The 144,179-nt window shown below is 32.9% G+C and overlaps 6 protein-coding genes and 2 long non-coding RNA genes across 27 annotated transcripts; 5 read left to right on the top strand and 3 right to left on the bottom strand.

Moving 5' to 3' along the window:
- Nucleotides 1–37,024: 37,024 nt before the first annotated feature.
- Nucleotides 37,025–67,431, top strand: LOC6570450. The gene is made up of 11 exons (XM_032742134.1): nucleotides 37,025–37,338; nucleotides 39,817–40,886; nucleotides 45,259–45,336; nucleotides 51,979–52,267; nucleotides 62,512–62,696; nucleotides 62,967–63,132; nucleotides 63,400–63,732; nucleotides 63,801–63,868; nucleotides 64,407–64,651; nucleotides 64,775–65,108; nucleotides 65,502–67,431. The coding sequence occupies exons 2-11, from the start codon at nucleotides 40,005–40,007 to the stop codon at nucleotides 66,264–66,266; spliced, it is 3,345 nt and encodes a 1,114-aa protein (XP_032598025.1). The 5' UTR covers nucleotides 37,025–37,338; nucleotides 39,817–40,004; the 3' UTR covers nucleotides 66,267–67,431.
- LOC116806087 lies at nucleotides 64,571–65,515 on the bottom strand. The gene is made up of 3 exons (XR_004365525.1): nucleotides 65,457–65,515; nucleotides 64,887–65,336; nucleotides 64,571–64,631 (listed from the first exon to the last, which is right to left on the bottom strand). It is a non-coding gene; the product is annotated as an uncharacterized LOC116806087 (long non-coding RNA).
- A 1,448-nt stretch (nucleotides 67,432–68,879) lies between the features above and the next one.
- Nucleotides 68,880–86,834, bottom strand: LOC6570456 (host cell factor). Its single transcript, XM_032742112.2, has 12 exons — nucleotides 86,437–86,834; nucleotides 85,678–85,987; nucleotides 85,007–85,218; nucleotides 84,746–84,934; nucleotides 84,528–84,679; nucleotides 82,647–83,672; nucleotides 80,025–81,146; nucleotides 79,674–79,908; nucleotides 79,403–79,608; nucleotides 71,849–72,109; nucleotides 71,421–71,781; nucleotides 68,880–69,199 (listed from the first exon to the last, which is right to left on the bottom strand). The coding sequence occupies exons 1-12, from the start codon at nucleotides 86,735–86,737 to the stop codon at nucleotides 69,045–69,047; spliced, it is 4,530 nt and encodes a 1,509-aa protein (XP_032598003.1). The 5' UTR covers nucleotides 86,738–86,834; the 3' UTR covers nucleotides 68,880–69,044.
- Nucleotides 86,835–95,834: 9,000 nt separating this feature from the next.
- Nucleotides 95,835–123,709, top strand: LOC6570451 (plasma membrane calcium-transporting ATPase 1). 16 transcript variants are annotated; one of them, XM_043215890.1, is made up of 19 exons: nucleotides 96,258–96,338; nucleotides 99,340–99,508; nucleotides 99,572–99,766; nucleotides 100,288–100,574; nucleotides 101,252–101,462; nucleotides 101,983–102,024; nucleotides 103,067–103,479; nucleotides 103,535–103,777; nucleotides 104,541–104,782; nucleotides 104,834–105,278; nucleotides 105,546–105,633; nucleotides 105,702–106,015; nucleotides 106,663–106,861; nucleotides 106,935–107,146; nucleotides 107,213–107,364; nucleotides 109,685–109,823; nucleotides 114,025–114,036; nucleotides 121,297–121,365; nucleotides 123,436–123,709. In XM_043215890.1, the coding sequence occupies exons 2-19, from the start codon at nucleotides 99,352–99,354 to the stop codon at nucleotides 123,655–123,657; spliced, it is 3,642 nt and encodes a 1,213-aa protein (XP_043071825.1). In that variant the 5' UTR covers nucleotides 96,258–96,338; nucleotides 99,340–99,351; the 3' UTR covers nucleotides 123,658–123,709. The 16 variants fall into 16 exon arrangements, with proteins under 16 accessions (XP_043071819.1, XP_043071834.1, XP_043071825.1 ...); XM_043215891.1 differs by lacking the exon at nucleotides 114,025–114,036; XM_043215892.1 differs by lacking the exon at nucleotides 114,025–114,036 and having other exon boundaries at nucleotides 96,258–96,367.
- On the top strand, nucleotides 116,967–117,737 carry LOC116806086. Its single transcript, XR_006246862.1, has 3 exons — nucleotides 116,967–116,999; nucleotides 117,102–117,264; nucleotides 117,576–117,737. It is a non-coding gene; the product is annotated as an uncharacterized LOC116806086 (long non-coding RNA).
- Nucleotides 123,710–126,147: 2,438 nt separating the features above from the next.
- LOC6570453 (zinc transporter ZIP9) lies at nucleotides 126,148–127,874 on the bottom strand. Its single transcript, XM_001996646.2, has 3 exons — nucleotides 127,458–127,874; nucleotides 127,073–127,388; nucleotides 126,148–127,005 (listed from the first exon to the last, which is right to left on the bottom strand). Exons 1-3 carry the CDS (start codon nucleotides 127,554–127,556, stop codon nucleotides 126,449–126,451), a joined length of 972 nt encoding a protein of 323 aa, XP_001996682.1. The 5' UTR covers nucleotides 127,557–127,874; the 3' UTR covers nucleotides 126,148–126,448.
- Nucleotides 127,692–129,670, top strand: LOC6570454 (RING finger protein 11). Of its 5 annotated transcripts, none has more exons than XM_032742114.1 (3): nucleotides 127,692–128,085; nucleotides 128,521–128,639; nucleotides 128,692–129,670. In XM_032742114.1, the coding sequence occupies exons 2-3, from the start codon at nucleotides 128,535–128,537 to the stop codon at nucleotides 129,040–129,042; spliced, it is 456 nt and encodes a 151-aa protein (XP_032598005.1). In that variant the 5' UTR covers nucleotides 127,692–128,085; nucleotides 128,521–128,534; the 3' UTR covers nucleotides 129,043–129,670. The 5 variants fall into 5 exon arrangements, with proteins under 5 accessions (XP_032598005.1, XP_043071786.1, XP_032598006.1 ...); XM_043215851.1 differs by having other exon boundaries at nucleotides 127,767–127,789; nucleotides 128,692–129,609; XM_032742115.1 differs by having other exon boundaries at nucleotides 127,989–128,085; nucleotides 128,695–129,629.
- A 1,378-nt stretch (nucleotides 129,671–131,048) lies between these two features.
- LOC116806085 lies at nucleotides 131,049–132,619 on the top strand. Its single transcript, XM_032742116.2, has 3 exons — nucleotides 131,049–131,230; nucleotides 132,208–132,280; nucleotides 132,335–132,619. The coding sequence occupies exons 1-3, from the start codon at nucleotides 131,170–131,172 to the stop codon at nucleotides 132,504–132,506; spliced, it is 306 nt and encodes a 101-aa protein (XP_032598007.2). The 5' UTR covers nucleotides 131,049–131,169; the 3' UTR covers nucleotides 132,507–132,619.
- Nucleotides 132,620–144,179: the final 11,560 nt, after the last annotated feature.

Here is a 144,179-nt window from a genome sequence, read left to right as displayed (position 1 = left end):
AACCTTCATACAGAAAAATATGTAGGGTATACAAGCTCATATGGGACATGCACACATATATTTCCGCCTCCCCTCAACATACACACGCAGAAATAGGAATATATACGACTTGTGCATACATAAACAGCATTTTGAAAGGAGCCGCAAGACGAAGAAGCGGAAGAAGAAGCAGCGGCAGCAGCAGAAGCAAAAAAAAAAACTTTAGCTGGCGGAGAAATTGAAGAAAAGTTGCTCAAAAATATTCAACAAAAATTCAGCAACGGCATTTGAAGCGTGTTGGAGAAGGAGAAGGAGAAGCAGAAGGATACGGAGAAGGAGGAGATGATTGGTGCTGCAGCCTCTGCCTCTGCCTCTGCCTCTGCTGGCGGCTTGTGCGCAGTATGTGTGTGTATGTGTATTTTTGAGTGTATAGGTGCCTTCTTATATAAAGGCACGCACACACACAGATATTAACATTTCCATTTTTGCGCGAAATTGTGGTTGCTGGGACAGCAGCAGAGGAGTTGAATGCTGCTCGTTGCCTGCTGCATGCTGCCTGCTGCTCTTCGCAAGACACCCACTAGAAAAAATGCTGCTGCTGCTGCCGTCGACGACAAGCGGAATACACTTGTTATTAAATAAAAAATTACACATCCATATATATCACGCTAAAGAGCATCTTAAGAAGAAGCACAGTCACATAAATGATGTATATATTGTTTATATGTCGATAATGTTATTAGGGTTACATGCTAAAAATAAAAAACAAACTAATTTCCACAAAGGCATAATTTGTACGATCGAAAATACGACAGAGAATGCAATTTTCGGCTGCAGCTGTTGGCGAATCAGCGATGGCAGACACAGAGAGTAAGAGCGAGAGAGCGAACGCTGTATGAAGAGAGCCTGTTGCATTTAAATGCTCTATACCATTAAGTGCAAATGTAATTCTAATTCAACAAACTAACATTATGCATTTATGTTATGGCTTTAGCTTTACTTGCAGAGGAGAAGAGTGAGCATTTTAGCGCCTTCACCTTCTGCACTTCAAGTGCACTGTAAAATAGTGTGACAATATAAATGCAGTTCAAACACTTATCATTATGCCATTTACAAATAATGTATAGAAATGTATGGTTTTCAACAACACAATGTCAACTGTAAAAGTTATCCTTAACTTAGCGGAAGAAGAATCGATTTAGTCATTGTCCAACACTTGCTGCGATCTTACTTTGCCAACAAAGAGTCTTGACAAAGGCAAAAAATCCATATTTTTGCATTTCATTGCTTTATATTTTTATTATTTTTTGTCTGCAATTTACATGATTGATTTATTTAAGCTAAAATCAAAAATTGTGCATTCTTTGGACTTTGGACTGTCAGCAAAGTGTTTCGAGAACCTCATTCCTTGCTGATAACCGCCATCACCTAATCTTTAAGCTAATTCTATATTGTGGGAGTTGTCAGATGTAGTAATTTAGGTAATTAAATATAATTAAACAAAATTTGATTTATTTTACAAATTCAACAAAGAAAATATTTTAATTTAATTATTTTTATTAATATTATTTAATTGGTAGCTTACATTTTGTTACTTTAATTTCATATTAAAAATTTTTTTTTAAATAAATATAACATTGCCTGTGGAATTAGAGTAAATAAAATCCTGATATTTCTTATCTCTCACTCAAATTAAAAGTAATGGAGGTGGTACTGGAAGTGTTATTCTGGTGGTTGTAAAAAGAAAAATAAGAGAAAAAGATGGCGGCAACAACTGCGCGAAGGGGTGGGTGTTTTTTTTTTTACAACCGAAGCCAAAAATTAAGGCAGAAAGCATCAATTTGCGCGTTGGAAAATAAAAAACAAAAAACATCCCTTGAAAATTGTACACTATTTTCAGGCAAGTTGCCATGCCAAAGGAGTTCCATGTTCCATGTGGGAGAGCTATAAAAATCCACCCCATGCTAAGACTAAGAAAATCTGTACACCATTTCAACAATTACAAGTATCTATTTCTTTCCTTGAGCACTGTACCCACAAAAATCCTTTCTGTTCCTAACTCAAGCCCACAAAGTAATTAGTTCAGTTTAGTTGAAGAAAAATAAGAAATTAGTTTAGCAGCTTAATTTAACTTATATTATTACTATTTAGTACACAAATTTTATCCAAATAACAAATTGTACAATATATCTATATAATCTATTTAATATTTAAAAGAAAATTTCCTTGCTCACATGCTTCTTATTTAGGGCACCCGATTATACTTATAAAATAAGGGATATAAATAAATATTTGATTGTCTTAAAGTTCAATAGAAGTTATTAAGAATATCTTTACAATAAAAAAATATATCTTTAAAATCTTTTAATCTAAATGTAATTTAAAATTTTATTTTTTATTGAATTTATTTTATGTATTCAATTTTCGTACCTCTATGTGTCGAGTGGCTTTAGTTAACGTTAAATAAATAAATTTAAAAAAGACATCAAATAGTTCACATTGGGGTACACTGAAGTCTTGCAAAAGTAAGAAAAATTAAAAAGTATATTTGTTCACAAATTATATATGTATTATACTTTATATAGATATAAGAAAATTAGTGAACAAAGTGCCTGATGTTTGGTAATAAAATAAAAATTAAATTGTACTTTTGATCAACATTCAAACGTTAACCATTTAATATTTAATTTAATTTAATAAAAGTCCTTGTAATAATTCGCTTTTAAAATAATTGTTTTATTTATTTTTGTTTTGAAAAAGATACAAGGAAAACAAAAAGTTATTTAGTAATGTATAAGCCATTGAATTAATTTTCATTCATATAAACAGACAGTTTTAGTATAAAATAAAAAAATATATAAATGATATTTTACACTGTGATACCAAAGGCTTCATAGTATATTGGTTTTGGGCAATGTCCGTCATGCTGTCTGTCTATCCGTCTGTCCATCTGTATAAACGCAACATTTTTCGACACCCTTACAGAAATGGACGTGAAACTTGGAACATATACTGGTCTGACAACATGTACAAATTGGAGTGCTACGCCCACTAGGGGGCTAGGAAATCGGTAAAATCGATATTCGCAAATCGATAAAGCCACACATTTTCCACAATTTCAAGGCTACAGTCAAAACATTTGTTTGAGAGGTTATTGGCGATGTCCTTTAAAGATCGGAATAAGCCAAAATAATTTTTTCGGCTACGGCCACTCCCTTCCCGAAAATGTACAAAATCTCATGTCTCCCGTAACTTAAGAGCTACATTTACCAAACTTTGAAGAGACGTTACTAGCTATCGCAATTTGAAAGGCAAACTTGGACAGTATTTCTTGGCTACACACATCCTGTTCTTTACTACCTGTTTTTAGAGTATTTCACAGTCGGTTACGCTCGACTGAAAAATTCTCTCTTCTTTTTGACTGTTTTTGTAACTATAATTCTTAAATATAAGATCACATTTAGTTATTTCTTAACTATATTGAAAAATTGTGTGCTGTTTTAGTGTGTATTGAATAAATAAATAAAATGCACAATTTACCTACGGTAAAAAGTATATATATATATTAAAAAAATAAAAGAATAAATAAATAAAAATGTCAATGTGCATTTCTTTACTTCTGTTTTTAACTATTATTTTTAAATACAGTTTAAAATTTTAATTTTTCAAGTCAACTTTAAAAATAGTGAACTATTTTAAGGCCACATTAAATAAATAAATAACGTGCACAAATTAACTAGGGTATCTGCAGTCGAGTCCATAATTGCTGCTCAAAATGAAAGGGTCTCATTAAAAGGATATATATATATATATGATATATATATATACAGCTGTACAGCTGTCCAGTTGCACAGCTAATCCGTGTCCAGCATGTCCAGTCTCACAAACTATTATGGAAATGAGAGAGAAAAATAACAAAAAAAATCGTTAAAATTTCAATAAAATGCAGGAAAGGGTTGAAAAAGCACAAAGAAAGCAACAAAAAAAAACGGGGCAGGAAGCTGGAAAAATATGTTTTGAGCTGGAAAAAGCCGGCTGCAATTTCAGTTTCTAATTTTGTGCTTTTTTCTAAAACCAAAACGGGTTTTCTTTCCTAGTGGTCAGTTTGACACTTCTAAAAAACGAGTTGGTCCTTTCCAAATGACCAAAAGAACAAAAAGGATTTTGAATTTGGATACCTTATTCGGCTCAGCGGGCAGTTTTTTTTTTGCCTGCTTTATTTATTTCGAAAACTGACCGTTGGTCAACTTGAAGGAAGTAAAAGATCAACCCCTTCTTTTGTCTGGCTTGTCTGAGAACGAGTTACTCTATTGACCCACCACAAGATTCTTAAAATCCAGTTTCGTTTTTCTTTTTTGTTCACTTATCACCTTAAGTCAATTCAAAACGTAACTGGCCATTTGATAGATTTATTGAAAACTCTTATCTGGAATATTAAGTTTTTCTTGTTCTTTGACTTAATTTCTAGATATGAGAAACCATTTCTCTAAAAAAAATAAGAATTATTCTTCAAAAAAGTAGAAATTCAAGAAAAAAACCTTTTCGAAATTCCGAAAATAGTTATTTATAAGCTATGTGAATCTGAAAATACTAATTGAAGTTAAGAGGGAACAAAAAAGCCAATACAAGAATTCTTCTATGTAGAAAATATCACACGGGAAATTAGATATATTTTTTCTAAATTTAAAAGAAAATACACTCTGAAATTAAGAAATGCACAACTCTGCTTTTTAGAAAGCCACAAAATTCAATTTAACAAATTTATTTTCAGAATAATAAAATGAGATAGATTTCTAAGATTCGAAGACGATTCTTTTTTTTGAGTCTACGTAGGACATGACTTTTGTAAGTCATTAGACTTAAACATCCTAGACCCTGGACTTAAAGGATAGTGTAAAATAATTTTTTATTTTTACATTGGGAAAACCCAAGACTTTCAAGAGTTTTATTCTTTTACTTTACTTAATAATTTTATAAATTACTTTTCGGTACGTCAGAATCTTAGTTGTTATTAAAATCCATAAATTTAGTTGTATATTATTTGATTTGATAATATGTTTATTTGAAGTAATCAATAAATGATTAAGCAAATGGTTAAATACTTAAAAGCTTAAAAACTCAAAATGCATATTTAATTTTATATCAATAGTATGTTATAAATTTGTTTAGGTTTACTTAAATAATAATTTAATTTATTATTTATTTATGTTTATTAATCTTGACTAGAAGAAGATGCAGCATTCTAGGAATGCTTGTTATGAATTTCAGAGACAACAAAGATGATCGTCTTCGTGCGGGAGCTGAGGTTGATGGAAGAGCTATAGGATCAGAAGGGGCACAATAGATAGTAGGTCGCGGTGCAAGCCCCCCCCCCCACACAATAATAATAAAAATATGTTTATTAATTTAATTAATATGCAAACATTCTTATTCATTCGTAACTAAGAAATTAATAAAAAAGATTCGACTTGCTCTGAAATACATACAATTAATATCATTTTCTTATGAACTCTTTTTTATTTATGATCTGACTGAACTTTATCTGCATTTTCCTAAATACATGCAACAAACGTCGGATCAATTTTGAAATTACATACGCCCAGAAATTATAAAGCTTTTTTTATTTATTTTTTTTATGTAAATGTATTTATGTATTTGTATTTAATTCTGCTGATATATGATGCCAATATTAGCCGTCATTAAATAAATAAATATATAATATGCTAATGCAATTCCCCCACTCGATAAACAGCCGTATTAACGTGTGATTAATTTAATTAGCGGTTGAATTCAGACGAAAACGGTGTTTTCCAACATTTTCCCCCATTTTCCTCTTTTTTTCAGTCATTCATTTAATTTTTTGCAATTTGCTCTCGTCAATGAGTTTTGTTGAAAAGCCTTGTTTTTATTTTTATTTTATTTTTTTTGTCGACCGTAAGCTCCTTCCATTTACCCTTCCTCTTTCCCATTCCCATTCCCTTGCCCATTGCCATCCGTTAACGTTATGTCGTCAGAAGGAGTCGTGTGCCAGTTTATGAGATAATTGTTGACCAGATGTGCTGTGGCTGTGCCTGTGGCCGTCTCCTTCTCCGGGTCCGGGACCCGTATTGGTTGGCCGTAACCGTAACTGAAGGCCACGTTATTTCCCCCTTTCTTTGGCGCATAAAAAACACTGCCAAAATGTGTGTTAAAAAAATTGCCATAATGGATAAAAAGTGTTCGACCAACAAGCAACAAAAATAAAAAGCAACAAGCAAAATAATTGAATAAAAATAACAACAAAATACACAAGAATGAAAGCTAGCTCGACTAAGAGATACTTATTAAAACTGGAATATATTTAATAACTAAAAAAAATTATATAAAATAAAAATAATAATAATATATTAAATCGGAAAGTAAAACTAAATTTTTTTAATAGCTGGAATTAAATATATTCTAATTTAATATTTAACTGCTATATATCTATATTTTTTAGCAGCTGTCATTTGAAAAGGTTTGCACACCCAAATGTAAGTATTCATAAAAGTGCTCATATTTCTGCCACGGATAAAAAATTACATATAATATAAAATATATATTGTATATATATATATATATATATATATATAAATGGCTATATATATATTATACAAATATAAAATATTCAGCACAAAACAAAACAAAAAAGTAAAAAATATATAGAAATGGTATATAATATATAATACATAAAATATAATATACAATATTTAATATAAAAACACCCTTTTAGCCATTTTTAATGGGTGCAGGGCATACAAAAAAACATGGAAAACGTGAAATGGGAAATGGACTTATCGCTAACTACCTGTTGAGTAAGCCAGCTTATGGGTCTACGTTAATGTCGTGTTTATGGTTTGTTCATTGTTTTTGTGTTGCTTTTTCTATACCCTGTAATGCATATAAATAGCTTAATGTGGTATAATAAAATAATATAGCACGGAGATCAGCAATATATCTTGTCCAGCAAGTGCTTTCTCTTCAATAACTTGTCTACAAATTAATTAAAAATTATATTTTATTTCTGTAATGAATTTAATTAAATTTCAAATTATTATTATATTATTATATTAAATATTTTATTACGATAATTTGCCACTTCTAAAAACTATGAAAATGGTCTTTTTATTATTAATTCCTAGAAAAGAAAGCACCATTTTTATATTTCTTTTTGATTTTTTTTTTGTTATTAAATATTTGAAAAAACATATATTTTTAGAAAAAAATTTATTGCTATAAAATGAAACTGGAAATTTGTTTGTTTATTTTTTTTTTAGAGAACTTTATAAAACTCAGAAATAATTAATATAATTGCCAGAGCTTAGCTCTTGTTTACCATTCTTTTTAGGAGTGTATAGCGTCATAGGGTATTGCCCGGTGGAGTACTCTCGACTCGATTTAAATATTTTTTTTTGGTTTGCTCTCCTGTGCATACTAATAAATCGAGCTCAAATATCATTTGAATTTCCTGTAAAATCCTGCGGTTAGGCTGAAGTTGCTTAAATCTGTGACTCATTTTGATTGCAGTGTATTTTCTTAATATTTGTCTCGAATATTTGACTACATTCGGAGAACTTCAGGTTTGGCAACAAGGTATTTTATATTGCTTGATATTATTTATTTATATATATATATATATATATATATATATATGTATATTTATATATATATATTATGATTTGCTTTTTTTAAACAATATTTTTGGAAATTAAAATAAACACCAGCTAATTTGTAGAACATTCACATTTAGAAATTATTTGTTTCTAGTTTTCAATGCGATTTGTATTTTAGTGCGATTTTCTTCAGTGCAGTGCTTTTTCTGATTGTTATAAAATTTGGGACTGACTAGTCAGAAGGCATTTTTCGAATTAATTTTAATTACTTAGTTTAATCCAACAATTTCAATTAACTATTGCTATTATTGTTTTTTGCATATGTACATTTTTTTGTTGTTGTTGATTTATAATAAATTATTTAGTATGCCCCTATAAATAAAAGTTAACACTGCTTCGCAAATCTTCGCAATATATTTTTTTTTTCAATCTAAAGGAAAAGTATCAAAGTAATAGCTATATCATCTGACTTTTTAAAAAAAATCATCTTTTTAATTTTAATTATAATTAAATTAAAATAAGTTGAAAACGGTGAAAAACCTTGAAGTGTAACTTTAATTTAACCTTACAAATTTAACCCAATCTTCAAACTTAAAAGATTTAAAAAAAATACACATTTAAAAATATTTCTTGTGAGAATATATCTATTTTTTTTTTCGCAACCATATATTTATTTTAATTAATCCTCGCATCTAAAACTAAATTAAGAGCGCCGCATTTTTCAAAGAGAGCAATTTCAACAAATAATTCCTCTTTTTGTCGCTCCTATGTCCTCTTTTTTCCAGTTACACACACACTCACACACAAATACACGCATGCATGCATGATTCGTTGTTGCTCGCACTCACACATGTGTTGTGAGTGAATGGAGAAAGGGAAGCAGCGTTAAGCAGACTTTTTCAATACACGCACGCAGCTGTGGGCAGAGCTGTGTGGTGTGGGGAGCTGGGTGATCAGCTTAAGTTTGAAGCATGATAAAACACACAAGCAAAATTATATATTAAGTGTATAAAAATTCTAAGCAAGGTAAGAAGATTTTAGAAGATAGATTCTTGGCATTAAGATTTCAAATGTAAAAATTGTTAATAATAATCTTATAATCACAAATGATAATTTGGCTTTTAATTTTACAGCATTCTTTTAGGCAGTACCAAAATATATACTTTTTGTGAGTAGGTAGCAATTTAAGCGCAAAATATCAATTTCAATCGACGAACATATTTCACAGCATACTTTCAGGATGTACCAAATTGTCTGCTTACCATACAGAATACATTTGCTGCTTATATTAAATGTATGTACAAATTCAACTCCAAGCTTGAGGCTCTTAGAATATAAATTGGTGCCACTAATATTTCACAACACACTTTTAGGCTTCAACAAATTTTCTGCTATTTTAGTTGGGACAAATTTCATGCGTATTTTAAATGTATATAGAAATTACGGCCAAAATATGAAAACCGGCAAGAGGTCACGCAAAGCAACTAAGAAATTGTAAATTAAATGTTAGTCTGCCGGCTACACACAAACATTAAATACAATAAAGAAACTGAAACAGAAAACAACATGAGAAATGGCAAATTGTAGCTCGGTTAATAGAGCAGCTTTCTACGTGCGATGCTTTAGTTGCAAGCGGATGCAGATTAAGACGCTGCTTGCAACAGAAAGTCGGACAAAAATTTTTCATTTTTTCTTGGCATCCAATACAAGTCGGACGCATTTTCCGCCTGCGAAGCTTTGTTTCACTTTTGTTGCACGCATCCTGAAAGCATGCTGTGAAATATTTTCGCCAACTGTCATTTCAAATGCCATATGATCATTAATTTGTATTTATATTTCTATATAATTTGAACATTTGACATATTAAAAAGATATATTAAAAAAACTACAACTTCAATATTAAATTTATTGTTAAAATTAAAGTAATAAATTAAATAACATAAAATTAGATATGGATAATTTCATTAAAATTGTAAGTTAATAAATAAAAATTAAAATGAAAGGATATAAAAAATCTAGAGGTATTAAAGTGTAATATAATTAAAAATTAAAAATGAATAAATAAATTAGAACTTACAATAAAGAAACATATTTTACAAAATAGATTAAAATGTAAATAAATATATAAAACATTCAATAAAAATTAAAATGAAACGATATAATAAAGCTAGACGTAATAAAGTTTAAAGCGGTAAAAAAGGCAAGCGACTTAAAAATTTTATTAAACTTTTTTTTAAATTTGAGCAAATCCACAATCTTTTAAACAGAGAATTAAAAATATTAAAAAGCGCTTGCTTTTAAAATGTACGACATTAATAAGTATTTATCGATTAACACCGATTATGCATTTCAAGCCAATTAATCGATAACAACAACAAACAGTAAAGAATTACTGTGGCTTTTCCCTCCTCCGACTACTATCGACTACAAATGGGGCTAAAAGGTATGTAAAAAACACGCGGTTTTTTTTAAATTGGCTTTTTTTCTTCATTTGATTTGTTTTTTTAAGAAAAGCAACAGGCAGAGCAAGCTTTATTTTTTTTTAGAGGGTTTGTGGAACGGGGTGCGGATAACTGTAACCCCGTCCGGGTCTGTTTACGGGCAAAAAAGAAAGGAGGAAAAAAAGAATCGCTGCTGGCCGCATGTTAATTAACATGACTTTGTGGTCGAGTGCTGTGGACTTGCCCCCGTGTGGCAAGTAGCAAGTGGCAGGTGGTGTGTGGCAAGTGGCAAGTACAGCGAGCCTCGCGTATATTTGTACAACAACATAAATGTGTTTGTTTAAATGCCAAAGTGGCCAATTCTCGTTCCTTTATTTTCTGGAAATTAAATGCGAAAAAATTTGTGAGAAATAAAAGCAATGTAAAAGGCGGCAAATCGCGGCAATTATCCTGTCCTGATCCTTTGGGGAATTTGCACGTATTTGACTTTTTTCTTTTCACTTTTTATGGCATTTTTTTTAATTTTAAATTGCAAGTTTTTTTTCTTTGTTTTTATATTTTTGTTTGCTTTGCAAATCGGATTTTAACGGCAGAAAGATAATTTAATTGCTTTACGGCTTTTTGAATTTTTAAATCAATTTTTGTGTTGGGTCTGTATATATACATAAATATATATATGTGTATATTTATTTATTTATTTATTTGCCACAAAAGGTGAATTTCAATTAAAATGCACTTTTTGACTGGCTGTAGTACAGCTACCGGCTCGTAGATGTCGCTTTGGAAAAGTACCAGAGAATTTTATTGTTGCTGTTGGGCAAAACTCTCTTTTTGTGTGCGCTGTTTGAGTTGTTTTGCTTCTGCTTCTTCTCCCAATCAAATTTAAATTCAGCTTTTGAATTGAATCAATTGAAATTATTTATTTATTGTGTATTTTTTATATTATTTATCAGGATCAAATTGGTATTGGAATTGGAATCGGAACCGCATTTTTAACTATTGAAATTTGGATATGGAATTGGAATTATTTATTTATTTTTTAATATTTATTTATTATTTATTTACTTAAATTTTATCTATTATACTATTTATCAATCTCAAGTCGGTATTGTCATCAAAAACGCAATATTACTATTGAAATTTAGAATAATAATCGATATTTGAACGTAAATTCAATTAAAAAATAATATATTATTTATGTTTAGTTATTTATTGTTTATCCAAGATATTTAAACAAAAATAATACAAATATATTGCTTTAAAATTGTGTCAGATATTTTATCGATTTGCATTTATCAATTTTATCGATTTTCTAGCATCTAATATGCTCTCATATAGCTTCACTAACAGCGTATATATATTTATTATTTTTCCCATTTATAGTTAAATTTTCCCATTTTTTAATAAACGACCGAAAAGAAAATATATTTATATTATTTTGAAATGATTATGTATTGAATATTAAAGATAACAACGAACCAAATAAATAAAATAAAACAAGCGCAATTATGAATTCACCATTAATAACAAATAATTAATTATTTATGGCTATTTTTTTTATTAAATTGTTAATTATTTATTGCTGCATACGAAGATGATTTCCGCTTATTTCGGAGTATATAAATTTATCTATGTATGTATAAATAAGTTTGTGTGTGGGTGTGTGTCTCTGTCCTTAAAAGAGGGTGTCTAAAATGGACAGCGGCACCTTTATTTGGATTTACTCATTTTGATTCAATTAAATGTTGTCAATTTTCTTTTAGCCTTTTAAAACTGTGAGGCAAATAAACAAAGTAAAATAAACCCTTCCATTCTCACTCCTAGGCACTTCCAGTCGAATGTGCCTAAAACATAAATTAAAATTTATTTTCCTTCGACTTAAAACTTTGAAAATATTTTGTGTTAGAAGTTTATTTTTTTATTTATTTATTTAGCCAACAACATTAAATTACTGAAAAAAACCTTCGAAAATAAATGATTTCTATTTAACTGAAAACATTAAGTTCCAAATTAACTATACAAAATAAATGAAATTAAATAAATTGTATTTTAAAATAAATCTGTCAACTATATAACTATTTTTAATTAAATATATAATAAAAGCACCTTTCAAAAAATTTCTTGATATTATTTATATCTATGCTTGTCGTTTTTAACACTTTTGTCATTGTCAAGAGCAGTTATACTTTTTAAGGACAATAATGAAAAATATATGCTGAAAATTAGCACTTAAAAAAATTGCTAGTCTAATTTACTATTTCTTTTTATCAGGTAAGAACAAATATTAAAGTGATGATATTTATTTTGCAGTTGTATATATACATAAAAAAAATATAAATATATAGTTTTGATTATTTAGCCTTCTTAGAAAAATCTGCTTCTCTCTTTCAATTTTTTTTTACTTTGAAATAAATGATGAACAAAGTTTTTAATTTGTTTTTTTTTTTTTTAAGCTCAATTATTACTTATCTATCGCTTTTACTTTTGAGCCAAGCCGCCTTTTTTCACAACTTTTGACAAGCTTTATTTTTGTACAAGTTTTGATTACTTTAATCAAAAGAAAAATAATGTAAAATGAAAAATAATTTTGTAGGAAAAACTGTAGAGGCGCATCAACTAAAAAGGCAGGGGAAGCAAAGGAAAACTGTTGTCCAGTTGATTTTTGGGGATTAGATTTCCACTCCCATTTTTTATAAAGAATTTAAGGGTTCAAAATTAACAAAATAAAATTTAATACAGTATTTATTTATTTCAATTCGTGTATTTAATTTATTTTTATAAATGTGGACCACAGTTTCTAAAAAGAATTGAATATTTAGCAATGAAAAGCTCAATTTGAAACTTAAATTACGTGTTAATAATGTTAAAATATTCATTGAAAGCATTGATAATAAATTTAAAACTAATTTAATAAAATTTAAATAAAATTATGGTTATATATTATATATATTTGCTCTATCGCTCGCTTTTATGCAGCTTAATTTTTCAACCTTTTACTTTTCATTATTAACTTTAAATGTAATTGAAATGTATAATTTGTATTTTGTAAACCATTTTGCACGGGTTTTTAGTGGACATAAAAAAAAATTATAGAAAATAATATAAATAAGTGTGATTTCTTAAGAACAGTTAACCATAAATTTATTTTAATTTATTTTATTTCTTAATTTTAAACTTTTAAGTGAATTATTCATTTTAAACTTTTTTGTGAATATAAATATCGAACTCTTTGTATTTTGGGGGACTTATGTTTTATTTAGCTATCTTTTATTCAAATTAATTAAAATTGAAATTTAATAAGTATTTTACTCTCAAGGTCAATTAGAATTTTTTTACTTACACAAAAATATTGACATTCTCAAAATATATATTGTTTTTTTTTTTTTTTGGATTTATCTTTATTTGGTATTTTAAAAATTGATTGTAAAGTCATAAATACATGTAAATAATACACAAATACTTACATACTTACTCATGTGTCCACCCCCCCCCCCCCCCCACACACACACACACACACCCACACAATACGCTATTTGGTACAAGGTGTAAAACCAACTTGAAAAATTATTCACATGATCCGCATTCACACGTACATACGCAAGTGAATACGTGTGAGTAGTTAACATGTGTTAAATTAACTGATACACTCTTACACATACATACACACTTACGCATTACAAGATATTCTCCCCCCCACCCCATCCTATAGGTAATTGGAATAAGGTGCAAGACGCAACTTGAAAAGAAGGCTGCGGTCATCATGATAGTTGTGTGCGCAACTGTTGTCTGCAGTTACCGTTACAGTGAGAGGGTTGACTGCCAGCACGTATGCGAGGAGGGAGAGAGGAGCGAACAAAAGTCAATCGGAAACAGCAGCCGACGCGTCGCGACGCCGTCGGTCAGCAGCAGCAGGAGCTGCGCTTTTACGGTACAATGCTCGACGCGACCGCGTAAACGTTTCGTACTCTGTAATTAGCATTTTATCATGCACACACACATGTATACACATATGCACATATGCATGTGTGCGTTCGTAATGGAAAAAGTGCGTGAAAAAGGGTTAACAAACAACGAACAGTGGCATAAAAACAGGCACTGCAATCCACTTATTGTGCACCACGAAAGGGTTTCGTATTGTAATTTATATTATTATTTTGAGCTACAAAAAAAAAACGAGTAAAAAATAGGTGGAAAAAACAGATACACTCTTAAGTGACTCGCTGGCCTTTTCAGTTTTGTTTTCTTTTTGCTGTATAACAGAAGTGCAGCAACTTCAGTTATATTAACGTGCAATAACTATTTGTTTGCCTGTCTGTCTGTCTAACGGTTCTACTCTGTGCAAGGAAGTCAAAGCTCCCACGCCCAAAGTGAATGCAGCTGAGTCGAACAAATAACTGTTATAACTAATACTTCACCAGTAAAAGCAAGTGAAGCTCTTTTTATATAAAATTGTTAATATCTGTTGATTTTAGTATATTCTAAAATTAAAGTTACAATTTAAATGATATTAAATAAAAAGTTTGTAATTAAAAGAGGTAATATAATAAATAATAATAATAGTAAATTTTTCTACAGCACACATATCTATAATATTACTTTTTTGCGTTCGTTTTTATTTCGATTCATTTCATTATATTCTTTTTTATTTTTATTTCGTGGCAGTTATTATTAGCCAACTGGCAGTCCACCCTCCCCCACCCAACACACCCGAACACCAACCCCTTTGAGGTTTCAGCCTGCCGCGCCATTTTCGAGCAATTAAACTTTCGAGCGAAGAAAAAACAAGCAACAGTAAAGAAAAACAAAATACTTACTCAGAAGCTAATACCCTTTAAAAATATATTTGCTGCATATCGCATATAATTTTCAAATAGCTTTTAAACATTCATATATAAATGTAATATAATAATAATAAAATATATTATCAATAAATAAACATTCATACTACCTGTATATTTCAAGCATCAATATGCCGCTTCGTATCCCCTTGAAAGTGTACGGGATATATGTATGAAAACGAAACGAAAGTATTGCAAAAGAAAATGAACAGCACCAACAAACGGATGAAACAAAATGACGACAATGGAGCAATTTCGATTAACAAGTAAAAAAAGAACAAAAGAAAAATTAAATTGCAAGCAAAAGCAGATGAATACAAAAGTTGCCATTAAATGTGTATTAATAGTATTTGCATGTATATATTTGTGTATATGTAGATGAGTATATATATTTATTTTTATTTTACTACGTTTAATAATTTCTTGGTTTGACCTTGCCCAAATCTTTGCCATTTTAAATTTTAATACTCCGAATAATATATGCTTTATTTTATTTTATTATTATTATTTTATTTCATGTATTATTATCGCACAAAATTAAGTCAAAGTTACTGAGCCCACTGTAAAAAGTTCTGTATGCATAAGTGTATGCACACAATATAGATTCACAAAAGGCACATAACTGTAAACATCCCTCTCAAGTCTCGTACAGCTTTGTTAAGTTGATCAATCAGAGCAGTGAAGCGCTCAACGATGACTGGCTTATAATATTTGGCTTATAATCATTAGGCATATAATACTAGCATTGTTGCTGCTACTTTCGTACTCATCATAGGAGAACAATTCCAAACCTGTTCGCACTCATGCACGCATACGCATTAGGCGAACGGCTCTCTATTCTACACACTCATCTGCAATATTGCACGACTGCTTGCGTGTTCACGAAGCGTAGCAGTCAAAGAGAAACGATCAGATTTTGACTGCTCGTGTCAGTCGAAGTAATAAAAAGCGCATAATTTGTCGTTGAACAGCGTAAAATGAGGTTGGTCATGCTGCGCGTGATTAATACGATTGAAGATGTTTTTATTTTATTAATTATTAATTATTATTAATTACAGTAGATATTAAAAAAAATATATATTTAATGTAACTGAATCCACAGTGCGCAATGCTCGCCCCAAGCTCTGCTCCATGTAACAATTTTTACTCCGCAGCATTTTGCCTTTTTATCACTTCAATTTTTGTTGATATTGCTGCGCTTCTTCGGACCAAATTAAATTTTAAATTGTAAGAAAGCGTCCTTCCAACCGCCCAGTCCAGTCCAGTTCTCCCACTCTCCAAATCAATGCCGCGGACATCCGGGCACCTCCTTAGGCCTCGACGGACGACGACATACTCTTTTCTCTCCCTCTCTCACGCTCTTGCTCTATCGTTTCTCTACCCCGCAATTAAATTGTATTTGCGCAGGCTCTTCTTCTTTCCACCATAACCCTCCAAGTCCCCTGCCTAGAAAAGCGAAGCGTGAACTTCGCTATCCGTCAACACACAGCGAAGACACACAAACAGAAAAAAGAAGACCAGCATAAAAAAAATGGACAACTACAACTTACGATGGCGATTGGCGACTGGTGACTGGGTGCGGTTGTTGGGTGCGAGCGGCAGTGCCCGGGAGGGGGGGTGGGGCCGTAGGGTTTGCTTCGGAACGCGTTCGGCAAACGAGTATTGAAATGAGGAAAAATATAAGCAAGGTATGGACGAGAGGGTAAGGCGGGGAGAACGGCCGGAATGTTCGACCGCCAGAGTTTCATTCACACAAACACAAGCAAGGACAAACAAACACACACACACACACAGATAAAGTGGCAACGGTTTCACTTTTCTTTCACACTTCCTTCCACTCATTCCCATACCTTCCCTGGCACATTGGCAATAAGAATTCGCTTTTTATTTCTCGTTTTTGTGCCCTTTTTTTGAGCATGCCGTTTGTTCAAGTGTTGTCTCCCCCAAAAAGCTCAACCCTACCACAGAGAGACAGTCAGTCTTAGTTATTGTTACTCAACTTTTTTTTGGGGATTTTCTTTTTTGCTGCTGCTTTTTTGCTTTGAAATGATTGATTGTATTTTTACTTTGCGAGAAATTGTAGAAAAAAAATAAAGATTAAACGCAATGAAAAGAAACCAAGAAACATAAAAGAAACGACGCATAATATATATTTCTATCTCTTTTTTATATGTATATAAAATTGTTTAAGTTATGTTAGCTTGTTAATATTTAAGCTAGCTTTTTTTTCATTTAAGAATTTTATTAAAATTTATTACAATTATTTTACTTATTTCCTTTATCAAAACACTAAAATAAGCAGGTCTTAAAAGTTATATTATTATAATAAAGAGTTGTATAACATTTAAAAATTCTTGTTGAAATGTTTTCGAAAATTTTTAATGTAAGTGTTAAGTTTTTTATTATTATAAAAAATAAGTGGAAAAACATGAATTTTTATATGAATATTTTGAATTTAACCAACACTAAATTTTTCTGTTATTAAATCATACATAAATTATGTATAATGCATATGTAAATATCATTATATTATATGTCAAAATAATGGGAGTGGAATATCAATTAAAATTTCTTCTTTCTTAGTTTATTTCTAGGAAAATCGATATCCAAGACAACAGCACAACCTTCTCTGAACTCATGCTTTTCCATCTCCATAAAGTAAATCTTATCTGTTACTGATTATTGGATCTATTTATATATTTACTATTTTTATTTTATTTATTTATTTATTTGTTTTATTATTATTATTATATAATACTTTTAATATATTTTTTAATTATATTTATATATTTATTCATTTATATAACATATTTTGGGTTTTAAATAAGACGCTTCTTTGTGCTTTAAATTATTATTAAAATAGAAAAAAAAAAACAATTTTTTAAAATATAGTATTAAAATTCAAAAACTTATACCATCAATTTATTTTTCTATTATTAATGAAATCTGACAGGAGAGGAGCGGATGTTGCAGGACAGGACATTTGGACAGGATAACAATTGTTATGCAAATTAAGCTAGGCGAGGTTTATCTATTTATTATTTTTTTCTTCAACAGGGAAACTAGGAATCTGAATCTGAATCGAAAGCAGCTGTCCGCTATTCCAGTTCCAAGTTCCGAGCCGATCCTGTTGACCCAAAACAACCAAAAAAAAAGCACAGCAATTGTCCAACCCTTACAATGGGCAGGCCACTACCTGTCCACACACACACACACACACACACAGAGAAACACATGTGTGTTCTCTATTTTGCATAAATTAACGACCCTTTCCCGTTATGGAAACCCTCTCTCGGAATAGATCGGTCACTGCTATTATTAAATATCTGTGCACCTATAAAACTATGCAAATCACAGACTCATATCTACTGCTACACTTAGCAAAAATATCGATCTACATTTTAATAAGTCGCCCTAATAAAATAAATAAAAAATATACAGTTTTTCTTGTTTTCAGAAATAATATTTTATTATATTTATTATTATTTTTAATAAAAATATCATAATTAATATTGTTATTATTTTTTTATAAATACTATTATGATTATTGCTTTTAGTATTTTTTGAAGATATTATTATTATTATTTTTATTATAATTGTTGTTATTATTATTTTTTTAATAACTGTTATTATTTGTAGTACTATTACAAAGATTATTGTTGCTATTATTATTATTATTAGTAGTATTATTATTATTTTAATTTAATAGAATTTATTTTACTAATAGACAATCCCTAAAATATGACAATTTCATCCATATTTTCTTAGAAATAAAAATGCAATCCTTACTTTTTCGAAACAATACTTTGTGAAAATAAATTCTGTTTATCTGTTAATCTGTTTTTGAAACATTAATGTTTAATAATAATACAAAACAATATAGGCAAAAAAGGCAATATAATTATATAAAAGTAATGATTAAGTTATTTGAATTTATAATCCGTCAGAAATACAAATACAATAAAGTGAACAAAAAAAACAATAAAGTGTTGCATTTTTTTTTGTCTCGAATGAGATTAGTTGATAAATAATACAGAGGATATAGAAATAGAATATATTCTTACCAAATTAGAAAATTTTAGAAAAGCCAAATGTGATTTTTTAGAAATTTAAGTTTTAATTTGAAATTTATTTTAACAACTCAACTTTATTATTTTAACTGTGCTCAACTTTTGAGTTATAATATTAAATACATTTTTCTTTCTCTCAGTGTACACGCACACACAGATGTTGAAATATGAATTTTGAATAGATTATTCTGAGGCCTGATCATGGAGTTTCCTTTGGGGGGCTGCCCCTTTAGCTTTAGGGTTGACCTCTGCGGCAAACAGGGGTTGCACACCAATATGAGATGCGGCAGCAGGACGCATGCGCAACCATTGGACAAACACACATATATATATATATATATATATGGTTGGAATATTGGCCAGATGCTCAGGATACTCGGGGCAGGCAACAAACAGTAGGCAAACAGACAACAGACAGGGGCATCAAGAGAGAACCGTTAAGCGAATCGAACCCTTCTTCAAGTTGAACGTGCTCGTTGCACGTTGCACGTTGCACGTTGGACTTGTGTAACAATTCTTGAAATTTTAAATTGACGTCAATTGCAAATATCCACATAAATATTTATATTCTCTTTCTTAATGTTACAAAAAAAAATGTAAAAAAATTAATATTGATCATTTCCAAATTTAATATTATCGGATTTAATATATCCCTTATTATTATTTGATATCGAAGGTATATTGGTTTTTTGTAATGTGCGTCATGCTGTCTCTCCGTCTGTCCATCTGTATGAACGCAACGTTTTTCGACACCTTTAGAGATGGAAACGTAAAACTTGGAACTTGGAACGGTCTGAGCCCGCGCCAGAGAAAGTGTACAAATTGGAGAGCGACGCCCACCTAGCCGCATGCTAGGAAATCGACAAAATCGATGGTATTTATACCGACACCTACGCCCAAAATCGCCAAAGCCGATATTTCGGATAGTGTAAATCAATAAATCCACATATTTTGCACAATTTTGAAGATAGAGTGATCGAACTTAGAAGGTAACTTGCTGGTAACTTCCTGCAAGGAACGGAATTTAAATTTTCTAAAAACGATAAAACCAACCTTGAAATGTAGATTACTAAGCCTTTGTTTGCCACACCCATTCCCGCCTCTAAAATTTTCAAAATCCTCTATCTCCCGTAATTTAAGATCTACAGTTACCAAACTTCGAAGAAATACTACTAGCTTATATCTATCGCAATTTGAAATGCAAACTTGGACAGTATTTCTTGGCTACACCCACTCTCTTATTAGCTTTTATTACGCATGGTATCAAAGTATTTCGCAGTCGGTTCCACCCGACTGTAACGTTCTCTCTTGTTTTATTATTGTTTTCTTGTTTCCATATCAAATTTGTAATTTGTAATTTTAATTGAATTTTAAGCTTACATTTTAATTTTTTTCAATTAAATAATAATAATGATAAATAAATAAAATAAAATAGAATAAATACCAATAATATAATTTATGTGAATAACAATAACATTTCTCTTTCTATGTTCTTGTTTTGTTTTCATATATACATTTTTAATCAGACATTTATTATTTATTTAATTAAAATTAAAGTTACGAATTAGATTCTGCAGATATAGAATACATAAATTATATAAATTGCAACAAATGTTAATAAGATATATCTTTCTAAGTTTTTTTTATTGTTACTTCTATTTATTCAGATATTTACTTTTGTTTAAGTGAACGATTAAATTAAAAAAAAAAATTAAAATTAATTTAATATGAACTAAAAAACCGTAAAAACTTAAAAAAATAAAACAGATTTTAAACAATAAATGTGTAAAATTTAAGTAAATGTTGCTTAATGACATAAATAATAATAATAAAAATCGAATTTTTTTTTTTTATAATTACAATTTTCAATTCTAAAATATCCCAATTTGAATTTTTTAAATTTTTAAATGTAAATTTGTCAAAATTTAAATTTAAAATGAAAAAATAAGATAAAATAAGTAATATAAAATTGACTGAAAGGATTGATCAAGATACACTTATAATAACAATTATTATTATTATTAATTATATCACATTGAAAAATAAAGAACTGTCTAAGTTTAATCAAAGTTCTCAGCCAAAATTCTCTGACTTTTTATTTATTAATTTATTTATTTAATGTCAACTAATATCAGTGTAAATTGAATAAAATTAAATTTAAAATAAAATTTTAAATTATATATATAAATTAAAAATAAGAACTATTTATAATTAATTGAAGTAAACCAAAGAAAAAAAGGGTCATCACCAGTCAACGTTTTAACATTTGTTTAGCACTTGTTTTTACATATATAGATACAGATGCGGCTGCAGGCATGTGTAAACACCAAAAATATACATTTGTGTTGAACTTCTGCATTTTTATCCCACATGTTTTTTTTTTTTAGCAATTGTTTCCTCAAAAATATTTATTGTATCTTTGTATCTGAACGCTGCAGGGCTTGCTGGGTTAGTGGCGTAATGGAAGGATCGAATAATGGAGTAAGGAAGTAGGGGAGTCGCGCAAGAGTGGAGTAAAGCAAAAATTGGAGTAGTATGCCAGCTGCTGCCATCTGCTCGATCCAACATCGAAATCGAGATCGAAAACCGTTTTGCGAGGGTCAAGAATTTAAACTGCATTCCCTCAAAACACAAAAATAACAATAATGACAACAGTTAAAAAGTGCAGCTACACTCACAAAAAAATCTAAATGTTCTTGAGCCATATAGTTTAGATCTTTTTTTTATTAATTTAGTAGAAAATAAAGAAGAAAATAACTTCATTAAAACTCGAAGTAAAATTTTATATTTAAAAACTATACTCAGCAAAAAAAGGGACTTGAAAATCATATTATATTTCCAAACACAAACTTTTACAGGACTAATGTCTATTTTATCCTTAAAGAGTACATAAATTAAGAGAAAGTGGCAAAAGTAACGATTTGGATCCGTAACAACATACTATTAACTACTTACTAACTATTACTATTTAGTAACATATTTAAATTAGAAAAAGGGACAAGCGCAGCTCAAATTTGTTTCATTCAGTTAAATATTTATTTTCATTAAAAACTTTGTTTCGTTCATTTATTTATTATTTGAACATTTTTATTTTCTTAATGTGTACTGTAAAAGTCCAGAAATTAAAAATAAAAAATGTTTTAAAAAATGTTTAACTTAATTTGCAGTGATTAATTACAATTAAAAGTTAATAATTCAATCCAAACCCAAAAGTAATTTATTTGTTTATGGTAACGCAGAATAATCATTCAATTGATTAAAAATATTACATTCAATATATTAATAAATATATAAATTATATTTATACATATATACAAATATATTTTATTTTTATTATTATATATGTACTTTAATATATAAATATATTTTATTTTTATTATTATATATGTATTTTAATATATATTATAAGTCCACCGAAATTATGTTATATATGTGCTTTAAATGTATATATTTAATGAATATTTATTATTTTCAAATTTTCATCATATATATTTATATTGCCTCAACTGAGGTGTTATTATATCAATAATGAGTTAAATTCCGGGGTAACTCTCTCTCTCTCTCTCTCCCACTATTCAAAAATTATATATGGATATATATATTACCCTATACATAAATGTACTTATTTATATGTGCTTATGTGTGTGTGTGTAATGACGCTGTGAGGGTGATTTTAATGAGCTAAGAGTGAGATGAATCTGGGAATATATTAACAATATATTGCATACATACACATATATATATGTATATATATGCACACATGTATTAAGTGCATATAACAATAAGTATACCATGCACACATACACACATACACACACACACACATCTCGATTCTGCTGCATGTCCAGCTGCATTACTCACATACATGCATATGCCTAAACGTAAATGCGCCTATTCACCTCACCGCTCCTCACGACAACTCACCTCAACTCACTCGGTGTTATATATTGAGTTTGTATGCATTTATATATTATATCGCATTAACATTGTCACACACATTCATACACACATGTGCATGCTTGCCTGCTTGCATGTATTGAATGTTCATATGCATTTCTATTGTTTGCGGGGATTTTGTAATTCTACACACACACACACAAATACATATGCATACCTATCCATACATATATTTATTTATAAATAAATTGTATACGCTGCAGACGCGCGTTGAGCTTTCGCATAATTATGCTGACAGTGCAAAATAAATATGAACTTGGGTTGGGCGCATTAGATGGGGGGGGGTTAATTGCATTGCTGTCAGCGATCTCAAGGACGGACCAACTATGCCTAGCTTAACTGTGAAGGGGAGTGAGACAGACATACATACAGGTTGTGAAGTAAGGTTTTGGACGCAGGCAAAATATGCAAGTTTTCTCATTTATTTTTTTCTTATTCTGAAGTTCTTAAACTAGTTAAAACAATTAACAAGTTGCATTAATTTTTATATATTTATTACACGGTGTATAGATACATCGTAAATGTTGATTTTTTCCCAATTTAGTCTCTCTTGCCTACACAACAAAAGTCCATTTCTGACTACTCTCTCTCTCTCTCTCTCTTTGGCAATTCTTTAAGGATTTATCTTTAATTCATTTCGTTTGTTAAGAGATGAAGAAGACGCGTAAGCAGTAAGCGTTCATGTTAATGCAAAGTAAACTTATATATATCTCTAAGCTGACGAAAATCGAATATATTATTATATTATGATCATAAGTTCAATGCTGTGAAGAGCAGCTACCCAAATGCATTTTAGATACATACATAATTACATAAACATAGAAAATAGCTAACTGCAACCTTAAAAGCTCACTGTCTCTCTCTCTCCCTCTCTCTCTCTCTCTCCCTTTCTCTCTTTCTCTCTCTCTCTCTCTTTCTCCTTCTCTCTCTCTCTCTCTCTTTCTCCTTCTCTTTGAGCTACGCTTGCAATCTCCGAAAAAGACCTCGCTGACCGATTTACCGGCAGCTGCAATTTCGGTTGTCATCTCGCTCGTGTATCGCTTATTATGAAAGAAAAAAGGAAAATGTTCATATTGTAAATGTATAAAGAAAAACGAAAACTACCGTCGCCATAAAATTATTAAAATAATTTCATTAAATTGTCGTATTGCATATTATAATTTACCCCAAAATAATTGCATCGATAATTATGCATAATATAATTACACAGATGACTAAGATTTGTTAATGTATAAGTAAAAGTAATACATTAATTTCACATAAGTGTAGTAGTATGAGTATAGACATTACACACACACATACACATACGCATGCATTTATCGCATGTCCAAAATGGACACCACTGTTTCCCACCGTCCACCCACCCGCAGCCAGCTGCAGCAAGAAAGACAAGATGGCCGCGCGGCCAACAATGAAAATGTATAATTGTAAATTGTAAATAATTTCTCTTTGGGCAGCGCATTGCCGCTGTTTATTCACAACAAATTGCATTTTCAAACACGCCCAAAACCAAAACCAAATCGTTGGGTGCAATAGGTGTGTACTTTTTAAGTACGCGCTTCCAGCATGGGTTAAATTCGAGCGTTGAGTGCAACGCGAAACAGGTGCGGTCATCCCAGCGAGACATGTAGCTGTTAGCTATGTAACCCATGCCCGAACTTCTATGCCTGCGAAACATTCACATATATAGATGGACATATATACTTGTGTATATATACATGTGTATTTATAAACTTACACACATTTTTACATGTATAAACTACAGCATTTTGTATATAATTTAGCATGCATATTAAAATGTGTATGGCTTTTCTTTTTATGCAATTACCTCATCTCAGTTATTCAACAAAATAATATAAAATATATAATAATTAAATAAAAATACTATCTTTATTTTTAATAAAACTGAAAAATATTCAAATTTCTTCTGTTTTACAAAAATAATATATACAATATTAATATATATTTCTTTTTTAAATACAAATTTGAATTCAATTGAAAATTATAGTTACAAATTATTATAAAATATATATTGTTTATATATACAATTAAAATAATTTAATTAAAATTTTGAAAAAATCACATTCTGCTAGGATGTACATCGAGGATTCCTCCTCTCTTTCACAAAGCATGCACAGATCGCTACTATACATACCTAGTTTTGTTAGGTGACTTCTTAGTCTACAGTGTCCTGTCAACAGACCAGTAAATATCCTAACACTGTTCTTCCCCATGGTTATAACTTGCTTAAATCGTCCAAGATTATAACCACCTAGGAGACATCTGGCTGGTCAGAGTCCCACTGTCTCTGACCAGCTCTGTTGCCATCTCTGTCTATCCTCGTTTCTAAGTTTCAGTCGTATAGTGTGTCTGCCTACGCCACAATACGGTTCTGGTCCTGTTAGGGGCCTTTCTGCCCCCATTCTTACTTGCTTATCAGCCACCTGGTTTCCCGAACAAAGACAAATTAAAAAACAAAAATATTCAACAAAATTAAAATAAAATTTGGAATATAGATTCTGGTATATCAGCCATAGATCAAGTTTGCTTTATCGATAACTGCCTCCGTTTCTCAAAGATAGCGATACATTTAAATTTCTGACAGCAAAATATACATATGCGTATTATTGATCAATTGCCCAAATTTCATCAAGATCGGATAAGAAACGTTTGCAGACCTGCAAACCTGCATTTTGGTGCAAAACTTTTAAACAGAAATTTTCCAATAAAACTGGAATATATTTACAAACTAGGTTCAGAGTATATAGTAGCGAGCTCACTCGACTACAGCACTCTTACTTGTTTGTATTTATTTACTGTCAACTAGAGTCAGTCGACATAAAGAATACAAAAAGGAAAACAATTGAATTAAATTAAATTTAAATAAAATTGAAAATTATGCATATAAATTAAAAATAAGGAATATTTATAAGATTTCTGGGGTATTTAAATACAAAATCCAACATTTGCTGATTTTTAGAAAAAATATAAGCAACCAAAAGCGAATATAAAAAATTAACCTGGAAATTATATATGTTTTTTATACATTAAAAAATCTTTAAACTGGAATTAAGAAAAGAATACCGATGATTTTTAAAGAAATACACAAAAGATTTTTATTTTTAGTATAGTAAATATTTTGTTTTATAAATAATAAATAAACTACATTTTATTATTTATTATTCCATTGGGTATTTTATAATTGAAATTTGTGTATTGTGAATTTTGTATATTTAGTTTTATATTTTGAGTTTTACATTTTATATTTTGTATTTATATTTATAATTATATTTATATTTATATTTATATTTATATTTATATTTATATTTATATTTATATTTATATTTATATTTATATTTATATTTATATTTATATTTATATTTATATTTATATTTATATTTATATTTATATTTATATTTATATTTATATTTATATTTATATTTATATTTATATTTATATTTATATTTATATTTATATTTATATTTATATTTATATTTATATTTATATTTATATTTATATTTATATTTATATGTATATTTATATTCATATTTATATTTATATTTATATTTATATTTATATTTATATTTATATTTATATTTATATTTATATTTATATTTATATTTATATTTATATTTATATTTATATTTATATTTAGATTTATATTTATATTTATATTTATATTTATATTTATATTTATATTTATATTTATATTTATATTTATATTTATATTTATATTTATATTTATATTTATATTTATATTTATATTTATATTTATATTTATATTTATATTTATATTTATATTTATATTTATATTTATATTTATATTTATATTTATATTTATATTTATATTTATATTTATATTTACATTTATATTTATATTTATATTTATTTATATATTTTTGTATTTTGCTTTATTGAATTTGAAGAGCAACAAGAAAAAATAAAAAGTTATAAATTTTGGTTGGAAGTCTTCTCGGTTTTTGCTTCGAGTCCTTAAGCGGGTCAGCTGCGATGCTCGGCTTCAATGCATAAACAGAACTATTGAAGCCCCCACCCAACAGATGCCACACACACATGCCCTACACCCACAGAGTTTAATATATATGAGAAGCTGAAGCTGCAGCTGCAGCTAGCTCTGATTGCAACAGCAGCAGCAAACACAAGCCACATGTGGAGGTAGAGCAGCCGATTGCCGACTGGTTGTGTGCCGCATGTTGCATGCTACATGGTTGCATGGCTGCATGGTCGCATGCCAAGACAGCTCAGCCCAACAGAGCAGAGCAGACAACCTTGACATAGGTTTGGCCTTGCTAGTCGCCATTGTCATCGTCCTCGCCAGTCTCATCCTCGTCAGCCTCGTTCTTGTCGTCCTCGTCGAAGTCATCATCGTCCTCCTTGTTGGAATAGATGTGGCAGAGAATCAAATGTTCATGCTGAACCTAACAACGAAGTCTTCTAAACTAAAACATAAATATAAAATAGATATTAGTAAGAAAAATAATATAAATACATAATACAAAAATAAAAGAGCATTAGGCAAAAATGTATACAAAAATTATAATAAAAAATAATAATATATAATATTATATATATAATAATGGATAATGTATAATAAATATACAAACACAATAAAATAATATAAAAATAAAAGACGTGAAGCATTTTGAAAAAAAAATCTATATAGAAAAATAATTTCTTATTTTAAGAATTGCAAATACAATTACTATTACTATAATGTAAATAATATAAGTAAAAAAATTAAAATGAAATAATTTTGAGACATTATTTCGTATATATTCTATAATAATTCTGGAAATCTGACTTCTTCTTCCTTTTTAATTTATTTCTTAAATTAGAAAACACTTCTACGAAATTTGATATTTTTAGAAAGTATTTTGAAAAGTCAGAAAATTTTTATAAATATCAGGATCAAAATTGTTGAACTATTTTCTATTTCTTATAAATAGTTTCTATCATATACCAAATACATATTTTTTCTATATTTAAAAAATGTTTTTATTATTAAGAAATAGTTATTAAAACGTGGAAAAAATAAAATAAATATAAGAAAAATATTCTGGTTCTTTATAATAAGTTCTAAATATAAGTGTCTAAAGCTTTTCTATATTTATTTTAATTTAGTATAATTTAGAAAATCATCCAAAATTTTTGAAAATCTCCATGAAGATGTTAGAGTCTGTGGAAACAAGTTCAAAAAATACTTTTAAATATTCTAAATAAAATGTATTAAAATTAGTAGATTTTTTACAATTGTGTTCAAAATGTTTTGTATTATTAAGAAATAAATTACAAGAAATATATTGAAAAATCGATTTTTTCTTGTTTTTCCAATCTAACAAATAATGTCAAATATAATATATATATTAATAATTATAATTAATAATTAAAATAAAATTGTGCGACAATTTATATTAAAACAAAATTAAAATAAAATGAAAACTAAATGGCTTAAGTGTAAAAGTATTATTTATATTAAAATACACATTTATCTATTGTAACAAATAAAGTAAAATATAAATATAGAGTTTAAAATTCTCAATTAATTATCAAAATTAAAATTTAATACAAAATTAAATAATTTAAAATCAATTGGTTTTAAATTATAATAAAAATATAATAACTAAATCAATAATAAAACTAATAATATTGAATGTAAAATATATAAAAATGGATAGTAAAAATACGTAGAATCAATTTTGAATTGACTGCGAAAATGTCAAGCAATGTGTATGTGTGTATACATGCATATGTATATATACATGTGTGGATGCGTACAATTGCATTTCGTGAATGCATCGCACGCAAAATGGCGGAATTCCAGCAACAAGACGATTGAGTAATACCCCCGCCCCCGCCCTCTTCCATTCTACTATGTGTTAGGTATATGTTTATATGCACATGACCATTGTGAATTAAATTATTAAAGCATTTACAATGCGACACGCTTGTTTGTATGCACATGTATATAAACATATAATGATGCGTGCTTTTTTGTGCGGGTGAATTATTTAAGTGGTGAGTGGGAGGAGTGAGAGTTTCTGCAACAACTAAACATATGCATTTATTTGAGTTTTATCGAAATTGTGTGCACATCATATGCAGCTGTCTGGAAGAGATGATTTTGTATTTATTATATAGTTTATGTACATAACCTGAAGTCATAATTAAAATGCTTAAAAGTGAGATTTAAGGTTTGGCGTTTTAAATGAAGATCGGCTAAGAATCAGTAAAACTATATAACAAAAATAACTGAAAGTAGACGAGAAAAAGACGAAGATGTTTATGAGAAGACGAGGAGAGCATTGTAGTGAAGAGTGAATTCACAAGACGGCGAATTCTCGCTAAAAGAAGAGGAAGGAATGCGAGAGAGAGGGGAAGGAGAAAGCGAATTAAATTGAATAGTAATAAATAAATAATTCAACAATTCATTGTAATAATTATAATAGTAATATAAGGAGCATTGAATAGAATATACGTATATAAATAAATAAATAATTTATTTAATAATTAATAAAATAATATATAGCTAATTAAATGGAATATTACAACAACAACAAAATAATAACAATTTATATAAATATTTGTAAGTATAATCTAAAAAGAATTAAATAGAATGCAAAAAAGAATTAATAAGCAATGCAATTTGACAGCCGATCTATGCATAGTAAAACAAACTTTTTTCCTGGCTGCAAGAAGAACTGTAAATTTGAGCAGATCGATAATGCTGAAAGTCTAGCCGGCTATGGCGAAAATCGATACAAAGACAACGACAACGACAACGATGACAAACAGTAAAAAGTGCGCACACATACATATATATGTACATACTTATATTTAAATATGTATGTATGCAGCTATGTATTTTATGTAAAATTGCACACATGCATATAAGTGCATCAAATCAAGCATATACATACATATATCAAGTATATACATAATATAAATATATAAATATATACATATATGTGTGTGTGTGTGCATGCACATAAGTGCAGCGGAAATGCATCCAGGCACAAACACATACACGACACACACATGTACAGGGCATTAGCATAAACATAAACAGCCAGAAAGAAGAAGAGCAGCTGAGCCGAAAGAGAGTGTGAGAGAGCGCCAGAAGAAGCAGAAGAGCGAGTGAGTGAGCAAGTGAATGAGCCAGCGAGTGAGAGCGAGAGAAAAGAGTTTTCGAGTTTGAGAGAGAGCGCGGAGAGAGTGGAGTGTTTGTGCGCGCGAGAGAGCAGATGATAAAGACAAGTGTGCGAGGCGGATAGCAATAGAAGAAGGTCGATATTAAAACAGGCACAAAATTTGCATGCAGAGTTGCAACTGCAAAGGGGGCGAGGGTGAGGTTGGCGGTGCCATTTTGCAATGGGGTGGTTGCTGTTGCAGTTGCAGTTTGCAATCAACTGGGTTGAGGGTGCAAAAATAAGGGTTGTTACTGTAGAAAGTGCAGCAGTAGCGACGAAAACTGCACTTGACACTGCCTGTGTATCTGTGTGTGAGCGCGGAATGGGCCCAGACGCATTTTCTGGCTCCCTTCCGTAAAAGCAGCGACAAACAACAACAAACATTTGGCTGGACATCGCCTGCCAAATATGCAACGGTAAATGCAACGGCAAATGCAACTGTGATGTTGACGTTGGCGGCGGCGTAGACGTCGACGTTGGCGTTGGCATTGACGCTGACGCTGACGCTTGGCTTTAGTAATTTTGGGGAATCGACTGTGGGCTGAAAGCTTAAAGAGTCGATTACACAAATTGATATTATTCATAATTTTTCCTATTAAATGCTGACTAAATAACTAATAAAAATACAAAATTAATTTAATTTAATTTATGCTATCGATTATTTACTCGTTTATTTTTTAAAATATTTTTTGATATGATTAAAGAAAATAAAAAATAAAATATTGATGTTATCGATAACTTTACTTATTTATTTTTCTTTTTTTAAGCTCAAGATAAATTAAATTTAATAAATATTATTGATGGTTTTTTATGTTTTTTTTTTCTAAAAAAAATACAAGAATATTAAATGAAATATATTCAATTGATTTTATCGATCATTTTACTAATGAATTTCTTAATTTATTTATTGTCGACTATTATGAGTAAAAAAATATTCATTGAATTTTTTTATTGAACTAAAATTTTTATTGAATCAAATAGAATAATATTATGAGTTTTTAAAAGCATTCCATGAAAAATACTAGAACTTCCGATAATAGAAACCTTGTTAGATGACATTAAACAAATAAATAAAATAAGAGAACAAAAATGGTTTGTATTATTTAAAAGAATAAAATTTTTAACTAATTTGGAACAAGTTGTATACAAATTTGTTAATTTTTTCTTTTAATAATAAAACAAATTTTAATATGCGTAGGTAATAATATATATTTTTAACTCGACTTTAATTCAACGAAGAAAAATTATTTTTTCTTTAACATATTTATCTGTCGAGAAATTACAGTTAAAATAAGAATTGTACTTCAGTTACCGATAACCGATAAACGGCATGCACATCAACAACGACTAAATGCAAAAGTGCAGCCGACGTCGTCGGCGCTGCAGCAGCAACAGCGTCACTGTTGTCACTGACCACTGCTGCTGCTGCTTTCGCTGCTGCTTCTTCTGCCTTGGCAGTTGTCTCCTGCTGCAGCCGTCGCTGTTGACGTCGCTGCTGCTGCTGTCGTTTTTGTTTAACGTCCAGCATTTTTATCTCATAATAAGCCTACCGAACGCTGTGCTCCTTGACCTGTTCACTCACACACAGGCATACCCACCCACACACACACATACGTACACACACACGTACTCACACACTGACATGCCTGGATTTTACCGTAAGAGCTGGCAATTTTTTGTTTCGCCATTATTTCGGAGTGCCGGCATTGAGAGACGCAATAGTCTATGGAGTAGAACAGCCGACTGCGGATCGTTTAGACCACGCGGAGCATTTTTATTTCCTAAATGTGAATACACCTCTGTGAAACACCCTGTGCAACAAATAACAACAACAAAAATACAGCAACAAAAAATATAGCATTAAAATCCCAAAAAAAAAAATTAAAATCTGAAAACCTAATCAGAAAAAAACATATTCTCCTTAGTTTTGAAGCTAATCCCAACTATTTATCAAACCATCCCTATATTTTTGTGAAATTTTGAATTTAAAATTCGGTTAAGAATCAAAAATTTTTTTATCCAAAATATTATTAAGAACCCCATTAAATAATCCACTCTCCATTTGAAATTAAATATTAAATGAGATTAAATTAATTAGCAGAAGCTCCAACTTATAATTATCTCTATTTCTATAAATACTTTATTTTTAAATTATTGTTAAGACTCACAACACTTATTTAAACCAATCCATTTCATTTTTTTCTTTCTTTTCTTTTCATAAAAATAAAAAACAAAACATTATTTTTTCATTTCATTTTATTTCTGCTTTATTTTCCTTTCCTTTCTTAAAAATTCTGTCTCATTCTAATTTTATTATGACTTTTCTTTCATTTTTAATGCTTCCATTTTTCTTTATTTCTTTTTTAATAATACTCTCTCCAACTTTTGTTTGAATAAACTCTCTCAATATTCCAGAATACTGATCGTTCACTTTCGATTTCAGATCATCATAATTTAACAACAAAAAAAACAATAGACCAAAAAACGTTTTAAAGCCATAAATGTTTGCCGTAATGAAGCAAATAACAATAGAACTCCATGCCAACTAAACCATAATTCAGTTTGTCACGCAATAGAACATAACAGTTAAAACTATTTATTTTAATTCGCTCACAAACATTTATACTTACTTTAATTACTTTTATATATCACTTATATATATATATATATAAATCAATCAAATCTCGACCTGAGCAATCTAAATAAAAAACACGAAGCAAAAAAACAACTGCAAACTCAACCAAATTAAATCAAGCAAAAAATATTTGAAATTGATCAAAATAAAAGCGACAAAAATAACGATTTATTAGAGAGAGTATTGCAAAAAACATATTGGAATCAAAAGTACAAAGCTTAAGTATATTTAACGAAACGGAACGAACTCAACAATTTTGATACATAAATAATTATATTTAAAAACTCGAAAAAAAAACTAAACTCGAAAACGCCAACAAGAAAAATCTCAAGAAGTGAAATAATAAACCAGCTAAAAAGAAATTCAACAAAATTGAACAACGATAGAATAAATAACTAAAAAATAACTAATCAAAATTATAATTAAATTTTTCATTTATGTTTTTTCAATAACTAACAAAATTCACAACATTCTGAACATTATTCAAGCTTCACAAAAATTAATTAAGAATTAAAAATATTAAATAATTCATTCAATTTAAGCTTTTATTTTTCAAACACAACAACACAACATTCTCAACATTCGTCACATTCCTTAATAAAGCAGCTGATTATTTAAAGGTTGGATAATAAGAAAAATAGATGTACACATATATATATATATATATATATATATATAAACGTTTTAAAGCCATAACATATATATATATATATATATATATATATATATACATTCAATAAATTTTTAATTTAATTTAGGCATTTATTTTTGCATAGAGATTTTGCATAGAGTTTAGTCAAAATAATTATTGCTCAAAGCCAACCGATCGGCATCAAAATACTTTCATTGTATGCTTATCGGAAACACACTGACACCGGAACAGACAGTTTTGAATACCACTTACCATATAGCTAGCATTTACACACACAGATTCGCACTCACACACACACTCAGAAATAATTGTAAGCAAATATTATATATATATAAAGAAATAGTAATAAGCATACTAAGAATATAAAGCTAGTCGATATAATCCAACAAATGTGTAACATATACAGTAGCAGATAATAATTTCGATAACGACTACGATTACACTACACTACACTAACTAATACACAACTAAAATAAACACAAATATCATTAAAATACATTTAAAAAAACACTCATTTAGTTTCATTTTTTAATTGAACTATAAATAATATCGATTAAATGATATCGATTAATTAATTATTTGAATGGGGACCCAGCGAGAGAAAAAAGACGAAAAAGTAAATAAATAAATCAATATTTGGGTGATATTTTTGGCGTACAACATAAATACCAAAAAATAAATAAAAATTAACAAATTGTGATGATAAATTTAAACAACCACGAAGAAAGTACCAAGTTGAATTAGCAAACAATTTAAAACAAACATAAAATATTTAAAATTATCAAATAAAAAATAAACAAATTAACTCTTAATTGAATGGTTTAACAAGATTCAAAAAGCAAAAAGATTATTTAAGCAAAATAAAAGTAACTAAAAGAAGAAACAAACAAAATGATTAACTTTGAAATTAAAAAAAAAAAAACATTATGTAAAAAATATAATAAACAAGAAGAAGATAACAAAATGATTATCATTCAATTTACGAGATCGCGAAACCGTAACGTGTGCCTTATTCCGGCCTTAAGTTCAAACTAGTTTCAATAATGCATAACCTAAAACTAAAAATAAAAATAATATTTAAATAAGAACTACGACAAAACAACGACAAAAAAAAGTAATAGACAAAAAAAACACCGATTAAGCTGCTTATATATATAAAATATACATATAATCAGCCCATCAATCACTTATATCCAGATATATATCTGCCCAGCTCCGGATGGCGTCTATCTGCCTTAACAAACTGCCTGAATGCTAATGATTATTCAGCGGTAAGTAAAAATCTATATATATATATATATTTATATATATACTTTGATACTAAAGATAAAAGGTGTAAAAATTGAAGTGATACGTCCACTAAGAGGCACAAATCGATAAGAACAATAATCGCAAATTGATAAATCCGCATATCTCCCACAATTTTAAAGATTGAGTCTCCAAACTTTGAGAATAGCTTGCTGGCAAACTCCTTCCACGCCCACACCCTTCGCCCGTCAGGAACTTCGGCCCTAGAAATCTGAAGTGTGCATATCTTCCACGATGTGTAAGCTAGAGCCACAAAATGTTGAACGTATGTAAATCCCCAAAGAATCGATAAAAATTGGATCGCCAATTAAGCAATACAATATATATAAATGTAACTGTAAATATAAATGTAAATATAAATATAAATATAAATATAAATATAAATATAAATATAAATATAAATATAAATATAAATATAAATATAAATATAAATATAAAGTATAAATATAAATATAAATATAAATATAAATATAAATAGAAATATAAATATAAATATAAATATAAATATAAATATAAGTATGAGTATAAATATAAGTATAAATATAAATATAAATATAAATATAAGTATAAATATAAATATAAATATAAATATAAATATAAATATAAATATAAATATAAATATAAATATAAATATAAATATAAATATAAATATAAATATAAATATAAATATAAATATAAATATAAATATAAATATAAATATAAATATAAATATAAATATAAATATAAATATAAATATAAATATAAATATAAATATAAATATAAATATAAATATAAATATAAATATAAATATAAATATAAATATAAATATAAATATAAATATAAATATAAATATAAATATAAATATAAATATAAATATAAATATAAATATAAATATAAATATAAATATAAATATAAATATAAATATAAATATAAATATAAATATAAATATAAATATAAATATAAATATAAATATAAATATAAATATAAATATAAATATAAATATAAATATAAATATAAATATAAATATAAATATAAATATAAATATAAATATAAATATAAATATAAATATAAATATAAATATAAATATAAATATAAATATAAATATAAATATAAATATAAATATAAATATAAATATAAATATAAATATAAATATAAATATAAATATAAATATAAATATAAATATAAATATAAATATAAATATAAATAAATATATTTATATAAATATAAATATAAATATAAACTATAAATATAAATATAAATATAAATATAAATATAAATAGAAATATAAATATAAATATAAATATAAATATAAATATAAGTATGAGTATAAATATAAGTATAAATATAAATATAAATATAAATATAAGTATAAATATAAATATAAATATAAATATGAATATAGATGTAAATATAAATATAAATGTAAGTAGATATATAAGTATCAATATAAATATAAATATAAATATGGATAAACATATAAATATACATATAAATGTAAATATACATCTAACTATAAGACTAAGATTAAAATAGCAATTGGGGTATGCGTGTAAATATAAATATAAATATAAATATAAATATAAATATAAATATAAATATAAATATAAATATATATATAAATATAAATATAAATATAAATATAAATATAAATATAAATATAAATATAAATATAAATATAAATATAAATATAAATATATATATAAATATGTTACAATATGTATATGTATATTTTTCATAAGTAAGCTCACACACGTATACTCATGCATATATGCGTATATGTGCGAGGGTATTTATTCAGCATTGATAGTAGGCAAAGGGAGCTTCTTAAGCACTGTCTGATCATTGTCGCAAGAGAGAGAGATACAAGCGCACACATGCAAACACATAGATGGTAAGCAGCCAGCTGCAAATACAGTTAGTGCTAAGAAGAAGAAGAGAAGAATTTGCAAGAGCACACTTAAGAGAGACGACGACTAACGTAAGACGCCGGACGCTGGCGCTGACGTTGGCTTTGTAAGCACGAAGACGCTTCGCTTGGCGTGCCGAAGATGAACGAAGTGTGCAAGCGAAGACGTTTTGACTTACATTCCTCTGTCGCGCTGCGAGACGCTTTAGCAGCGACTGCTAACATTTCGTCTTTGTTGTTGTTGTTCACTTTTTGTTAAGCAAAAGTTCTATTTCTAAGCACGCGAGATGTGAACGGAACCATTCTCAGCGACGACGGCGACAGCAACGGCGACGACGACGCGACTACGATTCATATTTATACTTGTTTCGTAGCAGCGACAAAATTAGTTTTTCAATGACTCGCGTGCCGCCAGGTTATCCTTAGTCTCAACTAGGGGCGACACTAGCGACGACGACGACGACGACGACGACGACGACGACATTGACGGCGACGTTTTCTGTGTATTTGCAAAAAGTGCGCGATTTTTTCAATATTTGTACTTTTGTGTTGTTTTCTCTACAGTTCAATAAATAGTCAGGTCAATCAATCAGTGTATCAAGCAAACAGACACTCTCTCTCTCTCTCTCTCTCCCTCGCGCTTTCCCTCTCGCTCTCTTTATATCGCTCTCTCAATGCAAGTGTCAATCCTCGATAAGCAAATTTAAACGTTCGACCTTCGACCTTTATATGCGGTATGGAATCAAGTTAAACAACAACCAAAAAAAATACAAATACGGCAAAGTTCAACATAATTATTTACTTAAATAGTAGCACAGTTTAAACAACTCTAAGCAATAAATTCCTCAATGAATCACATACCTAAAATTAAATTACGTATTTAAAATAATTATAAATAACAATAACATAATTTGATAAATAATTTTTTAAAAATTGACAGACACATTTTGAAAGCACAAAATATTTAAAAAATTACATTTTTCAAATAATCACAGACAACAATAATAGAATTTTATTTTTTTATACTTGCACATTTCAAATGCTGCAAGAAAATGATTAAAACATGAAATATACAAAAAAATATATATTTAAAATAATCATATATATCAATAATAAGTTTAAAAGTTTTAGTTTTTTCAAATTTTGAAACGAAATACAATACGAAAAAATACTGGCATATTTAAATAATCATAAATAAAACCGATTTCAAACAATAATTTAATTTATTTTTTATTTTTTCCTTTTCATATTTAAGATTTAGCAATAAGAATGTTTAAAATACCATATATAAAAATAACATATTTTAAAGAACCATAAATAATAAATAATATGATTTGACATAATATCATAGTAATAATAAAAATAATATATTAATTTTCATTTCTTTTATTTTTAAATTTTATAACGAAAATTTATAAAACACTATATATAAATAATAAAGTATTTAAAATAATCATAAATAATATGTAATTTATGAATATATCATTTATGGAATGATATCATCGTGTTTTAAATTAGTTCTTAATTTATTTGGTAAGTTTTTTTCTCCTTCAATTTTAATATTAAATTAATATTTTATTTGAAAAATTCGTTAGCAAACAATAAAGCAGAAATATGTAAGTTAAAATAGATTTTTGAAATCGTTTAACCAAGATATATCCCCATTCTAAATATAAACACCACTACATTTACAAAACCGACCGATTGTTCCTATACAAGCTATATGATATTGACCAATGTTAAATTCACAAATTAATTGAAATTATTCAGAACAAAAAAAAACAGCTAATACAAAAACTGCCATCCACATGAATAGTCATCCGATGCGGATATATATATACGGATATATTCCTACAGAAACTTTGGAGCCGATAGTCACACTGATTTGGCTCTAATAATTATTTAATATTAATTATAGTGGTCCCTGAAAAATGAATAATACAATAAATTTTAGAATAAAAAAAAAAAAAAAAAAAAAAAAAACGCAGAAAAAATCCAATGAGTAGTAGTAGTTAATTAAAAACCTAACATAGATAAAATATAACCTTTATCATAAATATTATAAATAAAATTACAAATTAAATCATATAAAAAATTAATAATAACAACAGTCATTTATGAATAAGGGACCAAGGTGAAATCCTTGAATACTTCGGAAGTGACTTGATTACAGTTGGAAATTAACTGTGTCTTAAATAAATATTCTTTACTTTGAGATCGGGATAATTTTTTGTTTCCCAGATGAATACGATTCATGTCTCCTCTGCCAGTCTATTTATAGAAGAGATTTACTGATCCAAAAATATACAAGTACATCAATAAAATATTGATCTGACGGTACACTTGCCATAATATAATGATTGGATTGGCTTATTAATCACTGCAAGCAATCGTCGGATCTAAGTTTTATTAAGATATGCTGGTGGCAAGGATAAGGAAACACATGATAACATTCAAAGAATTCTTAAATACGGCATAGTTTGTTAAGTAGTAATTACAACAATAACTTGGTGAAAACATATCTCAAAGTAGGGAAGACGTCCACAAAGCAAAAGAATACAATATATAATATATAAAATATAATACATTAAATAGTTTATCATAAATCAGAGAAGTGTGTGAATAAATTTTGAGCTAAGATAGTTTCATTTGAGCTTTAATAATTTTTACAAATGCCAAAGTGAAATTTGTTAGTTATTATTTTGTATGATGTTTAAATGGATATTTTTAAATGAGTTTTAAGATAAGATAGAAAAAAATCACTCGATAGGTATGTCTGTGTCTGTGTTTGTTTAGATATGTAAATAAATCCTGTAAATATATCTTATAATTTTAATATAAATTTGTACATAAAAATATAGTTTCAAATTTAATTTATTTTTTAGCTTTTGCATTTTTCTACGTCGGCTGTATTAGTGCACATTATATAAATAAGCAAATAAACAAATAAATAAATGAATTTATCAACGGATAAACAAATAAAAAGTACAAATAGTTAATAAATAGGTAAATAAATTATTAAATATATAAATAGATAACTAAATATATTAATAAATTCATAAATGAATAGGTAAATAAACATACAAACAAAAAAATATATATTTATTTAAAAAGTAAGATAAATTAATAAATATATAAGTAAATTATTTAATGAGTAAATAAAACATATATCTGTTATTTGAACCTCAGTTTTCTTCTTTTTTTGCTTGCAGGCCATTGTGGAGTTGCTGCATTTTAGTTTTCTAGCTTTTTCATAGTTTTCTTATCGTTTGAGCAGCAGCAGCACGAAGCAGAAGTAGAAGAAAGCTGTATCGCCCTGGGTCCCGCGGAGCTTTTACGGAGATCGCAAGCGAAGGTGGACAAGTGGCTGCTGTCGCAGTTCAGCAGTCATCAAGCACCTATGTTCAAAATGGATGCCACCGATTTTTGGCAGCAGGCAAGAGGTCCATTCGCACTGCAGCAGCAACAACAGTCGCTGCAACAACAACAACAGCCCCATCCCCATGCGCACCCGCATCCGTTGTCTAGCCAGCAGGAGCAGCTGACGAATGCTGGCAACAATTTAAATAGCTTGCCCTTAAATACCAAATTGGCAGAAAATCATATGCAGCAGCAACATGTTCAGCAACAACAACAACAACACACCCATCAGGCACAGCAACAACAACATCACGTCCAGCAAAATTCGCAGAACAGCATTGAAAGTCAATTGTTGCAGCAACATGTAGAGCAGTGCTATGGCAGCGAAACATTTGCTCAACATTCGTCAGCAGCGGCAGCGGCGGCGTCAGCAGCTGCCGCGGCAGCAACGCATTTAAGCAGTCATCATTTATTATTTAATGCGGCTGCGGCAGCAGCAGCAGCAGCGCATCTCAAATCGACTGCGCTGCAAAATAGCAGCAGCGGCGCCGGCATCCCAGCGACGGCGACTGATCAGTCGGAAAATGCGGTCGCTGTGAAGCCAAAACAGGAGCAGCAGCAGCAGCAGCAGCAGCAAACTGAGCAGCAACAATCGGAGCAACAATACAGCGATAGCTTTTTCAACGCCGAGCAACATTTGCATCAGCAACAACAACAACAGCAGCAGCAACTACAACAGCAGGAGCAGCAGCAGTCACACCCCCCTCACCAAGCGCACAGTCCCACGACGCTGACGCTGCTCAGCAAGCCGATAACGATAACGCAAGGCCTGCAATCGCCGCAACACTCGATAACACCGTCTGGCGGCAGTTCAACACCGGACATGAAATATAACAACGAAAAATTGGCCAATGAAATTCAGGTGAGCAATAATTAATTTTCTTATAATATTAACAATAAATATATAGATTTCTAATAAAATTTCTAATATATTTTAAATGTTTATATATTTATATTTAAAATTAAATATGGATTAATATTTCTAGCAAAAATATGATTTACTTTATATAGTTAGCTTATTTATTAGTATTTTTATTTAAGTTAACTATTCAGTTTTATTTTTATATTATAAAAATCTAACTTTAATTTTACATATTTAAAAGTATCCTTTTTTATTTATTTAACCTAAGATAGGCTTTTAATGATTTACTAATTAAATGCTAATTTTAATTGAACACTTTTAATTTAATTATATTTATATACTATAGGCTCGTCAAGTTTTCTTAAATAATCTTAAATCTTAAATAATATTTGAATTTATTTTAAAATATTATATATTTAATTTAAATATTGTTTAGATTTTTGAATGAATATATAAGATATAAAATGGCTTTGTACACACTCACAATTTTAGAAATATTCAGCTAAATAACATAAAATTCTGACTTCAAGAGAGACCGATTTAATGAAGAGCATAAATTCTCTTAGCTTAGGCCATTATCGCCAAGAGCTAGCAAAATTAAAAAGGGAGAGCAAAGCTTAGAAATTTCCCAAATCATAAATTTCCTATTTATACCCCAGGCGAAAAGCTCATCGCCCACTTCTTGGAGAAGCTCAAAGCTCTCCTTGCCTTGCCGACATTTTGCTTGAGATGATTTTGTTCTTGAATTTTTTTTGCGCGGTGGTGATTTTTTCTCTTCAGCTCAAGAAGCAGCAGCAAATAATTTCCCCGCACTAAGCAAAATTTCAATTATATATGTATATATATATATATATATATATATATATATATATATATATATATATATATATATATATATGTATGTGTGTGTGTAATTTTGAGCAATCAAGAGAGATAGAAATTCTTAGCTTAGTGTAATTTTTTTTGTCTCAAGTAACCCCAATTCATAAACGTTTCCCCCTCCCCCACCACCTCTTCCTTTTGCTTTCCCCTCCTATTTTTTTCACTGTGTGTTTGTGTGCATTTTGTGGCTGGGGTGGAATTCAAACGGTTGGGTTGGGTGTATGTGAGAGAGAGTAGGAAAGCGGGAGAGAGAGAGTGGTGAGTGCAAGTTTAGTTTTGTACAACTACACAACTAAACATGCACATACATACACACATAAACATTGCTTTCCACGCTGCCGCCGATGCTGCTGCTGCTGAGGAAGCAAGAGAGACAGAGACAGCGAACGCTTGACTGCAACAGAGTAAGAACGAGTTTTGTTTTCTTCTCTTTCTTTGTATTTTTAGTTTTTTTTCACTCGCGCATAATTTCTTGAAGAAAACAATAATAACACACACACGCACATACATACATACGGACGGCCGCTGTCTGTAAATTAGAAAGAGAAGCACAACGTCGACGTTGACGTCGACGTCGACGCCACAGTATAAGACGTTTTGCTTTGCTATCCCGTTTATGGATAAGGCGCCGGCAGAAGTTCAAAGGACATCGGGCCGTCAGGTTGTGTGTGACTCCGCAGTGAAAATAATACCAAAAAAATACCAAAGAAAAGAACAATATAAAAATATTATAAACATCAATACTTAATTGTGTTCGCGCAATGTTACACACGCACACAATTGTTAACCGATAACCGCTAACTTAAAATTTGACAGGAGCTTTAAGCCGGTTAAGACAACATCAACACACACATACACACATGCATACGCATTTAACATACGCATAAACACGAACACAATCACACACATATGCTCAAAAGAAAAAAAGCTCTTGTTGCTGCTGATTTGCCCATTGATGGATTCTGCTTCCCGCTGCCCCTTCTTCTGTAACCCAACGCAATACACAACAATAAACCCTTAACCCAATGCAGCCCGCAGGGATTTGATACATAATATAATTAAATAAAATTCGCGCGCGAAACAACAAAAAAAAACAAATAAAATATATAAAAAAAAAACACAAAATTATTCGTTACGTTTTGTTTGAATTTTGATGAAAATGACACTTGACTGTGAAAAGGAGCACGATGTAATTTTGGTTTTGCAATCTGAACAAAAATCTCTCTCAAAATTGAAATTAACCCTTCGCGTTTTATTTTCCTTGATTTTGGTTTGTTTGTGAAAATAATATTGCTCTCACATTTGTTTCCTATTATTTTGTTGTGGTTTTCCTTAAGAGTTTTTTCTGTTAGGATCTCAATTTTAGTAGGTAATTTTTTTTTTTTTTTTTTTTTTTAATATCTAATTTCAGAAATAAATTCATAACAAAATTTTAAATGTAGTCTAAAAATCGTTTTTATTTGCTTAAATTCTGGCGAGAATGGTCAAAATGTAACTATTTATTTAATGTCAGAAATTATAATCAAATAAATTCAAAATAAAATTTATCTTTAATGATTTTTAAATTAAATTTAAAAATAAACATATCTATTTTAATTGCTAAAGTTTTACTTATTTATTTAATATTTAATATCAGAAAAATGCGAATGAAATAAATTCAATTCAAAATATAATTTCACATTATGCTTTTAAATTTAATCTATAAATAAAATAATCTTTATTATTGGTTTAAGTTCGGCTGAGCAAATTCCAAATTAAAGTTAATGTCTGAAAATTACAATTAAATTCAAAATAATATTGAATATATATGCTTTTTAAATGTAATATAAATCAAATGTAGTCTTTGTTATTTTTTTAAAATCTGTTTAGGCAAGAAAAGTTAATTTTTATTTATTAATTTAATGTCAGCAATATGCAAATGAAAGTCAAATAAATTTTAATTTATAAGCTTTATCAGTTTAATAGTTATTTGTTAAATCTAATAAGTTATTTATTTGTTAATTATATTAATAATAACTAGTAGATACAACTTTTAATAGGCAAAAGAAGAGCCCAATTAAATTATCTTATTGTTAGAGAAATACAAACAACAATCTAATAAATTCAATATATAATTTGAATGCTTTTTAAATTTAAACTAAGCAAAAACAACAACAACTTATTATTCCTATTAAAACCAATATTTTTATTGATATGCCAAAAACTATTTGATTCATTTCAATTTATATTTTGTATTTATTTATTTTAATTTAAAATACAATTACTTAATATATTTATTCTGACAGGCTTCAAATTTATTTCATTCAAATACTTGAGTTTGTTTTTTTTATTATTATGTTCTGTTAATATTTCTAATTTTCTTTATATAAATTTAAATATTCAATTTGATTTGCTTAAATAAATAAATTAAACTTGAGCAATACAAACACAAATCATTAATAATTAAATTCAGCTTTCTACAAAATAAATGAAGAGAAAAACAAGTTGATTAACAAATTCAGCTTGATTTAAATTCCCATATTTTATATTTTGTGTGAGCAAAAAAAAACAAACGAAACCACTAATTAAATAGCTAATTTTTGTAATAACAAACGACTAACCGATTATTTGCCAACTGGCAAATTAACAAAAGCACGTAATGTTTTATTTATTAAATTAAATTTGTTACAACAACAACGAAAAAAAAACAATTAACAAAACATTTAAGACAAAATCTAAGTAAATTATTCTGTTTATTTGTTACTTTTTTAATAGTTTCTCTGAGCAGAGAAATTTCAAAAATCTCTATGGCTTTCAAAATGATATGATGGTCACCCTAATTGAGATTTTTGGTATTCTCTGTGGAAGATCTAATTGTAAGCACACACAAACCAAAAAACATACACATAAATTATTGATTTATTAATTTTTTTGTATTTCACTTTCAATTTATGTTGCCTAAATTGAAGCTGAAATAAACTTAAAATAAATTTAAAATTAATCTATATTATTAATAAAATACGTTAATTTACAAAATTTATATATATTATAGATTTTTTTATTTAATATTGACCAAAAATATATAGATATGTATATATATTGATCGATCTATTATTATTCATTTATTTTTGTTTTATTTTAAATGATTGGAAATTAAAAGTGCATAATGAAATTATGAAAATGAATATGAAAAATATAAATGCACAAAAATGTTATTGATTTATTTTTATTTAATGCAAATTAATATGGAATAATTAAATTGAAATCTAAAATTAAAATTAAATATATATAATTCAATTTTTTTACTTATTTCAAATTGAATATTAAATGATTGCAAATTAATAATAACTAAGTGTGTGTGATTGTGTGTAATTATATGTATTTATCTAGCTTTATTGTATTTGTTTTTTGTTTCATATCTGTGGCTCTCAAAACTAGATGAAATTTAAATGTGATAAAATTTGTTCTTGCGATTCATATTTCTGATAATCTTCTTCTTCTCGTTTTGCAGCTTCAGCTGTCGCGGTCGAGCAGCGCCGCAGCGATCAGCGAACGAACACTTGAAGAATGTTGGTCGACCCTGCAACGAGTGAGTTGGCATCTCTTCCGTTGTGTATAGTACTCTTCCACGTTGAAGACACGAACACATAATGCACATACACATATATCTATATACCTATTGTAGCTGCCACATTCACACACATACAAATACAAAGCACACAATCCACACACAAGCAGGCTATTTTCTCTTTATTTCAAACTCAAATTTGGTGTCTTATGTTCGTCATGCTTTAATCGATCGTTGAGTCGAACAAAGGCCGCTAAAGGTAGCATACAATTAAGCTCAAACATATGTGGTGTTGATCAGCTGCAGTTATGAGAGAGAGAGCGAGAGGGAGGGAGACAGGTAGACACTGCTTAGCAAATACACAAACCATTTTGAAATTTTCTGTTTCCTTAAATTTAAATTATTTTTAATTTGAGTACAAAATTTGGAATATAATATTATAAAACTGCTGCAGAGTTGTGGGAATTTGTTGCTTGTTTTCTCCTTTCATTTTAAGCTTAAAAAATAATCAAAATTTGTGTATACAAATACACACACACATATACATATACATTTTATGTATTTTGTGTTTGCTCGACTGCAAATTGCATTATTTGTGTGTTTATTTGCACAAGTCAACACACATGTATGTATGTGTGTACAATTAAGTGCACACACATTCAGCTGCATATTTGCAAACACTTAAGATGTGAAGCTAAGCCCGTTTCTTAGTTAACAGGCTAGCCATGCACGGGAGATTGAGAGAGAGAAAGTGGAATAAAGAGAGAAGAATGAACGCCGAATTTGAAATACACTGTAAACAATTCAAATTCGGTGATTTATTCAAGAAAACAATTTTAAGTTGCTATAAAAAAGGAAATAGTTTAAAAAGTTAGTCTCTCTCACACATATGATATATATTTATTTATTTTATATGTTAATGTGTTTCGCATACATATTTTATGCTGTAATAATTAAGTTTAGTTTACGCACTTTTTTTTATTTTAAGTTCTTATTATTACAATTTAGTCTAAAAACAACTTGCTTTAGATAATTTGTCAATAAATTAATTTAAACGTCTAATAATTTACGCCATTATTTTATGAACAATATATGTTATTTTATTAAATGCATTTGAATTTTTTTTTTTTCAGTTTTTATTGTGTTTTTATATTATATTTTTCGATGGTAAGTATTTCTTTGTGTAAGTGCTAGCGAAATACCTTGTTGCATCCCGTGTGCACTGCACCTTAATTTTTACTGAGCTACTTATACAGAAACGCACACAGAGACACTATTATACATGCACATACATATTTCCCAACTTGATCGTTGCTCAATTTGAAGGAGCAATTAATTAATATCTTCTCTTGTAATCGCTTTGATCTACTTTCTCTTGTAAGTCAGTCTTAGAAAGTAATACAGCAGCAGATATTTATTAGAAGCTCTTATAAGCTGGTCGATCTCACTCTTATAAACCAGTCAGATTTGTAAAGCGATATTCGTTGAGTTAAGTTTCTAAGAGCGAGCATAGAAGAACAAGCAGATGTAAGAATTTACATGCACACACACTTGCAACAGTGCAAACAGTGCATATTTTCCTGTCTGAAAAAGATAGAATAAGAAAATAGTAAAAAGATAGAAAGGCTAAAAGGAAATTACAAAAAAATGGGCATAAGAAGGAACAACAAAGACAATAAACTTATACACACACACATACGTGCATGTGTATGCATGTTTGTACTAGCAGACAAATATGTAGACACAGACAAAGAATATCGAAGACAAAAATATCCCAAGACAATTTAACCAAATACAATGTCCATATGCATGCACGTGTATGTATGAGAGTATGTGTGAATAAGCAATAATACATACACACATACACTTGCACACGCACACGCACACACACATTTTTTTTTTTTTTTTTTGGAAAGTGCCGAAGAAACAAATTACCTGTCTGTGTGAGTGTGTGTGTGTTGTATGTCTGGGTTTGTTCCACCCTCAGCACAAAAATAAAAAACAAGACGAAGAAGAACAAGAGCAGTAGCTAACACACACACACACACACTTTTTTATTTTGTTCAGCCCCCTTTTTTCTCTCTTTTTGCGACCATTTTCATATTGCTCGCCTTCGACCACTGCCGGTTTTTTTTTCCTCTGTTTCTGCTTCTTTTTTTGCAGCTCCTCCCTACACACACACACACACACACACACACACATACATACATATATACGGGCAGGCATTCAGCACACAGACGATGGCCGCAGTAGAAATTCATTGGCGCACAAAACCCTTGCCCCTTGCCAACCCATCCCTAGTGCGTGCTTAGAAAAATAAGCAAACCGAGCGCAAGAGAAAAATGTGCACAAGAAAGTGAGGGAAAAAAATTTTGCACATGTATATAGGACTATTTATACACATATACATGTATAAATGCACATGCTTATATACATTATACGCAAACATATTGCGCTACAATTCGTATACACATTTTTCGCATTCTGCACATTTTAATTTATTTACATTTGATACAATATAAAAAAGATGTAAGCCATAATTTAAAAAAAGAAGGAGAACACATATTGTGAGATTTAATACAGTTATTAAACAACAGCAAACCCCCGCCACAATTCCTAGAGTTGCCTTTTTCTTTCTGGCTTGCTAATGTTATGAAAACTGTTTTCTATTTAATGTTAATGTAATATCAATGTTAATTAGTAGCAGAAGAAAAGCAGCTCTAGCTCTGATAGGAATAGTAGTTCAAAATATTATATATATTGTATGAAATATAATTCAACATTATTAAAAAAAAAAAACTATAATAATGTAGCCACACGAAATATGTAGCTATATTATTTAAAAAAATCATAAAATCATAATAGTAATAAACATGTAAAATAATTATAATAATGCATTTTGCATTTAAATGCCCCCAAAAATCTAATAGAACTTATAAATATTTCTCTTATTTTCTTTATTGAAAATTTAACTATTAAATTGTATTTTTATTTCAACTATTTTAACCATTTTAAACTTTTTTGTGTGTCATTTGTATTTTTTACTTCAATAAATGAATAAATCAATATATACATAAATAAATAAGAGTAACGTAATATAAAAAAAAAAAACAATTTACTGATATTTAGTAGTTGCTTGAAAATGCATATAAGCACACACACACACACATACCTAGCTATGTACATAAAAGTACGCTTGTGTGTGTGTTTGTGTGCGCAGTTTTCAGTATTCTGTGCATTTCCCCTGTACAACAACAGCAGCAGCAACAAGAAAAAGAAAAGGAACCGTTCACTGACCCACGTCCATTTATAGTCGCAGTCTCCTCTTTTACCCTGCTACGCACACACACATATACAAGCATGCTATTATCGCACTCTCATTTGCCGGCGATTCGCAGAACTGCCGTTGGCTGGACAGTGCCGCCTGTCGACCAAAGCTCGCCATTTTTATGCGTTTGCAAAGCAATAGGACGAAACGGACGAAGCGGGCAAGACTGACGAAAGCAACGCAGAGGCGAGCGTAGGTGTATAGTGTGGGAGGGGTGGAAGAGGGGGGCCTGCGCTCGCTAAGCGTAGAAAAGTGCAGTCGCCTCGGCCAAATGACGAGCAACGGCGAATCGGTGGGAGTGCAAACAAACCGTTTGGTGACCAACCAACCAGAGAACACCGCACGCGGCTCTGCTGCCGACTGCTGCGTGCTGCCTTCTGTCTAACTGTGTGTCGGTGTCTGTGGCTGTGTGCCTGTCTGTGCCTGTGTGTCTATTTTTCTGCTTTTTGCCATCGTTTCTCGTTCTCGGATACTATTACAATTACAACTACAAACAAAACTACAACTGTATTTCTTGGGGATTATAGTCAGCTAGCTTTTAATTCCATATATATATATATATATATATATATATGTATGTATGTATGTATGTATGTATAAATGTCTAAACTTGAGTATTTTCTTGAGATTTTTCCAAGGCGTATATTTTAAAATATTAATTCCAATAATTATAATAAGTTACGACAATTCTGTGGAACTGCTCAACTTTTGGAATGTATTATTTTTATTATATTATTATTACTATTATTGTTATTATCTCTGTTAAGCATTTCGGGCCTATCTTAAACATTTTTTTTATGTTTAGAATTATAAATGAATAAATAAATTTCTTATTTTAGTTTTTGTCTCGTAATATTTATCATGGATTTTATATAGATTCTTAAATTTAAGCGTGTTGAAATTAGACCTAGCAAGCATCAATAATTATAATTACAATAGTAATCGTTTTTTTTCTTTATTGACCGCCTGTAAAAATTATTATTAAACCAGATAATGCAAGGTCAAAGCTATAAAATTAGTTGTCTTATGAGATTAGCATCAATTACATATATGTTATAATGTCAAGGCGAATATTCCAATTATTTTTTTATATTTTTCTTACAACTATTTAAAAAAAATATTAACAACTATCATGAACTGTAACAATTTGAATATTTTGAAAACTTTGTGAAAGCGTTTTGATCTGTTTAAATTACAAAAAATCTATAATATATAAAACAAAAAATACACCTACAAATCTTATAAATATTTCTTATTTTTTAATTTATATATATAATTTAAAATTGTATTGTAAATTAAATTTAATTTAATTTTGTACTTTTTGTATTTTTTGTGTCAACTGATTTTAGTTGACCTTAAATAGATAAATGAATAAATAAATGCATTAAATGTTTCCATATATGCATATATTTATGGCATTTTTGGGAAGTTATAAAAATATAATCTAATATTATATAATAACCTGAAAAAACATCAAATAAACTTACTAGGAAAATAGTAAAGCAAGCCTAAAAATGATCATAGAACAATAATTATAATTACTTTACATCGAATCAAATCTGATCAGAATGCATTAAGAAATATATAAAATAAAAATAAATTTCTTAGTAAAAAGCTAAATTTATAACTCTGTCAAAATACTTTCTTGGAACACTGTTCATATGTGGGCTAACTGGGGGAAAGATATGGATATGTGTCTCTCCTTCAGGCTGTTGATTTGACCCACTTTATGCGTAATCCACAAATACTTTATAGATATATATATACTTTATATATATACTTTACATATATACTTTATATATATATTTATTATTATATATATATGTATCCACAAACACGTTGTAGTTAATAACAATAATTTTTTAAAATTTCCAACGAAGGGAAACGAATTGCTTCCGTTTATTAAATACTGCATGTTTTTTATAATTATTTTTTTTTATTTACATTTATTTTGCTGATTGATAAAATTTTTGTACAATCAGCACAAAATGCGAGCCCCATTTTTTATTGCTTTGAACCAAAATACCCATTTATGTAAATATATATATAAATATATATTTCGGTGGCTAAAAAAAATGTGTTTAAAAAAGCCAACAAAAAATTTGTTGGTTTTGCTGACTTGTTTTTGACTTGTACAACATGCAACTATACACATTTTTATAATAAAATATCATAAAAAACAAAACAAAAAAACGTAAGAAAAAGACATATATATATGTATATATACTCGTATATACATATATAATATAAAGTATTATTTCAATGAATTTTGGCACATCTATAAGTAAGCCTAGCAACACAGACGCGACAGCAGTTTGTGCGTTAAGATACCATCAGAAAGTCGATTTATTATCCAAGTACTCTCTCATATATACACTTTGACAAGAGCGTAACCTTGACACGAGAAAAACCGCAAATAAAAAAATTAAGATCGCGAAAAAATAAATAATATTAACAGCAAATGCAGTAAGTATCAAGTGTAAATACACACACACACACACGCATACAGTTGCGGTCATAATTATAATGTTGATTGTAATTGTCAATATTTTAATAGACCCTATTCGTATTGCTTTCGATTTGTTGGTTTATTTTACGCTGCGACTTTTAATTCATTTATTAAAATAAAAAATGGCTTAAAATATACAAATAAAAATTAATTAAATAAATATGGTAACACATTAATTTTTATTTATTTACTTAATGTGGAATTACGTAAAAAGGGTTAAGTTAAATTTACATTTAAAAATAAATTTAATTAGATAAAATTTAAAATGAGCTTAAGGTATAAAAATAACAGATTAGTAAAGAAGTATTAAAATGGTTCAATTATTTAATGTGCACTAAAAGCAATTTACTATTTATGCAAAGGATTTTAAACATTATTTAAAAATAATAAAATAAAATAAAAATTAATAAATAAATATTAATTATTATATAGACAATTTCGCTTTAGGTATTTATTTAAGGAATTATTTTATTATTATTATTTATTTACTTATAGACATTTTTTCTTAATACTTTTTTACCTATCTTAAAAACTAAATTTTTCATAATTTTAGAATTATTTTTTTATTATCTTATATGTTTTTATATTGAGCGCTGCTACAAAAATATATTCTTTCACATACATACTCTTATTTAGAAATAGGTCATAGGTCTTTGTAAATATTGATATCGATTAATATCGATTTATCGATTGTTTACCAACCTTAACACATGCTTGTGCAAAACATAATCAAATTATAAGCTAAATTATAGGTATTTATATACCCTATACTATATTATATGATACTTATCGATTGCTAACGATTTATGGATTTATGTAATTTCAGCTGTTCATGCACAAGAGCGCAATGCAGCAGATCCAACAGCAGATACCACGGGTTGGTATCGGTGCCCACGGCGTATCCAGCACGGCTAGCATGGGCGGCGGCGGAACGACACCGGGCGCGGAGACGAAGCCCCATCAGTGCCAGCAGTGCATGAAGAGCTTCTCCAGTAACCATCAGCTTGTCCAGCACATTCGTGTCCACACCGGAGAGAAGCCCTACAAATGCTCCTACTGTGATCGTAGATTTAAGCAACTATCCCACGTCCAGCAGCACACACGTCTCCACACCGGTAAGTAATACCCCCTAAGTGGTAAAAAAAAAAAATTATAATAGTTCATACATAAAATACTCAAAGCAAACTTAGGGATAATATAGTCTTAGCTCGAAGAAAGTTGAATCCTCCCACATAAATTTGGGTTTGGTAATAATCCTAAAAGATACCACAAATTATAATAATAATTTATTTATTTATTTAAATCTATTGATTTATTTAATGTCAAAATAATACAAAAAGTAATATAAATAGCTGAAATTAAATTAAAAATATAATTCAATATTAAAATAATTCATATTAAAAAAAATATTTATAAGATTCATAAGATAAGTTAGGATATATATATATTTATATACATTGCCTTTATCTTCCTTTATTGTTATAATTATATACTTATTTAACAACAATATTAATACAAAAAGTAAAAAATTATTGAAATTAAATTGCATATAGAAATTTAATATTAAATTTCAAGTTAAACAAAAAACAGAGAACGTTGTAGTCAGGTGTAACCGACTGCGAAATACTGTACCGATCTTTGAAGGAAATTTTTAGTAAACTGAAAAATCTTAAATTACTAAGGAAGGTTCCTAATAATCTTCCTTCCAAGTTTGGTAGCTTTACCCCTTATATTGCGGTATATGTCGATTTTTATCGTTTCTGAGGGTGGGATTGGGCGTGGTCCAACATTTTTTTGGTGGATTTTTGAAGGGAGTTACTAAAAATTACCTTCAACGTAAGCAGATTTTCCGAATCGTGGGGTGCCTGGGGTAAAATATAAAATATATATTAATATTTGACGAAAATATTAGATTATATTTATATTATATACTTTTTTTAAATAGATATAAATAAATTCAAGTTCAACGTCAGCAGAAAAGAAACTGTATATGGTTTGCTGAGCTCTTTTTATAATGTAAATATATTTTTTTCCAGGTGAAGTGTTTTTTTTATCTCCCTAACTTCAGGCCATTTTATCTTAATTATTCCTTGCATGTATATTTCTCGAGTTCTCTTTAAGGATTAAAATAAACTGTATCATCTAATAAAATTAGAGTTCGCTCTATCATTAATAATTAAATTTAAGTTTTGAATTTAATTGAAAATAAGTATTATTATTATTTTGTATTATTCTGTTTCGCCTGATTTTTGTCGACATTAAATAAATGAATAAATATATTTGTAATCATGTCGAGAGTTGCTTTAATTTATTAACAATTCAAAAGTATCTCAATTACATATTTAGTAATTAACCTATGTCCATTTTATACAAATTTAAAACTTACATTTTGATCGCTACTTTTTTATTTTTAATTATTTAATTGATTTTAGATTGATTTTAAACAGTTTTAGAGTTGCCCAAAATTTTGTATATAGATGCCTGATTAAAAAAAATTGTTTTTAAATATATTCACTAATATAATTATAATATATATTATAATATATATATATATATATATTTATATATGTATAATATAATATAATAATATAATCATAAAAAGTAATCATTATAAATATCAGCTTAGATATTTATCAATTCCTGCTTAATATATATATTCGTCCAGAGTTTCACTTAACGAAGCTACTTACATTAAGGGTAGTCCCATTTTTTAATTTGCACTCTTTGTAATTAGAGTTTGCAGAATTTGTATCCCCGGTTGCAGCTTGATTTCTTATTATCATTTGCTTATTATGATTACTCCTAATATTTTGCTCGTTGTCCTGTTTCCCCATTATTGCAAAGCTGATGAAACGCTTAGTACGTCTCACAAATTAAAACCCAGCCAACAACTTGTAACGTGGAGCAAATCGCCTATTTTATCCGCCACAGAAACATTTTGTGAAATAAAAATATTATTTTTGCGACGCAAATGTTTATTATTGATTTATTTATTTAATGTCAACTAAAGTCAATCGGCACAAAAATACAAAAAGTAAAAAAATTTAATTAAATTAAACTAAAAATAAAATTTAAAATTATATATACATTTTTATAAGATTAACGATCTAGCGATAGCGATATGAATGGTCCAAGATTTGTTGCATGAATTGGGAAAAGTCCAGAAAAAACCCAATCAGACCAAAAAAAAAATAATTTGTATGATAATGACTACCAGAAAATTTATTTTTCATGTATTAAAACAATAAATATTTGAATAAATTTAAAAAGAAGTGAAGTTAATCTATTTAATATTTTATGACTCACATTATAAATTCGCCCTAAAAACTATAAAGTTATTCTGCTTTTTAGAAATAATTAAAAGTGATTTTTTTCTATTTTATAAAAAGTAAAAGCAAGTGAATTTTTAATTTATTTTTATTTTAATTCATTTTACAATTTCAAATTGCTTTTCAAAGTAAAATTATGACAAATATTAAACTTAAAACCTTTAAATAATAAGGTTCTATAATAATTAATATAATTAATAAAAATATTCCACGCATAAAACCCGACACTGGAAATTAAACATCTTGTAAAATTTTCAAAACAAATTCAGAATTTAAAAAATTAACAAAACTGGATTTAAAAATATTCTTATTGTCAAATAAGTTGAGCCCATTTTCTAAAACTCAGGCCAATTTTTAGCTGAGTGTATAAATACCAAATGCAAGCTTATAATATATATTAATTATTGTCACATATTTTTTATTTATATTATATATCTTAAATTATTATTTTTTATATAACATTTGTATGCAGTTCTACATCGTATAATTAGTTCATATTTTTAACTTAAATAGATAATTTTAAATTTTATTTGATTCAATGATTTTACCTTTTGAATTTTTTGTGTCAACTGACATTAGGTGCCATTAAAAAATAAAAACAAAAAATTAAATAATAATATAATATTAAATATTTTATATTCCATAAAATGTGACATTTTTCTACTGTGCCATCTTTATTTCGCTGGAAGAAAAAATTATTTTAATATGAATACAGTTAGCAGGACCCGTCATATTTAACTGGCAGTTTTGTCTGGTTCCAATGACAAAATGACAAAATGCCGAAATGCCAAAATGACAATGATAATTAAATAAACTTTGAGTGCTCTTCGTCGCGACTTTTCCGGCTTTTTCTGACGCCAGCTGCGACTAAAAATACCTATGGGAATAAAGTAATAGCAAATATATAAATTGTGGAGAGGGGGTTGAGAGGAGCGAGGGGAGAGGGTTGCTTCTCAAATTATTCAACGTCATTAGTTGCATTGAAAAACATTTTTTTTCGCTCTGTTTTTTCTTCTATTTTTTTGGGTAGCTTGTTATATTCACACCTGATTGAAACATTACAATTCATAATTTTTTTCTTTTTATTATTTTTTGGCTGCTTTTATGCATAGTTTCTGGTTTCCTTTTCTTGAAAAGCTGGCATCAAATACGCTTTAATTAAAAACCTGTTTGTGCTCAGCTAAAAAACTCTGTGACCTTCAACGTTATTATTGCTGGTCTTGAGATTTTTTAGTTTTTTTTCGGGCGATTTCCTGGCCTGGTTTGGGTAATTAGACAATGCAATGTTAAAGCAAAGATTCAAGACTCTAAACAGGCATCAGCATCAACAACTCAGATAATGGAGAGGCTATTAAACAGCCTCTTTCAACCCCCTTCAATCGCTTAAGCAAAATCCGCAGCGTACAAGCTTTGGAGGCGACACCAGTCACGAAATTCCTTGGCAAGTACTCGTGTTCGAGAGAACGTGACGTTCTTTAAGGCTTGCTAAAAGTGCACAGCGCTTTATACACTGCCATTATTAAGATATTAATAATGAATGAATATTAAATTCGAGAATTTCTGCTTCTGAGAAAACTATTTCTAAATATACCAAAAGCAATAAGAAATTTGTAATTTATAGCTATAAGAATACTCCAAAGTTATACTATTCTTAAATTCAACTTCGATTTCTTTATAAGTTAATAATTAATGAATCCATTATTATTTTTATTACTTTGACTTTAATTTCTATTTACATTTCTAATTTTTAAAAGGTAATTAATTAATTCCTTATAAGTTAAATATATTTTTATAAATTAATTAATTTTATGCTTATCAATTTTATTTTTAATTAGATAAGAAAATTCGTTAAATTTGAATTTGAAATATTTTCTATTCTCATTAGAAATGAATTTCCTAATAATACAAAAAAATAGAAAAACGGCCTTTCTAATTTTAAGAAATTGTTTGTTAGTCAAAAATAGCTATTTTCATATGCACTTTTTAAATGTATGTGCTAATTATAGAAAACATTTATTATATTAAAAAATAGTTTTTGGCATGTCCAAAAATTGATTTCTAAAAATCAGACTTATAATTTTCGGGTCGATTTTTATTTTATATTAAGTTTTATTAGAAGGCAATTTTAAATGTTGGCTGATTTTTTTTCGAGTGTAGTTGAAGTTTCTTAAAGTGCCCCGTCCAAATAAGAAGAGCGACTTTGTGCAGCTCGAGGTGTGAAGTGAAGTTTCGCTGCAACAACTGATGAGGCGACTACTGCCGATTCCACTGCTTTGGCGAGTTGTTGATTGTTTCTATAGGAGGATGGTGGATAAGGAAGGGTGGATGAAAGGGGGGGAAAGGGATTCCTGGGTAATTTGCGTTTTTTGGCGACCGCACGCAGTCGCTATTTATTTGCATTTACTATTACGGTTAGGTGTCGTTGTCGCTCGCAAAGTGACTCTAAGTAGCTTAAACGATTTAGTCCTTTTTCTTTAAAGGGGACCTTTTGCGTACCTTCCAGCGGCGGCGACTCGTGTCTCGCGTCACTGACCTCCACTTGCCACTTGCCACTTTTTCATTTAATTGCGCGTTCAAATGAAATTAATTTTGCTGCAAATCTGAAACACGTAATTGCTGCATAGCTGCATCTTTTACAGCGACCCATAAGTATTACTCTTGCCATACTGCCACTGCCACTGCCACACTGTCTGCAACATTATTTCCGAGCGCTTACTTTATAATCTCGTTAAAATGAAGTCAATCAGTCAATAACGGACTCCAGTTGCACGTTACAAGACGTTGCGAGCAGCCAAGTGTCTTAGAGAGTAATATTTAAAAAATAAAAAAAACGAACTGAGAAATGTTGCGATGAAGATGTTTAAAATAACTCTAATGGTTTATTAAGCCTGAATTATTTTATTTTCATAAAAAAATATTTTTTTATATTTATTTTATTTAAATTTATTTAATTAAAAAATAAGAAATATTTATAAGACGTCTGCCGTTATTTAAATGCAAAATGATCCAACATTTGTTACATAAATTGGGGAAAAGCCAGATAAAACATAATCAGACCAAAAAATAATTTGTCACAGCACACCAGAAATACATGTGAAAAAGTTATAATGTATAATTTTTATTTCAAATTTGTATTCTTAAAACCTTTATTATAACATTTTTTAAACTTTAAAATTTAAAATTAATTATTCAATAGCACATTCATCAATCCCAGCTCCTGCATAAATGTTAGAATCTTTGTAGGGTTGAGGGCTACTATGGCTTTGAAGCTCAAAACATGCATCCCTAGGATGCTGCATATTTTCCTGGTTAAGGCATTGAAGATTCTTCCTCGTTTTCACAAAACCTGGATAGTCCGTTACTACAAGTACCTAGTTTAGTTAGGTAATTTATCAGTGTACAGGGTCCTGCCAATAGACCGGTGAGTATACTAAGCCTGTTATTCCCCATGGTTATTACTTGCTTAAATCATTTATGATTATAGTCACCCAAAAGAAATCTGGCTTGTGGGAGTCCTGGTGTCCCTGCCCAGCTCCGTTGTCCCCTCTGTGTTTCTTCGTTTCTAAGTTGTAGTAGTATTGTGTGCCTTCCTATGCTACAAAACGGTTTTGGCCCTGTTAGGGCCTCTCTGCCCATATTCTCGCTTGCTCATCAGCCGTCTCGTTCCCCGCTATGTCCCTATGGCCCGGGACCCATCTAAGGGTAAGCCGGATTAGGTCAAGCGTGGAACGTACATCATGGACAACTTTTGATGTTATCTTCGTCCCCATTATAGCGTTTATTACTTTATGACTATCGGATAGGATGGATATATCCGTATTCCGATAGTTACGTTTCAGGTTGATTCCGCACATCTCCCTGTCGCAAACACCTCAGCTTGAAATATGCTGGTGTGCGTCCCCAGGGATTCATGGTAGGATAACCGAGGGTCCACCACTCCAAGTCCTGTGCTCTGATTGGTGTACCATTTTATGGTGTGCGGTTTCATAGGGTGGACTTCATCTAGAGTCGACAATTCCCATTTACTACTCATTTGAACTGTGAAATTTCGCTCGAATATGAATACATATTCAGCTAACATTTCATGGTTGCACAAGAAGTTGTAGTTCATCTGATAGAAGTTGGGCATCTCTATGGCTTAGGATGTGATTGCCCCCAACTCCTTCTGCAGACATTCTTAGAAGCGTAGCTTTCTGTTGAAGCCTTATTATTATATGGCGGAGTGCCGTGAGCTTCGTTAAGGCTTCCAAGGCTATTGTCGAATAGATGCATATTGCTCCTGTCATACATACGCTGGCCATTCTTTACAACTTTAGCAGCTGTCTCTGCACGGTGATCAGCCGCGCCCTATCCACCATACATCCACCATAGACATCTCATTATACTTGGTGATGTACCACATGACTTGCCGGCCTTTTTTTGTAGGGCTTAGGTTGAGTCAACCTCCGTACACCAGTCACTTGATGGACCGCGTGCAACACCTTTAGTCGCCGTGTACATCCTTTTAGAGGTGTCCACCGGTGGCGTTAGATTGTTGCTGGATCTTTTGGGAGCTGGTATCGCAACAGTCCCCTCGGCTGCTTAGCCTTCTTGAGGGCCTCATCGGGAGCCAGTCCTCGCTGGAAGTATCTAAAATACTACAGAGATTGACCCCTCGGTGGCAGGGACTCATACTTCTTCCTCGGTCCAACTTGCTGGCACTCGACGCCGGTCGTGATGGTCGGGATTGTCCGACTACACTTCCCTGCCTCGAGGCTGGGGCCTGTTAACCTCGGCCTTGCTGTAACAGTGCCACTCTCCTATTTGTTGGTGGAGTAGCACGATGTGGATGGCCATCCACATGTGAGGATGTCTTGCGACTTTCTCCGCAGGGAGATCCTGCGGTCCTTTTAAATTTTGTGAACTTTTCATGTTAGAGAAGTAACTGCAACTAACGAGTTGCAGAGCAGTAACTGTCCACCCGGGCAGAGATCCGCATTACCCGGATAAGACTAATTAGAATAGGTTGACTCTCGGCACTGTTCGAATGACACCTTATCGGGCCGAAATGAGATGTGGCGATAGGATGGAGGTAGGTAGTCGTGGTGCGGAGCTGGGGTGTGTGTGGGGCTATGCTTTTAAAGGCGGCAAAACAGGCGCCTTGTCGATACGATTGTCGTAATCAGCTCAGGCCCATCCGAACCATCACACAAGCTCTTAGACCAGGTAATCACATTTCATTTTATATCATATTATTTGAAACTTTGATTTTACATTTATGTTATTTTCAATGTTTATTTCTTAAACATCTTCTGTAAACTTTTATTATACTTTGAAACCGAAGATATATAAAAATTGGAGTGCTACGTCCACCAGGAGACTCGGAAGTCAATAAAATCGATATTCGCAAATTGATAAAGCCACATATCTCCCACAATGTTAAGGCTACAGTTAGTAAATTTGTTTCCGCCCTAAAAAATTTAAATGGCAATATCTTCCGCAGCTTTTGAGTTAAAGCTGTCAAATTAGGTAAGAACCGATAACACATTTTTATGGCCACGCCCACCCCTGCGTCCATAATCCAAGCCTATATTTCGGAAAGTTTAAATCGATAAGCCTGCATATCTCCCACAATTTTAAAGACAGAGTAACCAAACTTGAAAGGTAATTTGCTGGTAGCCTCCTCCAAGCAGAGGCAAATAAATTTTCAGACCACGCCCACACCAGCCGACCCCAGAAACGACAGCCCTAGAAATCTTAAATGCGCATATCTTCCATAATTTGTCAGCTAGAGTCAACAAATTTTAAAAATAAATTACTGGTAACTTGCCTAAGAGATCGATAAAAATTGGATGGCCACGCCCACTCCACCTCCCTACACCTGGTAGTGTAAATCGACAGTACCATATATCTTACACAATTTGAAAGCTAGAGTCACCAAATCTAAAAGTTATATTGCTAGTAACACCCTTCAAATATCCGGGAACAAATTTTGAACCACGCCCATCCCCGCCCAAAGTATTTCACAGTCGGTGACACTTATTATTATTAGGGGGGAAAGCTGCACCGCGACCTATTTGATCTATTGTGCTCCCTTCTGAGCTTATAGCCCTTCCATCAGCCCCAACTCCCGCACGAATACGAGGATCCTTGTTGGGTTGAGGTCTTCTATGTCTTTGCACTTCAAAACATGCGCCCCTAGGAGGCTGCTTCTTCTTCTAGTTAAGGCGACACAGTCTACCAGGATGTGCATCGAGGATTCCTCCCCTCTTTCACAAAACCTGCACAGATCGCTACTACATATACCCAGTTTTGCTAGGTGACTCCTTAGTCTACAGTGTCCTGTCAATAGACCGGTGAGTATCCTGAGGCTGTTCTTTCCCATGGTTATAATTTGTTTAAATCGTACAAGATTATAACCACCTAGGAGACATCTGTCTTGTCGGAGTCCTACTGCCTCCGACCAGCTCTGATGCCGTCTCTACCTCTCCTCGTTTCTAAGTTCCAGTCGTATAGTGTGTCTCCCTATGACACAATACGGTTCTGGTCCTCTTAGGGGCCTTCCTGCCCCCATTCTTGCTTGCTTGTCAGCCGCCTCGTGTCCCGCTATGTTCCTGTGGCCCGGGATCCATCGTAGGGTGAGCCTGTTATGAGTCCCGAGTAGGTCTAGCTTTGAACAAACTTCTTGGACTACCTTCGATGTTATCTTAGTCCCCATTATAGCTTTCAATGCTGCTTGACTATCGGATAGGTTGGATATATCCGTATTTTGATAGTTACGTTCTATATTGAAGTCCGCACATATCCCTATCGCACACACGTCAGCCTGAAATATGCTGGTGTGCGTTCCCCGGGATTCATGGTAGAATACCCGAGGACCCACCACTCCAAGGCCCGTGCCCTGATTCGTGAGTGATCCGTCGGTGTACCATTTTATGGTGTGCGGTTTCCTTTTTACTACTCATACAAACTGTGAAATTTCGCTCGAATATGTATTCAGCTACCATTTCGTCCCTAGGTTGCATCAGCAGGGCCAGTTCGTTTGAAAGGAGTTGGGTATCTTTGTGGCTTAGGATATGATTACCCCCAACTCCTTCTGCCGATATCCTTAGAAGCGTGGCTTTCTGCTTGAGCCTTATGATATGGTGGAGTGGTGTGAGCTCCATTAAGGCTTCAAGAGCCATTGTTGGGCAGGTGCGCATAGCTCCTGTCATACATACGCAGGCCATCCTTTGCAACTTTTCTACTTGCTTCTGCACGGTGACCAACCGCGCCCTGTCACCCCTTGCTACCACTCCATAGGTTGACATGGGCCACGGCCATGATTGGCCGGCAATACTACGACATGTATAAAACGCCCTGGAGCACTTTAATATCGTGTGTTGCACATGGGTGCCAAAGTTAAGCCTGCTATCAAATGTGACTCCCAGGTATTTGACCTGCCTACTCGTTTCTAGTAGGGTCCCTGAGAGCCATATTTGTCTCGTCCTCTGGAACTTATGTCGTCTTGTAAAGGGGACGATGACTGTTTTCGTAGGGTTTAGGTTGAGTCCAACCTCCATACAACAGTCATACGTTATCCTTAGCCCTGACTGGACTATGTCACAGAGTGATTCTTCAAATTTGCCTCGCTCTATGATAACAATGTCATGGGCATATCCTTGACATTGAATACCACTGTTAGCAAGTTTAGTAGTTCGTCTACTAACAGACTCCAGAGTAGCGGAGACAACACCCCTCCTTGGGGACAGCCTTTGGTGGTTAGGACTGTTACAGTGCTATCATATAATGATGCCGTGGCTTGCCTGGACCGTAGCAGTGCGAGTATCCATCTGCTGGTGGTATGGTCCAGGCCTTTTCTCTCGAGTAGGCGACACTTAAATAAATAATAAAGTATGAATAGACAGGCTTGGGCACATGAGAAAAAATATTTCCTTTTTGATGTAAATAAAATTCAATCAGTTGATCAATAATATCTCAGTGTAAATTATAAAGGAACGGAAATCGGTTAATCAAAATAAGCTTGGTATATGATATATATTTTTTTGCAGGCGAACGACCATATAAATGCCATTTGCCGGACTGCGGTCGAGCCTTCATTCAGCTGTCGAATCTGCAGCAGCATCTGCGCAATCACGATGCCCAGGTGGAGCGAGCCAAGAATCGACCTTTTCATTGTAATATCTGTGGCAAGGGATTCGCCACCGAATCCAGTCTGCGTACGCACACATCCAAGGTGAGTACCGGCACCCTCCAGCAGGGGCATCAAATTCACACAAATATTCACATGTTTGTCGGTTACTTTCATGACACAACTCCGAGCTTTAAGTCAACTCGACCTTTAAGTGAACTTCGAGTTCCATTATTTGTTTTTTTTTCTGTGCTACCTTCTCCCATTTTATATAATGTGCACTACCATCTTGTTCATCTATACTTTCTCTGCACGCACCAATTGCAAAATGGCATCTCATAAATGGCATCTCACAACGACAACTGCAACTCTCAGGAGCTACAGCTGCATCTTGGTGTCTTGCAGCAGCATGCGGCACTTATAGGCGGACCCAATGCAACCTCATGTCCGGTGTGTCACAAGCTCTTCCTCGGCACCGAGGCCCTAATGGATCACATGAAGCACGTCCACAAAGAGAAAACACCACCGCCAAATGAACCGCGTAAGTTGACACAACAATATAAATTCAATTTAATTCAAAATCAAATTTTATATTTTAATTTTAATTCAAAAAGTAAGAAATATATATGGGACCCACACATATGCATTCCATTTGCACAGATTCTACTACTTCTTTGCTGATTTTGGAGAATATTTTCTGAATTAAATATAGATAATAAAAGTGAAGAGAATCTTTTGGTCATAGATTTTAATTGATGCTCAAGAAATAAAATTGAAATCGTTCACCTTTTCCCATCTCTCATTTCAGCTGCTCAATTCAGTGATATTATTGGTAGTGGAGGTGGAGGAAGCGGAGTTGGAGGAGCTGGTCCATGCTCCCTGGCCGCCCAATGCGCCGCCGAATTGAGCTGTGCTCAGCCCTTGACGACGACGACGACGACAAGCGGATCGAGCCTGAACGATAGCTACCTCGGCAAGCGACGCACCGCGAATCATCCTTGCCCCGTTTGTGGTAAGCACTATGTCAATGAGGGCTCCCTGCGCAAGCATCTCGCCAGCCATGCGGAAACCACCCAGCTAACGAGCAGTCTTCGCATGTGGCCTTGTTCCGTCTGTCAGGCGGTCTTCACCCACGAAAATGGTCAGTTCTAGACGAACTTCTTTTTGTATCTATAATTTATTGTTTGTTAACATTTTGATTTTTTTTAGGTCTGCTCACTCATATGGATCATATGCGCATGGATCCCAAGCATCAGTTTGCAGCACAATATGTTCTGGTATGTGGCACTAGTTTAAATTCGAAATTTCAAAAGTTTGAATTAACTTTTGAGCATAAATTCCTAATTAAAAAAAAAAAAACAGCCATAAGTAATATAACATATGTGTGTAGTAGATTTACACTCATAAATATTATAAGTATATAAAATATAAGAACATTTTAGTAAGATTTATATTTATGCAGATAGTAACTTTCTAAAATTCTGTTTTTAAGCTCGATTGTCACTTTACTTTGTTTTTAAGTGTAAAATAAGAATGTTAGCTACATTTATTACTATTGCAGAGCCCGAATCTATTTTATTCTGATTAACCTTTTAATGGGACGACCACATATATATAGAGTTTTAGTAATATAGGGATCGTCAAATGACGCTTAATTCCGATCAGCAGAAGAAATATCCTTCTCAAGATTAAGCTCTGTGATCTAAAAAGATACCTAAATCAACACATTCAATGCGATAAAATAGAGAATATTTAAAAATTTTATAAAAGATTTGTTTCCTTATACTGGTTATATACTTAACATTCACATTACAGTCTCGGGCTGCGGCGGAGCAACGTGAACGTGAATCCCTGTTGGCCGTCACACTGGCTGCCACAACTACTGGTGGGGGAGTGGTGCGCGAGAATGCGGGTATGTTGCCACTGGGTGGCGTCAACGCCGGCGATTCCAATTCGTTGTGTCTATCGCCGTCGGCGAACTCCGAGTGCTCCTCGAATGGTCGCCTCTCCTCGTCATCCACCTCGGATCAGGAGCAGGGCCTGAGTGAGAACGAGAACAGCAGCAATCAGCAGTTGAACAGGAACAACAACAACAATATTAACAATACCAACAACAATAACAACAACAACAATAATAATAATAATAATAATAATAATAATAATAATAATAATAATAATAATATTAATAATAATAATAATAATAATAATAATAATAATAATAATAATAATAATAATAATAATAATAATAATAATAATAGCATTTGCAGTTCGAGTAAAATCAATTTGAGCCAGTACAGCATGGACGCCGAGCTGCATGCTAATCGAATGTCTCTGATGGCTGCCGCATCTGCTGCGGCTGCTGCTGTTGCCGCCTCCGCCAGCTCCAGGTCGCAGGATGGCACCATCGATGCCGCTGTGGCTGCTGGACCGGGCAGCGCCGTGGTTCAGGCGGCTGTCGTTAACCTCGCTGCAGCCATGCGCATGAACAATCCCGCCAACTCACATCAGCAACAGCAGGTAAGCCGTGGGTTGGGTTAGGAGTAATCCCCCGTGGATCCACTTAAGCTCTTCCTCTTAATTTCTCCCACTCCTGTGGGATTGAATTAACATAGCTAGCTAGCTAGACTGGATATCACAGAGAGATATCGAATGAGCCCAAAGGCACGTTAGAACCAAAGATCTACGACTGCGCTAAAAGTCAGATTCATACATTCCGTATTATTCGTTTGACAACTTGTAAATTATCTGAAAAATATTCAAAATGCAGTAATTAGCAACTAATCAACAAGTTTTAAGCAAAAGTTTCAAAATGGCAACTCCTCGATACTTATCGATAACATTAAGTGTGATATTTTACAAACATACCTTGCCTCACCATCTCTCTCTCTCTCTCTCTCGCCACTCTTATAGTCCAACGATCACCCGCTACACACTGCACAAAATCAGCATACGCATCCACAGCAGACGGGACAACATCATGCCGGGCAGTTGCCCCATTTGCCGCTGCTGTCGCCGCAGCAGACACTGCCCAGCGCTGGCAACACGCGTCGATCGCCGACGATCAATGTTCCTAACCTGCAAATGCAGACAGACACCTCATCGGTGATGATGAGCATGATGCGTGGCACCCTCGAAACCAATCTGGGTGCAATGCATCAAATGGAATCACTGCATCATCATCATCATCACCACCAGCAACAGCAGCAGCAAAATCAACATCCGCATCAGCATTCGCATCATCAACATCAGCATTCGCATTCGAATCAGCAGGTGCATCATCAGGCCTCGAATTATTCTCAGCACGCTGTGGCACCTAGTTCCAGTTCCACACAGCAACATCACCATCCGGAGACAGCGCTGCGCATGCACCAACAGGCGGAGGCCATTTTGCGCTCCCACACAGAGGCTGCATTTCGTCTGGCAGCCTCGGTGGCGGCGACAAATGGTGGCAACGCCAACACATCAACTGCAACACCAAACAACAACACGAGCAGTAGCAGCAGTGGCAACGCCATCAAAGTCGAACCTACAACACAACAGCAGCAGCAGCAACGTCAATTAAATGACAACGATCTTCATTTATCGCCACATCGTTTTCCATCAAGCACGACGCAAACACAGCACCCGCAATCGCAATCGGAACAGCAACAGCAGCAAAATCCGCATAATTCATGAAGAAGTCGCAGCTAATTGATTTGATTATTTGCAAACAAAACAAAAAACATCGCCAAAGCCTCAGCTCGATAAAATAAATTAAAGTTATCGTGCAGCCACCACTGCTCAGAGCTTCAAATTCAAATACAAAATGGAGTAAAGTTATCGGCAAGTCCCAACACTGCTCAAAACATTCATTGTGAGAGCGCGCGCTATTTCTAAAAGTTGTAGTTTTGGACAAGCAAAATTATCAATAACAAAAAATCGGACGTAAGAGTCAGCCATTTTTTTTACATTTTGTTGACAACGTGAGCTTAATTTGCTTACTTTTCATTTTATATTTGCGCATTTTAAACATAAAAATAACAAAGGTAACACGGCTATTTCTTCACGTCATTTTTGTTTGGCATTCTTTTTTGCCTATCGATATATTTGTATATCTCGAGCTGAGCACAGTGCTTCAAAGAGGTTTGGTAACAATTAAGATTAGCTTTAATTTGAAATCAGGCGACAGCACCCAGTACCCAGTACAACAACAAACTGAACTGAATAATCTGGAACTTCGTGTCAATGCTGTGATTTTGAAGTGTTCATAGGTGGCGAAAGAATAGCCATCAGAACACCGTTAATGCAAATTCATCATCGATAATTATACAGATTTCCACTAGCAGCATTTCTGTCTTTGAATATATGTCGAATTTTGGTAATTCGGTTTTATAATAAATAAAAGCTCATATTTTCAATTAATTTATAGTTCATTATAACTTAATGCTGCAAAGAAAATATAATATAAATAATTATTTGTATTTTTCCTGATTTATTACTTACTTATTAGTCTCGCCTTTATTTGAATTACTTTTTTTTATTATTATATAAAAAATAAGTCGATTAATGGTAATTTTTGTTTCGAATGTGAATGTTGGAAATGTATGGAATCCGGCTATTTACTTACAAATATAAAAATACTATTCCTCAATAGGCCAATAGACATATGTATAAAAGTCTACATACATTTAGTCTAAATACCAACGAAAAATAATAATAAAAAAAAATTAAAAACCATGTACAATTAATTATTGAAAGCATGCTGCGTATTTTAAGTGAAGAAAATCATACGAAAAAACTTACAAAAATCAAGAGAGCGGACTATTATATTTTAAATAGGGATGTTCCAAATTCAATACTTTTCTTTGTCATTCATTCATTTGAAATTTGTTTGATTCCGATAAGAAAAAATGTATGATTCCGTTAAGATTTTAACACAACCTTAATTATGTAATATTATTATCAATACTGTTTTAATTTTAATCATAACATATACTCAGCCTGAATATATATTGTTTTGCGTATATTTGTGAAATCGACTGTTAATTATATTTTAATTTTTAAATATATTTTATTGCTTCTCATTTATAGATAGAATCTGTTTTAAATACCAATGTATTTATATACATACATACATATATATATTATAGCCGTACAAATGTATGTACATATATTGCATTGGATCTCAACAATCTCCTTTTTTAATTGGGATTTAATCCTTTGATCCATACACACGCACAACACACACATTTTATGTGCAATAAAATTCATTGTACTCAAAAAACTAGCAACATTCAGTGTATATATATATGTATATATATATGTATATATATATGTATATATACATATATATATATATATATAGATATATATATATATATAAGGATATATAAAAACATACATTTTGAAATTGTATAAAGAGTTTAGTGCAATAAGTTTAAAAAAGGAATATGTATATACTTATAAGTATATAACGTAATTAAATCGATAAAAGATCACTCGTCTTCTTACTTTGCAAAATATCTCATTTTGGGTGTTATTTTTAAAAATTCTTTATTACTTTACAATTTTATTATTAATTACAATTTGAATTTTCTGAAAGCAGCGCTTTAGGCTTCGAACCTTACATCGATAACTACCAAGCCGCTAATTGTTGTTTACTCATCGATAGTTGGAAGCCCTCGTTAGCGTGCCTAAGCTACTCGATATTTTACACGAAGCGCAACACAAAAACTTTGCGCCATTTCAATTTGAATAAATTAAAAATTTTTATTTTTTAAATTATAAGCCGCTACTTGCTATTAATTGAGTTGCGCTTTTTCTGCTGAAAATTGCTATTTAAATGCAACTTCCATTTACCAGTTTAATACTCGACTTATCTTTAAATTTTTAGTTAAAATGTGCATAAAATTTGTATATATTATCTTACTAACTTTATTTATTACGTATTTGTATTACAAGTAAATTGATGTACATATACATATATAAAACATACGCACGAATTCCTTTTTTTCTGTTATTTGTCTTGGTTTTTGTTCTTGTTAATTTTAATCATATAATTTGATGTTAAATTGCATAAGTTAATTATTAGTTTCTGAAATGTGTGTGTGTGCTCGTGCGTTTATGTGTGTGTGCTGGTTGTTTGTGAGTGTGTTCCGACCTTAGACTTAAAACTATAAAGATGTATATATATACATATATATACATAATTAATTATATATATATATATATATATATATATATATATATATATATATATATATATATATATATATATATATATACTAAGTTATATATATATATACTAAGTTAAAAGTAAGACGACCAAATCCAGATCTTCTCTTGCACTTTTTCGACAATCGTTTGGAAAACAAATTCCTTCCAACTGATGGATGATGATGATGCACTGTACAATATATAATAGACTGCTTCCAGTTAGATTTGCCACGGCGATAACGATAACGATAAAGATAATCATTCGGTACCCTGCAAACCGGAGCTCCTCGCCCGCTTCTGCGGTGAGCTGTAGGCACTGCCTGCCGACGAGGCGCCGCCGCCAGTCTTCTCCTGTGTCCGCTTCAAACTGGGCGCATTTGCGGCGCAGCCTTGCAACTTGGTTGTTGTTGGATCTGTGTAAATAGGAGTAGAAATTTTATATTTATTTATTATTTTTATTTACTTATCTATTTATTTATATGTTTAAAATTTAGAGATTTAATTATTAATTAATTTATTACTTTTATTTATTTAATTATTTATGTTTATTATTCTTTAATAATTATTATTAAATTATTATTAATTTAAAATTATTTATCTTTTTTTATTAATTTAATTATTTATTTAGCTAGTTTGAGGTCAGATCTCTAAAATTCAGATTTGTATTAATAAATTTATTAATTGAATTCAGTATTTATGTATATAGTTAATTTTTTGTATTATTTTATTAATTAAAATCAACTAACTAGACACAAAATAAAATACAAAAACCAACTGTCGAATATTTAAATTAAAAAATATATATATTTTGCAGATTTATTTATTCAAAAAATCCAATCCAATAAAAACAATATATATACAGTGTCTCTCAGCTCATAATTATTTTTCAAAAATTCCAAAGACCGATGGTAGGTACATATATTAACCACCATAATGAATAAATGATCCCAATAAACTGGGGTTTCCCCACCTGCTAGGCCGGGCTATGTAAAAAGTACCTTAATTTATGGTCACATATTATTTGGCGTTATGGACACCTGGGTGCCATAAAACCCGGATTTTTTACGTCAGGTTGATTATTTTCGGTATAAATAGACCAATCCTTTGTCGTCAGTTTAGTTATATCCTGCATCTCGGGTACAACCAGCCAACGGAATCTCATCCTGGAACACTTCAAGAACGGATATTCACACCGCCAAATAGCTGAAATGGTAAATCTAAGCAAATCAACTGTATACAACATGACGCTTCGTCGACGAAAATTGGATAGAGGACAAGGGCAGAATGGCACCAAACAAGATTTTCACCGAACAGGAAGAGCGGAGGATCATCAGGAAAATAAGGGAAAATCGACTCCAAAACTGACTCCACAGGTGAAGGTGGTGAAATGTGGAAAAAGTGCAGTGTGGAAACTGTGCGCCGGGTTCTGCGCAACCATGACTTTAATGCACGAGTACCACGGAAGAAGCCCTTTATAAGCGCAAAAAATAAAAGGACTTGGATGACATTCGTCAAAACCCACTTGGACAAGGATTTGGAGTTCTGGAACACATTTATATTTGAAGATGAGCCCAAATTCAACATTTTTGGCTCGGACGGACGGAATTATGTGTGGCGACAGCCCAATACTGAGATGAATCCGAAACACCTAAAGGCAACAGACAAGCACGGCGGAGGAAGTGTCATGGTATGGGCATCTATCCCGGAAGTCGGAAATTTGGTGTTTATTGAAACAACAACAAAGGAGTGCCGAGAAGCTAGGAATCCGACGTACTTTCCGGTTCTACCAGGACCACGACCAGGACAACAACCAAGCATAAGTCCGCATGGTTGCTATCTGGCTTATCTGGAACTGCCCCCACATGATAATTTCAGATTTAATTGTTATTTAAAATTTGTGGTCTCTGCTGGAAAATAACATCCGGAATCACAGATCCGATCTCAGAAATGCTCTGCTGGATGAGTGGAGCAAAATCAGTCCAGAAACTACCCGGAAGCTGGTATCTTCCATGAATAATAGGTTAACGGAAATTATTAAGGCTAAAGGATATCATACTAAGTATTAACATCCTTATTTAAATTTTTATACGCATAATATGTTACTTTTCTAAGACTGGGCCAAAAAATCTGTGACATGTATTTTGGCTGTTTGGCTGCTGGAACAATGTTTTCATTGTTCATTGCTCATTGCATTTTAATAAAAACTAATGCTTATTTTTCAAACGTGATATAACATGAAACAAATTAGCATTTAAACATTTTGCGTTTGTTTCTTTGCTTAAACCTTATAGCACTTTACATTTTTTGCTAGACACTGGGCCTTATGAGCTGAGAGACACTGTATATATATACGTATATATAAATATATCATTAATAAATAGGGTCTACGCCTGAGCTAACTAGAATACGTATAGAAAGAAAAAAGGGGTTGTATTATTCATATCCACTTAAGAAGTTAAGAAATTCAATAAGGTTTCATGTATGAAGCAGGATACGATGATTAACACAGAATCGAAGACTTAATTGAAGTATGTACGTTTATAGGAATATAATAAAATTTATATAAGAATATAATGAATGATATATATAGGAATAAGATTATAAATACAAAAACAAATATTATATCAACTTTACCTTGAAGCCATCGGACTTGTGTCGCTGGACCGTATCCCTTCTGATTACGGGCAGCGATGCGAAAGATAATCGCTGGTTTATTGGAGCAATCAACGTGGGCGTTTGATAAGGATGCGTTGGGCACCGTGCATTGATTGGCGGCACCAACATAGACGCGTACAAAGGCCAATTGGGGCGAGCTGACCTTGTCCTTTGTGGTGGGTTTGACGGCCAAATAAACGGAGTATTCGACAATTTCCTTGGTCTTTTGTGCCGGCGGCGGTTCCCATGTCAAATGGGCGCCCTCCTTAATATCCTTCGATATCTTGATGGCGGACGGGGCACCAGGAAAACCAGGCAGACAAGTCTTAAAGCTGGATATCTAAAGTAGATCAAGGGAAATGTTAAATATTAATTATAAATATTAATATAAATATTTTTAAACTTACCTCTCCCCACTCGCCACGCCCACAGGTGTTAAGAGCAGCGAGGCGAAAGCGATACGCGGTGCCCGGATCCAAACTGATGCGTGGATATTGCGCCAAATCGGGCAAATGATCCGTGTCAAAATTGTCGCGCTGCGTCGCCTCGTTGAAATATTTATAGTCGATGTAGCTGGTCACCGTGTGAGAGAGCTCCTTGAAAATACCCACCGTATGCCACTTGTCGTTGTCATCGATTATATTACTGTTATTATTAGTGGACACAGCCTGGAAAACAGCAATATATTAATCTATAAAAGTGACTAAAAAGGGGTATAATGCGCTTCTAAAATTGTATGTGGCAAGCGGAAGTATTTAAATAAAGAAAATAATAATATTTAACATATAAGTTAAGAACTATCATTACAAATAACTCGAACAAATAACAAGCTAGAATAAATGTCATATGACACTTAGGCCTCGTCGGCATATTTTATCAACGCTGGACTCAGTCGCAAGGCAGCGATTATCTTAACGATATCCCATTTACCAGTCTGAGATTAGGGGAAGAACAAGAAAAAATTCCCGAAATAACGTGTTTGATCAGAGATTTTTCCGGAGATCGGACAGCATTTGGTTCTTGGAAAAAAACAACGTAAAAAAAATAATGACCATTTATAATGGTAAAGAAGAAACCTACAAATATTAGTTGATAAAATTAGCAATCCGAAACAAAATAGTAGAAGAAGCGAATGTGGTGCTAGAATCTTATAACACTACCATGAACTGGAGAACAATTTTCAAAAGAAAACTATGCTGATAGGAGAGATTTAAAAACTCTCAAGTATCAAATGTTTTCATTAACTCAAGGACGTTTGGCAGTTCAGGAATCTTATCAAATGGTATACCATCAATTATCCCTTATCCCTAACGAAATAGGCGTACAAGAATATGCACCAGAGGTAATTAGAGCTTTGTCGAACAATTATCGCGGTAAAGACTTCGATACGTTCGTGCGAGGTTTAAATGTAGACTTACCTACACTCTTAACGATCAAAGACCCAAGAGAACTGAGCCAGACCTTGCATCTGTTACTTTGTGAAGAACCAAGAACATAGAAATGCTTTCTTGCCTAAGTTAAGTCAACAAACACCACTCATACCGCCCAGAAATCATAATCCAGTGCATAAACCGCCTCAAATCACAAACTTTGGACAATGGAGAAATTTCCATTCATGATGACGCAACAAGCTAAACAATTTCCTCAGCCATCACACGGTCAATAAGCATTGCCACAAATTTTCAATCCTAGGCAGGGTTACCAAGCGCTTCCGCGCCCATTTTTTTCAAAGCCAGAGCCAAAATCTGTATCAATTGTACCAATCAATAAAACGCACAAATGATTTCGCAGGCAAACACCCCCTAAACGCACCTAGCACCCCAAAAATCCAACGACGGTTCCACATTGCAACTGAACCGAAGAACAGGTCGAGCAACCAAACCCTTACGACATGAACAACGATGAACAAGCTTATTTCAAAGCTGCTGCCAAAATTACATTCAACCAAAATTAGTTCCAAATCCGAATCCAGACGAAAATGTATTTAATCTCCGTTTGTTTATGTTTAACGTCCGTTGGCGGACAAACCAAAATATCTCACCACACGTTGCTTAATTTATTCAGTCAAAAAAAAAACACTTGACGAACAATATCGTATAAATTTGTTCGCAGAATCAGACGAAAAACTGACGTAGACCACCAGTTTCGAATAGTCGTCGCTTCTAGGAAACTTAACTCTATAACAATTACGGATAGATAAGTGGAACATTAGATGATATCCTCCACTTTGGAAAAATCTTCTATGTGTGCTATGATATCATTTTTTCAGTCAGCCCGAATACGAACACGTCAAGCATCTAAAAACGGTCTTCGAGACCTTCGAACAAATATGAAAATTCAAATCGACAAATGCGAATTTGTTAAGACCGAAGCCGATTTCATAGGTTTTACTATTTATACAAACGGCATTAAAATTGCGAAAAAGTGAAAGCAATCAAAAATTTTCCAATACCAAAAGTCTCAAAGACTTAGGTTTTTTTTTGGCTTGTCAAGCTATTACAAAAGATTCATTCGCGATTACACCAAATTTACAAAACCTCCCACAACTCTTCTAAGAGGAAAAATCGAATGGGAGGGTGCAGTCGGCAAAAGCCCTGACTCATCCGACTTCTTGGTAGGAAGGCAAAGCACTGGTGCAGCCAATCTGCCGGCAGGAGCAAGTGCGAAAAGCGAATTATCAACTACCAGCAGCATAGCGAAAAGGTTCACGTCTGCTGAAAGGATGAATGCTGCAAGCATTCTGAAGCGGCAGAACGCGAATGCGGTGGCCAACCCACCAACCGAATGGCGAAACAAGGTGAAGTGCCAAATTTCAGCGAGGCACCACGCAATTAAGAGCAGAGCCACACAAAAAGGCAACTCTCTCAAGCGCAGGGATCCGTTGCAAAACGGGCCAAGGTGCAACCGGGAAGGTCCTTCGCCGAAATTGCTAAGGAGAGAATCCTCATAGGGATCTTCGGCAAGGGCAACAAGGATGGAAGGATTCCCAATAACCAGTGGAAGTGAGTTGAAGGAGTCCTAGCTGTCCGCTGCCTACAGATGCTGGTTGGTACCAGGGCAACACAAAAGTCATCGCCTGCCAAGACGCACGCTCGGTGGAGCTGTATAAGGCTGCCGTCGCAAAAGTCGGCGGGGTCTACCCTGGGGCGAAGCTGGTCGCTGTCGACTGGAGCGAAGTCCCGAGCAGACCTCGAGCACGCATCTAGATCCCGGCCTCATTGAAGGAACCGGACCAGGTGCTGAGTCTGTTGCAGCTATGCAACCCCTCCCTCCCTACCCATGATGATTAGAGGGTGGTCAAGATTGAGGCCACAGAAGGGCCGACTGATTCTAAACAAGGAATCACTGGCACCAATTGAAGCTGCCAAGGGCGAATTGAACTTTGGCTTCGGTTCTATCACCGTGAAGCCAGTCGAGCAGGTTCCCCTCCGGATATCGGAGCAACTGACGATGAGCTGAAACCGGGCTATACTTTGGACGCGTTAACTTTTGCTCGGGGCCTTGAGGCCATGTGTCATGAGCTAGACCAGGTCGACTTTGCACTGCAGATAAACCTTCACCACTGTAAAGCAGCATCCGCTGCCCTGATGCTCCGTCTGGCTGGTGGCGGAGACGACAGTACTGGTTCAAGAACCTTGGGTGATTGGAGGCAAGGTTTGCGGGCTATGAAGTAAAAACTACAAGTTCCTTGTAGATCAGAATGAAGGTAAAACCCGTACCTGCGTCTTCGCGAAAAACACCTAAGTATTTTTCTACTCCATCATTTTAGCAATGGCGACAACACAGCGGTAAGCTTGGAGCTCCAGCCAGCTCCGACACGGCTACTGTCTGCTTACATAGCCCATGACAGCATTGGTCCACCACCAGACGAGATCATGAGATCCCTCGTCCAGGAGTGCGAGAAGCGCAAGATCGGCCTTATCATAGGCTGCGACGCGAATGCTCACCACATTCAGTGGGGGAGTACGGACACAAATTTGAGGGGTGAGTCGCTTTTAACCTTCATTCTTAATACAAACCTTCTAGTATGTAATACGGGAAATGATCCCAATTCATAATAAAAAATAGGAGAGGTCATAGACTTGACCTTAATCTCACACCCTATGAGTGACCAGCTGACAGGTTAGATAGTGTCCGATGACCACTCCTCTGATCATAGGTATATAGAATTCGAGCTTCTATTAATCCACCCAAAACCAGTTCACTTCCTAAACCAGAAGAAGGCGAACTGAGAAAGCTTTAAAACTAATTTAGACCGAACCCTTTCAGAACACCCACCGGTCCGGATAACTTCGCTCACCTCTGTAATCTTACACACTTTTACAATAACATGCAATAAGGATTTTAAGGCAGCCTGCCCTATTAGTAAGCCGATGCGTAAGAAAAAACCCCAATGGTGGACACCTCAACTAAATGTCCGTCGACAAAGTTGCAGGTCCCTCTTTAATGCAGCGAAACGATCTTCAATGGTCGCAATACAAGTCAAGTCTGGCGGAATACAAAAAAGCCACCAGACGGGCTAAAAGGAAATCTTGGAGAGATTTCTGCACATACATAGACAACTAATCAACTATCGAAGCTGCAAGGCTCAGAAAAGTTCTATCGAAAACCATCCCCACATTAGGTTATCTGAAAAAGTTGACACCTCATGGTCGGTTTCCAGTTAAGAGTCACTGGATATGCTCTTTAAAACGCACTTCCCAGGCTGCTCTGAGTTGCCTTTGAGGTGCACACAAATGACTTGTGAAGAGATTACATCTATAAAATCTCTTCTAGACAGAGATAATATAAAATGGGCAGTAAACAGCTTCAAGCCATTTAAATCTCCAGGCTCGGATGAACTAAGCCCGACCCAATTACAGAAGGCGGGCAACACAGCCATAAACTGGCAATCCGAAATCTTTGGGAAAATTCTCAAGACTGGTCGAATCCCATCGACGTGGCTCCAGTCAAAAATAACTTTCATACCCAAAGCCGGGAAGCCATCACACACCAGCGCCAAAGATTTCAGACCCATCAGTCTGTCATCTTTCATGTTAAGGACTCTGAAACGACTATAAGTCTTTATCTCACAACATCCTTTGACTCCAAGCTTATGTAGGAGTCTCAACATGCCTACAGGAAGGGCAGATCTACAGATGGCCTTCATTCTGTGGTCAATATTAAAGAGAAATCTCAAATCTATAAGGAATACATCCCAATAGCGTTCATAGACATTGGATGCGCCTTCAAAAACGTCAAACCGGCTGCAATAACTGGAGCTCTGCTGAGCCTGGGGATTGACACCAGTCTAGTGGGATTGATCAATCAATTGCTCACTTGCAGGATTGTGATATCCACAAGGGGAGTCCTCAACTCTCTGCAGGTATGTCAGCCGAGGTACGCCAAAAGGAGGCGTCCTGTCACCCCTTCTATGGAACTTAGTAATAAATAAAATGCTGCGGGACATGGAGGAGGGCGGCTGCCAAACAGTTGCATACGTAAATGACGTTGCGGTAATCTTCAGGGGAAAATACCCCCAAACTCTCTGTGACCTCATGACTAGTTATGTTTGGCACAGGAGAGTGGATTGAGTGTAAACCCCAATAAAACGGAACTTGTTCTTTTCACAAGAAATTACAACGTCCATCCTCTTGTCTAGCGAGGCACTAGACGCTATCCTGGACATCCCATTTCTGGAAAGACAAGGAATGGCACTCACGGCCGTAAGACTGAGAGAATCCTTAACCTGGACTGCTCAGAAAACAGGCCATGCTTCTATCTTAGAGGGGAGGTTAACCATCCCTTCGAAAACAGATTACTGCGTGCCAGTAATATAACTGGAAACACACTTCAACACATACTTCCCCTCCGGGGAGGAGTATGCTCATGGCACTCCCGATCCACCGGCAGCTATCATTCAGCCTTCCGACACATTGCAGTGTTTTTCAAGCTGAAGTACTTGCTATAAAAGAAGCACTAGATTGTCTAAAAAGGCTCAAAGTTAGCCCTGGCAGTATTAATATATACATTGACAGCCAAGCGGCAATTAAATCTATTAGCTCGATATCATCAAATTCGTTATCAGTAACAAGCTGTCGCAAATATCTATGGATGGATGCTTTTAAACACGAGTGTGGGAGAAATCACCCTGTATCACATTCAATGTAGCCAACATATTTTTGGAACCAAAGAAAATTGTGAAACTATAACAATAAAAGCTTACGTAGAAAAACTAAACAATTGAGCAACGATACTTCTATAACACGAATCCTCAAAAGCAAAAAAGCCGATTGTTAACTGATAAATAGTCAACACGTACCCGACCACGAAGAATTGTTCACCGTAACGATCCTGCTCAACAACTTCAAAATCGAAATAAAATTTGACGAAGAACCAATGGATTTAAGGGGAACATTCCTTATCCAGTTTGAAAACTCAACAGTCAGGGTAGGAGAAGACCTCCACCTATCAAATGCAATGACATTTGCAGAAGCAACACCACCACTACTACAAATAATAGAAGGAAAGTCAGAAGTCGAGAAAGTACTGTCATTACAAATGTTAAAGGAAATAAAAATACAAAGGAACTAAAACACTCAGAAACAGTAGCACAACCACAACAACAACAGTAAATTTAACACTCACAGCCACGCTCTTCATTCTATTAATAATCATAGTCACATGTTGAATCAAATAAAAAACTGTCACATTAGAAGCTAACAGACAGGAAGACAATCCTCCGGAGCAGAATCAAACAAAAAAAACAAGGTTTTACATCGCGTCCGACGAATTCCGAGTTTAAGGGGAGAGGAGTTAAGAACTATCATTACAAATGACAAGCTAAAATAAATTTCATATGACACTTGCGCCTCGTCGGTATATTTCATCAACGCTGGACTCTGCCACAAGTACCCATAATCAATTATCGTCAGCATATTTCGGCAACGATGGATTCAGCCAGAAATATACAAAGACAACGATTACAGCCAGGGCGTATGATGTAATATGATACGCGCCTCCGTCAGCATATTCCACTAGAGGACCATCGTAGAACCCAGATGGAACAACCGACACCTCCACCAATAGGACAACAACTACAAAGCTACAGCGACCAAAACGACATCGACAAGACGCCAGCAGAGTCAGCAGTCCGAGTTTAATTATGATAAGCTAGAGTTTACAAAATCAGTTCTACTAAAGCACTCAAACAAAACGATTCAGTTTTTGTTGAATAAAAACAATAAGGAATAGTTTAATTTTTATATATATAAATTATTTACAATATATAAATAATATATATATAACTGGAATATCTAAAATCAATCGCGCTGATTTACTGCATTTTTCTTCAAAATTTATCACCATCTATCAATAATGTAAGCCAATCGATTAATTAATAAATACTAAAGCTTAAAGCTGAATAGAAATTAAATCAATTTGACTTTTCTAAATTTGATTTTTATGTGCGAAATAATTAATAAAAAAAATTAATTTAAATATAAAGCAGGATTTATATTTGAATTAATTTCGGAAAGACAGAAGCAGATCAGCTTCATAATGTATATATATATATATATATAGAGACCAACATCAAAAGCCGATTCAATCTAGCTCTAACCCTTTTGATATGGACTTCGACTAATAACGATCAATTTCAAAATAAATAATAAATAAGTCAAATAAATAATTAAACTAAAAATAATACAAATAATAAAAAGTATAATAAATAATAAATAATAGATAAGTCAAATAAATATAAAAAAATATATATAAAATAAACCAAACAAATAAAAAAATTAAATAAATAATGAATAAGTTAAATAAATAAATAAAATAAATATTAAATAAGACAAATAAATAAAAAAAAAAGTAAATAATAAACAAGTAAAATAAATAATAAATAAATAAAATAAATGCAGGGTATCAGCTCATCGATCTCTCTTTCGACTAGCGAATTCTTTATTTGCTTTCTCACTTACATTGTTGTCGTTGTTGTTGTTGAAGCTTTTCGTTTGTTCATTCGATTTGGTATAGCTGAATTGGCTGACTGAAGAGGCGAAGGCGGAGGAGGAGCTGCCATCTAGCAGACTTCTGCTAGCTGCAGCCGTTTTACTGCAATCCGCCGAAGCAGTCGCCGCCTGCATCACAGCTGCCGATGCCAACGCATCCAATTGGGAGCCCTCCACTGAAAAATAAATGTTAATTAAATATATATAATCAATTTTATATATATTTTGTAGCACAACTCACCGTTTTGATGATGATGCTGATGCTGACGCTGCACGTTTAACGGTAATTGGGATTGATCTGCGTCCGATTCGCTTGTCGTCGATATGGTTGTGTCCTTCAGCAGCACCAAAGCCTCACCTGACTTGATCGTCGTCAATATATTGGCAGCCTCCGTCTCCGATGCAGTCGGCTGATTGCAATCAGCTCCAGTTGTAGTCACAGCAGCAGCAGTAGCTGCTGCCACTGAGAGATTGGCCTATAAATTAAGGCAGAGGTTATAAATAATCAGCAGAGGTTATTAATAATAATAATAACATTCATAATAATATCATTAATATTAATAAAAACATTAATAATAACAAATATATTTACATTTGTATCCATATTCTCTTCCGGACATGCTTGTGCCGTATGCTGCAGATCCGTCGTGCTGCTAACACCAGAAACATCATCGTTTACAGCTGCTTTCTCCAAATCCAGCAGCGTATCGGATCCTGTTGCCGCAGCTGTTGCCGATGTTGAAGCGGGTGTGGATGTAGATTTGGCATTCTCCTGCTCATCCCTCGCCACCTTATCATCAATATGCTCATCATCCTTTGGTTGTTTAAATGAATCATCGACGCCATCTAGTTGCTCAATAATATCATCCATGGGATCCGCATCCAAATCGGCCAATTTGGCAATATTAATCGACTGTTGCTGCTGTTGAGTTGTTGTTGTTGTTGCCTCGACAATTTTGTCTTTCTGCTTGAGGGGTATAATGGGTGTGGTGGTCTTAAGGGGAGCACCCCGCGCTGAGAGGGTCAAAGTTCGTTGACCCGCAGCCGTTGCGACGCCGCCCGCATTAAAAATATTGACGAAACCCTTTCGCGCCGCCGTTGCACCTGGCAACATGACCAGCTTGTTGGTGCCGGGAGTGCTGGCTGCCGCATTTGAGGCACTCATCACAGTGACCGGCTTGCCACCAATATAAACAGCCGTCTTCTGTTGCAACTTCTGCGCAGCATTGCCGGCAGTTATCAGTTGAGTTGTTGTTGTCGTTGAGGTGGGTAGCGTTAGAGTAATGGGTCTGCCAGCAATACCGGCGGTACCCGTTAAATTACGCACCATTTTCATATTGGTCGGCGTGGCAGAGATAACGGTACGTGTTGTAGCGCCACCACCAACAGCCAAGGGTGTCGCTGTTGTGCCCGTAGAGCCAACAATGCTGACAATATTTGTGGCATTGCTGCCGGCGCTACTCATGACAGCTGTACCGGCACCAGTGGAGGACACGCTCCTCAATCCGGTTGTGCCCGTGGTAACAATGATTATTTGCTGATTACCCAATTGGGCGCCTTGTTTGTTGCTGGTGATGACAAACGCCGGCTTGCCACCCATCACATTTGGCGTCACTTTCCCCATTTGCACTATGTTTGAGTTTTTCATTATCAACTTGCCACCGGCAACGCTGTGTGGCGACACCAATTTTAGCACATTGCCCGACACCAGTGACTTTTGTGTATGTTGTTGTTGTTGCTGCTGCTGCTGTTGTTGTTGTTGTTGGTGTTGTTGTTGTTGGTGTGGTTGTTGTTGATGGTGTTGTTGTTGCAGCTGCGTCAGTTGATTGCCAGCAGCAGTTGCAGTTGTTATTGTGCCAGAGGCCATCACTGTCTTCGGCTGCAAGCTGCCACCAGCAGCAATCTAAAATAATTGAAGTTATTAATATCTCAATTAGTAATAATAAAAAATAATTAAATAATATTTAATCTCTCAATTGCAGGAGCTATATAAAAAATAATAGTAGTAATAATAAATAAAATAATAGTGCTAATATATTGTAATTGAATAGTTATTCATGTCAATTGACGCAATAATAATATTTAAATATTATTTTATATTATTATTATTGAGAGATTATCAACTATTCAGCTATTATATATTACCCACTACCATTCTTTTTATTTATTACTATAATAGACCTTCTATTAAACAATATATGAATAGTTATTAATCCATCAATGGAAGGAGCCATATAGAAAATAATAATAATAAATACAAATAAAACACTAATAATAATAATATAAAAAAAATAGTAGTAGTGCTAAGCATAACAATTTTAAAAATTACATTTAATTAAATAATGCATACAGAAGACGACAAACAATCAAAGAGCTGAAGGATCATATATATATATAATATTATAATATATTAAATATAATATTATAACATTTATAGCAGCAGCACATAAATAAATAATATTTATAGTTGTGTAAAAATATAATAATAATAATGATAAGCAGGGAATATATTGCCAAGCAATAAACTTGATAAACTATACTGTTTCCTACAAATTTTAATTCTTTTTTTTGTGTTGTTGTTTTGTGTGGTTTTTTTTACTTATCTGTATATTAAAATTATGAAGTACATGACAAAATATGATTTAGATTTACTTCTTGAGCATCAATTAATATTTTATATCTCATTTTAAATTCAGCGTCAAGAATTTCGATGAGACATTTACGATAAAAAAATATCTCTTCATTTCAATTTTCAAATCTGGATTAGGATTCTTGCTCCCCAATATTCTCCGATTCAGCAAAGTTCTGGAATCTGTTCAAATGGAATGCTTACGTTTTGCTCTTCGTCCTATCTCAATAGACCTAACTATTTTTTGTAGTTAAATTACTCAATTTTAATGTTCTCTTTAAATCTGTATAATATAAACTTACGAAATAATACACTTCTTTTTTGTGATAATAATTCCAATGGCAAATTTCAATCTTTTGGCGATTCTACTTTGGGTATTCTTGAATACTTAATACACATTTGAAATATATCACAATTACTAATTGATTAATTACAAATTATTAATCGATTAATTGCAATAATAATTATAATTAGTAGTTGAGGATTAACAGAATTATCTTATTAGCTAAGAATTTTCAACCTATTTTTAAATATGTCTACAATTATTAAATACTTACCAGTTAATAGTAATTATTGAGTAATTACCTGTATTTGTGTCGATCCACCAGGCGCCGAGGCATGTTGTTGATTACAAATGGATATTGCAGCATGTGCTTGCACCTGCGCCTGCCCCGTTGTTGCAGCACCCTTGGCAATATTAAAGTTGACCTTTGGCAATGTTTGCACAGCCATGCCACCGCTGCTCGTCTTCACAAACTGTAGCTGCACGTTGGAGGCGAGTGTTAATGGTTTCTGTATAAAATACTGCTTGCCACCGATGGAAGTTGTTGCAGTCGCAGTTGTTGTTGCTGTTGAGTGTTGCAGTTGCTGTTGTTGTTGTTGCATTGTGGCAGCTGTTGTCGCTTTTAGTATTGTTGTTGTGGCGCCACTGGTGGTACCGTAGCTGCCACTGCTGCTGCTTGTGGCAAGCCGCAAAGTTTGGCCAGCTGACGTTGCAACACTCGGTACAATGCGCAAGGAGGCGCCACCAATTGAACTCGGTGTCGAGCTGAGTTGCAGTATATTACTAGGCGTGCCACTTGCCACATCTTTGGGCCGAAACTTGTGTAAGATGCCACCGGCAGCAGCAACGCCACTCGCCACGCCACTGCTGCTGTTTGTTGTTGCAGCTGTGCTGCTTATGATGGATAATTGTGGCTGTTGTTGTTGCACAGTTGCCACAGTTGTGGCAGCCAATATCGGCTTTAGTTGCGACGCTGGCGTTTGTGCCACATACACTGCGGCCGGCGTTTTTGCCTCATTTAGATGCAAGACAGAAATCGGGCTCTTATCGAATTTCAATGCTGCACTTGAAGTTGGCGCTGTTGTTGCAACAGCATCTGTGACGCCTCCATTAGTGGCACCTGCATTAGCCACATTCTGAGCTGGCGGCTGCTTTGTGGCACTCACCGGACCCTGTTCTATTTTTTGTATTTGTAACACGTAAGCTGCCGCAAATGTTGTCGCCGTCCAGGAGAGTTCCAGCGCGTGGGTTGAGGCACGCACCAGCGCCACTTTGACAGCATACAGCGGCTTCGTCACCTCGAGGTACCACAGATCCTTGCAACACACCTGCAACAGATAATAATAAAAATAATTTAATTATAACAACAATATAATAATAAATAATTCACTTAACATTCAAAATTTGTCTTGACTTGGATATAATTATATAAATAAATATATTAATATACAAATGCAATCATAAATATATTAAATATTGATATATATTATTTTGTTGGTATTTCAAAACTAATATATTTACATATGTCAAAGTAATTTGCTAGTTAATATTTTAATATATTTCTAGTTATGATTTTTATTTTACCATAAATAAATAATAAATAGTTTCATTTAATCACATTGTACAATATAATCACCAAGCTACTAACGTTTATTTAAGTTTTTAAGTTTTAAGTTTTCTTTCTTAATATGACATAAATAAGTTGAGCTCATTTAACACTGACATAAATATGACCCACCTAATCGTATAGATTTCTAAGAAACTCAGAACTTTTCACTTTTAGTTTAATTTATTATATTTTTCATTTTTTTTTTACATGTTTTCCCAAATCCGTCATCAATTTTACATTGCCCAATATTTCAGTTTTATTTTTTTAAGCCATTTAATATGATACTTGAATTTTTAAAAATTGGTTTTTAGTCCTTGTTGGACTATATTAAAAAAAAATAAAATATATATATATATATATATATATATATATATATATAATATAAATATTATATATATATGTATACATATTGCCATTTTGAGTGCTTATATATTCAAATTTGAGCTTACCTCTTTACAGCCTGCACACTTTGGCTTATAGGTATATAAATAAAATATACTTATTTATATTTATATATATTATACTTATATATATACTTTTTATTAAAATCAGTTATAAGTGTAGATCATCTCACCCTAACCTGGTTGTTCCAAGCTTTGCGATAACCATCTCTCCCCGACCAAACATAGAGACGACTCTGAATGCCAACGGCACAGTGCCCGGCTCGTGCTCTGGGCACATTCTCCTCGATGGTGTCCAGGGTGACATTCTCCCACGTCATCGTATCTACACAAAAAGCTTATTATTATATACAATGTATATATATTTATATAGATAATATATAGTAGATACCCAAATCAAGTACGGCGAGCGTATTTGTGCATTTCCATTCACGTTCTGTTGTCGCCTTCGAGTCATTTATCACCAGTGGTACCCAGCCGCCAAAAACATACATTTTATTTGCAATCATTGTCGAACTGTGCAAGGATCGCGGAAGTGGGGCTTGTCCTCGAGTTCTTGGTTTCTCCCACGTCATGGAATCTGTAAAAAAAAAAACCCAATGGAAAAAAATTATAATAAATAATATATATATAATTCGCAATACAGAAATACCCGTGTCAAGCAACCACAAATCGCCCAGGCGACAACCGCTCATTCCGCCGTAGACGAGTAGGTTCAATTTGCCCGTATCTTTACTCGTAAACGAAATACCCGTGTGCGATTCCCGGGGAGGCGGACTATCGCCAAATGTCTTGGGTATTATCCATTTGCCATTGTGACTGTGCACGCCTCGCGTATCCAATATATACAAATCATTTAGATATCTAAAAGTAATTTAAATTTTAAAAATGAACACTATTAATATAGAATATTTAACTGAGAAATTGCTAACTCTCATTTTATATTTATTTTTGCTTTAAATTCTAGTTTTTGACTTCTTAAAAGTGGTAGTAAAAATTTCATTCATTTATAAATTTAAAAGTATTAAATTTGATTTTGAATTAAATATATTTTTTTATTTGGGATTTTGCTATGTCGAAAATTATAGTTAACCAACGTAATTCTGAAATTAATTTCTTTTTTTTGTATTTAAGATTTTTCTGTTTCGACTGAGGGATAGTCGAAAATTTTAAAAATATTAAATATGAAAATGTATTTTTAATTTAATAAGCTTTATATTTTAATCGAAACGAGCTACTAATAAATATATTTTTAGAAACAATCAAATAAATTTAATTATTATTATTTACAACTACTAATATTAATTAATAATTGCCACCTACTTGGGAATATTATTTTTGGGATCATCCGATTCATTGGCCAATCCGCCAAACAGGAATATTTTCTCGCCGACCATCGTGAAGCTGTGCCCCAACCGGGGGCAGGGTGTGACACCGTTATCCGGCGTCTCTGGGTACATTTTGCGCCATTCCCATTTGGTTGCTTGCAACTCGTAAAGTTCATTTGAATATTTGCCATATTCAATCATGCCGCCAAAGACAAACATGCGGGTGCCTTCCACAACAAATCCATAAGCGGCACAACCATTTGGCACATCGCCCTTCAGCACGGGCACATACCATTGATTGGTGACTAAATTAATAATTGGAAATTGACAATTAGCAATTGAAATTATCAATTGTAGCGTGCCGACTCAGATTGGCAGTCGTGACTATATATGTAGTGTTTTTAAATATCGATTGTAGTGTGACGATAGTGAAGCTCCATCGACACCAAATTGCAATTTGCTTAGCGATAGTAAAGTGTTCGACACGCGACTGGAAGCTAAGACTAAATATACAGGGTTGTTAAATAGTGCAGCTGCATGAATATCGACTCATAATGGTAAGTCCCTCAACGATGTATCGTATTGTGCAGTGACAGTGCAGCTTCATAGCATAACACGAAACACAACTACAACGATGTTCTCAATTACCGTTAGTGGCAAAGTATATAATGCCCCCTGCTTTGCATGACATACAAGCAGCGCACTCAAAATAAAAATAAAAATAAAACTCATTTAAAATCACAAAAATAAATACCTGTATTATAAACATGTAATTCATCGACAATTCCCTCGTTGCCACCACCAAAAACGACCATTAATTCCTTGATATTTATGGCACGATGACCGTGGCGAGGACGCGGCTGCGGCCCCGTTGGATTTAAAACGCGTTTCCAACGAAAACCAAATTGATTATTGGCCAACATATTATTATTAGGATTATCAGTTTGGTAAGTGGCATCCATTTCCATATCGATGCGTGCCAAGCAATTTGAGTCAGTTCGAACAATTTGTTCCGCGTTCGGCTCATCGGCAGAATTATTTGATGCGCTTTCCATAATTATCGTTTATCGTTAATCGGGGATTTCTTTTGGTTGTTTCCGTTTTCAACAATTAAACAGAATATTCTTTTTTAATGTATTTGTTTACAATTCAAATTCATTTTTTTGCTTGTCAAAACTGTAAAAAAAAACATTAGTCAAGTCAAAATTAAAAAATTTAATGAATACGAATAAACTATTATTGAGCACTGTGATTGCTGCATTGATGCTAACAATTTATGTTGACCTGGCAATGCCGTCAAATGGACGACGACGCTCATCAAAAATCGGTATCAAAATTTTGGTGCCATTTTATCACACAATTTGTAGAAATGCGAATTAGTGTTGTTTTTCCTTCTCGCTTACCAAATTAACAATTGCACTTTATTGAAATTGAAATGTAAGTCAATAATAAATGTAAATGCGACACTCTCCAAAATTTGTGCACACATACAGTTTGCAAAAAAAAGCCGAAGAAAACGACGACGCGCACAGAGGCAACTCAAAAAGGTCTCAGCCAGGGAGCCGAACTGGATCATCGCTGCGCATCAGCGCTGTGTGGGTTGCTCTGTTGACTAAGGTTGCTACCCAACATATCGATATATCGATAAGCGCAACTCAATTTGGCTAGCGAGGGAAGAACAATATTTTTTGTCTAAATATAAATTTATTATAAATTAAAAATATAACTGGAATGGATAATATGCACATTTAAAACCAAACTATAATTAAGCATTAATAATTAATTGCAAAACAATATTTTTTTGTTCATATACTAATTGTTATAATAAAATAAAATATTCAATAAAACTATAACTTCAATAAATTTTTTATGTATAAAGATATCAACGATAAAACAATAAGTTAACCAATAACTAATTATTTTTATTCATTTAATTTTTAAAATAAAAATATAACTTCAATGAATTAATTTCCAATACATTTTAAGTATATATCGATACACACAATAAAAATAAACTATAATTTTTATTGATCATTTTAATTAATTTTAAATAATATCGTTAAGCAAACAATACATAGAGGCGTCAAATCGACAAAAAAGTGCATTAGGTTTTTTCCGAATTTCTGGACGCAGTTGTGCCTAGACGGCGACGCGTCGATAAATTTGCAGCGTACCCATACACGCATGCTCATAAAAGGCTGAGGTTTTAATTTATCTGCGATGTTGTCGCAGCAAAGTCAAGTGAAATAACGATCTGCGTTGATTTGACGCCTCTATGTATTGTCTGCTTTGTGGTAATATTCATAAAGATGCATATCGACTAAAAATTAATTGATTGCAACTCCCACTTCAAGTATCTAACCATTGACTCAGCATCGGGTAAACTCACGCTCCAATCGTTATATTTTATATATTTAATGTGACCAGCTGGTTTACTCGCAGAAATTCTCTACCAATTTTCTTTCTAAAAGTAATCGATATATTGTTTGCTTATAGCTTAGAAAAAAAATAGCACGCATGCAAATTCATAGTTGCAATCGATTGTTTTCTACGCCTGAAAGTATGCAATTGCTTTAAAGTGGGCTCAATTAAAAACAAAAACTATTAACTATAAATACGTGGAACTTTTATACGTGTTGTGTTTAATGCTTTGTGCGTTTAACGCTTATGCAATCTAAATTCTCTGCGTTTTTTGGTAGGTGAGCAGTTGAACTACGAATCCACATACACATACGCATACATAAAAGTACTTGTGTGTGTGTTATGTAGCTGTAACTGTTCATTACGTTTAGATAATCCATAATGCTTGCTGCGGTGGGCGGAGTGTCATCGATAGTTGGCGCTGCCAACCGGCATACAGGTGGTAACCCGCTGAATAATTTTGAAGTGAGTGGAGGGAGAGGAAGCTTTTTTTTGAAAAGAGACAGGGAGTTCGCGCGCTCAAGCGATGGAGAAGAAGTTTTTGGTAGGAAAGAGAAAGGGAGTTCGCGCGCTCAAGAAAGGGAGATGGCAAAATATTATCCGAGCAGCTAACAAAAGAAAGAATAAAAAGGCCAATGATCGGATTTTTTGGAGGACAGTTGAAAGTCAACGGCTAGAAGGAAGGAGGCAAAGGAACGCAAGGCGCAAAAAAAAAGAAAAATATAAAAATTCTGTTTTTTTTGGAGTGCAAAGAAAATTTAAAGGTCAAAAATACAAACCGACGGCAACAAATTCGAGTGATCAAGAAAGTTTAAAACCCAAAAATACAAGACTATAATATTTAATAAAATCCACCGACGGCAACAAATTCAAATGATCAAGAAAAATTTATAAAAAACCAACAATACAAACCTACAATAATTAATAAAATACCCTGAAGGCAACAAATTCAAATTATAGAGAATAAATTAAAAACCGCAAATACGAACCTACAAAAAGGCCTAACGCAACTCTCGCACAGCTGATCCGTGTTACATCAGTGATGCGCAGCCGTCGATAGCGATGCGTAAACTTTTTGTTGGCTATATTCGTAGATCATAGTTTACGTATTTATATTTGTTTGTTGTGTTAATTATTTAATTATTAAGTTATCAGTATAGCTAAAATTTATTACCTTGAAGCCCATAATCGAGAAAGTTATCTTAATCATTAATTGTTATAAGAAATTATGTGCGCTGGGCAATTAACGCATTCCGACTTTTAGCTTTAATCGTCACCGAGACATTTCTATTTTGGTTTTCTACGTGGCAAAGGCTAGTTGATTATTGAGTGCAAAGATTTTTCTTTCCTCAGGCATAAGATTTCTGTGAGTAGATACCCTCCTATTTATCCCGGGGAGCTCCGAAGGGTACTTAAGGGTGTCCCCCCAATAATCTGAAAACTCACCTTCGGTTGGAAAAAAAGGAGATATATGTATATATAAATAACCTAATTTTTGTATGTAGGTTAAAAAGTCTTTAAGCCCCAAAACCAGACTGCGCCAAAAGACAGCAATTGTGAAGGCGTAGAAGGTCGAATGAAGATTTGTCAGGTCTCGTTCCTTTAAATTAAATTTAGGGTAATAACCATAAATACTAATAAGTCCGAGCATAAAATGTTAGCCGTAAGCCATGAATATTAAATATACCTAGTCAATTAAAATGAGGACTTAAATTTTGTAAATGGAGGGGAGGGGACCCAAAAGATTCTTGGAATAATCTGTGATCTTTAACATTAATAGGGGGGGCCCTAAAATATGATATCGTCCCACAGGAAGGGCGGGAACGCTACGGCGGTAACAGCGAGGCCACCGGTGGACGTCGAAGTTAAAGTAAATTTTTTTTGTTTTAAATAATTGTTGCCACTGTCCGTTACATCAGCTGTTTAATAGAGATGTGTAGATTTGTTCAGTGTTGTGTTATTGTACGGTCGACGGGCATGGGTAGACTCACCCCTAATGGAGCACTGGCTGGCCGGAGCTGCCCCCCTAGGACAAACCGACACGTAACATGCTGCTTATCGCATTTAAGTAAGCGATTGCAGTTTTTGCAATTGCATCTTTTAAAAAATTATAAATGAAGTAATTAGAATACAAAAATATATTTGGGATATATGTTAAGTAAAAAAAAAAGTATGTTTATTAAAATAAAGAGATATTGGTATAGTTTTTGTGCATATAAAACTCGTTATTGACACTAGATGTAAAGCGACGGCCATTATGCGCAGCTGTGAAAGAGGCTGTTCACACTGCCATCATCCAGCAGCTACATCAAAATAGCGTCAAAATAATAATATACCTAAAATATATAATCCCAATTTTTAATTAATTTATAATTATTTAATATTATTATATTTATATATACATCTTTATTTTGTGTATTCATTCACCAGCATAAAGCTGAGATCTGATAAGATAGATTGTGATTTTTATGCGCTTATCACGCAAATCAAGACAAAGAAGAAGAACGCCGCATTGTTAACGTAATCAAAACAAATAAAAGACTGGTGAAAGAAAACTACAAATAAATCATGCAGCTGCACTGCAATAAGCAGGAAAAATAACTGTCACTCTGGGATAAGTGGGTTCATATTAGGTACACACTGGTACAAGTGTTTCACAAATAGGCTATAAATAGGCTAGCAAATCGGAGCGCTGTCTTCGTTTGTACTTAGAGAAAGTCCCAGTTGCTGCTGCTGCTCTCGTCTTCTACTCGATAAAAAGTTATAAAAAGTGTGAGTGATGACCACCAAAATAAAAAAAGTGACTTAAGTCAGTGACCTTGAAAAGAGTGAGACTTCTTATTAATACTATTAAAAATATAAAAGTGTGATAAATTAAGGATAATTAAGATATATGTAATTTAATTTTTGACATTTATTAACTATATATATATATATATAAATATTTTTTAAATAATAGATATTTAAAACATCAAAGCCATAAACTAAAATAATTGACAGCTAATGATCTGGCAACAGCAGTCGACAATCTTCAAGTCTTGAACAACAACTAAAACTGTCGCCAACAACAATATATTTTCTTCAAAATTGCATTTGTTTTGTTTTATTTTACAATAAATAAATAAAATACATAATAAATTGTTTCATTTAATGTGAATTGTACAATATTATCTCAAAGCTACTAACGTTTATTTTAGTTTTTAATGGTTTTCTTTCTTAATATGACATTATAAATAAGTTGAGTTCATTTAACACTGTGACATATACATGACCCACCAAATCGTATAAATTTCTAAGAAACTCAGAACTTTCAACTTTAATTTAGTTTAATTTATTATATTTTTCATTTTTTTTTATATATTTTCCCAAATCTGTTATCAATTTTACATTGGCCAATATTTCAGTTTTACTTTTTTTAAGCCATTTAATATGAAACTTGAATTTTTTAAAAATTTTAGTCCTTGGACTATATTAAATTGCCATTCTGAGTGCTTATGTATTCAAATTTGAGCTTACCTCTTTACAATCTGCACACTTTGGCTTATAGGTATATAAATAAAATATACTTATTTATATATATATTTATTATACTTATATATACATATTATTATCTCACCATAACCTGGTTGTTCCAAGCGTTGCGATAACCATCTCGCTCCGACCAAACATAGAGACGACTCTGAATGTCAACGGCACAGTGCCCGGCTCGTGCTCTGGGCACATTCTCCTCGATGGTGTCCAGGTTGACATTCTCCCACTTCATCATATCTACACAAAAAGCTTATTATTATATACAATGTATATATATTTATATAGATAATATATAGTAGATACCCAAATCAAGTACGGCGAGCGTATTTGTGCATTTCCATTCACGTTCTGTTGTCGCCTTCGAGTCATTTATCTCCAGTGGTACCCAGCCGCCAAAAACATACATTTTATTTGCAATCATAAAAGGCTTGTCCTCGAGTTCTTGGCTTCTCCCACGGCATGGAATCTGTAAAAAAAAAAAACCAAATGGAAAACAATTATAATAATTAATATATATATAATTCGTAATACAGAAATACCCGTGTCAAGCAACCACAAATCGCCCAGGCGGAAACCACTCATTCCGGAGTAGACGAGTAGGCTCAATTGCCCGTATCTTTGCTCGTAAACGAAATACCCGTGTGCGACTCCCGGGGAAGCGGATTTTGCCATTCTGACTATGCACGCCTCGCGTATCCAGTATATACCAATCATTCAGATATCTAAAAGTAATTTAATATAGAATATTTAACTGAGAAATTGCTTACTCTCATTTTATATTTATTTTTGCTTTAAATTCTAGTTTTTGACTTCTCAAAAGTGGTTTAAAAATTTCATTCATTTATAAATTTAAAAATATGAAATTTGATTTTGAATTAAATATATTTTTTATTTGGGATTTTGCTATGTCGAAAATTATAGTTAACTAACGTAACTATGAATTTAATAGTTTAATTTAATAGGATAGTCGAAAATTAGAATTTTAAAAATATTGAATATGAAAATGTATTTTTAATTTAATAAGCTTTATATTTTAATCGAAACGAACTACTAATAAATATATTTTTAGCACCAATTGAATATTGTTTTTTGGTATTAAGCAAATAACTAATAATATTAACATTAATTGCTACATACTAATAAATATAATTATTATTATTGTAAGAAACAAAAGTAGAAAAAAAGGCAACTTATTTACAACTACTAATATTAATTAATAATTGCCACCTACTTGGGAATATTATTTTTTGGGATCATCCAATTCATTGCCCAGTCCGCCAAACAGGAATATTTTCTCGCCGACCATCGTGAAGCTGTGCCCCAGGGTGTGACACCGTTATCCGGCGTCTCTGGGTACATTTTGTGCCATTCCCATTTGGTTGCTTACAACTCGTAAAGTTCATTTGAATATTTGCCATATTCAATCATGCCGCCAAAGACAGACATGCGGGTGCCTTCCACAACAATTCCATAAGCGGCACAACCATTTGGCACATCGCCCTTCAGCACGGGCACATACCATTGATTGGTGACTAAATTAATAATTGGAAATTGACAATTAGCAATCGAAATTATCAAACAACAAAAACGACCTTAATTCTTTGATATTTATGGCACGATGACCGTGGCGGGGACGCGGCTGCGGCCCCGTTGGATTTAAAACGTGTTTCCAACGAAAACCAAATTGATTATTGGCCAACATATTATTATTATTAGGATTATCAATTTGGTAGGTGGCATCCATTTCCATTTTCAATTCAACAGATTATTCGTTTTTAATATATTTGTTTACAATTCAAATTCATCTTTTTGTTTGTCAAAACTGTAAAAAAAACATTAGTCAAGTTAAAATTAAAAATTTAAATGAATTTATACCGACCTGGCAATGTCGTCAAATGGACGACGACGCTCATCAAAAACCGGTATCCAAATTTTGGTGCCATTTTATCACACAATTTGTTAAAATGCGAATTATTGTTGTTTTTCTTTCTCGCTTTCCAAATTAACAATTGCACTTTATTGAAATTGATATGCAAGTCAATAATAAATGGAAATGCGACACACTCCGAAATTCGTGCACTCATACAATGCGCAAAAAGCCGAAGAAAACGACAACGACGCGCACAGAGGCAACTCAAAAAGGTCTCAGGCAGAGAGCCGAACTGGATCATCGCTGCGCATCAGCGCTGGGAGGGTTACTCTGTGGCCTAAGTTTGCTACCTAACATATACATATGTATATATATCGATAAGCGCAACTCAATTTGGCTAGCGAGGGAAGAACAATATTTTTTGTTTATATAAAATTATTATAAAATAAAAATATAACTGGAATGGATAATATGCACATTTAAAACCAAACTATAATTAAGCATTAATAATTAATAGCAAAACAATATTTTTTTTGTTTGTATATTAATTGTTATAATAAAATAAAATAGTCAATAAAAATATAACTTCAATAAATTGTTTATATATAAAGATATCAACGATAAAACAATAAGTTAACCAATAACTAATTATTTTTATTCATTTAATTTGCTTATCGATGTTTTTATGAAAAAATAAAAATATAACTTGAATAAATTAATTTCTAATACATTTTAAGTATATAACGATACACGCAATCAAAATAAAATATAATTTTTATTGATCATTTTAATTAATATTAAATAAGTCGACAATACATAGAGGCGTCAATCGACAAAAGAGTGCATTAGATTTTTTTCGAATCTCTGGACGCAGTTGTGCCTAGACGGCGACGCGTCGATAAATTTGCAGTGTACCTGTTCGTACCAATGCACGCATGCTCATAAAATGCTGTTTTTAATTTATCTGCGATGTTGTCGCAGGAAAGTCAAGTGAAATAACAACCTGCGTTTTGCTGATCGACACGCTGACCACTGCAAAATTTTGCAGTTGCGCCCAGAGATTCAGGAAAAACCTGATGCACTTGTTTGGTGATTTGACGCCTCTATGTATTGTCTGCTTAGTTGTAATATTTATAAAGACGCATATCAACGAAAAATTAATTGATTGCAACTCCCACTTCAAGTATCGAACCATTGACTCAGCATCAGTCAAACTCACGCTCCAATCGATATATTTTGTATATTTAATGTGACCAGCTGGCTTACTCGCAGAAATTCTCTCCAAATTTTCTTTCTAAAAATAATCGATCTATTGTTTGCTTATAGCTTAGAAAAAAAATAGCACGCATACAAATTCATAGTTGCAATCGATCGTTTTCTACGCCTGAAAGTATGCAATTGCTTTAAAGTATGCTCAATTAAAAAATAAACTATTAACTATATATAGTTTTTTTAAAATGTGATGTGCTAATACAAAATACGTGCAACTTTTAAACGTGTTGTGTTTAGTGCTTTGTGTGTTTGACGCTTATGCAATCTAAATTCTCTGCGTTTTTTGGTAGGTGAGAAATTGAACTACGAATCCACATACACATACGCATACATACAAGTACTTGTGTGTGTGTTATGTAGCTGTAACTGTTCATTACGTTTTAGATAATCCGTAATGCTGTTCATCGCATTTACGTAAGCGATTGCAGTTATTGCAATTGCAGCTTTTCAAAAATTATAAATGAAATAATTAGAATATAAAAATATATTAAGTATATATGTTAAGTAAAAAAAAGAATGTTTGTTAAAGTAAAGAGTTATTGTTATTGTTTTGATGCATAATAAAACTCGTTATTGACACTAGATGTAAAGTGACAGCTAACGGTCATTATGTGCAGCTGTGAAAGAGGCTGTTCACACTGGCATCATCCAGCAACTGCATCAAAATAGCGTCAAAATAATAATATACCTTAAATATATAATCCCAATTTATATTTAATTATTAATTATTTAATATTATTATATTTATATATACATCTTTCTTTTCTGTTCCATTCATCAGCATACAGCTGAGATCTGATAAGATAGATTGTGATTTTTATGCGCTTATCACGCAAATCAAGACAAAGAAGACGAACGCCGCATTGTTAACGTAATCAAAACAAACAAACGACAGATGAAAGAAAACAACATATAAAACATGCAGCTATACTGCGATAAGCAGGACAAATAACTGTCACTCTGGGATAAGTGGGTTCATAGTAGGTACAAATTTACACACTGGTACAAGTGTATCGCAAATAGGCTATAAATAGGAGGCTGGCTTGCAAAGCGGAGCGCAGTCTTCGTTTGTACTTAGTGAAAGTCCCAGTTGCTGCTGCTGCCCTCTTCTTCTACTCGATAAAAAGTTATAAGAAGTGTGAGTGATGACCATCAAAATAAAAAAAGTGACTTAAGTCAGTGACCTTGAAAAGAGTGAGACTTCTTATTAATACTATTAAAAATATAAAAGTGTGATAAATTAAGGATAATTAAGATATATGTAATTTAATTTTTGACATTTATTAAATATATATATATTTATAAAATAATATGTATTCAAAACATCAAAACCATAAACTAAAATAATTGACAGCTAAAGATCTGGCAACACTTGTCGACAATCGTCAAGTGTTGAACAACAACTAAAACTATCGCTAACAACAATATATTTGCTTCAAAATTGCTTTTGTTTTATCCGCTTAACGCCAACTGGTCACATTGTTCTGTATTTGTGTATACCTTGCGAGTTTATCCGTTGTGTTGGCAAAGAAAAGATAATACAAAAAATACTAGCATATCTGGTAATAATAATTGTTGTCAAAGGACAACGGTAATAAATAAAATGTTTACGTTTTATTTATAGTTAATATAATATTAATTTATTTACGTGCTGTGTTTGAACTTGTTTTTGCGCTGCGATTTTTGTATTCCCATTTCCATTTTCGTTTTTTTTTTTTTCGCCTACTGCAGTTTTATTTAAATCGCGTGGCAACACCCACAAAAATAATTTCGATATCGAAAACTCAAATAAATTTGGGTAAATAATTAACTTAAAATGAAAACAAATATCTATATATATATATGTCAAGTTTTGTGTATAAGCGCAGAGATTTTCGCATAAGCATTCCTTTGTATCAAATATTTATATTGAGCATATTGCATATGGGATACACACACATGCATAAATATATAAACATACACACACATGCATAAATATATAAACATACACACAACAAATTCATACTCATACATACACAACAAATACATACGCAGCACACACACAACAAATACATACGCAGCACACACACAACAAATACATACGCAACACACACACAACAAATGCATACGCAACACACACACAACAAATATATACACAGACACACATACACGCAAATACATACGCAGGCACATGTCATTGACAGACTATTGGCATGTGTAGGCATGTATACAAATCTACGTATATAGAGACATATAGACATGTATGTATAAAAGTGATATCATCCCGTTATTTGTCATCTTTGAGCCAGCCCCGTTAGAAATCAATAATGTAATAACTCTATATGTATATGTACATTTCCATTTTGATTTGCTCTGCATAAAATAACTAAAATCCAAAGCCGACAAACCCAAAATAATTTTAGAATGCCAATGCCAAGATATATACACACACACACAACAGACATACACACATATGCACTAAAAATCTTAACACATGAAAAATCTGTGCTGTATGACGTAATTCCGTGTTGAGTGAAAAATGTGTTTTTTTTTAAAACAAAACTTGCTTTCATTTGTTCGTATTATTTGCAAAGTGTGTTTGTGTGAGAGAGCTTGCTTAGCTTGCTCTCCTCGCGCTCTCTCACTCTCCCACCAGCTGTAAATCATTGATAAACATAGAAAGTGTGGCTTAAAAAGGACAAGCGAAAATGTTACGCACACATGCTTTCATATACATGTGTGCGTGCTCTGCATAGAGCTAATTGCATTTAGTTTTTCCCATGCCCTTGCCAACATATGTTTGTATGTGCGTGTGTATTTATGCATGTGTTGTGTGTAATTGGTGTGTAATAAAACTTATGTGAAAAATACATGGCTTAAAATAAAGAAAGATACGTAAATGAATATAACAAATTCATAAAAAGAATATAAATACAAAAAATAAAAATATGGATATAAAAAAAACATCAATATATATGGCGAATATATAATTAAATATTATTTTTACAAGCAAAAAATACAATTTTCTTCTAATTGCTTAAAATGTATTCTTTCATAAAAAAGGTATTTTTAACACATAAAAAAACGTATTCCTGATCTGCATTAACAATTTTATATTGTTAATGGATTTGTGCAGTTTCATTCAATACAAAGATTATTTTATTTTGCGATAAGCAAGCTAGCGATATTTTGGCTCTGGCTTATTTGCTATCGCTCTTTGCTGCCTCTTCTGTTGTGATAAGCAATTGCTTTTTGATCTCCAAAGAATGCATGGCCAAGTACTGATAAAATACTGGACAATTATTTTCTTGGATTCGGGCGGCCCCAGCGAGATTCGTATTATAATCGCTTGCTGCCTGCCGGATAATTATTGAGTTTTTGAATTTGAATGCATCACTTATATTATATTATTTTATGTGTGCCCTCTATGCTTATCAGTGAAGTCAACAAATATGAAAAAACTGCAGTATGCGGGCTTTAAAAGAAGCCGGTTTAATCCCCTTTTTATTTTACGCTCTGCAGCATTTTGCGTCATTATAACGTCATCATAGCTCATGCTTTAATGTAGACGTGTTAAGACATGTTCACTTATGTGTTAGATAGTTCATAGATATACATGTATGTATATATAGATACGTATACATGTTTATATTTACTATCTAGGTGTTTTTTTTTTCTTTTTTTTATGCAAACCAGTTATGTTAGTATTTTTTATTTGTTGTACTACTTTGTGCCTTACATTTTTTTTTAGTCATTTATTGTATTTTTTATCGATATCGAATGTGTGCTTTTTTTTCTACATGCGAAACTTGCGCATTGAACTTTTTTTGTTTTTTGCCCAGGTAATGTTTTATTTTCGAAATATAGGTGCATGTGTGTGTGTGCTTGTGTCTGTCTGTTATGTGAGACTAAACAGAGCCGTTGACCGCCGACATTTTTATTACACGCACACGTGTGTCTGTGTCTGTGTGGATGAAAACCTATAAAAGTATATATGATCGAGTCGCGTGCTTTTATCTGCCTGCTTCTATACTACTTGTTGGGCATGAGTTGATATAGAGCGTGAAAGGATCGGGTTTTTCATTTACAGCTGCAGCGATTAACGTTTTTGCGAACATGTTCGATGACTCGTTCGTATGCTTAATGTTTTACAATCGACCATGTTCGATGTGCGAGGCTCGTTGCAGCGCTCGATACCCCCCTGTGATTTGCATACCATTAGACAAAGTTTTTTAATGTCATCTAAAATCAGTCGACACAAAAAATAAATATATTAAATTAAATTAAAAATAAAATTGATATTGATTTTAAAGAAAAAATGATACGATTTATGAAATTTCTGGTTGTAGTTATCTTGTAATATACAACATAATTAAAATAAACTAAACTGAAAATTGTTATTTCGTTGTATTTAATCATTCTGTATCTAAGTATTCATCGGTTTATTTAACAAATATGTATTTTTCAAGGTTAAAGAAAACTAGTAAAACTTTTATTATTTGTTTGCATTACAATTAAACATTTAGCATCTAAACTATTGACATATATTACTAAAATATGCATATATATTTTTATTTTTAACAGATATTATAACCAATGGCCACAATCGATGGAAGACCGGCGCAATATGGGGTATCACTTAAGCAATTACGCGATATCATGGAGCATCGCGGCCGCGAAGGCATAGCGAAAATCAATGAATACGGTGGCATTCATGAGCTATGCAAAAAACTCTACACATCTCCAAATGAAGGTAGAAAAATTATATTAATAAATAATAAATTTAAATTAATTCGAATTTTATTTGTCGATTTAGGCCTTAGCGGGTCGAAAGCGGATGAGGAGCATAGACGTGAGACTTTCGGCTCGAATGTAATACCACCGAAACCGCCGAAAACGTTTCTGACTCTTGTCTGGGAGGCGCTTCAGGATGTCACACTTATTATCTTAGAGGTAGCTGCTCTAGTTTCACTCGGTCTATCATTCTATAAGCCCGCCGATGAGGATGCGCGTAAGTCTATACTCTACTATGATATATATTTTTATATTATGATGGTAATATTTATTTGTATATAAAATATATATATATATATATATATATATATATATTTATGTATATATATTTATATATATATTTATTTCACATTTATATAATAATTATTATTATAAAACAAATATATGTTTTAATAAAATATATTTATAAATAATATATATTGTTAAGAACGTAGAAATTATTCAACGAATATATTTTTTTTTTATTTTAATTCAATTCAAATAAGTTGAAAACGCTCTTAGAATAATTGTTATTTTTTCTTGCTCATTTTTTTTTTAGTCTTCTACTACTTCTAAGAACGTATTTATAAGCTGCTTCAATTTACAAACTTAAAAAAAAGACACATTTGAAAATATTTCTTTTAATTTTATATTTAATTTATTTCCTATTATCTTGTATATATTAATTTAAAATATTTATTATCTATTTAGTTTCTATGTATATATGTGTATATAATATATATATTCTTTGATTTTCAGCTTTACTTCAGGAGGAGGATGAACATCATGGTTGGATAGAGGGTCTCGCCATTCTCATTTCGGTGATTGTGGTCGTGATTGTGACCGCTTTCAATGATTACTCGAAGGAACGACAGTTTCGGGGTCTGCAGAATCGCATCGAAGGCGAGCACAAGTTCTCCGTGATTCGAGGCGGCGAAGTCTGCCAGATATCGGTTGGCGATATTCTAGTCGGCGATATTGCTCAAATCAAGTACGGCGATCTTTTGCCCGCAGACGGATGCCTTATCCAAAGCAATGATTTAAAGGTATTTATATACTTCTCAACTTATTTATGTATTTACCTATTAATTAATTTATTTATATATTTATAAACCTGTTTAATTACTTGTTTAATGTTGACTGAAGTTAGTCAATACAGCAAAATACAAAAAGTAAAATAGATTAAATTAAATTAAAAATAATATTTAATATATAAATTTAAATTCATAAACACGAAATATTTATAAGGTTTGTGGGCCTATTTGAAAGCAAAATGGATTGGAGAAAACTCAGAAAGAACCCCAATCAGATCTTTACGGTAATCGAAATCGTTAACGAAATGAATTATTAGGTATAAAATTTGACAACAAATACCGGAGATTATTTAAAGGTTAAGGAAACCTAAATTACATAAATAAAATAAACCGTAATTAATAAAACCATCAACGAGAAATATAAATAACGGATGGCAATTTTAAATAGAGGCTGGCAAATTCCTAAAAATTTATTCAACAATTAATCATTAATTTATTAAATGCGAAGCGCTGCCTTAAATATTTTAGTAATTTGCGACTTTGGGCAAAATATGTTATTTACATTGATATTTATTTAATTATTTATGTATATTTAATAAGTTACTTGATTATTATTCGTTTAATTACTTATATATTTTAAATTACTTATCTTTATTTGATAATGTTCATTGTGTCGTGTATTTGCTTAGGTGGACGAATCATCGTTGACCGGTGAATCGGATCATGTGAAGAAGGGTGCCGACTCGGATCCGATGGTTCTCTCTGGGACCCACGTGATGGAGGGAAGTGGCAAGATGGTTGTCACCGCCGTCGGCGTCAATTCGCAGGCCGGAATTATTTTCACGCTGCTCGGCGCCGCCGTCGACGAACAGGAGGCCGAAATCAAAAAGATGAAGAAGGGTGCGTATTTAAATTTATCTTTATCTTTATATATATATATACCAAATACACTAAGCAATAATCCAACTTACTTACACAAAAAGAAAAAAACAGTTAAATGTTGTATATAAAAAAATAGGCTAGAAAATTGTAGATTTTAATAAGTTTAAGTAATTAATTGCCCTGGTTAGCATCAAAAACTTACACAACACACACATACAGTGAGAATAAGAACTCCAATTTATCTATATGCTTAAAAACTATATATATATATATATCGTTTATGGTTTATTTTTTATTTTTTCATATTCCAATATTGCATGACGTGAATTGATTGACCCATCTTTGAAAACTCCTTCATCTACCTACCAATAAAAAAACAACCAACCAATCAATCAATCAACCAACCAAATCACCACCACCACCAAAAACACAAAAAAAAAAAAATAACAAATTCATTGAAAAATAAACGAAAAAAAATTGACGTAAATGGATCGAACCTTGATTGAAACTCCGATTGCAAAAATTTTCAATAATACAGAAGCTAAAAAGGCGAGCAAGCAAAAGAGCAAGAGCCTGACAGGTGAATTCACTTAAAATAGATTAAATAATAATACTACTATTACAGATTTACAGTTAGTTTTTTACAATAATTACACTGAGAAAAATACATAATGAAACAAATGTAAAAAACAAAGCCAAAAGAAACATAAGATAAAAAATGCCCTTGCAGACCAGAGCTTTAAACGGTTTTTTTTATGGTTATAACATATATAATAATCCTTCAGTGATTAAAGCCATTAAAAACAATCGTCAATTCGGTTTTAATGGGTTCCATTGCCTTATCGATTTCAATATTCAATTATTTCAATAATTTTCATTTCGTCAATGCCACAGTTGTAGCAATAAAATTCTTTTCGATCATCATAATTCTTATCGATTATTGTTTCTCTAGTTGACGTAGAACATAAATGTTGATATCGATAGTAATCGATATACCCAAACAAAATATATATCATCATAAACATAAATAAATTCACATTGTTGTATTTTGAAATCATTAGCCAACTTTACAAAATATATAGTGGCATAGTAGATAGTAGATGTCTAAAGATGCCTAAAATAGTTCAAGAATGGAATACCATTACTATATAGGGTACTGCCACTTTTAGCTTTGGTATTTAAATGTAACACAAAATAAATATATAAAAAAATACCCTTGCAACTAGAAACGTTAAACACAGCAATTAACTGATCCTAAAAAATATTCAAATTAAAAAAAAAACATGTAAAAAAACAAGAAACAGATTTGTATATAGTACTATAAATAAAAATTAAAACATATAGACACCGAAATATCGTCTGCAGGGGTATAAAAATACTTTAAAAAAGATTAATTATTACTAAATTAAAAATAATATATATAAATATATATATATATATATATAAATATAAATATATATATATATAAATATATATATATATAAATATAAATATATATAAATATAAATATATATAAATATAAATATATATATATATAAATATATATATATTTATATATATAAATAAATATATATATATTTATATATATAAATAAATATACATATATATAAATATATATATAGGTGACACTGATGGACGTACACCAATGAAAGCCGTAGCAGCCAATGCACCAGCAGCTCCTCGAGGAGGAGGCGACGTCATTAAATCGGAATCGGATGGGAATCATGTGCAGCAATCGTCGACGACAAGTGCCGCCGAAACTGGCCACAAGAAGGAGAAGTCTGTGCTGCAAGCGAAGTTAACCAAATTGGCGATACAAATTGGCTATGCAGGCTCAACGATAGCCGTGCTCACGGTTATCATATTGATAATACAGTTCTGTGTGAAGACTTTCGTTATCGATGAGAAACCCTGGAAGAATACTTATGCCAATAATCTCGTCAAGCATTTAATTATTGGTGTTACAGTATTAGTTGTTGCTGTGCCGGAGGGTTTGCCACTCGCTGTCACCCTCTCGCTGGCCTACTCTGTGAAGGTGCGTTAATCGATATATGTATATTTGTTTATTATTTGTATATTTTTTGTTGTAGAAAATGATGAAGGATAATAATTTGGTGCGTCATTTGGATGCGTGTGAAACAATGGGAAATGCGACGGCTATTTGCTCGGATAAAACGGGCACTCTGACGACAAATCGAATGACTGTCGTCCAATCCTATATCTGTGAGAAACTGTGCAAGGTGTTGCCAACGTTGAACGATATTCCGCAGCATGTTGGCAACCTGATCACAATGGGCATATCGGTCAATTCTGCGTATACTTCCAATATAATGGTAAGAACTTATACAAAGATATATGTATATTGTTGTATGCTTCAGTTTGTTATGTATGCTGTATGGATTTTTTTCTTAGTATGTAGATATTAAATACTGATAGTTGTAGTACATAGATTAAGCTTAGAAGGGGGCAGAATAGATTGAGTATGTCGCAGTGCAGGTATCCCAATAGGAAATAGATTTTGTTAGTACTCCATCTGGATTAGTTTGTGGATACAAGATTCCGTTTATTATTTATAATGTGTGAATTTTAACATATTTTTGTTGATAGTTAGATATAGATTTTCATACTTTGATACCGAAGGTGTCATATCATAGTATATTGGTTTTGTGCAATATCCGTCATGCTGTCTGTCCATCTGTCCGTCTGTATAAACGCAACTTTTTTCGACACCCTTGGAGATAGGAACTTGAAACTTGGAACATATACTGATGTGTGCCTGTGTCAAAGTGTGAAAATTTGAGTGCTACGTCCACTAGGACGTAGTTGACGTTAGTTGTTGCTACAAGTTTAAGTTTATTATTTATATTGTCTGTATTTATACATTATTTTTTATAATTATATGTGGACATTAACTATTGATAGTTGTATTATTTAGATATTTCAATATTAATTAATTGATATTTATCTTGCCCAGTGCCCTTCAAGATAATTTTTATTTATAATTTTGAATAATATGTAGACATTTAATATACGATAGTTGTAGTAAATAGGTATTTTGTATATATTAATTGATATGAATATTCAAACACCTTACAGCCTGGACAAAATGCGGGAGACTTACCCATTCAGGTGGGCAATAAAACTGAGTGCGCATTGCTCGGTTTTGTACAGGCTTTGGGCGTTAAATATCAATCCATACGCGATGAAATACCCGAGGATCGTTTTACACGCGTCTACACCTTCAACTCGGTGCGCAAAAGCATGGGAACTGTGATCCCCCGACCAAATGGCGGATATCGTCTCTACACAAAAGGGGCCTCCGAGATCATAATGAAGAAGTGAATATATAATATATGAAATATAAATTATGACTTACGATATTATTTCAGATGTTCGTTTATCTATGGGCACGAAGGTACGCTGGAGAAGTTCACCCGGGACATGCAGGAGCGCCTCATCCGCGAGGTGATCGAGCCGATGGCCTGCGACGGTCTGCGCACCATTTCCGTTGCCTATCGCGACTTTGTGCCCGGCAAGGCGGCCATCAACGAGGTGCACATCGATGGCGAACCCAATTGGGATGACGAGGAGAATATTATGACAAACCTGACCTGTCTGTGTGTGGTGGGCATTGAAGATCCCGTCCGACCGGAGGTGCCTGACGCCATTCGCAAGTGCCAAAGGGCGGGCATCACAGTCCGTATGGTCACCGGTGACAATATTAATACGGCCCGTTCCATTGCTGGGAAATGCGGCATTCTACGGCCAAACGATGATTTCCTCATTTTGGAGGGCAAAGAATTCAATCAGCGCATTCGCGACAGCAATGGTGATGTAAGTTATCGATTAATCTATATGTATATGTATATTATGTTATATATATATATATATATATATAAATCATATATTATAACTAAGTCCATTATAACATATTACAACTTGCTTTTCTAAATTTTATTTGATATATTTAATTTAATTACATAAATCCATTTTAACTTCTAACTTGTTTTACATATATTTATATGTATTATATTTATATTACTTATCTAAATAGTTATCTATTTTATATTCAATATTCCACTTTTTCTATATATTTTAAAGATCCAGCAGCATCTGCTTGACAAGGTCTGGCCCAAATTGCGAGTTCTTGCCCGCTCCTCACCCACCGACAAGTATACCCTAGTCAAAGGTTGGCCTTGAACTTAAATTAAATCCATTTATTATTTATGTATTAATATAATTTGTTTTGTATTTTAGGCATGATCGATAGCACAGTGACGGATAATCGGGAGGTGGTCGCTGTGACGGGGGATGGCACCAACGATGGACCCGCTCTCAAGAAGGCCGACGTTGGCTTCGCAATGGGCATTGCTGGTACCGATGTGGCCAAGGAAGCCTCCGACATCATCCTCACCGATGACAACTTCAGCAGCATTGTGAAGGCGGTGATGTGGGGACGAAATGTTTACGATTCGATTGCGAAGTTTCTCCAGTTTCAGCTAACGGTGAATGTTGTTGCCGTCATTGTTGCATTTATTGGTGCCTGTGCCGTTCAGGATTCTCCACTCAAGGTACGTCCTTTATCAATTATAATAATAAATATATATAAATTAAATATTGATTATAATTGTGATTAAATAGTTCTTTTCACTATTTAAAAATTCGTATTGATTTCATTTTGATTTTATTTTAGTTTCTTATATTTTTGTTATTATTTTGTGGATAATATATATTGAGAACTCGTCGATTTTCTATTTAAACACATTTTTTTATAATGTGCAGACAGTAAATATTGCCATTTCTGTTGTATATATATTTTTCAATGGTACTCGACCTGCATTAATTTAATGATATTTTTCTTGCCACATGATTCAATTCAATATTTATGCTGAGTGGATTTATTATTATTATATATATATTTTATTTTATTTACATTTTATATTATATATGAAATATAATTATATATCAATTTTGCAAAATATTATTTAGTCGTTAAACATTGACGTTAGTTATAGTAATTAGATTTTTTTTCACTGTTTAAAATAGCGTATTTTTGAATTGTTTTGTTGGATTGACAATATTAATTAATTAATAAAAATATAATAAATAATTATACATCTAATTAACATGATATTAATAATAACAAGTATATAAATAACAGAATACAATATTAAATTAATGAATAAATTAATTTCCGATTCCTATCAATCGATTGCAGGCCGTGCAAATGTTATGGGTGAATCTGATTATGGACACACTGGCCTCTCTCGCCCTGGCAACGGAAGTGCCCACACCGGATCTACTGCTCCGAAAGCCATATGGACGCACAAAACCGTTAATATCGCGCACAATGATGAAGAACATATTGGGACAGGCCCTATACCAGTTGGTCATCATCTTCGGACTGCTCTTTGTGGGTGCGTTTTACTCATAATAATATATAAATATAATATATATAGATTATATTTTAATAATTCGTTCCTCTTTTAGGTGACTTAATACTAGATATTGAGTCCGGTCGTGGACAAGATTTGAATGCTGGACCCACACAACATTTCACGATCATCTTCAACACGTTTGTTATGATGACTCTTTTTAATGAAATCAATGCAAGAAAAATTCACGGACAGCGTAACGTTGTCGAGGGCCTCTTCACCAATCCCATTTTCTACACCATCTGGATATTCACAATGATTTCGCAGGTCTCTTTGAGTTTAAATCCAATTCGTTTCTGTTTAACTAACCCTTTAATAATTTTAATTTTTCAGGTTCTTATTATTCAGTATGGCAAAATGGCTTTCTCAACCAAGGCTCTTTCGCTGGACCAGTGGCTGTGGTGCGTCTTTTTTGGCATTGGTACTCTTGTCTGGGGCCAGTTGATCACCTCGGTGCCCACTAGAAAGCTGCCTAAAATCCTATCGTGAGTATTTCTATCTATATATGTATCCGTATGTGTTTTAACAATATCTTCTCATAATAATAATAATATCGCATCGCTCAAAGCACTGTTTTTAGTTCGAAAATAAAATACTTGGCTTATAAAATATATATTATGTATTTTATTTTTATTTATTTATTATAAATATATATATTATATATTTGCTGAATGCCACATAAATTTGTCAATTAGTTTGCTCGCCGCAGCGTTCCATTTTTTCCTCGACCACTTGAATAATTTATTTAATATTCAAAATGAATTTAACAAATTTATTTAATATGCCAAATTTATTATTTTAAAGCTATCACATGGCTTACAGTGAATTAACATTGAGTTAACAATTGATGAACAGTGTGTTATTACCAAATGTTAAAGGACTGTTAAATTAAAATTAAAAGCGAATTAACAGTTTGGATTTCAGTTGTGCCGTTGTTATTTATACAAGAAATTCTTATTGATTTTTTCGATGACTGTAAACAGGGCTTGTGGCACTCCAATTTATCTCACACAAATTAACTCATTACACAGTCCAGTCCGCTTGCTTTGTGATAAATGTGAAAAAAAAAACGTGACAATTCATTTCCCCCTATGCCTGTTCCTCACTCCTCCCTCCTACCTCCTATAGCGATGACGAGTAAAGCGCTTGAAATTCTCTTGGCTTGCATTTAAATACACACACGCACCACAGACACGCACAACCAATACTTATAAATAATAATAAATAAATATTGCTAGTTAAATATTTAGTTAATTGTTGCTTGCTGTTTACAATTTGTTTTTATTTTTAAATTTGAAGTGTGTTATTATTTACTATATTTAAGTATGTATTATGACTACTTATTCTTATAATTAAATATTTTCGGCTTTATAAATTAAATTAAAAAAATTACATGTATTATCAAAGTTGAAGGTATTTGCTCTTTGCACAATTGGCCCTTTATTAAATCGTACCCAATAATTGTCTAGCATTTAACGTTAATTTTAAATAAATAAAAGATATCTGTTGTATGCGGTTAACAAGTTCGACGCTGATCTTTTGGTTCCTTATTCGATCACATAAAACATGAAGCAACCAATCCAAAAACTAACTCGAACCGAGTCTAGTCGAACCGAGCTGCAGTTCGCTGTATGGACTCATTTTTCTTTTTGGAGGGTCGACTATCAATACCATAGAATAATAGCCGTTTGTGTTTGACTTGTAATTGTAATTTAATTATTAATCAAAGGAAGCTTAATTTAAAACAAAAATAAAAAGTATAGATTGGTTGTAATGAAAATTAAAGTAAGTAAGAAAAATTCAGCTTAAGTTTACTATTTTTATAAATTTATTTGCAGATGATTAATACTTTTATATGCTTAAATTAATTAGCTTGTGATTAATAATTTATAATATGCTTTAAATTGATTTTTATTTACTTTTATCAGTCTGCAGCTAGCGCTAAAATCGCATAATTTGTTTTATTTATTTATTATATTATAAGTTATATAATTAACAAGTAAGTCTATTTAGGCAAGCCGTAGATTAATTAATCTTTGCAGAGCCAGTTTAAACTGGCAAGTAAATTTTACTATACATTTTTAAAACTGCCTGTAGCAAAAATACAAGTACAAATGTTTCAGCATAGTTCACACAGTCAGCCCCATTTGGCTCGTCTCTCAGCTCGGTTAGTGATTATTTCATTCGTCTGGGCCAGGAACGAGGGCAGTTCGTGCGAACTTCTTCGTTCGTCGCACTCCAACACATATTCTTGAAACATGTTTCGGTGCGGCTCGCATCCAACCGGGCAGCTCTCTCTGTTGGAGGAGCATACGAAATTATCTAACGGAACTTTACCTTTCAGACTGGTTCATTTGCTGATTGTTATACATTTCGAATGATGTATGAATTATCCAATCAAAAAAGTTTGTAGCCTCATATCAGTTTATTGGCGAATTTAAAAAAAATTAAATAAAAATCCTAAATACATGATCAGATTGCACCGAACATAAGAAAATATTACATACTATAATTTAAAATACTAAAAATATCATAATATACTATAGATATAAATAAACGAGGTATCAAAATATAAATAATATAAAATAAATTATTAAAAAATAAATTATTAAATACGTTAGATTAAATTACAAATAATCACTATTATTTTATTATACTATTATTTATATATCTGCAAACACTATATACTGTTATCTATATATTTGAGGAATCAATTCATTCACACTTTATTCACATTCGCCATAAATATTTTTTTGCATATAATTTTCTTTTATTATACTATTATTATTATTATTATGATTTTAGGTGGGGTCGCGGACATCCCGAGGAATATACAGATGCGATGAATTTGGGTGAAGAACGATTCGATTCGATTGATTCGGACAAGAAGCCGAGAGCTGGACAAATTCTATGGATTCGCGGCTTGACTCGTCTGCAAACCCAAGTAAGTCCTTTGATACCCTTCCCTTTTACATTTTTTAGCAAACTATTTAGCCCAAAACGAGTGCCATTCTTTTCTTTTTAATTACCAAATACAATACAAAAACAACAAAAAAAAATATATATATCTATATCTGTATAGAACAATAGTTGACTTTCTTTTTTCTTCAAACTATTATTTTCTTTGTTTTAATTTTCTTTTTCTGTTTTTGTTCTGATTGAAAATTGTATTTATATCTACAACAAAACGTGCATATTCTGCTATTTGTATCTATATTATCGAATATCGATTCATGTCTCGATCCATTCGAATGTTTCATCGAATATTTTTCGAATAACATATTTACAATCATAGAAAATATTTTTTAAAAAATTATTATGTATATATATACATACGACGTTTGGTGGCATACGAACGCAGCCAGGGAATACCTCAATTGTTTACTCGCTTGCACATACTCGTAACTAACGAATGTTAACCCTTTAGTGCCCTGAAACGGTCTTAGTTTATGCCGAACCTAAACAAAAATTAATTAAAAATAATTCTAATAAAGTAATAATTTATATTTGAGTACTCGTTCTTATGTATGCAACGAGTATTAGCGAGATTAACCCTCTAGTGCCCTCGCTTTATTTTTTTATAGTCAATTCCTAATAAATTAAGGGTAGTAGTGCATTAATACTTTCAATTGCCACTTAAGCAATTTAAGCATTTTATAACTTTATAAATTCAATATATTCTCTATATATCTTATATCTATATATTTAAAATATATATTCAATATATTTAATCAGATAAACCCGAGAGAATTCATTTCTAATCAATTTAATAAAAAACATTAAAATAGTGAAAGTCGTTAAAAAAAAGTGATCATACTAAATTCTATAAAAATATATTAAATTAAAAAAAAATAGATATTTAAATTGTATTTCCACTCTATAAATATGAACATAAATCATAAATAATATTTGTAGAACTGACAAGCTTAAGTAAACTTAGCTCTAAGGGGGTCTAAAAGTGCCCTACTGAGTCACTAAGTGGTTAAAAATTGAGTGCTCGTAACCCTGAGGTGATTCTGCTCCGTTCTCATGCACCAAAAAAAAATATTTAAAAAATGTTACATAAAAATTATTATTAATTAAGTTGTTTTTTGGGGTCTTTAGTCATTGCGATTTTTATTTTTTTAATTGAATTGTTTTTTTTATATATAATTTTCTGGTTTATTTTTAATAATTACAATTTTTATTTATTTTTTATTTGAATTGTTTTTTTTTTTTTAATTTTCTGGTTTATTTTTTATCAATTTGTTTGCGTTTGATTTGAGTTTTTTTTTTGTATACATGCCGTGTTCCATGTTATGTCGTTATCGATATATCGTCGATACTTCGATAGATATTCTCCATTACAAATTATATAAAATGGCTCAAAGCTGTGACAAACATATATTTTTTTATCGGTTCCGCTGGGCCCTCTTCTCCTTAGAATTAATTAATTAAATCAAAACAGGCAATTCATTTGAGTACTTAATTAAAGTGTATATTTAAAATATCTAAACTAGGCGTATTGAGCTCATTTCAAATCACAATAATGTGTACTAAAGTCGTGTTTATACAATCTATAAAGAATGTATAGCGAAAGAGTTTCTGTTTTACAGTTGCCAACAAAATAATAGCACCACTTTCATAAAAAATATGAATACATTTTTAGAGGTGGAGAAGACGCTCCAAATAAAAAATTGAGAAAGAAAACAAAACCAAAAATTTAGCAGTGCTTTTAACTTTAAATTGAATTAAAATAGAAAAAAAAAAATTTTTTGAAAAGAAAATTAACGAACAAAAATAAATAAAAGCAGAATTTTTGTAAATGTGATATTAAATAATAATAAAATAATCATAAATAATAGTTACAGAAATAATAATTATGAAATATATGAATTGGCGATTTCTATTATTTTTCGCTACATATTGAATTTTAATTGCAAAAAATATATATATTTTTATATAGAAAATAATTCATTCATAGGGTATTAAAAAACAAAATTCAAGAAAATTACATAACGAATGCTTTATTTTACTCATGCTATAGAGTAGTGCTATTATTCTGACCGCAAGTGTATGTGTATAATGATTGTTGTAAACTGCCACAGAAAATATATTTTTTGAAAGTTATACACTGTAACATTAAAAAACATGAGGTTTTTTGACTGCAAAGAAAAGAAAGAAAAAAATTCCTCGTAGTCTTTTTTAAATATGAATTGATTTGTAGTTAAACAGTTGTGAACAAATAAAGGTTTACTTGTAGTAGTATAAAAAACACATACTTCCATGTTCTCTCCTCTCGCTCTAAAATTCTCCCTCTCTCTATCTCTCTCTCTCTCGCTCACTGTGTAACTGTTTCTGTCTCTTTCTCTCTCTTCAATCCAGTTTTTGGATTTTGTCTCTTTCTCTCTCGCTTCTAGTTTATAGAACGTACAATTCTTTTTCGTGTCTAGAAAAATTACACAAAAAAATCATATTCTGAATGCTTTACTTAAAATAATATTCAAAACTAGAGTTTTTTTTTGTTTATTCTTTCGGTGTTTGTCGTTGCATTTTTTGCACATTTTGTAATAATCAGGCTTAACTTAAAACAATTTATTAATCTTTTTGTGAAATCTCCACTCTCTCTCTCTCTCTTTCTCTCTCTCTCTCTCTCTACTCTCTCAAACACTCGCAAGAGACCCTCTAATTAAATGCAAAAAATAAAATGACTATATTCGATATGCTATCGACATATTGATAATTATCGAACTGTTGATGCCTTATCGAGAAATTCCAATTTCTTCAACTATTGAATATATATATACACTATATATACTTGACCGTCCGTACAAAATATCGTTACTGCTGCTACAATATTTGCACACAACCATTTTGAATATATATGAATTATTTTTGAATCGATTTTCGTATTTCTTCTGTAGAGTTGATTCAGCAAGGTGTTCGTCGTCATCGTCACCTTCTCTAAAGGTCACAGCTCTCTCGCCCTCTATCTCTCTCCTCCCTTTTGCACTAGACATCGATGATATTTCGGTTCTTCCCTGTTTCTCCCCTACACCCCCATCTCCACCCCCCCCCCCCACCTCCACCCCCAAATCTCTCCAGTTGAAGCAGCAATACCCCTACTCTTTAGATCAGTTACATTTATTGATTTTAGTTCCTCTTTTTTTGGCTCTATAGAATTCTATTCACAGTATATTTTCAGTACTTTTTTTTTAATTCTAATTGAAATTTCTATGTTTATTTTTGTATTTTTTTTGTGACAAAATCGCATGTGAATCGTAAACCACAAATATATTTTTCTATGTATTTTCAAACGAAATGTAGTTTGCTATTATACAACACTCCCTCCTCGATATAACTCATAAAGAAATACGTGCTATAAAAGGACACCTTTATCCTAATTAGTTTGGATTTAATCGATTGCGCTTCGGCTTATCGAAGCTAAACATACTCTTTAATATATCTATCGTAATTTTGAGTATTTTCATTCTCAGCACCAATCGATTGTTTTCTCAATCGAACAGTTGTCTCAAATTAAAGCGATAGCGGCTGTTCGTCAGATTTTGCGTTTGATGTTCGGTTTACTCAATTTTTGAGGTTGAGTTTGCTCAAAATATGTATTAATGTAATATCTTCTAGAATATATATCCGATCGTAAGCCAATTTAATGCAACTGTTCTATGTATTTAAATAGGTAATTAGTTAGTCAGTGTTAGCAGAAAAAAAAAAAACAATTTGCCGCACACTGTTCAGCAACAAGTTGAGTTTAAGGCTCAGTTCACTCAACAGTTGAGCAACTGCTTGAAGTCTTTTAATGAAATAAATTATTATAAGAGTATGTTCACTTAGCAAAAAAAATTAACGTTGAGCCGGTTTACAGACTCATTTCACACATGCTGCAATAACACAACTTATAGAAAAATATATTATAAAGTTTATAATACTCATTTCATATTTTTCGCCCTCCTTTTTAAAAAACAAATGCTAAAAAACCAATCCCTAAACGATTGAATGACCGACTGAATTTTTACGTAAAAACCGCCAAAAAAAAATATATATAAATAAAATTACCAAATTCAAAAATAAAAAATGCCAAAAAAAAAACAATCTATTATATATATAATTAAATACGTAATTCGCGTAAAATCTCAACACACCTACAGATTTCAGTACCGGTAAGAAAAGTGTATATAAATTTAAATTTATTGGCAACAACAAAAATTATAGACAGTGTTCTGTTATGTTTTCCAATACATAAAACCAAATCTCTCCAAGAAATCCACCACATCCCACCCCACCACGCTCTCAAACCCACCACTACCAAGGCCACCATCTGTTTAAAAAGACAATTGTAATTTTTTTGCATTTCGTTTTTGTTTTTGTATTCTTCCCCACGCTTATTATTGTTTATATATTTATCGATACTATGTCGATTACGCGTTCGAATAAAGTTGTGAATAATCCTATTCGAAAAATAAGGCATTTAAAAATTACAATTTCAAATTTAAATATTACTTGTCGCATCTGTGTATATATATTTATACATATTTAAATACATATATATACATGGAAGTAAGTATGTACAATGTGTGTGTGAGTGTGTGTGTGTTTATAAATATACCTTATGTAATTCACCTCTTTCTTTTTTACTCTTATTCTTGTATGTATGTATGTTCTCTGTAGTTGCTTTGCCCGTATTTGTAACTGTTCTCTATGTTTTACACAAATATATATAATTATATATATATATATAAGTGTGCATACAAATTAAATATGTCACCAACAAAGAGTTCAATTTTCGTATAAAAAAATAGTACATGTGTGTGTGTGTGAACAGCTGTTATTTTATTAAAGGTTGCTATTTAAGTCGGTTTGATTGAGCAAAAAAATCAGAGAATTGAGCAACACTTTTTTAGCTGTTTTCTGTGCAACAATGGGCAATACATGAAATCAAGCATATAATGTGGCCAGAAAATACTCTTACCTATCCTACTTATCGATATATGCCCTTATTGATCTTATAACTCCAAACTTTCCTTTTTCAACTGAGATTCTAAACTCATTTACATATCCAAAAACACAAAGCTTATTAAAAATATTCGATTAATTGACTTTTTATATATATTTAATTAATTTTCTCATGTATAACAATTGGATAGCAATGTATTGTTGTTTTATTAAAAAAGGCTTAATTTTTGCTATATTCACTTAAAAAAGTTATCTGAAAAGAAATATCAATTAAACATTTTTGGCGTGACTAGAAATCAACCACGCCTACAAATGCACCACGACCTGCTCCAATCTTTTTATTGCTTGTTATGTCTTCTATTTGTTATTTTTTGGCATGTTTTCTAAATAAATTTTCTGTGGGCATTTTTAAGGGCGCTTTTCCACTTTATTGAATGCCCATTGTAAATAATTGGATTTATTTTTTTGTAAACTTCTATCTACTTAATAGTTGTTGTTGCAATTTTCAATTCAGGATTTGTTTTGTTTCATTTCATTTCTTTTACTTGTGTTTTTTATGTTCATACATGCATACAAATATATATGTGATTGAGAGAGAGGCGACATGTGTGTATGTGTGTATATCTATCATGCATACCACCATACCACATATGTGCTCATTTTGAGCTTCCCAGTTGTGACAGTATCGATATTCAAAAATCGTTCTTTTATCGGGTATAATGACGTTGACGTCGCGTGTCAAAGAAATAATCCTTGAAATAAATTCTTGATTTATTTTTTCAATATAAATAAATAGTTGGTATATATATAACTAAATACATGTACACATGCGCATACCTTTTTTTCTATATATATATATATATATATATATATATATATATTCGATTTGATTATAATTATGATGTATCTGTTTTTTATTTGTTTATTTATTTTTTTTTGTTTTTGGTGACATTTGAAATAAATAAGTATATAATTCATAAATTAGCTTTCAAATTTAATTTAATTATTGCGAAAGTAATTATCAGATATTTGTTAATTTTTGTAATTTTTAAGCCGGCGGAACCAATACGAGAGACTGAAGTGTAATTTGACATATTTGCAATAATAAGCAACACAGAAGTACATATTTATGTACATATATATTTCACGTAATGATGTTCAATATTAATATACGCATACAACTCACACATACACTCATACAGACACACACACGGACAGTCACTCATGAATACACAAACTGAAATGAGAATGGTTAAAATAAAAGAAATTAATACAAACAAAAATACATACATACAAAAGACGCAGGCAAGCAATATGTATGCCTGTTGCGTAGCGAAAAAAAAACCATTGTAGGGGAAATAAATAGAAAACGGCATATGTATGTATGTATGTATGTATATATGTGTATATATATATATATTTATATATGTCAAATTTGTGGCGGCGAGTTTAAAAAGCAAAACCAAAGAATTATTTAATATGTACATGAACAAAAAAAAACTACTCAAACACTTGCAAATAAACACAGCTAATAATAAACCAAGTAAACAAAGAATTTAAATTGTTCATAAAAATAAGTCCATGTGTGTGTTGAACAAAAAGGCGTTTTAGTTTTGCAATTGATTTTTAGTAGGAGTTATCACATATACACATACACACACATACATGCATACATACACACAAATTCACTAAACTTACACACACACACCCATACAAGCAAAACATTGAAAATGGCAACTACGCAAAATGGCGGACAGCACCAAAGCAAAACTCAAATTGGCATGTTTAGCATAGCAACAACAAGAACAACCATAGACACAAGTCATGCTAAGGTTAGTAAGGTGATTCGACAGCGATAAATAAATTTCCATAATTGATAACTGCTAACAACAATTCGACAACGGAAAAAAAACAAGAACAGCATCAAATCAAAACAACAATTTTAACAATCGATAACAACTACAACAACAACAGCATCAACAACAACAGTACAAGGTCTTCTTTCTACCACTATTATCTGCTCTGTCAACTACTACTTTACTACTACTCTACTACTACTACTACTATTCTACTACTATCAACAACACTTCTAACGAGCATTGAGAAACGTATGTAATATGAAAAATTATGAATTCCTTAAAGAAAAAACAACTACAACAATCCTTTCAAGGTAGATAAACAAAATCAGCACGTCAAAGTAAATATTAAAATAAGTTTTTTTTTACACACATTCCAACTTATGTATGTATGTGTGTGTATTTGTACATTAAAGATGGACCGAAATGCGATTAAATTTTAGCCTTCTCATGATCCTGCTGAGTATGAAAGAAATGGTGGCGTAATCAAAGACAAAGCTCGCAGCTGCAAAACTTAACCGAAAGCGCAGCGTTTGCCAAACTCAACATGTTGAGTGCTCTACATACAAATTCGTATTCGTATGTATATAAATTCACTTTAAAATCGATCCGTCTTTTTCGATCAACAAATTACCAGATTATTTCACTGTAATAAGCAATAGTTATTTTGCCATCAAATAAATAAATAATTCATCAGCTTCTCGGTAACTGTCATTAGCAGCTGTTAACATACTATTAGTTAGTGTCATTTGTACGCTTGCATGTCACGTAAAGGCCTATATACGTATGTATATATTATATATATATAAGTAAAGCTCTCTTAACATTTTCGATCGACGAATCTGCTCGACTCAAACATGACATCGCCCGGAATGTGCTGGGTGCGACAGCCATCGTTACAGCCGCCATCTTTGAAACGTATACGTTAATCAATGAGTAAATAGAGGGTATGTGTGTGTGTGTGTGTGTGTGAGCTTTTTTGCTGATAAGACACTTATGTCTGTATTTATTTAAGTGTTTTATTTTGTTATTCACATCTAAATATATTTTTACTTGCGTTATTGTTTGATTTTGCATATATATATTGTAGCAGCTGTATTATATCTATGTGTGTGTATGTGTCAAACAGTCGACACGTGCATGTGCCGCTCACACAGACAATTACTACAACAACCACAACTGTCACATTTGCTGCTAGACACTAACACAAATGCCTAATCTAAACAAATGTATGTATGTTAAAATGTACATATGTATATACACAGTGCTGTAGTTAGCAACGTTACCTGTTTTAAATTTGATGTCTGTGCAACGCCACCTGTTGTATATATATGGTTGTACATCATGCATGTCAATTCGTGTACGTACAGCAATTAGAGTTGCATTTCGAACCTCTACCTCACCTCTCCTCACTAATAAAACCTGTGGAAGTATGCGCGTTACATACATATTCAATGCTGGCAATACTTTATCTGCTGCTTCTGCTTTTCTCTGCTATTCTCTGCCTTTTTTCATGAAATCTTAACAAATTTCCAGTGATTTTTAATTTAATTTTTACAATACCAACAGTTTCAGCAGCAGTCAATTAAAAAAAATAGTATTACAAAATGTACGAAAGAAAAAATGTCCCCAGCCCCCTGCCGAAAATTGCATGCTAATTAAGAAAGCGATTTTTTTCAAATAGGGAAATGGACAAAATAAAATCACGTGATGATCCCTACCTTTCCCGTGATGCCGCCGCACCCCCCCCCCCCCCCCTCAACCCCTTATGTTTTTGTATTGTTTATTATATGATTACTATTATTAGTGGCTTGACCTAAAAAAAAAAAAATTATTTGGTTTTTAAATTACATGTACAAACATGCATACGCTGTGTTTGTGTGTGTGAGAGCATGTGTGTATTTACGAAGTCTGCAAATGTACTACTACTCAGAATCGTAAGATACTTAGTACTAAGCCTACCAAAAAATACTCTTCTCAGTACTCGCAAAAGTGCTCACACACCCACACACACATGCAATTGCGCTATGCATGTTTGGACATGTTTTGTAAATAGCGTTTATTGTTACAAATATATATTGTGTGCTATTTAATTATAATTATGATTGTTATTACTGCTACATGTTTGTTTATTATGTTTATCACACCTTTCCCCGATCCCCCCGTTCTGTTCGTTTGTTCTCTAATTTCGTTTGGATTTCAGTTGCGGGTGATTCGTGCTTTCCGCTCGAACCTGGAAGATCTTAGCGAACGCCGCTCGATGCACAGTTTGCACAGCTTGCGTACGCCACGGACGGCAGCCAGTAATGCTGCTGTCGGTCATCCTCTCTACAATATAAATCTGTTGAGCCCCAATTACAGCAGCAACGCCAGCAAACAGCAGCACCCGCAGTCGCAGTCAACGCAGAAGCCAACGTCGCAGCAGCAGCAAAAGCAGCAGCATTTATCAAACGCAACCCTGTCTCCGCTGCCTGCGGACATATCTTACATTGACGAAGATCCGCAGCAGCAGTCGCAGTCACAGCAACAACGCAATTTAAGAAATGGCTGTCCAACTACCTCAACACACACAAACTCATCCGCTTCACATTCATATTCGCCGGCTGCTTCTGGCGGCGGCGGCTTTTCTGACGTCGTCCGCAATTTGCAGCAACTGAGCGAACAGCACAAAAATGGACAGAACGAAACACGAATTTAAAAAAGAAAACAAAACATGAAAACTCGGCATGCTTGTGTCTGTGTGTAGAAAAGTAACTCACACACACCACAAATCTATCGCCATGAGTTATACACACAAAGACACAAATTTATATACATATACAAACATATGTAGTTGCCGTTTAGTCAGCGTGTGTTGTTTTATATTTTTCTTATTTCTACCGTTGCCCGATAATTATGTACTTTAATTAAGATAATTAATTTAACGATTAACGTTTAACGCTTAGCAACAATTTTTGTTATATATGTATATTTAAACGCATGATTTTGTATACTTTTAATGTTTATGATTTTTCGTTTTTGTATAAACATCATTAATAATATTACTATTATATTATTGCGGAACTCGTATTACTAACTTAATGAACAAAATACCAACAACAATCAAAAACACCAACATTTTTGCATCTTTATTTGCCTGGCCTGCGTGTCCATGCGTGCGTGTGTTTGTGTGCTTGCGTGCAGTGAATGAGCTAGTGGAAGAGAACAGTTACAGTTTTGCAGTTATTCTAGGGTGGCTGTGGATCATTCGAGCAGCGATGGCAAGTACAAAAAAATGCATAATGAAAAAACATTAAAAATAATAGCAAAAAATAGGTTCCAGTTGCATTACGATTTCATTACATAATATTTACAAAAATTGAGGTCCACATTAATTTACTCATATACATATATTAATATGTATTATTGATTGACATCAATTGACATTAATTTCATTTCATTTCATGTAAGCAAAATGTTAATCCCAATATACATATATTAGTGTGCATTTGTATTGTATATACAAAATATAAAATATATATATATATATATATTATTTATTAGACTTGCTTTGTAAGTACAATTTTATTCATATTTTATGGAATTTAAATCGGGCTTAACCAAATTATTTTTTCCATATTTGATTTGAATACATTTTGCGTTTGCTCACATACCTGTGTGCGTATTTTGACCTTATCAACACAATCATTTTGCTTAAGGCCTGATTAACACATAACACACACACACACACGTTAGTTTTAAATATGGTAGTTTTAAGGCTTGATGAGTTAAAAACACTTATCAAAAATAAAATTGCATTGCCAATTAGCCAAATTGCAATTGCAAAAACGAAAATTTGACAAACAACTTCGTATTTCCTAGGTTGCTGCTATTAGTCGTAACGTGCGACGATCTTGACCAACATGTATTAAGTGCGCTAACCATCATGCAAAACTATCGCCAACGAAAATTGAATACGCACACACATAAAGAGTTACATACACATATTTTAAAGTATTGGCCCATCAGCTGACTTTCAATTTACACAGATATATATTTAATTATGTATGTATTTAAAATGCGACTTTTGAATATTGTTTATACATGTTTATATATACTACTGAAGACTTCATACATCAACATTTACATTAATGTATGTACATATTTTCAAATCGGCGTTTTATTTATTTTATTTTTTTGTAGACCCCGGTTTTATTCCCCACACCACACGCACATACACTTACATGCCTATCCGCCTCAGTCCATACCCCCTCCCCCCTTTGCCTAAAAGAAACACCTATCTATCTATCAACAGTTACGTTGTATATGTTTGTAAATATATGCATACATACATACACACATGACTATTGAAAATACTCGAAAAATACTCACATGCATACAGCATATGCATATATTTCGTATGTATATATGCAAGTAAGTATATCGATATATCGATAATTCTCTCAACTAGTAGAATAATTTTTTAACTAGTTTTAATCACAAAAAAAATCAACACTTAAAATTAACTTAACTCTCAACATGTATTTCTCTTCTTCCCCCACTTATTTTTGTCTTTATTTTATATATATATTCCATTTTTTTGCTTTCTCTCTCTCTTTTCGATTTTTAAAGGTAATAGGCGGCGAGTTGCAAGAACGCCTGATACCGGTTCCATATAGCAAGAGCAACACTGATCAAGCTGTAAGACTTCTTTCCTTATTTTACCTATCTACCTATTCGACCCATTTAAACTTATTTGATCTATTTAACCCATTTTATATACCTGATATTTTAACAACCTGCTTCACAATTCAATAATTAAGTATTATTATATACACAATGTCTAACAAAATAAGAACGCTCTGCAGTCGGACAATATCGACTATGAGCATACTCTGTTCCCAAAAGCGAAATTATTTATATCTATATATTTACGATGAGAGACATACAGACATATATCTTACAGTTTGTATAGTCTACACAAGTAAACTGTTTGAATATTCATTTGATATCAAAAAAAATTTTTTTTTTGATTTATAAAATAGTTTCAGATTTTTTCGGTATTTTAATTGTTTTAAATATAAATTTGTAAATGCATAAGCAATAATTTAGTTTGTTAATAAATTAATTATAATTCTTTTATTATTATGAACTGCTTTTTTTATATATATTAACTAGAATAGGCTTCAAAAATAATTTACATTTATTATTAAATACTTAGATTTTTTCTGTGTATTTTTTATATAATAACTTTAATTTTTAATTCATTGATTTTAGATTTTTTATCAGGGTTTTCTTCTTTTAATATTATAAAATGCATAAGCTATAATTTCGTTTTTTTTTTTTTCTTTGTTTTCCTTTTTATATATTGTATATATAATTTAGAGTTTTAATTCATTAATTTAAACGTGAGCAATAAGTTACATTTTTAATTAATCAAATTAAAATATTTTTTGCTGCTTTTTTATTTGAAATTACAAAACAATAATTTAGAATATTAAATTATCAGGTTTTTTTTTAAATTTTTATTAAAATGGTTTATTGTCTATTTGCCTCAGTTTTGAATTTCTGTTGGAGCAAATATTCTAATTAAATTACAAGCAGAGACTTTCAAAAAAATTATTTTATTTTATTTCTGTAACAACTTGTTTTAAAATAATAAATTTTAAATTCTACATTTTTTCGTTGGAAGAAAAGATTTAAAGAATATGACAAACGCCTTCTTATTTATTTAATGTCGACCAATAAAAGACCTTTGTCCCATTTTTAAATTATTATTTATATGATATATTTAATTATGTTAGCGTTGTGAACGGCGTATATAAAAAAACGCCAATCAGGTCCAAAGCAAACTTGAGCTAAGTCCGCTTCTAAAAATTCAAATGCCAAATATGCTTTGGATATATTTGCTTATCAATATATCAATATCGTTTGTGTTGTTTTCGATTATTGATGGTCCCAGAAAGTTTTTTCCAAAAGAAAGCCAAAAATGCTCTTGAAATTAGATTTAGATTAAGTTGAATGCAGATAAATACAATTATATATATATATATATATATAAGTATGGCTGGCATAAAGAATCGTGAAACGCTTTGCATGTCGTTGTTCAGTTTTGATGACTTAATAATAATGTGTTTCATACATGTGTGTCTGCAAAATTATGTTTTGATAGAGCCTAACCGCTAAACCGCTGCTGAGTGTCAAACTTGACTTGATTGTCATACTTGAGCGTCCAACCTGAATGTCATAGTTGCATGCCATTCTGTGAAAAATTGAAGCGTGCCTAATTTGATGACGCTCTTGCTTGTTGGTTTTTTTCTTTCGCTTTTCGCTTATGCATGCCATTTTACAATTCGAGTTTATATATATATATATATATATATATATATATATATATATATATATATATATATATATATATATATATATATATACTGGCAATTCTCCCCTCGTCCGTCCGCCATTTTTCGCATGTTTTCTACACACACACATTGCACTCATTTTGCCTGTTTTTTTTTTTTAATCATTATTTCTCTTTTGTGTTTGTTTGCATGTGTATGTGTGCATCTTGCATTTCTTTGTAAACTCTCGACTGCCTCTTTCTCTGTCTCTGGCTCTCGCTGTCTGATAAGAATAAATAACTGTAACACCATATATACATATATATATTGTTGTCTGTCTTTATCTTGTCACTGTTCTCGGTGTTGTTCTTTTCTTCTTTTCATTTCTCTACTACAAACGCGTAACGTAACGTAACGTGTGACGTAATAGATACGAGTGGTGAATGCGTTTCGGCAAGGCCTCGATGCCCGTTACGGTGAACACACAAACACGTCGCTGGCGGAGGTGTTGCGCAAGCAGACATCGCTGAGCAAACGTTTATCGGAGACGTCATCGATCGACTATGCCGATAATATACCCGATGAGCTGCACATACCCGAAATCGATGTTGAGCGTCTCTCATCCCACAGTCACACCGAAACGGCCGTTTAAGAACCAAGCCAACCAAACCAAACCCAAAAATAAAACCAAAAATTAAAACCAATTTAAACAAAACACAAACCATTCAAACAACCCTCGCACTCATCTACACTCACGCATACATGCATACATCTACTGTGAACTTAAGCGCACATACACACACTTGTGCTCATAAGGCGTACAAGCAGGCAAGAAAGAGAGCGCGCTCTCTCTTAAAGCTCTCGTAGTTGATGTTGATGACGTTGTGCTGCTAGTGAAGGCACATGTGCAAATTACATACACACATATAAGAAATTGTATTTGTAGGCGTGTGTGTGTGTGCTTAGGTACGTATGCATGTGAATGTGTGTGGCTGATTGTTTAGAAGAACGCTTTAAATCTGCCACAAGGACTTTAATTATTTATATTAAGATATTACACACACACACACATGTGCTAAGGGAGAAAACTTAATTCGAGTGGCGTAAAAAATACTCCAAGTTGAAATAATTATAAAAATACATACATTCAAAAACACACTGACGAGAATGAAAAACAAGAAAAAAAGAAAAAACAAAAACCAACTGCGTAATAGCCAAGACGCCTATACTCAAGTCATTAATATTATTATTACAAACATAATACATACATAATAAAAAAAAATAAAAGATCTAAAATGGATTTTGAATCGCTGTTTTATTATTTTGGTATTTGCGCACTTGGAAGTGGGAAATAAGAAAACAAATATATGTACAGTGTCTCACAGTTCAAAAGACCCAGTGTATAGCAAAAAATTTAAAGTGCTATAAAGTTTAAACAAAGAAACAAACGCAAAATGTTTAAATGCCAATTTGTTTTATGTTATATCACGTTTGATATAAACTTTAGTTTTTATTAAAATATTGATTAATTAATTAAAATTAGTCAAAAACTGAAAACATGTCCAAAATACATGTCAAAGCTCATTTGGCTCAATCTTAGAAAAGTAACATATTTGGCGTATAAAAACTTAAATGAGGATGTTAATACTTAGTATGATATCCTTTAGCCTTAATAAATTCCCTTAACCTATTATTCATGGAAGATACCAGCTTCCGGGTCGTTTCTGGACTAATTTTGCTACACAGAGCTTTCTTGAGATCCTGTTTGCTGGATATGTTGTGATTCCGGATGTTATTTTCCAGCAGAGCCCACAAATTTTCAATAACATTTAAATCTGGAGACTGGGCCGGTGGAATTATCATGTGGGGGCAGTTCCAGATAATCCAGGACTGTACTATTCCGAACTTATGCTTTGGAGTAAATTTTCCTTTAAGATACTGAAATACACACTCTTGTCCATTGTTGTTTCAATAAAAACCAAATTCCCGACGCCGGCTGCCGAGATACATGCCCATACCATGACACTTTTTCCGCCGTGCTTCACTGTTGCCCTTAGGTGTTTGGGATTCAGCTCAGTATTGGGCTGTTGCCACACATAATTCCGTCCGTCCGAGCCAAAAATGTTGAATTTGGACTCATCTGCAAATATGACTGTGTTCCAGAACTCCAAATCCTTGTCCAAGTGGGTTTTGGCGAACGTCATCCTAGTCCCTTTATTTTTTTGCGCTTATAAAGGGCTTCTTCCGTGGTACTCGGGCGTTAAAGTCATGCTTGCGCAGAACCCGGCGCACAGTTTCCACACTGCACTTTTTCCCCATTTCATCCTGCACCTGTTGAGTCAGTTTTGGAGCCGATAGCTTGGGATTTTCCCTTATTTTCCTGATGATCCTCCGCTCCTCCTGTTCGGTGAAAATCTTGTTTGGTGCCATTCTGCCCTTGTCCTCTATCCGATTTTCGTCGACGTAGCGCCGAGTGATGTTGAATTCAGTTGTGGTGCTTAGATTTACCATTTTAGCTATTTGGCGATGTGAATATCCAATCTTGAAGTGTTCCAGGATGAGATTCCGTTGCTCAATGGTAGTCCGTTTGTCCATAGTCCTTGTTGGCTGGTGGCACCCGAGATGCAGGATATAACTAAACTGACTACGAAGGATTGGTCTATTTATACCGAAAATAATCAACCTGACGTAAAAAATCCGGGTTTTATGGCACCCAGGTGTCCATAACGCCCCTGGTCCAAATTCTATGTGACCATAAATTAAGGTACTTTTTTACATAACCCGGCTTAGCTGGTGGGAAAACCCCAGTTTATTGGGATCATATATTCATTATGGTGGTTAATATATGTACCTGTCATCGCTCTTTGGAATTTTTGAAAAATATTGAATAATTAGTTTATGGCAGGCAATTAAATTTTTTGCTAGACACTGGGTCTTTTGAACTGTGAGACACTGTATATGTTAAGTCTGCAAATATTATACAACACATTCAAACTTGTGTGAGTGCACAAGTATAAACGATGAGCTTGAACAAATATCCGATCGTGAGGCAAAAAGTATATGATTAGTCAGGATTATCCAAACAAATCATACATATTTCCATACAGCTGAAGTTACTCGGCAGCTGACTCAAATGTCGAGGTTAAGGTTCAGTTTACTCCACGGTTGCGGTAGAGCTTGATTTAATAGGAAGTGATTATTGTGCGCCACGATTGATCCTCAGGGTTGGCTGACATGTTAAGCAAACATATTTGCAATCGTTTAATTGCGGCTAATCGATATCGCTTGTCACAATTCAAAACTGCTTGCATTATTCAACTAAATGACTAACATGTGTATATTGCGCTTAAGCCCTACATTATAACTTATAATATATACAATTACGAATTTACGAATTAAATGCTAGCTATGAATGTATCAAGTTTTTCTGATGTTTCATTTGCTTAATGATGATGCCCAAAGGTGATGACCAGGGGCAGCAAAGCACCACAGATCATAATGATGAGTTCACCATAGAGCAGCCCTGGTTTGCTGCTGCTGTGAACCTGAACACTCCCAGCAGAGTCAATCCCCGCTTCGCTGCGTGATTCCTCCAGCGCATGATACTCATACGTGCTGGAACCGGAACCAGTGCCATTCTTGTGATGCATTCCACTGTGCTGATGTGCCTGCGTTAACTCGGGCAACACATGCACCGTTGCCACATATAAAAAAGTACCCGCCGAAAAAAGCATGGCAATCCCAGTGGCGTTCACCGAATTCAACGTTTCCTTCTGCTCCTGTCCAATGCCAAAATATGTGAGCAGGGTCAGCAATGGCGCCGACAGCGAAAATACGCCCAAATGTCGGCGTATCTGTTGCCTCTCCACTTTCTCGTGCAGAAGAAAGCTGACCAAACCAAATGCGGCCGGCGCCTTGTGCAACATTATGGCAAGGAAAACAATAATTTCCACATCCTGGTGACTGGTGGTGGCAGCAGCGCCCAAAGCGACTCCATCGGCTGAAAATTACAACAAAGCAAATAAAAATCAAAGCAGAGAAACGAGAAGAACTTTCAGTGTGCCCACCTGCCGCGTGCACGACCAGACCCAGTGTTGCCGTAATATTTTTATCGTTTTCGCTACCCGTTGTCTGGCGTTGCGACACTTGATCGACAAGCATCATGAAAACAAAGCCCAATACAAGCGACAAGCCAATTGTTCTCGAATAGTCCATTTGCGGTGACGCCACCAAAATGCCCGTTGTGCTTGCATCCGCTGCTTGTGGCAACTGCTGTCGTCTGCTATCCATATAAAGAGATCTTATGCCCTCGGGTATAATGACAGTTAGCGCTGTGCCCACCAGCAGACCTGCACCCAATACGGTCACACATTTTAGTTTCTCCTGCAAAAATATTTTATTAGGCATAAATATTTATATATATGTATGTTATACGTGCGCTTTTCTGCGTACCTCGCTCAGTTTCATGACCAGCGGTATACTGCCAGCTAAATATGAGCCAACCAGCATCACAATTACCAACAATATTAGTATTATAGTCTCCTCGGCCATGTTTGATTCTCTTTCTTTTTTTGTTAGTTTTTGTTTGCCAACTCAACTATTTGTTTTCGTCTATTGTTTTGTGTTAATTTTTTAGCGTTTGGTATTTTAAGCGTATAGCAAATGGTTACACTATCTTTAGCGTTGCATACTGGTTCAGTTGTTGATTTGTTCGTGTGCGGACGAGCTAGTCAGTCGTTCACTTACACATTGTATATAAATAATTGTATATTGTTTTTTAATATGTAAAGGCAATCATTTTTATCTATTCATATTCTAATATTAAAAATAATACATTTATATGAAGAATAATATATAATACAAGCAATTTGCTGACTCTTCACCGACTCACAAATTGCCATCTCTAATGGAACAATCCAATTACCAAACTATCGTTGCACAACGATAGTTATTAGCGCAGCAAATATGCACAGCTTTTATCGCTGTTGCAATCGATGTTTTACAATCTTTATTGGCATTAAATAAAAAAGTAAATCAAAGTAAGAGGTCAATTGTTAGTTACAATTACAAAAGCCAACTGGTATGTTAATAAATGCCATTTTTATTTCCTAATTAAAGCATAATGCAATGAACAACTTTTAATTCAATTCTATGTACATATAAACTATATATGTATGTATTTATATGTACATATGTAAATATATGTTATTTACGTTTTTCGTTGTTATTCTTGTAGCTGCTAAACAGGAAGTTACATTTGAGCAGTTAAAGTTGGCAGCTCTTGCATATGCTTAAGTGCGTGTGTGTAAATAAATATATGTATAATTAAAATGTATTAAAGTGCAAATTTATACACATATGCAGTGCGTGCGTAATTACTACAATTGCTAATCGAGTACTCAGCATTATTTGTTACTGAGCTCGTTTTAGGGATAATTTACTGCTAGATATGTATATTTAATAAGTATATCTAAATTTACAATAATTATTAAAATTTTATTGTCTTCGCCCGCAGTCAGTGCATATAAAATGGGTAATTGCTTGAAAATGAGCAGTCCAGATGACATTTCACTTTTGCGAGGCAGCGATAGCATCATTAGTGCACAGGACAATGGACCAATGCCAATTTATCAGGTGAGCAGTACTAGCTTTGGTAATTATTGAGTTATATATGTGTATTTTGTAGCAGGAGCCGATGCCACAGCTGTTCTATCAAACGGTCAGTGGCAATACATCTGGCAACGCTGTCGCCGCTGCCACTCACATGTCCGAAGAGGATCAGATAAAAATAGCAAAGCGCATTGGATTAGTTCAACATTTGCCGATTGGCACGTATGACAGCAACTCAAAGAAAGCAGCACGCGAATGCGTCATTTGTATGGTGGAATTTAGCAACGAGGAAGCCGTTCGCTATTTGCCCTGCATGCACATTTATCATGTGAACTGCATCGACGATTGGCTAATGCGTAGTTTAACCTGCCCCAGTTGCTTGGAACCGGTGGATGCGGCTCTACTCACTAGCTATGAGACAACATAGCGTATATAAAATATGACTTTTATTGCGTTTGCGCGCGTGAGCTTTTATTATTATTATGAATATTATTCAAAAATCATTGGCGAGCGTCAGTTTTAAATACGTCACAACACGAACGGAAGAGAATGGGAGAGCGAACGCATAAACAGCGAGTGAGCAGAGTAATCGCGTGAGCAGCGAGGGAACTTGTGAGCAGCGAGGCAGCAGAGTGAACGCTTGAGCAAGCAAACGAACTCGCTCGCAAGCGAACGCATGAGCAAAGCACTCAAAGGAAACGCAAAAGAAAAGAAAATAACACAAAACTTCAGAAAGCAAACGAAAATGAAAAGGAAATCAAAAACAAAGCAATTCAGCTGAGATCAGGACATACATTGTTTTTGGGGTTTATTATACATATACCACATAACACACACATACACACACAAGTAGAAATACTATTTGACATTGTTGTAAACAGTGTAAAAAACATTACGTTCTAATTTTTATTTGTTCGTTTTTAGTTGTTCAATTGACTTAACGAAATAAAATACATGTAATTAAATTATGTATCAATAAAAAATAACTCGATCGGTGTACATATAAAATATTTAAATATCTGATAAACGTTATTTAAAGCAAAATCCTTAAAAAATCACTAATTATTTACCCATGGCTTAGTATTGTTACAGTTGGTAATTCATTATTTCTTATCCTTTAGCTAAAATTATTACTGTTGTTAAATTTGCTAACAAGGTGACAAAGAAGAAGAAAGTATTGGAAATAGTTCGAGCGAATGCTAATGCGATTGGCAATTAATCTTTATTAATATATATTTGTTATTTGTTTAACAGTTTTACTAACTTTTAAGGGCTGACAGTTTTGTGCATTAAAAAGCCAAAACGGCAGTACTAATCGGCGTCTTAACGTCGCTTTATGAGCAACAACAAATTGAGCAAACGAGCAACTAAAGTACAGTGACAATTGTGTAAAGCAACGAGCAACGTTTTAAATGCAACTCTTTAACGTGGCGAGTAAGGTAACGCTGTAAATAAAAACCATTAGTTTTGACACTATAATTTAAAGTTAATAATTGCCAATGAAATTCATTTTAATATATATTTATATATTTTTTTTTTCGATTGGAGCGAAATGTGCTAAAAAGTAGCGATTGAAAAATAATAGCACCAGTAGTACATAATATCTACTTAGATAATTGTTGATGAAGATTAAGTGTTTTTGTTCCCTCTTTTTCCAATTTGCCGCATTAACTATTATGGGACGTGCGCTGACTTGAAATGCGAAGAAGACACAGCAATATTCAAGGAAATTGAAATACATTACTAATAAATGAAACAGTAAGAATGTTCTACGCGAGTATGATCGACTACCACATATCCTGCAACCAGCTGTTATATGTATTACATATTAAATATCAGTTTGAAAAATTTGTGAATATTTTGTCGATTATTTCTTATGCGATCTTGATGCATTGTATTGCATCGATATATATGTATATCGATAAGCGAAATAAACTTAAGCTGCACGGGGCTTAAGAAATCTCATATATTAAATATGCAGCAATTTGCGAAGATTTGTAAATATAAAGAAACTACGATTACTTATGTTTAATTATGTATACGAAATTAATAATTTTGCACCATTTTTTGTGGTTTCCTTATGACCATTTCATAAATTAGCTGTGAATTAATATACCCATTTAATTGTACCATTTTTTAATGGGAGATTCAGCCAGTCACCCATCCAACCACCAAAAAGGGATGTGGTAATTTTTTTTAGCGGCGCAGACGCGTTTGTAAAAATGAGTTGAATGAAAAAAATAAGAAAATAAAAAGAGAAATGTGTAAGAAGAAAAATTGTTCGGACCGTGTCCCAGTATTGAGTCAGTATTGAGCTGTGGCAGCCACAATTTTGCCGGAGTTATTTTTTGAACACACAATTCACAATTCGCAATTTGAAATAAATTTGCAATAGTTTTTAAAATTTAATCAGTATATTTTCAAAATGTACTTAATTCCGCCTCGAAAGCGTTTCATATTCGAAACTAAAGGGGTTTTCACAATTCTATTGCTTGTTTTGTTGCAACAAGTGGTTGCCATTCGAGGGCGTAGTGAACTCCCGGATTGTGAACATATGGCGGCTGTGCAGGATATGCAGGATATGAATATGGAGACTGCGTTGAACGTCTTTTTTGGTTCGTACAATTATTGTAAATATATAACGTGAAGAAGTGGCACACTCTATTAAATTTGTTTTCAACTGTTAAGTTTTGATTTAAATTATATTTAATTAAATTTGGTTTCTATACCCTGAACCCATTAAAAATGGGTACAAAGTTTATAATGGTATTGTGCAAATATATGTAACAGGCAGAAGGAATCATCTCCAACCCCATAAAGTATTTATATTCTTGATCGGGTCAACAGCCGAGTCGATATAGCCATGTCCGTCCGTCCGCCCGTCCGTCCGCCCGTCCGTCCGCCCGTCCGTCTGTTTGAACACGCAGATCTCAGAGACTATAAGAGCCAGACACTTTAAATTTAGAATATAGGTTCTCGTATACCAGGCGCAGATCAAGTTTTTTCTTTATTTTATCAATATCTTCCTCCGTTACTCGATTATCGATACATTTCAATTTCCGATAGCAATAAATACTACAATTTTAGGAGCAGAATCTTCTAACTTATACAAAATATACATTTGCATATTATTGATTTGCCAATAGTTTTAGAAAATATTTAGCAGCTGGGTTACAAACCTTTTGTTGTGTTAAATATCCCCAGAAATTGTATTTACTTAATTTTATATATTTTTTCCCGGCTTTCACAACCAATTTTATATTTGATAGATTTATTTATGTTGTTTTAAATTAAATTTTTTTTTTATTTTTAATTTTTAAATGAGTTTCTTCCTCTTAATTTTATTTAATTTAATTCGTCACATTTTCAATTATGAAAACCTTTTCAAAAACTGTGAACTTTCATAAAATAAATATATTGGAGTATATAAAATATAAAAATAAATAATAAAAATGTGGACTGTTCTCAGTTGGTAGAATGCAAAGCCTACATTAAATAAATAAATAAGTTAAAATACAATAAAAACAAACTAACAATTGCTTATTTAATTAATTGATAATAAATAAACATAAATTGCAAATTGTTTTTCTAGACAACAAATATTCTGGAATTGTTGCAAATACATTTGATGGTTCCAAAACATTTCCAGCTTCAAGCAATGATAAGTAAGTAATATATAAAATAAGAATAATAATGCTTAATGCTTACTCCACAAACAGACGTCGCGCCTACTCGTCCTGGGTCCCTGCCTATCGGAAGGGTTGCATTCGACGGAATGGGGCCTGTGACAATCGCCCCGGCGATTGTTGCTTCAGCAGCTCCTGTCGCTGCAATTTGTGGGGCAGCAATTGTCGATGCCAGCGCATGGGACTCTTTCAGAAGTGGGGTTAAACCGACAATCGATAAGTCGACAATCGATAAATCGGAATCAAAGAATCGAATGGAATGAGCAGCTATGCATAGATAGGTCCATGCATTAAATACAATTCAATACTATATTAGTTTATATATGTGTATAAATATATAAATATAAATTGAACTCCTATATAAATATTAACATATTATATATATATATATATATATATATATATATATATATATGTATTAAACAAATATAAGCAGCTACTTGTTGGCTGAAAGGCTGTCAATTAAATGAATGTATATCTCTTATTTTAAATTAAGCTCGTTAGCTATATAACTTGAACGATGCAACATTTTTTCGGAATTATTTATATTTAAAATGAAACAAAATACTTTTTTCCCGAAAAGTAAATGTTTCTTCTTTTTAATTTAAAGCGAGGTTGGCAAAAATTCCTCAACTGAACCCTCCACGAGGGTGCCGACTGGTAATAGCATCACAGCGGTCCTGCCAGGTACCGATGCTAGCCCCGAACCTCAGACACGAACTGCATCCATAGTCTTGTCGCTGGGAAAGGACCGAGTCATGGTTCGAGGTAATGGGCCGGACTAAGGTGTTATGCGACCCGTGCCGATAGTCATCCAGGCTGGGGACCCTCAAATAGCCCAGTCTTCTACGGAGCATATCGAATACCTGGCGACCTCCTATATTAATCAGCCTTACCTGCAAATCGCGGATCTCTGTGCTGGCGGACATTCCCTTCTCCGCAGATAGTGCGAATCAAAATGCATTCCATAAATAAGAAACCCCAAAAAGAGTCCGGTACTCTCTCAAAACCGGTAGGGAGCAATCCCAGACATGTAGCGGAGGCAGTGGCTCCCTGGCCAAAGCGGCAGCATGACAAAAGTGGCGGAAAAGCCTGTTTGTCAAGCCAGCGGCGAGGGTGCACCTGGTAAAAACCCCGACCCGTCCAACTCCGTGGCAGGAAAGCAAGGCACTTGTGCACCCAACCTGCCAGCCGGAGCGGGTGCTAAGGGCGATTTATCAACTACCAGCGCTGCGGCTAAAAGGTTCAGCTATGCCGACCGCAGAAATGCCGCAAGCATTCTAAAGCGGCAAAACGCGAACACACAGCCAAATCCACCAGCCGAATGGCAAAACAAAGTGGTGTGGGGCTAGGAAGGTGCTGCCAAACTTCTGTGAGGCTCCACCCCATAAAGAGCAGAGCCAGGCAAAATGGCAGCGCTTGCAAGAAGCCCACGGACCCGTTGCAAAGCGGGCCAAGGTGCAGCAGGGAAGGTCCTTTGCTGACATTGCCAAGGAGAGAAACCTGATAGGGATCCTTGACAAGGGAAACAAGGACGGAAGAATCCCGAGGAATCAGTGGAAGTGGGTGGAAGGAGCTCTCGCTGTCCACTGCCTGAAGCTACTGAGCAAGCCGCCTGGGCCACCACCGATATGCAGAGATGCTGGGTGGTACCAGGGAAACACGAAGATCATCGCCTGCCAGGACGCTCGCTCGGTAGAGCTTTACAAAGCTGCCGTAGCAGAGCTTGGTGAGGTCTACCCCGGGGCGAAGCTGATCGCTGTCGACTGGAGCGAAGTCCCGAGTAGATGTCGTGCACGCATCTGGATCCCGGCCTCCTTAAAGGAACCGAACCAGGTGATTAACCTTTTGCAACTATGCAACCCCTCTCTTCCCACCCATAACTGGAGGGTGGTGAAGATTGAAACCACCGAGGGGCCAACAAGTCAGGCTGTGCTAATCCTAAACAAGGAATCGCTGGCCCCATTGAAGCCGCCAAGGGCGAGCTAAACTTCGTCTTCGGCTCCATTACCGTTAAGGTATATAAATCGGATGCGCCGGCCGGAGGAGACCCTGTTGTCTGTAACAAGACGACTGAACAGGGTCCTCCTGTGGAGATCGGAGCAACCGATGAGGAGCTGGAGCCAGGTTATACGTCGGACACGTCGACTCTGACTCGGGGCCTTGAGGCTTTGTGTCACGAGTTGGACGAAGATGATTTCACCCTGTCGGACGAGGACGACAAGAACAACACGGTGGTGAGGGTGGAATCTCCGGATGTCCTTGAGACTTCGGCAGATAAACCACACCAGTAAAGCAGCATCTGCTGCTCTGATGCTCCGCCTGGCTGGAGGCGGAGACAACATAGTACTAGTCCAAGAACCTTGGGTGATTGGAGGAAAGGTTTGCGGACTAGGCAACAAAAATTACAAGCTGTTAGTAGCTGGAAATGAAGGTAAAAAACGCACCTGCATCCTCGCGAAAAAACATCTAAATATTTTTCTGCTCCATAATTTTAGCAATGATGACAACACAGCGGTAAGCCTGGAGCTCCAGTCAGCTTCGTAAGGCTACTGTCTGTCTATATGGCCTACGACAGCGCCGGCCCGCCACCAGATGAGACTACAAGGTCCCTCGTCCAGGAGTGCGAGAAGCATAGCATTGGCTTAATCATAGGCTGTGACGCCAATGCTCACCACACTCAGTGGGGGAGTACGGGCACAAATCCCAGGGGTGAGTCACTCTTATCCTTCATTCTTAATACTAACCTTTTAGTATGCAATACGGGTAATGAACCCACTTTCATTATTAAAAATAGACGAGAGGTCATTGATCTGACCCTCATCTCACAATCTATGAGTGACCAGCTAATAGGTTGGAGAGTGTCTGATGACCACTCCTTCTCTGATCACAGATACATAGAATTTGAGCTCCTCGCGAGCCATCCAGAGCCAGTTCACTTCATAAATCAAAAGAAGGCGAACTCGGAAATTTTCAAAGCCAAACTTGACCGAACCCACCGAAAGGCCCGGACAACTTAGCTCATCTCTGCAATCTGACATAGATTTTAACCTCAGCATGTAATAAGGCTTTTAAGGCAGCTTGCCCTATCAGTAAGCCAGTGCACAAGAAGAAACCACCATGGTGGACACCTCAACTAAATGTCCTTCGACAAAGTTGCAGGTCTCTCTTTAATGCAGCGAAAGCGCAAAATAACGACCTGTAATGGTCATAATACAAATCAAGTCTGGCTGAATATAAAAAAGCCACCAGACGGGAAAGAAGGAAATCTTGGAGAGATTTCTGCACGGATATTGATTCAATTACTGAAGCTGCAAGGCTTAGAAAAGTTTTATCAAAAACCACACCCACACAAGGTTATCTGAAAAAGGATGACAACTCTTGGTCGGTCGCCAGTGAAGAGTCACTGGAAATCCTCCTTAAAACACACTTCCATGGCTGCTCCGAGCAGACACCGAGGTGCGCAGAAACCAACTGTATAGAGAACACATCTTTGATGTCTCGTATACACAAAGGTAACATCAAGTAGGCAGTGAACAGCTTCAAGCCGTTCAAATCTCCAGGCCCAGACCAAATAAGCCCAGTCCAACTACAAAAGGCGGGAAATACAGCCATAAACTGGCTACATGAGATCTTCGGGAAGATTCTGAAGACTGGTCGCATCCCACCGACATGGCTCCAGTCAAAAATAACCTTCATACCCAAAGCTGGGAAGCCATCGCACACCAGCGCCAAAGATTTCAGCCCCATCAGTCTGTCATCTTTCATGCTAAAGACCCTGGAACGACTTATAAGTCTCCATCTCACAGCATCTATTGACCCCAGGCTTATGTCGGAGTCCCAACATGCCTACAGGAAAGGCAGATCCACAGATACTGCCCTTCACTCTGTGGTCTCTACTATAGAGAAATCTCAACTCCATAAGGAGTATACCCTAATAGCGTCCCTCGACATTGAGGGCGCCTTTAACAACGTCACTCCGGCAGCCATAATTGGAGCTCTGCTAGGACTGGGGCTTGATACCAGTACGGTGGGATTGATCAGTCAATTGCTCACTTGCAGGACTGTGATATTCACACTAGAGTCGTCAACTCTCTCCAGGTTCGTCAGCAGAGGTACGCCACAAGGAGGCGTCCTGTCACCCCTACTATGGAACATAGCAATAAACAAACTGCTGTGGGACGTGGAGGGGGGCGGCTGCCAAATAGTTGCATACGCAGATGACGTTGCTGTAATTTTCAAGGGAAAATACCCACAAACTCTCTGTGACCTCATGACTAGTAAACTAAACATACTTTCATGCTGGGCAGAGGAGAGTGGACTAGGGGTAAACCCGAATAAAACGGAACTGATTCTTTTCACAATAAATTACAAAGTCCCTTCTCTTGTCCCACCCCGACTAAATAATGTAAATCTGATCTTCAACCACAGTGCCAATTTCCTAGGACTGACACTGGATAGGAAATTGGACTAGAACCTAAATATCCAATCACGGGTTAAGAAGGCAACAGTCGCCCTATACACGTGCAGGAAATCCATTGGGCTGAAATGGGGTATGTCCCCAAATATCGTTCAATGGTTATACACATCTATAGTCAAACCTATACTTTTGTATGTCTGGAAAGACAAGGAATGGAAAATGCAACACTCACGGCCATAAGACTCAGAGAATCCCTTGCCTGGGCTACTCAGAGCACCGGCCATGCCTCAATCCTAGAAGGGAAGCGGACCATCCCTTCAAAAACAGATTACTGCGTGCCAGTAACACAACGGGATACTCCCTCCAACATATACTTCCCTTAAAGGGAGAAATGGGTTCATGGCACCTCCGGTCTACCGGCGACCATAACCTTCTTTACAGACGGCTCCAAACTAGACAACCACGTAGGCGGAGGGGTCTACTCCGAGCAGCTCAACATACAGTTATCCTTCAGCCTTCCAACACACTGCTGTGTTTTTCAAGCTGAGGTACTGGCCATAAAGGAAGCTATAGACTAGCCCTAGCAATATAAACATATATATTGACAGTCAGGCAGCAATCAAATCCATCAGCTCGATATCTTCAAATTCGATATCAGTAACAAGCTGTCGCAAATCTCTACACGAGATGGCTAAACAGTATCTTATTAGCCTAATATGGGTCCCAGGCCACCAGGACATTGAAGGCAACTGTAAAGCCGATGAGCTAGCTAGGAAAGGTACTATACTACCACTCCTCGCGGACAAGGAAGGTATAAGTATGCCTCTAGCTACCTGTAAGCTCAACATCAAGGAGGATTACTGGCGCAGGTCATGCAGAAAATGGCAAAGTGCCACCTGTGCTCGCATAGCACACCAGACATGGCCAATTATCAACTCCAAGCGCAGCAGAGAGCTGTGCAGTCTAAGTCGGACCAACTGTTCTGCAGTGATCCGGGCTCTAACTGGGCACTCATGCCAACAGGCTCCAGCAGGGATCAGAAGGTGTAATAAGAAAGTTTTGGGAATGATGAGAGACGAAAACAGTGGAAAAAGAATGTTGGAGTTTGTTGGTCTTAGAGCCAAAATGTATTCATTGTCTCTTGAGGGGGGTGGATGCATCAAAAAATCAAAAAATAATAAGAGAAAAATAAAAGAAGATGGGATAAATACACATGCCTGGGGGCATTATAAAATTAATTCATAGTAGTAAGAAAAAAATAATAATAATAAAATAAATAAATAAATAATAAATTAATTAATAAACAAACAAACAATCAAAAAATGTTAGTAAAATTTAGTGGAAAAAAAAAATAAAATAATTAATGAATATTTAAAACAAAAAATAAGTACATCTGTCTCTTTTACTGTTTGTGCCTGTAATTAGAAATGCAGTGTACCTGTAAAAAAAAAAAGGAGAAGATAAACACAAGACTTTAGGGTTCAAGTGTGTGCTTGTGTACCTGCGTGTGTCAATTTAAAAAAATGCACTGTACCTGAATAAAAAGAAGAAGATGATAAAGACATGATTTTAGGTTGTACATATATGCATTTCATTTGAATTCATGAAGCTGAAAATAAAGTGTATATGTGTGTATGTATGTGTGTAATAAATAATAACACAAAGAAATATGTATTTTGTAAGTTTTTTTTTTATTATTTATTTAAATGTGAATTAAAGATGAAATACAATTTGATTTGACTTAGTATTAAGATAATTTGTATTTATTATTATTATTATTATTGTTAAATATTTTTAATAAAACTTGAAAATTCTATTGAATTTTCGAGATCACCGTCAGCATCGAAAATTTTCTTTACGTCCCATTCCTCAGCAATGGGCTCCACGACAAGAAGCTCATCGAAGCTGGGCTCCATCCTTGGTCCCTACTCGGTTATATTGATGCTGAAGGTTTCCGAGTCGTCGTCAACCCTTTGCTTCTTGTTGAACGAAGCGTCCTCCTCCTCCTCGATTTTCCGTTTCTCTCTGGGTGAAATTTCCAAGAGCTTAAGCCATTCCGATGGACTCAGCTGTCCCAATTGAAAATTCATTGAATTCTCCTCGTCGTCCATGAAATTGAACAGCTCCTGAATGTTCTTCGACATCTTTTTGAATGAGATACTTGTATTCAAGACGCTCTTTTATATCCGAAATTCCCTACACTGAGTACATTCATTTCATACATAAATTAACCGAAACCTTAGTGCACAGGTCCGAAGGTTTAAAGGAAATTACTGAGAGGTTCATCACAAATCAATACTGTTCATGAAATTTTAATCTATTAATAGTACGCACACGTACGATTTATAGAACTTCATTAATATTTATCCAAGAGTTCTGATCATTTGAGAACCCAAGCCATTTGACTAGAGCTCTATCTTTTCGACGCCTTATTATCTTTTCAATCAAGTAAGTGTTTTGAAATCTTGTTTTCCCCAACTCTTCATTATAGAAACCTCCTTTCAGAACTGCACATTGATAGTCTTCCAGTATGTATGTATGTAGTTGGATTGGTATTTTGTATTTGATTTGTTTTAAAAATTTCAGTTGTCCAGTTCGGTGTATACCCATTTTCAAATGTATGTTTATGCTTGCTAACACGCACATAATCTCCAACAAGAAATTTACTGCCTTTGAAGATTTTTATACGATTGTAGGCAGTATTCAATAAATTGTTCTCATTTAACGAATTAACATCAACAGGTCTCATTTGAATTGTTCTATGATGTTTTCGATTGTACTCATTTATCAATTGCTTATAAATTGTAATCCAACAATATGTTCCATTATAACTAAACTCTCTCCACATCATCTCCTTAAGCGTTCTATTAAAACGCTCAACAATTGACGCCTTAAGACCACTAATAGTTGTGTAATGATTGATGTTATGTTTTCTATGCAAACTCTTAAAGTCTGTATTAAAAAATTCTTTTCCATCATTGGTCTGTAAATTCTTTGGAATTCGATTCTCCTTAAGTATACCCGAGAATGCGCGTTCAACTTCTTTCGCAGATTTTGTTTTCAATGCTTGTCCCCATGCATATTTCGAAAACGTATCATTAACTGTCAATAGAAATTTATATCCTTTATTCGATGATGAGTACTGTCGCATTTCTACTAAGTCTGCTTGCCAATGATCATCGATTCCCTTCATAATAACTCTTCGGCGTTTAAAATTTTTACGAGCTGGTGCATGTAATTCCTCTATTAAATTCCTCCTACTCATGATTATCTTTTTAGTTATTTTTCTTCATATTTAGCTTTAGCTTAATTTTTATTTTTATTTATTTTATAAACGAGAACAAGGCCTGCTTCCTTTTGAAAAGTGCTGTCTCCAGAACATTTTGAAACAGTTTGTATTTAGTACCATTGCTTTGCACATTCCGTATAGTCTTCCACCAAGTGGAAATTACTTTACTCTTTATTCCGCTCATTTGAGGAATGTCCGAACTTGTTAACGGTCCTATAGGTTATAACTCATGGCACACACAAGACACATTATTTATCTATTTTATTATCGAATCTTAACGACTCGATATTTAAATTTATATTTTGATTTTCACCGTCAAATAAACTTCTTAATGACTCTATTTGCGAATTAAAATTCGTTTGTAAAGAACTTTCGGATTTTTTCAAGAGTTCTTCCACCTCAATTTTATTTTTATTAATCTCATGAAGAAAATAAATTATATTTCGCTTATTGTTTTCTGATCCGACTGATCTTTTCCTTTTAAAAGTTTTTCAAAGCTCTCCATTGTTTCTTCTACTTTTCTTTCTAAAAAGACTTTAGTAACCGCATCATTATCTTCCAAGGGTTCACCCACATTCTTAAGACGTTTGTTTGAAAAAATAATGTTCTGATCAACATCAAGTAGAATACCAGCAATTTGTTTTGAGTGAGTGTCATAAAACTTTCACCCTTATGCATGGATTTCTTATTTAGAGGTGTAGACATTTATTGAGAAAAGTTTTATTATTATTTCAAGGTACTTTTTTGAACGATTTTCCTTAAGCGGGCCATCAGGTAGAAGTTTTTTTCTATGGGCATTGGTTTTTGATAAGATTTTCTGATATACATCCAAATCCGTTTCATCATAACCTTTAGGATCTTTCAAGTAAATCAAAGAGTATAATCCAGGAGTAAGATTCCACTTTTCACCAGTTTCCAGCTCAATTTTCTTGTGTAGGTCCAAATGCTTTATCGAGCTTTTTCTGACGATCTAAATCATTTAAACTAAGATTAAAGATCTCATCAGTTATTTCTTTCGTTTGATTATAGTCTTTATTACTAATTGTATCAGGTTTATTATAACTCTCTTCGCTTGGTGCTAACGATAAATCTTCTGTTTGAAGCTCAGATATTCCTTTTTCGAGTGCATCATAATATTCAGCAATACTACTAAAGTTTTCATCACTTTTAATTTCATTCCTACTATTTACTTGTCCTTCCTCTTCTTCCTTTTTTACTTTCATCAACTGATTTGCTAATATATTCCCTGTAACAATTTTCTGAAGAGGTTGCGTTATTGGCTTAAACGTTTCCTCTAATTGATATTCATTTGCGGCTCTACCTAATTTAATGCTTTGAAATTTTCTTTTTAGTGCGTTTCTTGTTTTTGTCAATTCTTTCAGAATATGCTCATACATTTTTAATTAAAAAACCAACAGATCTAAACCGAAAAACACCTTTAGGTGGTTTCTGGTTTTCGAGCGGTTTGATGCAGTTTATCACGTGGTTAATCACGGTTTTAATGTGGTTTTAATACAGTTTAATGCGGTTTTCATATGGTTTCCGATGTAAACAATACACCCACTCTAATCATACTAAAGATAGTATTACTATGTATCATTTTTATATACTAAAATAAAATAATTTATAATCTGATTTTTATTCATTAATTTATTTATTTTGAAGTTCAATACGGCACGAATAAGTTAATTTAAATCAGCAGGTTTTTGCTGCAGTAATAGAAATCTTAAACATAGGTGTCCACAGTTAAAAGAACCGAATCGTTGAACTTGGTTATAATTGTATTTTATATTCTCTCCCAAATATCTAATAAGCTCTAAAGGTGGCGGTAAATTTCCATAACTATCAAAATGTCTGATTTGCTTATCTGCTTTGTAGTAAGCTACCCAATGCGTTCCAGCTCCAGTTGAAATGTCCAAGTTAACAATACCACATTCTCTTTTCCGTACTCGTTTTGGTAATGAGTTTCTCATAAATACACCTCGGAAAAAGGGGATATGTTTGTGAGCAAAACTCACAATGTCTATGTTTGAGAGCGGCTTATTAGGTAGCTAAATTAAAAGTTTTTTGGAAAGTCAGTTGATATACCATATCCCTTTTGATGGTCTTAGATAGAGTCCATTGCCTAAAGCAATGGCTTCCATTTTTCTGTTATGTCGTTTATTTTCTCCCAATTCTTTCTTTGCATTTTTAGCACTATTAATACTCTTTGCAATAGCTGCGCCACCAGAGGCAAGTCCACCTAATGCTCCGAGTGCTGTTATAATGGGTATAAGCGGCAAGAAGCCACCACTTTTCGGAACACTAATAACTCGAGGGATTATTACTTCATTTTTCTTTCGCCCAAAGTCTTGTTTATTGCTTTTTTAGTGATTTTTATCGCAGATTGAATATCATAAGGCTTCTCCTTCTTCAATGCTCTGGTAGCCACTCTTACGGCATGCATGCATTTTTTCTTTTTCTCACATGGCTTTTTATATTCTCTTTGTTTGAGTCCCATGCCAAATTTTTTCGTTGCTTTCATTATGTTGGTTACAAAATAAGCTGCGGCTCTTTCCCCAAGAGTACTATCAGAGGCCTTTACACGCTCCCACGCTCTTTCGGCCACATTTGAATCAGCTATATGCCGATTTCTCAAATCTTTATGATTAGCATATGCTATGTCGTGCTCCCTATAAGCAGCATCTAATGGATTTATTCCCTTTTCGCCTCTTTCCAAACGACTTTCTAGCTTAGTTCCTGGACCACAGAACTGATAACCTGGTATATGTAGTTCAATTGGGAGGGAGTTGATTATTTTATTGATGAGACCTCTACCTCGATAGAGCTGTGATTTGCTACTAGTTGATTTATAAAATCGCACTACCATTTTAATTGATGTTTATTCTTCAAAGACTTGCAAGAGAGTAACGATCTGCTGAGAGAAGTGTATCTGATATGAGATTAATAAAACAAAAAACGAACATATAAGTGAGGAATATCGATTTTAAAAATGGAGAAGACAAACAAGTTAGACATAGCAGATTATTACCCAATTCAATTAGAGCCCTAATTGTTGGACCTTCTAATTGTGGGAAAACAAATGTAATGATCAGTTTGATTGAAAGCCCAAATGGAGTGAAATTTGAAAATATTTATTTATATTCAAAGTCTTTACATCAACCAAAATATGAATACTCGAAAACACTCGTGAACCCAATAAAAAGGATGCGATGTTTTACATTTTCAGAAAATGAAAGTGTTCTAGCACCAAGTAAAGCCAAAAAGAACTCTATAATGATTTTTGATGACGTTGCTTGTGAAAAACAAAATAATATTCGTGCATACTTCTGTATGGGAGTACATAATAACATTGATGCGTTTTATTTATGTCAAACGTATACACGCATCCCTTAACATCTTTTTCGTGATAATGCAAACCTAATAATAATGTTCAAGCAGGATGAACTAAATATGAAACATGTGTATCAAGATCATGTAGGCATAGATATGAAATTTGATGAATTTAAGAATATTTGTCGATTTTGTTGGAAGGAAAAATAAGGTTTTGTACTTATAAGTAAAGATGATCCTCTAGAAAATGGACGCTATAGACGGGGATTCGCTGACTTTATTAGAATTTGAAATATAATATGAACAAATCTCATTATTAGTTCACTTAGCAATAATCGCTCGAAATGACAACAACTCTTACATTAACGGGCAACAGCTCAATTTTAATGGCAAATTATCATCCACCCATTGAATTGAAGGAAAATTATGAGTGTGCACTCATTGATTTCCACATGTATAACTCAATTCCAAATGTTGATCACGATAATAATTTATTTCATATTGGAGAACATGTTTTTGAGATACCTGTTGGATCATATGAGCTTAGTGATATAAGAAATATTATTATTGAGAAAATGGAGGAAAAAGAACCAAATATATTAAAACACTCTCTCATCGAAAGTAACAATAATACGCTTCAAGTGATGATTTCAACTAAGGAACACCCTATATATTTTAACAAAACGAATACTATTGGTCAATTATTCGGGTTTAATAAAAAAGTACTTACACCGAATTCTATACACATCTCAGGTAAATACAATTCGAATAGAATGTAATATTGTAAGCGGATCATATGTTAATGCAGAATCAAGTCATGTATTGCATGAGTTTGC

Source organism: Drosophila grimshawi, unplaced genomic scaffold (genome assembly GCF_018153295.1).
Source record: "Drosophila grimshawi isolate 15287-2541.00 unplaced genomic scaffold, ASM1815329v1 contig_80, whole genome shotgun sequence".
Lineage (NCBI taxonomy): Eukaryota > Metazoa > Arthropoda > Insecta > Diptera > Drosophilidae > Drosophila > Drosophila grimshawi.
Note: the sequence above shows the minus strand (reverse complement) of the source record. Positions and strands in the feature narration are given on the sequence as shown.

What these genes read in the sequence shown, in the direction of transcription:
- LOC116806085 (XM_032742116.2), top strand. Translation starts at nt 131,170, where the DNA reads ATGGCGGCTGTGCAGGATATGCAGGATATGAATATGGAGACTGCGTTG. An exon ending in TGCGTTGAACGTCTTTTTTG is followed by an intron (nt 131,231 to 132,207) that starts GTTCGTACAATT and finishes TTGTTTTTCTAG; the next exon opens with ACAACAAATATTCTGGAATT. An exon ending in CCAGCTTCAAGCAATGATAA is followed by an intron (nt 132,281 to 132,334) that starts GTAAGTAATATA and finishes CTCCACAAACAG; the next exon opens with ACGTCGCGCCTACTCGTCCT.
- LOC6570451 (XM_043215884.1), top strand. Translation starts at nt 99,352, where the DNA reads ATGGCCACAATCGATGGAAGACCGGCGCAATATGGGGTATCACTTAAG. An exon ending in AAAGAGCAAGAGCCTGACAG is followed by an intron (nt 102,025 to 103,066) that starts GTGAATTCACTT and finishes ATATATATATAG; the next exon opens with GTGACACTGATGGACGTACA. An exon ending in TCCGAGATCATAATGAAGAA is followed by an intron (nt 104,783 to 104,833) that starts GTGAATATATAA and finishes ATATTATTTCAG; the next exon opens with ATGTTCGTTTATCTATGGGC.
- LOC6570453 (XM_001996646.2), bottom strand. Translation starts at nt 127,556, where the DNA reads ATGGCCGAGGAGACTATAATACTAATATTGTTGGTAATTGTGATGCTG. An exon ending in TGGTCATGAAACTGAGCGAG is followed by an intron (nt 127,389 to 127,457) that starts GTACGCAGAAAA and finishes ATATTTTTGCAG; the next exon opens with GAGAAACTAAAATGTGTGAC. An exon ending in TCTGGTCGTGCACGCGGCAG is followed by an intron (nt 127,006 to 127,072) that starts GTGGGCACACTG and finishes TGTAATTTTCAG; the next exon opens with CCGATGGAGTCGCTTTGGGC.
- LOC6570454 (XM_032742114.1), top strand. Translation starts at nt 128,535, where the DNA reads ATGGGTAATTGCTTGAAAATGAGCAGTCCAGATGACATTTCACTTTTG. An exon ending in GACCAATGCCAATTTATCAG is followed by an intron (nt 128,640 to 128,691) that starts GTGAGCAGTACT and finishes TGTATTTTGTAG; the next exon opens with CAGGAGCCGATGCCACAGCT.
- LOC6570456 (XM_032742112.2), bottom strand. Translation starts at nt 86,737, where the DNA reads ATGGAAAGCGCATCAAATAATTCTGCCGATGAGCCGAACGCGGAACAA. An exon ending in ATTACATGTTTATAATACAG is followed by an intron (nt 85,988 to 86,436) that starts GTATTTATTTTT and finishes TTATTAATTTAG; the next exon opens with TCACCAATCAATGGTATGTG. An exon ending in GCTCGCCGTACTTGATTTGG is followed by an intron (nt 84,680 to 84,745) that starts GTATCTACTATA and finishes CTTTTTGTGTAG; the next exon opens with ATACGATGACGTGGGAGAAT.
- LOC6570450 (XM_032742134.1), top strand. Translation starts at nt 40,005, where the DNA reads ATGTTCAAAATGGATGCCACCGATTTTTGGCAGCAGGCAAGAGGTCCA. An exon ending in AATTGGCCAATGAAATTCAG is followed by an intron (nt 40,887 to 45,258) that starts GTGAGCAATAAT and finishes CTCGTTTTGCAG; the next exon opens with CTTCAGCTGTCGCGGTCGAG. An exon ending in TTGCAGCACAATATGTTCTG is followed by an intron (nt 63,869 to 64,406) that starts GTATGTGGCACT and finishes TTCACATTACAG; the next exon opens with TCTCGGGCTGCGGCGGAGCA.